At 36.3% G+C, this 144,179-nt stretch overlaps 1 protein-coding gene, 1 non-coding gene and 1 pseudogene across 5 annotated transcripts; 1 reads left to right on the top strand and 2 right to left on the bottom strand.

Moving 5' to 3' along the window:
- Positions 1 to 41,270: 41,270 nt before the first annotated feature.
- Positions 41,271 to 139,366, bottom strand: LEPR (leptin receptor). Of its 4 annotated transcripts, none has more exons than XM_050760069.1 (21): positions 139,248 to 139,366; positions 138,809 to 139,012; positions 110,645 to 110,704; positions 105,359 to 105,682; positions 103,701 to 103,824; positions 83,022 to 83,230; positions 79,280 to 79,425; positions 77,085 to 77,229; positions 73,999 to 74,289; positions 73,723 to 73,840; positions 70,435 to 70,634; positions 66,972 to 67,120; positions 65,781 to 65,940; positions 65,591 to 65,673; positions 59,636 to 59,852; positions 57,711 to 57,893; positions 55,851 to 55,946; positions 54,418 to 54,523; positions 52,928 to 53,003; positions 49,039 to 49,131; positions 42,983 to 45,274 (listed from the first exon to the last, which is right to left on the bottom strand). In XM_050760069.1, the coding sequence occupies exons 3-21, from the start codon at positions 110,682 to 110,684 to the stop codon at positions 45,257 to 45,259; spliced, it is 2,778 nt and encodes a 925-aa protein (XP_050616026.1). In that variant the 5' UTR covers positions 110,685 to 110,704; positions 138,809 to 139,012; positions 139,248 to 139,366; the 3' UTR covers positions 42,983 to 45,256. The 4 variants fall into 4 exon arrangements, with proteins under 4 accessions (XP_050616287.1, XP_050616026.1, XP_050616110.1 ...); XM_050760153.1 differs by lacking the exon at positions 139,248 to 139,366 and adding an exon at positions 138,437 to 138,481 and having other exon boundaries at positions 138,809 to 139,129; XM_050760330.1 differs by lacking the exons at positions 42,983 to 45,274; positions 139,248 to 139,366 and adding an exon at positions 41,271 to 42,224 and having other exon boundaries at positions 138,809 to 139,144.
- Positions 97,827 to 100,082, top strand: LOC126937111 (polypeptide N-acetylgalactosaminyltransferase 11-like; annotated as a pseudogene).
- On the bottom strand, positions 104,531 to 104,634 carry LOC126945627 (small nucleolar RNA U13). The gene has a single exon (XR_007722505.1). It is a non-coding gene; the product is annotated as a small nucleolar RNA U13 (small nucleolar RNA).
- Positions 139,367 to 144,179: the final 4,813 nt, after the last annotated feature.

The raw sequence follows: 144,179 nt of genomic DNA, 5'->3' as shown, positions 1-144,179 counted from the left end.
TATTGTCTCAGCTCAAAATCTCCTTAAGCTGATAAGCAACTTCAACAAAGTCTCAGGATACAAAATCAATGTGCAAAAATCACAAGCATTCCTATACGCCAATAACAGACAAACAGAGAGCCAAATCATGAGTGTGCTCCCATTCACAATTGCTTCAAAGAGAATAAAATACCTAGGAATCCAACTTACAAGGGATGTGAAGGACCTCTTCAAGGAGAACTACAAACCACTGCTCAACAAAATAAAAGAGGACACAAACAAATGGAAGAACATTCCATGCTCATGGATAGGAAGAATCTATATTGTGAAAATGGCCATACTGCCTAAGGTAATTTATAGATTCAATGCCATCCCCATCAAGCTACCAATGACTTTCTTCACAGAATTGGAAAAACTGCTTTAAAGTTCATATGGAACCAGAAAAGACCCGCATTGCCAATTCTGTCCTCAACCAAAAGAACAAAGCTGGAGGCATCACACTACCTGACTTCAAACTATAGTACAAGGCTACAGTAACCAAAACAGCATGGTACTGGTACCAAAACAGAGATATAGACCAATGGAACATAATAGAGCCCCCAGAAATAATACCACACATCTACAACCATCTGATCTTTGACAAACTGACAAAAATGAGAAATGGGGAAAGGATTCCCTATTTAATAAATGGTACTGGGAAAACTGGTTAGCCATATGTAGAAAGCTGAAACTGCATCCCTCCCTTACACCGTATACAAAAATTAATTCAAGATGGATTAAAGACTTAAAACGTTAGACCTAAAACCATAAAAACCCTAGAAGAACACCTAGGCAACACCATTCAGGCCATAGGCATGGGCAAGGAGTATATGACTAAAACACCAAAAGCAATGGCAACAAAAGCCAAAACTGACAACTGGGATCTAATTAAACTAAAGAGCTTCTGCACAGCAAAAGAAACTACCATCAGAGTGAACAGACAACCTACAGAATGGGAGAAAATTTTTGCAATCTACTCATCTGACAAAAGGCTAATATCCAGAATCTACAAAGAACTTAAACAAATTTACAAGAAAAAAATCAAACAATCCCATCAAAAGTGGGCAAAGGAGATGAACAGACATTTCTCAAAAGAAGACATTTATGCAACTAACAGACACATGAAAAAATGCTCATTATCACTGGCCATCAGAGAAATGCAAATAAAAACTACAATGAGATACCATCTCACACCAGTTAGAATGGTGATCATTAAAAAGTCAGGAAACAACAGGTGCTAGAGAGGATGTGGAGAAATAGGAACACTTTTACACTGTTGGTGGGACTGCAAACTAGTTCAACCATTCTGGAAGACAGTGTGGTGATTCCTCAAGGATCTAGAACTAGAAATACCATTTGACCCAGCAATCCCACTACTGGATATATACCCAAAGGATTATAAATCATGCTGCTATAAAGACACATGCACACGTATGTTTATTGTGGCACTATTCACAATAGCAAAGACTTGGAACCAACCCAAATGTCCATCATTGATAGACTGGATAAAGTAAATGTGGCACATATACACTGTGGAATACTATGCAGCCATAAAAAAGGATGAGTTCGTGTCCTTTGTAGGGACATGGATGAAGCTGGAAACCATCATTCTAAGCAAACTATTGCAAGGACAGAAAACCAAACACTGCGTGTTATCACTCATAGGTGGGAACTGAACAATGAGAACACTTGGACACAGGGTGGGGAACATCACACACCAGGGCCTATTGTGAGGTGGGGGAAGGAGGAGGGATAGCATTAGGAGATATACCTAATGTAAATGATGAGTTTACGTTAGGGGTACAGCACACCAACATGGCACATGTACACATATGTAACAAACCTGCACATTGTACACACGTACCCTAGAACTTAAAGTATAATCAAATCAAATCAAATCAAATCAAATAACCAACCAGAAATGCATGTGTCAAGATAGATCAGTCTCAGAATTACAGTGTTAAGCAAAATTTCCACAAGAATATGGACAGAAGTTTTTCAATGTGAGAAACAATATCTTACATTACATAATATATATTCTTTAAGGATAAATATATGCATCCAGGGTAAGAATGTAAAAATATGCATATGAATGATAAACCTCAAAATCAGGGTGGTGGTTACCCCTGGAGATGGAGGAGAAGATAGGCAATTACAGAGAGTTATGTAGAAGGTTACGCCTGCATCTGTAAGTTTTAATTTTTTATGCTTGATATTGAATATATGAGTTTATTATATTTATTCTCTATACTTTTATGTGCTTGCAATATTTCAAGATGCAAATTTTAAAATGCGGCTATAGACATACTATTATGTTATTTGCTTCTCATAGAACCTTGTGAAATAGAAAAGCAGGAAATGTTATTTTCCCAGCTGGGCTTTTTAAACCCATTGTGTGGATTATTTAAGAATCATCACAGCAGCACCATGGGGCAGTTGTGATGACTGTCCCTATTTCACAGATGCAGCCACTAAGGCTCATGGAGGGAGCAGCTTGCCCAACTCATGCAGTTATGGCAATTTGGGGCAACAGGATTTGAATGTATGACCCACAGCCTCTTTGCTCAGGAGGCAAAGAGTGTAGGAGTTTAAAGGATCACCTCTAGCATATTCTTAGGCTAAACTCCCAGCTCTACCTCTTCCTACCTGTACAATATGACCTCAGGCAAGCTCATCTCTGTGCCTAGTTCTTTACCTGTAAAATGGAGCTAAGGTTGTGTCATGTGGATTAAAAACATTCAGAAGAACTTATAACAGTGCCTGGCACATAGTAAATACTACAAAAGTGAAAAAAAAAAAAAAAGAGTGAATAAGACCTACTATTTGATAGCACAAAGGGTGACTACAGGCAACAACAACTTAGTGTACATTTTAAAATAAATAAAGGACTATATGTGAATTGTTGACAACAAAAAGGATAAATGTTTAAGGTAATGGATACCCCATTTACCCTGATGTGATTATTACACATTGTATGCATGTAGCAAAATATCCCAAATACCCCATAAATATATACACCTACTATTAACCAGAAAAATTAAAAAATATAAAAACAAATTTCTCAAGTACAGTGTTTATATACAGTTCTTTCGTCTTGAATCTTACAGCATCCATCCAGTTTAAACCCTGACTTCCCCACCTCCCTCCATATCGGTTATGTGATTCATTCATAGTGCATTCTGAGCCACTTGTCACAGCCGGCTTTCCATATTGTTCCCATATCCTGGCTGAGATTTTTAACTTACATGCAGTAAAATTCACTTTTATGGAGTACAGTTTTATGGGTTTTGACACATGCATAGTGTCACGGTTCTATAGAGAACATTTCCATCACATATCCACCTCCTCCTGAACTCCCCATGCTTCCTTTTTATACAAAATCCCTTCCCCTCACTCCCAACCCCTGCTCCTGCTGATGTGTTTTTCTCCTTATAGGTCTGCCTGTGGAATCAAACAACACATAGTCTTTGGGTTTTCAGATTCATCCATGTAGTTGGGGAATCAATAGCTTGTCCCTTGATATTGCTGAGTTATCTCCTATTATATAGATGTATCACAGTTTGTTTATTCATTCACCAGCTGAAAGATATCTGGGTTGTTTCCATGTCTTGACAATTACAATTACAATTTGACAATGACAATTACAATTATGAAGGGGCTATGAAGAATTGTGGACATATTTTTATGTAACCATAAATTTTTATCTCACTTAAATAGGTACCTACGGGTGAAATTGTTGGACCATTTGGTGGTCCACCATATGTGTTCAACTTTATAAGAAACTGTCAAACTGTTTTCTGAAGTAGCCAAAACCTTCTTCATTGTGACCAGCAATGTTGGAGAGTTCCAGTTGTTCCGCAACCTCTCCAGCACATGAAATTCACAGATTTTTTTTTTAAACTGTAAACAGTCTGATAGATGCATACTGGTATCTTATTTTATTTCCCCTAATTTTTAGTGATTCTGAGCCCCTTTTCATATGCTTATTTTCCATCCAAAATTCCTTCTTTGGTGAAAGTTCAGACGTTCTGTCCATTTTGTAAAATTAGGTTGTTTCTTATTGTTGAGTTTTAAATATTCCTTACATTCTGGATGCAGCCTTTAGTCAGAAATGTGATTAGCAAATATTTTCTCCCAGTCTGTGCCTTCTATTTTTCAAATCTTTAACACTGTCTTTCTCAGAACAAAATGTTACATTTTAATATAAAGTCCAGTTTATTGATTTTTTTTCTTTTACATAAGCTTTTGGTGTCATCTCTACAAATTATTTGCCTAATCCACATCGTGCAAGTTTTCTCTTAGGGAATTTTCTATTATAGAAGTGTTATGATTTTAGATTTTGCATTTAGTCTATGAATCATTGTTGATTCATGTTTTTATGCAGCGTAAGGTGCAGACTAAGATTATTTTTTGTTTTCATGTGTATGCCCAATTGTTCCAGCACCACTTGCTGGGATTACAGTTGTGAGCCACCACACCCAGCCCATTGCTTGATTTAAGATGTTGAACCAGTCATATATTCCTTCAATAAAGCCCACTTGGTTGGGATATATTATCCTTTTTATGTTTTGCTGGATTTGATTTGTTAACGTTTTCTTGAAGATTTTTATCTTCAAGTGTTTATGTCTATAGTTTTCTTTCTTATAATATCTTTGTCTAGTCTTGGTATTGAGACATCCAATACTAATAAAATGAATTGAAAAGTATATTCTCTGCTTTTACTCTGGAAGAGATTATGCAGAGCAATCAGTCAAGTGAAAGAAATAAGGGGCATCCAAATTGGAAAAGATGGAGTCAAAGCATCTCGGTTTGCCAATGATTTGATTTACACCTGGGAAACTCCTCCAAAAGACTCCTAGATTTAATCAATGAATTCAGTAAAGTATCAGATTATAAAATCAATGCACACAAATCAGTAGCACTGCTATACACTAAGAATGTCCAAGCTGAGATTCAAATCGAGAACTCAATTTCTTTTACAATACCTGCCAAAAAATTAAAATATCTAGGAATATACTTAACCAAAGAGGTTAAAAATCTCTGCAAGGAGAACTACAAAATACTGCTGAAAGAAATAATAGACTGGCCGGGCACGGTGGCTGAAGCCTGTAATGCCAGCACTTTGGGAGGCCGAGACGGGCGGATCACGAGGTCAGGAGATCGAGACCATCCTGGCTAACACAGTGAAACCCCATCTCTCTTAAAAAAATACAAAAAAATTAGTCAGGCGAGGTGGCAGGCGCCTGTAGTCCCAGCTACTCTCCCGAGGTGGGAGAATGGTGTGAACCCGGGAGGTGGAGCTTGCAGTGAGCCCAGATCGCGCCACTGCACTCCAGGCTGGGCAACAGACCGAGACTCCATCTCAAAAAAAAAAAAAAAAAAAAAAAAGGAAATAATGGATGACACAAACAAACAGAAAAACATTCTATGTTCATGGATTGGAAGAATCAATATCATGAAAATGACCATACTGCTGAAAGCAATCTACAGATTCAGTGCAATTCCTATCAGAAACACACCTGCATATGTATGTTTATCACAGCGCAATCCCCAATACCCTAGAGATAAAAACAACATAAGTGCTCGTCAACTGATGAGTGGATAAAGAAAATGTGGTATAAATACACCATGGAATACTACTCAACCATTAAAAAAGAATAAAATAATGTCTTTAGCAGCAACTTGGATGGAGCTGGAGGCCATTATTCTACATGAAGTAACTCAGGAATGGAAAACCAAATACTGTATGTTCTTACTTATGAATGAGAGCTAAGCTATGGGTGTACAAAGGCATGCAGAATGGTGTAATGGACTTTGGAGACTCAGAATAGGGGAAGGTGGGAGGAAGATGAGGGATAAAAAAGTACATATTGGGTACAATGTACCAATTTGGGTGATGAGTGCACTAAAATCTCAGACTTCACCCTTACACAATGTATCCATGTCACCAAAAACTAGTTGTACCCCAAAAAGTATTCAAATTTTTAAAAAGAAATAAAAAGAAGCTGTGTATTTCTTCCATGGGTCCTCATATTAGATGCCTGTCTACTAAGTAAACTAAAAATATTTCTTCATATATATGTTAAGCCACACTTATCTACTTAATTTTTAGAGACTCTGTGATCATTTAGCCGTAACCACAGATAGCTATGTTTAAATAATCTGGCAATCTTGTTTTCCCTATCATGTAATCATATATGATATTATATAAGATGAAAGAATGTTTCTTGGTTGAAAGTTGGAGAGTGAGCCCAGTCATGGGCTGGGACATGGGAACCATCTGAGGATTATTAGAGATAGTCACCATCTGTGTTTGTTCAAGGGAAAGGTTGTATAATTGTGCTAAGGCTTAAGGTTTATATTATAGTGCCCATTTCAATAAAAAAAGTGCAAGGTTATTGGTATGGTTTGAATGTGTCTCCCAAAAAGCATGTGTTGGAAACTCAACCCCCCAATAGTACAGTGTTAAGAGGTGAGATCTTTAAGAAGTGTCAGGCCACATTTTCTTAATCCAGTCTGTCACTGATGGACATTTGGGTTGATTCCAAGTCTTTGCTATTGTGAATAGTGCCGCAATAAACATACGTGTGCATGTGTCTTTATAGCAGCATGATTTATAATCCTTTGGGTATATACCCAGTAATGGGATGGCTGGGTCATATGGTACATCTAGTTCTAGATCTTTGAGGAGTCGCCATACTGTTTTCCAGAATGGTTGAACTAGTTTACAATCCCACCAACAGTGCAAAAGTGTTCCTATTTCTCCACATCCTCTGTGGCACATATACACCATGGAATACTATGTAGCCATAAAAAAGGATGAGTTTGTGTCCTTTGTAGGGACATGGATGCAGCTGGAAACCATCATTCTTAGCAAACTATCACAAGAACAGAAAACCAAACACCGCATGTTCTCACTCATAGGTGAGAACTGAACAATGAGATCACTTGGACTCGGGAAGGGGGACATCACACACCGGGGCCTATCATGGGGTGGGGGGAGGGATTGCATTGAGAGTTATACCTGATGTAAATGACGAGTTGATGGGTGCTGACGAGTTGATGGGTGCAGCACACCAACATGGCACAAGTATACATATGTAACAAACCTGCACGTTATGCACATGTACCCTAGAACTTAAAGTATAATAGTAATAAAAAATAAAAAATAAAAAAAAAGAAGTGTCAGGCCACGAGGACTCTGCCCTCATTAAGAGAGTCATACCATTATCCCAGGAGTGAGATCCTTATAAAAGGATGAGTTTGGCCCTCACTTGCTCTCTCTTTTTCTCCTATGTGATGCCCTCCACCATCTTATGATGCAGCAAGAAGGCCCTCACCAGATGCCAGGCCCTTAATCTTGGACTCTCAGCCTCTGGAACCATGAGCCAGTTTGTGATATTATAAATTACCCAGTCTGTGATATTCTGTTATAGCAGCACAAAATGGACTCGGATAGTTATACTTGAATATATAGAGAAATGTCTTCTTGTAAGTTTGTGAACATTTTTATTATTGTTTAATATGCTCAGGTTACCCACCTGCTGACTAATTTATTTGCTTAAGAACATATCCTGTACCTCACTCTGTCCTTCTAGGCTCCATTTCTTCCTTGACTAAATCATTTGTTGGTTCTTTCAACAAGGTTCTATCAGTGGTGGATTCAGGTGCATTGTTAGTTTCCCTCACTATTTTACTGATATTGTTGTATTGCCTTCTAATTTCTATTCTTTCTTTTGAGAAGCCTACTTAGAGTTTATTTTTTCTTCCTTTGTAAGTTGTCTTTTTCTTCTGGTTTTGAAAAATATCTTTTCTTTATGCTTGTAGTTTGGAAGTTTCATCATCTGTCTAGGTGTGGATTTAGTTTTATTCACAAGCTGGGCTTATGATTGCTGGGTCTTTAGGTTAATATTTGTCATCAATTCTGAAACATTGTCTCTCAGAAGACTCTTTGCCTACTATCTTTCCATCATCTTCTTCATTATCTCTCTTTAGAGTTCCTGTTAGACACATAGTATACCTTCTCTCCCCACTTCCATGTCTTTTATACATTCCTTTCCTTTATCCTTTTTTTCTATACACATTCTGAATGTAACCTTTTTTTAAATCTTTGTGGGAAGCATTCTCAGTAAATTCGTGAGCTTTATCTTCCAGTTCACTAATCTCTTATGGGCTATTTAACCTCCCATTATTTTAAAAACCGTAATGATCATTTTTAATTTTTAGAAGTTATATTTTGTCTTTTTAAGATTTGCTATATTTGATCAGTAATAATGATTTTATCACTTCTAATTTTTATTTTATGTCTAATGATTATCAACATGTTAATTTTAAAATCTCTGTGGGTTTGTTTTTTACTGGGTCTAATGACATTCTCAAAGTGCATGGTTTATTATTTTGTTTCATAATTTTGATTCTGATCTTCTCCTTAGCAAAATTTATCTGTGAGAACCAAAGGTAGCTCAGCTGGGGGCATGAGCCTGTAGAGAAGTTTAACAGTTGCTCCTGCTATTCACTTCAGATTTATCAACAGCAGTCACCGCATTCTAATTCCAATGACTATGTATTTTATTTCTAGAAGTTGTACTTGTCTTTTTCAGATATGTCTAATCTTTGCTTGTATCTATCTCTTTTCTCATATATTGCATTCCTTTGTTTCCTAAATAATGTTACTCATGTTCATTTTAGAGTCTATCTAATAATTCCATTTTCTTAAATTCTTGGGGGGTCAAATACAGAGGTTTTCCTTCTCTCTCCTATTCATCAAAGATTATATCACGTTTTATACGTTTGGACTGTGAGGTCATGTTTGTCTGATTTTGTGCAAATCCCACGAGGCCACTCCCTCCAGAGGGATTTTGAATTTTCTTTTGGCAAAAGCAATAAGGATATTATATCACAGGGCCACTTTTAGGTTAATATCTGGGCTTGGTTCTAGAGTTTGCAAATGATAGAAATTTATTTCCCAATCTTGTGTCAAGATAGGACTCTGGTTATGAATTCTCAGGGAAGGTTTTTTTTTCCCCCACTCAGATCTCAAGACAAAATAAATTCGCTTACTCATACTTCTTTGCTAAGAGCTAGATTTTATCAAATATTTTACTCAAGATGGAGCCTTTCAAGTAACCTGATATTAGTTCTAACCCCATGTCTCCTGATGGCCCAAGGTCTCATTTTCTCATAAGATGCTACTAATACACAAGCCCTATGTTACTTAGACCAGCAAACACTGCAGAGAATCAGCAATAAATAAGATTCGGGTGCTTATGGCCCTAGTTTTTAATTCCTTCTTGTTTTAAGCCCATGAGTATATGCTTTAATTTTTGTAGGATCACCTAAGCATTTAAAAGGATATTTAAGTTTAATGAGCATTTCTAGTTTTTTTTAATAGAAAAGGGTTTAACTTATTTAACCCACAATAATGTGGAAAAGGTAGTCTCCTTTTCTATTAGGTAGAATACAACTCCCACGTAAACCCTTTGAGCTATGGCCCTTTGAACACCATATCACCACCAACACAGCATGGCTCTTTCAAATAAAGTCCTTGTTTTCTATTGTATTGTTTTGGCATCAGTATTAAAAAAAAACAAAACTCTATTTTGAAAGTCAAAATTGAATATTGACCTCTTTGTCTGAGCTGTATTTATCTTCTCCATTCCCTAGACCAATAAATTTCAGCCCTTGACTTAGTCCTAGTAGGAAAATGACTGTGGAATAAGGAGGTCAGAAAATGACGGAAAAGAAAGTCCATCAGGCAATATTTCCAAATGTACTGGTTAATGAGGCTTATCTTTCCTAGTATTTTCTTTTGTAAATTTCTCTTTTTTCAATATTTTATTTGTTTAATTGTTTTGAGATGGGGGTCTCACTATGTTGCCCCATGCTGGTCTCAAACTCCTGGACTGGACTCAAGCAATCCTCCCACCTCAGCCTCTCAAGTAGCTGGGATTACAGGCATGAGCCACCACATCAAGCTCAACATTTTATTATAAAAAATGTTCAAATATCCAGAAAGTTAAAATAATGATACAGTGAACACCTACAAATCTACTTTTGTTTAATAATTGTTAGCATTTTTCTATAATTTAAAATAATATATATACATAAGGATAAGTATACATAGGTTGAGCCACTTGTAGGTAAGTTGGAGACATTTCAACACTTCATATCTAAAACTTCAGCATACAGTCATCCCTCCTTATCCATGGTAAGTACATTCATGACCCCCAGGTGGATGCCCAAAACTGCAGATAGTAACAAACTCTATATACATTGGTTTTTTTCATATACATACATATTAAGATAAAGTTTAATTTATAAATTAGGCACAACGAGAGATTAACAACAACAAATAATAATAAAATATAACAATATACTGCTCACAAGTTCAGAGACAGAAGATTCAGTCTCACCCATAGACGACCTTTGCAACCTCAGAATGTGATTTTTTTTCTTTCCTTGAGTCAAACACATTCACCTTTTCACTTAAAGGAAGCACTTTATGACTTCTCTTTGGCATATCTGAATTGCCAGCATCACTATTCTTGTGCTTTGGGGCTATTATGAACTAAAATAAGGCGATTTGAACACAAGCGTGGTGACACACAATGGTCGATCTGATAATCCAGACAGCTACTGACAAATGGGGAGTGTAGACAGGGTGGATATGCTGGACAAAGGGGTGATTCATATCCTGAGCTGGACAGAGCAGGACAGCATGAGATTTCATCACACCACTCAGAACAGTGTGCAATTTAAAACTTAGGAGTTGATTATTTCTGGAATTTTCCACTTAATATTTTTGGACCGTGGTTGACCATTTGTAACAAACTGTGGAAAGCAAAACTGTAGACAAAGAGATAAAGAGGGAGTACTGTACATTTCCTAAGAATGAGCACGTTTTCCTATATAGCCATACTATTATCATGCAGAATGTTGACAGTGCTTCCCAAATATCATCTAATGCCCAGTCTCTTTGCAAATGTTCAAAAGTGTGTTTTATAGTTTTCCCCTTCCCGCCCAACAGAGTTTTAAACAAAGAGAACACTCTATTGTTACTGGATATCTTTATTATGGTAAAACTTTGAAAGAAAGGGATGGCTACTTCATTATTTGAATCATCAAAAAGTCCTTGAAACAAAAAGATATGATAACCTACATAGATATTCTGTAGTACATTTCTCAATGTTCTGGAAATTTGGGAATTGCAGGATTCACTTTATCAACCTTCATTTTTCAGCTCTAATATAAATTTCCCAAAATCAAGAAACTTTCATATGCTCTTGGAATCTTTTCTGCTTACTATTTTAGTTAGTTTCGACTGCATGTAAGTTCCCCAATCTTTGCAGAATTGATGTTATTAAATAAATGAATACTCGAACTTTCCATTTAGGCCTTCAAAAATTAACATTAGGTATACAAAAAATTACATTTGATAGTCACCGTAGGACTGAGAGTCTGGGCTCTAAGTCTGCCTCTCTTCATTTCCCAGCAATGATCCATGAGCACCCACCTATCTAGCCATCTCCTAAGTAAGCCACACTGCGGTACCAGTGAGTTGCTCTAGAATGCTGATGGATGGCCAAGCTACAATAAAACAAACAACAGATGTACCCACTGCCACCATCTTGGCCTGGATTATCTTTCCTTTCCAAATTCAATTCAAGCCACTCAAAGCTAATTTTTAGCTCCAGCTAACATTTCACCAATACAACAAAGCCAATAGTTGTTTGATTTGTAGATTCTCCAGCATGTGCTTCCCAATGATTAAGATGCATCTCCATAACTGGGTAAGATGTTAAAACAGTGATCATAATCTGCTAGCTTTAAAATAGGATTAACATTATGTGTCGATAAGGAATTTTTGTTTTAGAAAACTAATTTCCTCATATGTAGTGTGTTAGACTTTAGGTATGTATATTTACAATGAGGTTAAGTTCTAGCGACTGACCTGCATCTCTTATAGCTCCAGGTACTACTCAGCAGGAATCTTTTCCTTCCAGGTTTGATTTGTTTTCATTGATAATTTTCTCTTTTTTCTACTATGTTTTGCTCCCCACAGCCATAACACCTCTATTGACTCCCTTACTCTCCAGCAACCTTGGCTTACCCATCTGGCTGAGCTGTTGAATCCAACTATGAATCCCAGTTGGAAGCAGTTTTTCTGCCCAGTCTTCTAGACCAGAGTATGCATGGCAGATAGCCTTGTTCCAGATAATGCTAGGCACATATTGCTGCAGTTGCTAGAAGTGGAATTTAGGGAATTCATTGTTACTGAATAACATTCTATTAGATGCAGATACAAATTTTTATCCATTCCCCTGTTCATGATCTTTGGGTTGTTTCTAGTTTTTTACTATTAGAGAAAAAGAACATTGGTGTGCCAATCTTTGTCCATTCCCCTGTTCATGATCTTTGGGTTGTTTCTAGTTTTTTACTGTTAGAGAAAAAGAACATTGGTGTGCCAATCTTTGTACAGACATGTGCTTTCGTATCTCTGGGTGAAACGGCTGGATCATGTGTGAGGTGTTATGTATAACATTTTGAGGATGTTAAATTAACCTTCCATGTTTGGAATAAACTCTGCTTGGTTGTGATATATAATCCTTTTATATGTTGGACTAATTTTCTAAAATGTTGTTAGGAATTTTAGAGTTTATGTTCAGGGGTGATACTTTTCTGCAGTTTTCTTTACTTGTGGTTTTTTGTTTTGTTTTTTGTTTTTTGGTTTTCTGATTTTGGCATCAGAGGAAGGTTGGCCTCATGGAATGATTGGAAAATAGTCCCTCCACTTCAGTTTTAATGGAAGAATTTCTGTGGAATTGGTATTATTATTATTTCCTTCAATGTTTAGTAGAATTCACTATTGAAGCCAACTGTGCTGAAGTTTTCTTTTTGTGCAGATTTTTAACTACAAATTCAATTTTATCAATAGATATTGCAATGTTTAGGTTAGCTATTTCTACTTCACTAATATTTGGTAGCTTAGCTCTTTCAAGGAATTTGCCTGTATCATCTACATGTAAAATTTACTGACATAAGATTGTTTGAAGTATTCCCTTATTTTGCTTTTGATATCTGTTGAAACTATCGGGATTTCACATCTCGTGTTCCTGATTTTAGTAACTGTGCTTTCATTTTTTTTTCCCCTGCTCAGTCTGGCTAGATTTTATCAATTTGATTGATCTTCTCAAAGAAGTAGGTTTAGGTTTCACTTATACTCTCTCTTGTTCTTAGGTTTTCTATGTCATTGTTTCAGGTTAGATATTTATTATTTCTTGTTTGCAGCATACTTCATATTTCATGTGCTCTTCTAGTTTCTTTCAGATTGAAGATGAGATTATTTATTTGACAGTTTCTTTCTTTTCTAATTTAAAAACTTAATGCCATCAATTTCCTGCTAAGTAGTACTTTACATCTCACAAGTTTTAATATGCTATGTTTTCACTTTAATTCAGTTACAATATTTTATATTTTTTCTATTGATTTCATCTTTGTCCATGAGTTATTTGTAACCCTACTATGTTGTTTTTATGTATTTGGGAAATTTCCATTTTTTGGTGATTGGAATATAGTTTAATCCCATTAAATAAAAAGAACTTGCTTTGTATGATTTGAATTCTTTTAAATGTATTGAGATTTGTTTTATGGCTCAGAATACGGCCCATATTGGTGAATGTTTTATGTGCCCTCTTTAAAACGTATATTCTGCTGTTTGGGGTGCAGTCTTTTATAAATGTAATTAGGGAAAGTTGCTTGATGATGTTAAATATTTTATATAACTACTGATTTTCTGTTTATGTGTTTTATCAATTATTAGAAATGATTATTAGTGTTTCATATATAATTGTGGATTTGTCTATTTCTCCATTCAATTCTATCCATTTTTCTTCAAGTACTTTGAAGCTGTTTTTAAGCACATGCACATTCAGAATTGTTATATCCTCTTAAGTAATTTATGTCCTTATTATTATGGCATTTCTCTCTTTATCCCTGGTAATATTCTTTGGCCTCTTAAGTAATTTATGTCCTTATTATTATGGCATTTCTCTCTTTATCCCTGGTAATATTCTTTGGCCTACAATCTTTGTCTCATATTATTATACACAATTCAACTTCCTTTTAATTAGTGTTCACATAATATAACATTTTCCACTGTTTTACTTTTAACTTATTTGTGTCTTTATGTTTATAAGGGGTTTCTGCCATCAAATATAGTTCTTACATGTTTCATCCTGACAAGAGAAACTACACAAGAAAAAATTCCACAGAAAATATTATAATTAATAGAGAATTATTGAAAATTTTCCCCATGATTGGTAATAAGATAAATACGGCTGCCCTTACCATTTTTATTCAACATTAGAAAGGAAGACCTAGTCAGTACAATAAAGCCAGAAAAAGAAATGAATTAAGAATTGTATGATAGCAAAAAATAAAAACTGTCATTTAAAATTATATCATTGTATATATAGTATTTCCAAAAAGTTCTACAGATCTTTTATCAATTAGAATTAATATATTTAGAAAGAAGGTAAGATATACATAAAAACCAATTTTACTTCTAAATATCAGCAATAAACAAAAAAAATTTTAATCATGATACTTATAGCATTTTTAAAACCATCAAATATCTAGGAATAAATAAAAGAAAATTGCATAAGAACCTCTATACTGAAATTTATAAAACATTATTGAACAAAATTTTAAAATATAATTTAAAAATCTATATCATGTTTATAGATTGGAAAATCTGATATTGTTAAAATTTAAATTTTTTGAATATTTATTAATAAAGGCAAAAAAAATTCTCCCCTCCCCAAAATCTTGGTAGGTTGGGAAATTAACCAATTGATTCTAGGATTCATATGGAAATGTAGAGAGCCAAGAATTGTCAATGTAATACTGAGGAAGGGCAAAGCTTAGAGACTTATATTATAAGATATCAAGGTATTTGGTAAAGCTACAGTCATTAAACAATATGGGCATTGGCACAAAGGCAGAAAAGGAGACCAACAGAACAGATTATTGTACAGATACAGACCCACATATATATGGTTATGACAAAGTGACCCTACAGTTCAGTGGGGAAAATGATATTCTCTTCTCTTCAATAAACATGCCTGAGTCAATTGTATACATGGAGGAAAAAAGGGATTATGGTAGGCAAAATACTAAGATGGTCCCCAGTGATTCCTGCCCCTGGAATCCATGCCTTTACAAATTCCTCTCTCCCTGAGTGTTGGAAAACCTGTAACTTGCTTGTAACCAATAGAATATGGCAAAGGCAAGGGATTTTTTTCAATGTAATTAGTTTCTAATCAGTTTATTTTAAGAAAGGCAATAGAATCTCCCTTTAATAAAAAGGCAAATTATCCTGGGCAGGTCTCACTTAATCAAAAGAGTCTCTTACAATATTTTCTAGAGTGAACAACCTTACGCAGTAGAATATTTCTCTTTCCCTTGGTAGCTTTGAAGAAACAAGCTGTCATGAACTCTGCAGCCAAAAGAAAATGAATTCTGCTAACAACTATGTAAGCATGGAAAACAACTCAAGCCTCAGATGAGACCTCCCAGTCTAGTTAACAGCTTGAGTTCAACTTTGTGAGACCCTGAGTGGAGGACACAGCTAAGCCATGGCCAGACTCCTGACCCATGGAAACTCTGAGGTCATAAAATATGTGTTGTTTCAAGCCATTAAATTTATGGTGATTGGTTACACAGCAACATAAAACTAACATAGAGACCCTTAGCTCATACTATACCAAGAAAAGAAAACTAGCTCCATATGGATTGTAAAAGTTAATAAAAGAATATATTTACAACCCTAGGATAGGTTAACATTTCTTAATAGAACAAAGTAAAGCTAACCATAGAAAAATAATAATAAATCATAATATATTGTAATTATGAATTTCTACTCATTGAAATATTTCATTAGGAAAGTTGAAAGGTAAGTCACAGAGTGGTAAAATGTGTTTTTAATTCATATACCTGACAAAAGATTCACATATAAAATGCCTGAAGAATTTTTACAAATAAATTGAAAAGAAAAGCAAGCAATAAAGTAGGAAAAAAAGAGTCAATCAGATAATCATGGCAACCAGATGGCAGACTAAGAAGTACCAGACCTCGTCCTCCTGCCTCACAAACAATGATTAAATAACTATCCAAAGATGAATAGGAGAAAAGAAAATCAGGAGGATGTAAGCAGCCTTAAGCACCCAGGACCACAATTGCTTTTGCCTCCACTGTGGACCTCTGCAGCCTTTGCTGTTGAAGATACCCACAGTCTTCACCAATGCAGAACACAACTGCTGGAGGCAATATACGGTCTATAAGAAACTCATTTTAGATTTAAGGACACACATGGGCTGAAAGTGAAGGGATGGAAAAGATATTCTATGCAAATAGTAACAAAAATAAAGAAGCGGTGACTACACACACACACACGTATATACACACACACGTATATACATATACACACATATATATACGTGTGTATATACACATATATACTCAGCAAGTTATGACTACAATACAAAAAATTGTTAATGAATAAACAACATAAAAAGAAGCAAACTCTGACTTCAAGAACACAAAGTGGGGGTGGAGGGGATAAAAATGTAGAGATTTTGTATACAATTCTTGTGTATATACACGTATTCTTCATATATACATGTATATATGTGTGTATATGTATATACATGTGTATATGTGTGTGTAATATATATGTTTTATATATACATATTACACTTTAAGTCAAAAGGTGTCACTAGAGACAAAGAAATTCATCACATAATGATGAAAGGATCAATTCATCAATTGTAAATACATAATGCACCCAACATCAGACCATCTAACATTGACAGGTATGAAGGGAGAAGTAGATAAACAATACAATAATAGTAGGAGACTTCAAAATAGCACATTTTCAATAATAGATATAGCATCCAGACATAAAAATCAGTAAAGAAACAGGTGACTTCAACAACACTATAGACCAAATGAACCTAATAGTCATATACAAGACTTTCTACCCAATAGCAGAAGAATACATATTATTCTCAAGCACACACAGAGCATTCTTCAAGACAGATCACATATTAGGTCACAAAATCAATCTTAACAAATTTAATGCCCATAAATTTAATGCCTTAACAAATAATCATATCAAGTACCTTTTCTAATCACAACAGAATAAAAGTAAATCAATAAGAATAAGAAAATGGGAAAATTCACAAGTGCATGGAAACAAAACAATACATGCTTGAACAACCATTGGGTCGAAAAGGGAATCAAAAGGGAATTTTTAAAATATCATAAGACAGGCCAGACACAGTGGCACATGCCTGTGATCCCAGCATTGTGGGAGGCTGAGGTAGGAGGATCACTTGAGCCCAGGAGTTTGAGACCAGCCTGGGAAACACAGTGAGACCTCGTTTCTACAAAAATAATTTAAAAATCAGCTGAGCATAGTGGCATGCACCTGTGGTCCCAGCTACTCAAAAGGCTTAAGCAGAAGGATCACTTCAGCCTGGGAGGTCAGGATTGTAGTAAGCCATGATCATACCACTACACTCCAGCCTGAGTGACAAAGTGAGACTCTGTCTCAAAAAAAGAAAAAATTACATATATATACACACACACACATATAAAACAAATGAAACAAAACACAACATACCAAACTTAGGGGATGCAGCAAAAGCAGTACTAAGAAATAAGTTTATGGTAACACATGCTTTAATTTAAAAAGAAGGAAGAATTTAAATAAACAACCTAACTTTATACCTCAAGGAACTAGAAAAAGAAGAACAAACTATGCTCAAAGTTAGCAGAATGAAGGAAAAAATAAAGATTAGACCAGAAATAAATGAAATAGGGAATAGAAAAACAACAGAAATGATCAATGAAACCAAGAGTTGGTTTTTTGAAAAGATAAACAAACTTGACAAATCCCTGGCTAAACTAAGAAAAAAAGAGAGAAGACTCAAATAAATAAAATCAGACATGAAACATTACAATGGATGAGACATTACAATGGATGCCTCAGAAATAAGGATCTTAAGCAACTATTGTGAACAACTATATGCCAACAAATTGGACAACATAGAAATAAATTCCTAGAAACTATAGCTTATTAAGAATGAATCAAGAAGAGATGGAAATCCTGAACAGACCAAAACCAAGTAAGGAGATTGAATCAAAATGTAAAACCTCTCAACAAAGTAAAGCTAAAGACCTGTGAAGCTCAGCCTTCATGAGTGAATTCTAACTAATGTTCAAAGAAAAACTAATACTAATCATTCTTGAACTCTTCCCAAAAGCAGCAAAGAGAATACTTGCAAACTCATATCATGAGGCCAGAATTACCTTGATACCAAAATCAGACAGAGGCACCACAAGAAAACTGTAGACCAATATCCCTAATGAATATAGATGCAAAACTCCTCAATAAAATTCTAGCAAACCAAACTCAATAGCACATCAAAATGATCATACACCATATCAACTGGGATTTATTCCTAGTAACCTAAGCAAGAATGGTTCAATATATGCAAATCGATAAATGATATATGACCCTAAAAGATAAAAACCACATGATTATCTTAATAGATCAGGAAAAGCATTTAACAAAATTTGATATCCATAAAACTCTAAAACATCAGTATAGAAGAAACTTAACACAATACAAGACATAGGGGAAAAACTGAAAGATTTTCCCCAGAGATCCAGTACAAGATAAAGATGCCCTCTCTCACCGTTTCTATTCAAGATAGTACTAGAAGTCCTAGCTAGGGCAATTAGACAAGAAAAGAAATTAAAGGCATCCAAATCAGACAGAAAAAGATAAAAACATCTCTTCTTGCAGATGAAATGATCATATAAGTAGAAAACTCTAAAGACTCAAAAACAATTTGTCATAACTAATAAATTCAGTAAAGTTTCAGGATAACATAATCAATATATGACAATTGGTGTTGCTTGTATACAGTAACAATGAACTATCTGCAAAGGAAATTATGAAGAAATCCCATTTATAATAGCAACAAAATGAATAAAATACATAAGAATACCCTAATCAAAGGGGTAAAAGACTTGTACATTGAAGAATATAAAACATTGATGAAGGAAATTAAAGACCACCCAGATAAATGGAAAGACATCCAATGTTTGTGTACTAAAATGTCTATACTAATCAAAGGATTTATGGATCCAATGCAATTCCTGTGAAAATATCAATGGCATTCTTTATAGAAATATAAAGAATGATAAAATTCATATGGAATCACAAAAGACACTGAAAAGCCAAATTAATTTTGAGAAAGAAGAACAAAGCTGGAGGCATCAGATTTTTTTAATTTCAAAATATATTGCACATCTACAGTAACTGAAGCAGTGTGGTATTGGCATAAAAACAGACATATACATCAATAGAAAAGAATAAAGAGACTAAAACAAATACACACAGTTACAGTCAACTTATCTAGGACAAAAGTGCCAAGAACACAGATTGAAAAAGAATACTCTTTTCAATAAAAGGTATTGGGAAAACTGGATATCCACATGAAAAAAAAAGAAGAAAGAAATTGGACCCTATGTCACACCACTTATAATAAAATCATCTCAAAACAGGTTAAATACTTAAAGGTAAGACCTAAAACTATAAAAATACTAGAAGAAAACATAGAGAAAAGCTTCTTGCCATTGATATGGGCAATGGTTTTTTTGCATGTGATACCAAAATCACAGGCAATAAAAGCAAAAATAGATTAGTGGGATTATCTCAAATTAAAAAGCCTGTGCACCGCAAAGGTAACAATCCACAGAGTGAAAAGGCAGCCTACAGAATGGGAGAAAATGCTTGCAAATCATATATTCAATAAGGAGTTAATATTCAAAATATAGAGGGAACTCATATAATTAAATGGCAAGAAACAAATAAGGCAAAAACAAACCAAAAATGCAATTTAAAAATGAGCAAAAGACCTGAATAGACATTTCTCAAAAGAAAGCATACAAATGGCCAACAGATATATGAAAAGATTCTCAGTGTCACTAATGATAAGGGAAATACAAATCAAAACCACAATATGATATCACCTCACATCTGTTAGTATGGCAATTATCAAAGGGACAAAGATAATTACTGTTGGCAAGGATGTGGAGAAAAGACAACTCTTGTATGTTGTTGGTGGGAATGTAAATTGGTACAGCCATTATGGAAAGCAGTAGGGAGGTTCTTCAAAAAGTTGAATATTTATCCAAAAGAACTGAAATCAGAATCTTGAAGAGATATCTGCAATCCCATATTCATTGCAGCCTTATTTACAATAGTCACGATATGGAAACAACCTAAGTGTTTGTCAATGGACGAATGGATTAAAAAATGTGTTGCATATATACAATAGATTATTATTCAGCCTTAAAAAAGGAAACCCTGTGATATGGTTTGGTTGTGTCACCACCCAAATCTTACCTTGACTGTAGTAATCCCCATGTGTCAAGGGTAGGGCCAGGCAGAGAGAATTGAATCATGGGAGTAGTTTCCCCCATATTGTTCTCATGGTAATGAATAAGTCTCACAAGATCTGGTAGTTCTGTAAAGGAGTTCTCCTGCACAAGCTCCCTTGCCTGCCACCATGTAAGATGTGCCTTTCCTTCTCCTTTGCCTTCTGCCATGATTGTGAGGCCTCCCTAGCCATGTGGAACTGTGAGTCCATTAAACCTCTTTCCTTTATAAATTACCTAGTCTTGGGTATGTCTTTATTAGCAGTGTGAGAACAGACTAATACATTTCGACAACATGGATGAACCTGGGGAACATTTTGTTAAGTGAAATAAGCCAGACACAGAAAGACAAAAATTGCATGATCTCACTTAAATGGGAAATCTCAAATAGTCAAATTCACAAAAGCAGAAAGCAGAATGGGGATTGCTAGGGACTGAAGTTGAAAGGGAAATCGGGTAATGTTAGACAAAGGTACAAAGTTTCAGTTATGCAAGATGAATAAGTTTTAGAAATCTAACGTACAGCTTGGTGATTATGGTTAATAATACTCTATTGTACACTTGAAATTTGCTAAGAGGGTACATGTAAGTGTTCTTACCCCCCCCCAAAAAAAGAGAGGAAAATGGTGTAATGACATGAGGTGAAAGATATGTTAATTAGCTTGTTTGTGGTGGTCATTTCACAATGTATACATATGTCAAAACATCAAGTAATGGACCTTAAATATATAATTTGTATTTGTCAATTACACTTCAATAAAGTTGCTTTAAAAAAAATACACTCCCTATACACCCTACCATTTCCATTCAACAATCCAGAGAAATTAAAATTATGTTCACATAAAAACCTACACACAAATGTTCATGGCAGTTTTATTTGTAGTAGCCAAAAACTTGTCACAACTACAATGTCCTATAGTAAGTGAATGGTTAAAGTAATATGCCATATCACAGAATCATACACAGAAAAAAAAGAAGTAAACCATTTAGAAAGACTTAATCAGTTACTTTTTAAAAATGGATATGTGAATGAACAAATCATATATAAAAAGAGGCTCAATTTCATTCCTCATGAGAGAAATGTCAAACAATGCTATATCATACCATTTCACACTCCCCCAAATGCCTGAAACAGACAACTCCCAGCATCTAGTGAGATATCACAGAAACCTGGACTAGAATGGTGATTAAGGGGATTGAAAATTGTGGATAGGTTTAGAAGATGCTCAGGAGATAAAAGTAATAGAAGTTGGGGATATAAGTAAGTGGAGTCTAATTCCCTGGCCAAGTGTAATACCTTTAATGCAAAGAGTTGAAAGGCCCTGCAGCCGAAAGCTGGGCATCGTGCCTTCTTGAGGATCTAAAAGAAGTCGAGTGCAGTTTTACTAGAAAGTATTTATCCATTACAGAGTCAAAAATTTTCCCTGACAGCCTTCCCATGGAATTACAGAGCTTGGAAACACAGGCTTTGGAGCTGTAGGCAAAATATGTACTAAAGGGAATTTCATAAAGATAGGTTATTGTACATAGATATATGTTTTGCTTTAAATATATATATATTTGTGTCCATCACATCTCAGTGTGTTGTCAATATAAACTATGTGAAATTGCTTGTAATAAATAATTCAACCATCACCCATATCAAGCTATTCACACTTCCTATCAGTTTTATCCACATGAAACTCCTTTCTTGGAAATTTAACTAACTATTGTGGCTGCAGCACATTCATTTCACATGGGTGTTACTTCAAAGCCTGTGAAGTATAGCTGCAGAAGAGACCCTGAAATTAAAATCAGCACATCAAAAAAAAAAAACCCAGAGTGCTAAGTGGAAAAGAAAAGTACATCCAGGAGTGAAAAATGTCACTTAGGTCAGCACTTATTTTGTCCTTACTGTTGAGACTGGTAATCTTGGTTAAGAGGAATGTTGGTAAAGAAACATGATCTTAGAAATTTGGCATTGAAAGACACCTCAAATATTCAGTAAAGCGTACTTCTCAGTTGACAATTTAGGAAATTGGGGCCCACTGAGGGAAAAGATCAAAGAATGGCACAAAATGAGGTAGGTCCAAAAGCAGATTGCAAATCTAGAATTATTCTAGGAATCCTCAACACAGACCACCTTGTCACTATACCAAAATAAAGACTTTAGGAAAGTTTTACTGGGCATTTCAGCATAACAATGTCCAACAGGAGTCAATGCAACTATCCTTTTGTACAGAGTTCTTTTTTTGAGAAGAAATTGGAATATTCTTCCTGTATCAAATATCCTGAAATTTTCTGGAAGAATCTGCATTCAAACAGGCTGTCTAGAACCTCTTCTGTTTTTTGTTTTCATTATGTGTATTTTGTCTCAGAGTCGATAGCTGCTCAATTGTCTTCACTTCACTGCTGGATGCACGTTGTGCTGTCAGAAATTTCTAACTATGTGAATTATTTTCATTTCTAAAAGACGAAAAAACATGAAATATTTTTCAGTTTTACTGGGATCAGGATTTCTGTTTTTTTGTTTTTTTGTTTTCTTTTGAGACAAGGTCTCACTCTGTTGCCAAAGCTGGCATGATCTCAGCTTACTGCAGCCTTGACCTCCTGGGCCCAAGTTATCCTTCCACCTCATCCTCTCAGTAGCTGGGACTAGAAGTGCACACCACCACATCCAGCTAATTTTTGTATTTTTTTGTGGAGACGGGGTTTTTCATGTTGCTCAGGCTGATCTTGAACTCCTAGAGCTCAAGCAATCTGCCTACCTCAGTCTCCCAAAGTGCTACAATTACAGGGGTCAGTCACTGCACCCAGCTGATTTTTGTTAATTTTTAAGACTGTGAGTTTCCCTCAAGAGAATTAGTCATTTCCCCCATCAGCTCCTCCCATTTCCATTTAGTAGGGCTGGTTTTCCAATACCAAAAGCAGAATAACCATCTGTCTTCCTTCTGGGAATCAATCACACTGCGTTGCTATCTTGTGATCACAGTCACCCCACTCTCAATTCAATTTTTTTTTTTTTTTGCTTATTCATTTTTGCTTTTTTAAAAAATTATACTTTAACTTCTGGGATACATGTGCAGAACGTGCAGGTTTGTTACATAGGTATATATGTGCCATGGTGGTTTGCTGCATCTACATTAGGTATTTCTCCTAAAGCTATCCCTCCCTTAGCCCCCTACTCCGTGACAGGCCCTGGTGTGTTATGTTCCCCTCCCTGTGTCCATATGTTCTCATTGTTCAACTCCCACTTATGAGTGAGAACATTCAGTGTTTGGTTTTCTATTCCTGTGTTAGTTTGCTGAGGATGATTGTTTCCAGCTTCATCCATGTCCCCACAAAGGACATGAACTCATCCTTTTTATGACTGTATAGTATTCCATAGTGTATATGTGCCACATTTTCTTTATCCGTCTATCATTGATGGGCATTTGGGTTGGTTCCAAGTCTTTGCTATTGTGAACAGTGCTGCAATAAACATACGGGTGCATGTGTCTTTACAGCAGCATGATTTATAATCCTTTGGGTATATACCCAGTAATGGATTGCTGGGTCAAATGGTATTTCTGGTTCTGGATCCTTGAGGCATCGCCACAATGTCTTCCACAATGGTTGAACTAATTTACACTCCTACCAACCATGTAAAAGTGTTCCTATTTCTCCAACCCTCACCAGTATCTGTTGTTTCATGACTTTTTAATGATCACCATTCTAACTGGTGTGAGATGGTATCTCACTGTAGTTTTCATTTGCATTTCTCTAATGACCAGTGATAATGAGCTTTTTTTCATATGTTTGTTGGCTGCATAAATGTATTCTTTTGAGAAGTGCCTGTTCCTATCCTTTGCCCACTTTCTTGATGGGATTGTTTGATTTTTTCTTGTAAATTTGTTTAAATTCTTTGTAGATTCTGGATATTAGCCCTTCATCAGATGGACAGATTGTAAAATTTTCTCCCATTCTGTAGGTTGCCTGTTCACTCTGACAATAGTTTCTTTTGCTGTGCAGAAGCTCTTTTGTTTAATTATATCCCATTTGTCAATTTTCCCTTTGGTGCCATTGCTTTTGGTATTTTAGTCGTGAAGCCTTTGCCCATGCCTATGTCCTGAATGGTATTGCCTAGGTTCTCTTCTAGGGTTTTTATGGTTTTAGGTCTTATGTTGAAATCTTTCATCCATCTTGAATTAATTTTTGTATAAGATGTAAGAAAGGGGTCCAGTTTCAGTTTTCTGCATATGGCTAGCCAGTTTTCACACCATTTATTAAATAGGGAATACTTTCCCCATTGGTTGTTTTTGTCAGGTTTTGTCAAAGATCAGATGGTTGTAGATGTGTTATTTCTGAGGCCTCCTTTCTGTTCCATTGGTCTATGTGTCTGTTTTGGTACCAGTACCATGCTGTTTTGGTTACTGTAGCCTTGTAGTATAGTTTGAAGTCAGGTAGCGTGATGCCTCCAGCTTTGTTCTTTTTACTTAGGATTGTCTTGGCTATATGGGCTCTTTTTTGGTTCCATATGAAGTTTAAAGTAGTTTTTTCTAATTCTGTGAAGAAAGTCAATGGTAGCTTGATGGGAATATCATTGAATCTATAAATTACTTTGGGTAGTGTGGCCATTTTCACTGTACTGATTCTTCCCATCCATCAGCATGGAATGTTCTTCCATTTGTTTGTGTCCTGTCTTATTTCCTTGAGCAGTGATTTGTAGTTTTCTTGGAAGAGATCCTTCACATCCTTTGTAAGATGTATTCCTGGTATTTTATTTTCTTTGTGGCAATTGTGAATGAGAGTTCACTCATGATTTGGATCTCTGTCTATTATTAGTGTATAGGAATGCTTGTGATTTTTGCACATTGATTTTGTATCCTGAGACTCTGCTGAAGTGGCTTATCAGCTTAAGGAGTTTTTGGGCTGAGACGATGGGGTTTTCTAAATATACAATCATGTCATCTGCAAATAGGGACAATTTGACTTCCTCTTTTCTTAATTGAATACCCTTAGTTTCTTTCTCTTGCCTAATTGCCCTGGCCAGAACTTCCAACACTATGTTGAATAGGAGTGGTGAGCAAGGGCATCCCTGTCTTGTGCCAGTTTTCAAAGGGAATGTTTCTAGTTTTTGCCCATTCAGTATTATATTGGCTGTGGGTTTGTCATAAATAGCTCTTATTATTTTGAGATACATTCCATCAATATCTAGTTTATTGAGCGTTTTTAGCATGAAGCACTGTTGAATTTTATCGAAGGCCTTTTCTGCATCTATTGGGATAATCATGCTGTTTTTATCATTGGTTCTGTTTATGTAATGGCTTACATTTATTGATTTGCATTTGCTGAACCAGCCTTGCATCCCAGGGATGAAACTGACTTGATCATGGTGAATAAGATTTTGATGTGCTGCTGGATTTGGTTTGCCAGTATTGTACTGAGGATTTTCACATCAAAGTTCATCAGAGATATTGGCCTGAAATTTTATTTTTTTGTGTGTATCTCTGCCAGGTTTTGGTATCAGAATGATACTAGCCTCATAAAATGAGTTAGCGAGGATTCCCTCTTTTTCTATTGTTTGGAATAGTTTTAGAAGGAATGGTATGAGCTCCTCTTTGTACCTCTGGTAGAATTCTGCTGTGAATCTGTTTTGTCCTGGGTTTTTTTTTGGTTGGTAGGCTATTAATTACTGCCTCCATTTCAGAACTTGTTATTGGTCTATTCAGGGATTTGACTTCTTCCTGTAGTCTCGGGAGGGCATATGTGTCCAGGAATTTATGCATTTCTTCTAGCTATTCTAGTGTATTTGTGTAGAGGCATTTATGGTATTCTCTGATGGTAGTTTGTATTTCTGTGGGATCAGTGGTGATATCACTTTTTTTTTGATGCAGAGTCTCATTCTATTGCCCAGGCTAGAGTGCAGTGGCATGATCTCAGCTCACTGCAAGCTCTGCCTCCCAGGTTCACGCCATTCTCCTGCCTCAGCCTCCCAAGTAGCTGGGACTACAGGTGCCCACCACCATGCCAGGCTAATTTTTTGGTATTTTTAGTAGAGATGGGATTTCACCATGTCAGCCAGGATGGTCTCAATCTCCTGACCTCGTGATCCACCTGCCTCAGCCTCCCAAAGTGCTGGGATTACAGGCGTGAGCCACCGCCCTGGCTACCTTTTTCATTTTTTATTGTGTCTATTTGATTATTCTCTCTTTTATTCTTTAGTTGTCTGGCTAGTGGTCTATTTTATAAATATTTTCAAAAAACCAACTCCTGGATTCATTGATTTTTTGGAAGGGTTTTTCGTGTCTCTATCTCCTTCAGTTCTGCTCTGATCTTAGTTCTTTCTTGTCTTCTGCTAGCTTTTGAATTTGTTTGCTCTTGCTTCTCTAGTTTTTTCAATTGTGATGTTAGGGTGTTGATTTTAGTTCTTTCCTGCTTTTTCCTGTGAGCATTTAGTGCTATGAATTTTCCTCGAAGCACTGTTTTAGCTGTGCCACAGTGATTCTGGTACATAGTGTCTTTGTTCTCATTGATTTCAAAGAACTTATTTATTTCTGCCTTAATTTTGTTATTTATCCAGTAGTCACTCAGTAGCAGGTTATTTGGTTTCCATGTACTTGTGCGGTTTTAAGTGAGTTTCTTAATCCTCAGTTCTAATTTGATTGCATTGGGGTCTAAGAGACTGTTTGTTATGATTTCCATTCTTTTGCATTTGCTGAGGAGTGTTTTACTTCCAATTATGTGGTCAATTTTAGAATAAGTGCTATGTGGTACTGAGAAGAATGTATATTCTGTTGATTTGGGGTAGAGTGTTCTGTAGATGTCTATTAGGTCTACTGGGTCCAGAGCTAAGTCCAAGTCCTGAATATCCTTGTTAATTTTCTGTCTCATTGATCTGTCTAATATTGCCAGTGGGGTGTTAAAGTCTCCCAATATTATTGTGTGGGAGTCTAAGTCTCTTTGTAGGTCTCTAAGAACTTGCCTTATGAATCTGCCTACTCCTGTATTAAGTGCATATATATTTAGCATAGTTAGCTCTTCTTGTTGCATTGATCCCTTTACCATTGTGTAATGCCCTTCTTTGTCTCTTTTGATCTCTGTTGGTTTAAAGTCTGTTTTATCAAGGACTAGGATTGCTACCCCTGCTTGTTTTTGCTTTCCATTTGCTTTGTAAATATTCCTCCATCCCTTTATTTTTAGACTATGTGTGTCTCTGCATGTGAGATGGGTCTCCTGAATACAGCACACCGATGGCTCTTGACTCTTTATCCAATTTGCCAGTCTGGGTCTGTTAATTGGAGCATTTAGCATATTTACATTTAAGGTTAATATTGTTATGTGTGAATTTGATCCTATCTTTATGATGTTAGCTGATTATTTTGCCCATTAGTTGATGCAGTTTCTTCATAGTGTCAATGGTCTTCACAATTTGGTATGCTTTTGCAGTGGCTGGGACTGGTTTTTCCTTTCCATGTTTAGTGTTTCCTTCAAGAGCTCTTATAAGGCAGGCTTAGTGGTGATAAAATCTCTCAGCATTTGCTTGTCTCTAAAGGATTTTATTTCTTCTTCATCTATGAAGCTTATTTTGGCTGGATATGAAATTCTGGATTGAAAGTCTTTTCTATAAGAATGTTGAATATTGGCCCCTGCTCTCTTCTGGCTTGTAGGGTTTCTGTAGACAGATCCGCAGTTAGTCTGATGGGCTTCCCTTTTGTGGGTAGCCTGACCTTTCTCTCTGGCTGACCTTATCTTTTTTTCCTTCATTTCCATCTTGGTGAATTTGATGATTATGTGTTTTGGGGTTGCTCTTCTTGAGGAGTATCTTTGCGGTGTTCTCTGTATTTCTTGAATTTGAATGTTGGCCTGCCTTGCTAGGTTGGGGAAGTTCTCCTGGATAATATCCTGAAGAGTGTTTTCCAACTTGGCTCCATTCTCCCCATCACTTTCAGGTACATTAATCAAATGTAGATTTGAGTGGTTTTGATTGAGTTTCTTAGTCCTGAGTTCTAGTTTGATTGCACTGTGATCTGAGAGACAGTTTGTTATAATTTCTGTTCTTTTACATTTGCTGAGGAGTGCTTTACTTCCAACTATGTGGTCAATTTTGGAATAAGTGTGATGTGGCGCTGAGAAGAATGTATATTCTGTTGATTTGGGGTGGAGAGTTCTGTAGATGTCTATTAGTTCTGCTTGATGCAGAGTTGAGTTCAATTCCTGGATATCCTTGTTAACTTTATGTCTCGTTGATCTGTCTAATGTTGACAGTGGGGTGTTGAAGTCTCCCATTATTATTGTATGGGAGTCTAAGTCTCTTTGTAAGTCTCTAGGGACTTGCTTTATGAATCTAGGTGCTCCTGTATTGGGTGCATATATATTTAGGATAGTTAGCTCTTCCTGTTGAATTGATCCCTTTACCATTATGTAATGGCCTTCTTTGTCTCTTTTGATCTTTAATGGTTTAAAGTCTGTTTTATCAGAGACTAGGATTGTAACCCCTGCTTTTTTTGTTCTCCATTTGCTTGGTAGATCTTCCTCCATCCCTTTAATTTGAGCCTATGTGTATCTCTGCATGTGAGATGGGTCTCCTGAATACAGCAAGCTGATGGGTCTTGACTCTTTATCCAATTTGCCAGTCTGTGTCTTTTAATTGGAGCATTTAGTCCATTTACATTTAAGGTTAATATTGTTATGTGTGAACTTGATCCTGTCATTGTGATATTAGCTGGTTATTTTGCTCGTTAGTTGATGCAGTTTTTTCCTAGCATCGATGGTCTTTACATTTTGGCATGTTTTTGCAATGGCTGGTACCAGTTTTTCCTTTCCATGTTTAGTGCTTCCTTCAGGGTCTCTTGTAGGGCAGGCCTGGTGGTGACAAAATCTCTAAGCATTTGCTTGTCTGTAAAGGATTTTATTTCTCCTTCACTTATGAAACTTAGCTTGGCTGGACATGAAATTCTGGGTTGAAAAATTCTTTTCTTTAAGAATGTTGAATATTGTTCCCCACTCTCTTCTGGCTTGGAGGGTTTCTGCTGAGAGATCTGCTGTTAGTCTGATGGGCTTCCCTTTGTGGGTAACCCAACCTTTCTCTCTGGTTGCCCTTAACATTTTTTTCTTCATTTCAACTTTGGTGAATCTGACAATTCTGTGTCTTGGAGTTGCTCTTCTCGAGGAGTATCTTTGTGGTGTTCTCTGTATTTCCTGAATTTGAATGTTGGCCTGCCTTACTAGGTTGGGGAAGTTCTCCTGGATGATATCCTGAAGAGTGTTTTCTAACTTGATTCCATTCTCCCCCTCACTTTCAGGTACACCAATCAAATGTAGATTTGGTCTTTTCACATGGTCCCATATTTCTTGGAGTCTTTGTTCATTCATTTTCATTCTTTTTTCTCTAATATTATATTCATGCTATATTGCATTATCTTCAGTCTCTGATATCCTTTCTTCCACTTGATTGATTTGGCTACTGATACTTGTGTATGCTTCACAAAGTTCTCGTGCTGTGTTTTTCAGCTCCATCAGGTCATTTATGTTCTTCTCTTAACTGGTTATTCTAGTTAGCAATTCCTCTAACCTTTTTCCAAGGCTCTTAGCTTCCTTGCGTTGGGTTAGAACATGCTCCTTTAGCTCAGAGGAGTTTGTTTTTACACACCTTCTGAAGCCTACTTCAGAACTAATTCTCCATCCAGTTTTGTTCCCTTGCTGGTGAGGAGTTGTGATCCTTTGGAAGAGAAGAGGGGTTCTGGTTTTTGCATTTTCAGCCTCTTTGTGCTGTTTTTTCCTCATCTTCATGGATTTATCTACCTTTGTTCTTTGATGTTGGTGACCTTTGAATGGGATTTCTGTATGGACATCCTTTTTGTTGATGTTGATAGTATTCCTTTATGTTTGTTAGTTTTCCTTCTAACAGTCAGGCCCTTGGCTTCAGGTCTGCTGGAGTTTACTGCAGGTCTACTCCAGACCCTGTTTGTGTGGCTATCACCAGCGAAGGCTGCAGAACAGCAAAGATTCCTGCCAGTTCCTTCTTCTGGAAGCTTCGTCCCAGAGGGGCACACACCAGATGCCAGCCCGAGCTCTCTTGTATGAGGTATCTGTCAATCCCTGCTGGGCAGGGTCTCCCAGTCAGGAGGCACAGGGGTCAGGGACCCACTTGAGGAGGCAGTCTGTGCCTTAGTAGAGCTCGAGCTGGGAGATCTGCTGCTCTCTTCAGAGTCAGCAGGCAGGAATGTTTAAGTCTGCTGCAGCTGCGCCCACAGCTGCCTCTTCCCCAAGGTGTTGTGTCCCAGGGAGATGGGAGTTTTATCTATAAGCCCCTGACTGAGGCTGCTGCCTTTCTTTCAGAGATGCCCTGCCAAGGGTGGAGGAATCTAGAGAGCCAATCTGGCTATAGCAGCTTTGCTTTGATGAAGTGGGATCTCCCCAGTTTGAACTTCCTGATGGCTTTGTTTACACTGTGAGAGGAAAACTACCTACTCAAGCCTCAGTAATGGCAGACGCCCCTCCCTCTACCAAGCTCGAGTGTCCCAGGTCAACTTCAGACTACTGTGATGGCAGTGAGAATTTCAATCCAGTGGATCTTAACTTGATGGCCTCCCTGGGAATGGGATTTGCTGAGCTAGAACACTTGGCTCCCTGGTTTCAGCCCCCCTTTCCAGGGGAGTGAACAGTACTGTCTCGCTGCTGATCCATGTGCCACTGGGGTATGAAAAAAACCTCCTGCAGCTAGCTCAGTGTCTGCCCAAACAGCTGCCCAGTTTTGTGCTTAAAACCCAGGGCCCTGGTGGTTTAGGCATCTGAGGGAATCTCCTGGTATATGGGTTGTGAAGACCATGGGAAAAGCATAGTATCTGGACTGGAGTGCACCATTCTTCATGGCACCATCCATCATGGCTTCCCTTGGCTAGGGGAGGGAGTTCCCCAACCCCTTGTGCTTCCCAGGTGAGGCAACTCCCCACCCTGCTTCTGCTCACCCTCTGTGGGATGCATCCACTGTCTAACCAGTCCCAGTGAGATGAGCCAGGTACCTCAGTTGGAAACGCAGAAATCACCCGCCTTCTGCGTTGTTCTCAGTGGGAGTTGAAGATCAGAGTTATTCCTATTCAGCCATCTTACCAGCCCTCACCTCAATTCAATTCCTTTTTCTCCCTCTCTGTTGAGATATTGCCAGTTATCAGTATAAAATCCACTAAAACTGGTTTAAACCACAGGAAAAAAGGAGGATCTCCTCTGTTAGGAGTTTCAGAATGGGAAGTTACAGGACTGCTAAAGTTCAGTACTGCCTTCTTGGACCAAACCTTTTCCCCTTTTCTCTTCTGCCTTCCTTAGCAATTTGACCTGGTTTTCCAGTCTCTGTGGTTCTGATACTGTCTTCCATTGTTCCTGCTGACTCTCAGTCAAGGGACCATGTCCCTGTGTAAGTAATGTTGTTAATGACCTTATATTCTTGGAACTTTGAAGTCTCCCAGGGTCTTGGTGGAATGTGGATTTTGCCAGAAGCTATTTGCATTTGCTTCTACGATGTATCTTAGATGCTCAAGCAATACAGGACTCTTAAAACTAAATATTTTGCTTGTTGTTATTCTAGACCACACAGGTAGTATGAATTCTGGCCCAAAATTCATGCTCATGAAAATCTGAGGATAGAAATTCGAGTGTTCGCAAATCTGAGGGTAGGAATTCTCAGGACAGTTCTTTTCCTTCCATTTTTTTCAACTCAGTCCAGAGCAATGACTGAACTAAGCAATAAGCCCTGTGTATTAGTACATTCTTGCACTGCTAAAAACACACACCTGAGACTGGGTAATTTATAAAGAAAAGAGGTTTAATTGTCTCATGGTTTCACAGGCTGTACAGGAAGCATGACAGCTTCTGGGGAGGCCTCAGGAAACTTGCAAATTATGGTGGAAGGGGAAGCAGGCACATCTTACATGGCTAGAGCAGGAGGAAGACTTTGTTAAACTAACTATTGTCTTTCTGGTCACTTCTCTACCCAATTAACTACCCTGGCCCAACCCCCTTTGCCTTATCACGTTTCCAAACTTAAAATTCTTTGTCTAATTTGGTACATAAGTAACTGATTCTATTTCTTTGGGGCTTTATCTTACTCTTGTTAACCTATCTTATGTCAATTTAATTATCAGGCCCAACCGGGACTCTGAAGATGGTGGTGTTTTGCCTCCCCTCCAGAGTGATAGGGGTCATTATATATACATAAATAAAGACTTGGTCAGACACAGTGGGATCGATAACCACCCTATTTATAGCCCCACATTTAAATCATAAAGCTTAGAGCACTGCAATGGACTGAATGTGTGTGTCCCTCCAAAATTCATATGCTGAAATGTTAACCGCCATGTAATGATATCAGGAAGTGGAGTCTTTGGGAAGTAATTAGATCATGAGGATAGAGTCCTCATGAATGGGATTAGTGTCCTTATAAAAGAGACCCCAGAGAACTTCGTAGCTCTCTTTCTGCCATGTGAGGATACAATGATAAAATGGCAGTCTGCAACCTGGAAGAGGGCCTTCACCAGAGCATCCAGAGCCATGAGAAATAAATGTCTATTATTTATAACCCACCCAGTCTGTGGTACTTTGTTACAGCAGCCTGAACTGACTAAGACAAGCACATACCAAATTTCTAATGTTTCATATCAAAGAAAGAATGATTCTGGGAAGAATTCAGTATTACAGATATTATGTGAATTATTTGTCTTATTATTTAAAAAGATAGAAGTAATATTTTCATGACAAATTTGTTTTATAATTGATGTATAATCTTGGGCTACTAAATATTGTAGTGATGATATTTTCAACACTTTAACTCCAATTAAAATGTCAACATAATTTTTTATTATAAAAACTTAATTCAGCTAAAATTACTCTGGAAAGAATATCAATTCAGTAAAATAAGAAGGGTGGAGAATCTGGCTCTCCAGGTATTAAATTTATTGAGTAGCTGTGGTAATTACAAATTTAGTACTAGCAAAAAAAATAGATTAAACAGTCAATGAAAAAGAATAAAAAGTCCAGAAATAAACACAAATGTGCTTGTGAGTTAGTAAGTGATAAATGTGACATTTTATGTGAGTAGAATAAAAGATTGTCTTCCCAGAATCAAATTCTGCTGGAGGGAGTGTAAATTAGTTCAACCATTTTTGAAGACAATGTGGCAATGCTTCAAAGACCTAGAATCAGAAATACCATTAGACTCAGCAGTTCCATTACTGGGTATATACCCACAGGAATATAAATCATTCTATTTTAAAGACAGATGCACATGTATGTTCATTGCAACACTGCTCACAAAAGCAAAGACATGGAATCAACATAAAAGTCCACCAATGATACACTGTATAAAGAAAATGTGGTACATATACATCATGGAATACTATGCAGCCACAAAAAAAAGAATGGGGTCCGGTCCTTTGCAGAGACATGGATAGAGCTGGAGGCCATTATCCTTAGCAAACTAACACAGGGACAGAAAATCAAACACCACATGTTCTCTCTTGTAAGTAGGAGCTAAATGATGAGAACATATGGACACATAGAGTGGAACAACACACACTGGGGCCTACCGGAGGGCAGAGGGTGGGAGGAGAAGGAGGATCAGGAAAAATAACTAATGGATAGTAAGTATATTAGTCCACTCTCACACAGGTATAAAGAAATACCTGAGACTGGGAAATTTATAAAAGAGGTTTAATTGACTCACAGTTCCGCATAGGTTGGCAGGTCTCAGGAAACTTATGATGGAAGGTGAAGAGGAAGCAAGCTTGGACCTTCTTACGTGGTGGCAGGAGAGAAAAGAGTGAGGAGCGAAGGGGAAAGATGCCTTATAAAACTATCAGATCTCAGGAGAACTCATTCACTATCACAGGAACAGCACGAGGGAAATCGCCCCCATGATCCAATCATCTCCCACCAGATCTTTCTCTGGACATGTGGGGATTATGGAGATTACAATCCAAGATGAGATTTGGGACACAAAGCCTAACCATATCACTAGGCCTAATACCTGGCTGGTGAAATAATTTGCATAGCAAACCCCATCACACACATTTACTTATGTAACAAACCTGCACATCCTGCACATGTACCCCTGAACTTAAAATAAAAGTTAAAAGAAAAGGAAAACAATAATCAAAATGAAGTATTGAGACAAAAAAGAGTAAGAAAAAGAGACATGTGGACCTAGGCCAAAATACCTACCATGTATGAAACTGATAGTTCCAGAAGGAGAGGATAAATAAAATGAGACAAAATTGATGAAGAAATAATGGTTGAGAATTTTCCAGATCGAATGAAAATTCTCAATCCACAGATAGAAGAATCTCAATAAATATGAATCACGATAAGTAAAAAGAAAACCACAACTAGGTATATAATAGTCAAACTGCTGAAAAGCAAAGATAAAGAGAAAAGTCTTAAATGCCAACAAAAATACACAACAAAAGACGTATAACCTTAAGGGAAATAATTAAAATAATGGCTAACTTTTCAACAGTAGTTATAGAAGCCAGAAGGCAATAAAATGGCAACTTACAATGAAGAAAAATAACTGTTAACTTTGAATTCTATAGTCAGCAAATACATCTGTAAGAAAATGAAGGTGAAATTATGATCCCAAAATCTGATAGAGTTTGTCACTGTTGATTTACAGTACAAGAAATACTGAAAGAAGTTCTTTAGGATGAAGAAATATTATCCAAGCAGGAAAAACAAAGATGCTAGAAGAAACAAACAGCACTACAAAGGTCAAATTTGAAAGACTGTTGATTATATAATGCTACAATGAAATAATGCTTCTGATGTTTATAAAATATACAGAAATAATATATAAGACAAAAGTAGCCAAAAATAGCAGGAATTAATTAAATGTCACTCAAAATCATTATATATTAGAGAAATGCAAATGAAAAGCACAAGTAAGCATTATGTAACCATCAGAATGGCTAAAATTTTAAAGGTTGACAATATCAACGTTGATCATGATACGATATATGGAGCAACTGGAACTGTCCTACATTGCTGATGGCAGCATAAATTCATTCAACCATTACTTGGATGTATCTGTTAAAGCAAAACAAAATCCTAACCTATGACCCAGCAATATTACTTCTAGGTATATACTCAGGAGGAAATATGTAAACATTCATTAAATTATATACTGAAGTCTTGTGCATTTTATAGTACATATCTCAAGAAAAACTTAAGAACAAAAATGTAAAAAAGAATGGTAAGAAATCAAAAGTTCTGATAAAAAATAGGCAAAAGAAAATAGACATGGAAGATAAAAAGTAGAGGAAAACAGATGCTTATAAACATATGAAAGCACGCTCCATTACACTCATCAAGTTAAAATTAAAATAACCAAAATGATACTGAAGCCAATTTGAGTTGGTTTATCACATTTGCAACCAAGATTCCTGACAAGTAGTTTTACAAAAGCATACAAGACATAATTACGTGTGACAATGATCCCTTCAGTATTGCTCGTCACAGTAAACAAGATTGGAGGGTTTCTAAATATTCACCAATTGTGAACTGTTAAATTATTGTATTTTGACAAAATAGAATACTATGCAACCATTAAAATTAATGAAGTAGATATGTTTGAATTTATATAGAAATATCACTAAGATACAGGAAAAGGGCAATTTCATAATATTAAGCAGAATAATATCCTAACTGTACACATGCTTTTAAAATGGTAAAATAATAACAGGTTATTTTGGGGAATAGGAGCTGAAGATTGGGAGTGGAAAGAGACCATCACTTTTTGTTTTATGTTTCTCAATACTATTTGAAAGTTTTTCTGTGTGCATTTGTTTTAATTACACTTTAAGATTAAAAAGCAAGAAAAAGAGATGTATGTCTGAATACTAGCTCAAGTAGTGACAAAATGCAAATTGCTAGAAAGCCTAAGTAATAAAACATATGTTCATAAATCACTATAAATCAAGATTTCTTAGAGAACTAAAGACTCAAACTATAAGAACTAAAGACTCAAACTAAAGAGCTCTTAAAAATTGAAATGAGTGTCTTTCTTGATGATTAAAATGAGTAATCTTTCATCACAAGTGGCTATAATGCCAGCAAGAATCTGATGTGGGATGATCTATTGAGACATTACCAGAGAGAGTAACAGTAAAGGGAGGTCCTGGGATCTAAAATATTTTCAAACCCCTTACAAATGCAAAGCATATGTCTTTTGGAATTTTGAAGACCCAACGACAGGCTAACAATGGATAAACATTTTGTATTAACTATTTGTGTAAACTACAAGGATTACTTCTTTATATTTTCAAATGTTAGCTGAATAATATCATTATTTTATTTACCATACAACAGATATCATCCTAAAGTAACTTAAACTCATAATTCTTTTTGGACTTTTATTTCTCAAAATTAACACTGCTTATAATTCATAATAATAAAAAGATGAATATACAGTCATCAAGTACACTGCTTTCTCTGTGACTTTGGGAACATAAAAGAGAAGTAGACCAATTAAATTTCATAGAACAATTAGTGATGCATATCTTGGCACTTATGTTTATAACACTTTTTAACATACCAATTGTGACTAAAGAGAAAGTGTTAACCACATGTCAAACACTTAATGACAGGTTTTAAAAGTACAATATCTACAATATAGATATCTCACTACAAAATTAAATATCTTCCAAATTCATTCTGAGCTCCAGGTTTTTTTAGCAAACATGTCAGAAAGCTTCATAAAATTGAATTTAATGCCATACACCTTAAGCATAATTAATTTTGAAAAATAGACATTTTCAGCAGCTTTCCAAAATAAATATTGATAAACTTTATAGAAAAATAATTCATTCACTATAAAACCTCATGAAGGGCCAGGTGCGGCAGCTCACACCTATAATCCCAGAACTTTGGAAGGCCAATGAGGGCAGATCACTTGAGGTCAGGAGTTCAAGACCAGCTTGGCCAACATGGCAAAACCCCATCTCTACTAAAAATACAAAAAAAAAAAAATTGCTGGGCATGGTGGTGTGCCTGTAATCCGAGCTACTGGGGAGGCTGAGGCAGGAGAATTGCTTGAACCTGGGAAGCAGGGATTGCAGTGAGCCGAGATCACATCACTACACTCCAGCTGGGTAACAGAGCAAGACTCCGTCAAAAACCAAACAAACAAACAAACAAACAAGAAACATGGAAATCATCTCCTAATGCTTATACAAATATATGTAACAATATCCCAGTTCTAATTCAGGCTGATCATGTTTTAAGTTGCTCTCCTAACATTGTGATTAGATGCATGTGTGCTTTACTGTTTTAAACTAGTTGTTTAAGAAAGAGTAAAATTACTGACTTACCTAGCTTCCTTTTATAAATACTTCTTCACATTTCTTGGTAACTGTGTTTAAATTTTTTCTGCAATGCTGCTTATTTCAGTTGTAGTAGAGTGGACAATTATAATTTTGTGAGTTAAAATTTAAGAATGAGCTTTCTCAATAATGAATAGTTTAGAAAGGTTTGTTAAGGTAGCTATCAAGATGACCCTTGAAAGATGAAAAGTGGAAGAAATTTCTTTTAAGGTCACAGAAAATAATATAGAAAGAGATCTTTTTTTATCCACATCTAAGTGAGATGGAACTTTGTGGTTGCAGTATGTCTTAGATCTATCAGCATATTGTCCAACTCCACCTGTGAGCCCTGTATGCATAATTCTCAACTCTTACAGCCTAAAGTTGATTTTCTTTCAGCTTTGGAGGAGTTAATATAAATATTTCTGAAGTAATGTGACCATATATATGATATTATGGAAGAGAGAATAAGTTTTATTAGGCAAAAATGAGAAGTAGAAGAGTGTCATGCCTAAGGTTATAAAACCTTATTCTAAATCCAGAATCTCGCACTGGTATTGGAATTTCATCCACGTCCTTTTACCATTTGATGACTAGGCTTAAAAAGGAAAACAACTGCTCCTATTCTTCTTGTCAACTTGTAGCTCATCTCTAAATGGAACACAGGGATTCAACAGAAGGTGCCTATTCATAGTGACGTGTACTTCAACTTTTTCATTGTTCTTTGGGGTTTTAAGTTAGAAAACCTGTAATCCTGCAAACCCTGACATATGATTTCTCTTCAATCTATTTGAACTTGAAGCCATAGCACAGATTAATTTCTGAGTTGCTTTCCATGAAGGTCAGATTTAGAAAGACTGATTAGTAGCTTGTGTTTCAGTTTAAGGCCTTAAAATGAAATATTAAAAATTCCAGATTTATAAGTTTAAAAGACCATAGCCTCTATTTCAGCTTCTTCTTCCTTTAAATTTTTTTACAGAAGCTATGGGAAGAAATGGGAAGTTTCTGACCATCCTGAAGCATAAAACATCCTAAATTTTCTCCAAATTGTGTGAAAATCCAGTATTTCATGGCAGGTAGTTTTCACAAGGTCCCGATAAAACATAATGATACATAGTGAAATAAACTTTCAAAAGTGGAAATCAGAATTCAAGCCCATTGACAATAAATATGATCTAAGTCTACACATACCAATAGGCCAAACTATACTTGTTCAGCACTTTCCATGAAAAAGTGCCTCGGAATTTCAATATTTCTGAAGTGCATTTTTGTTTGTTTGTTCACTTATCTGGGGAACTGAGGCTGAACCAAGATGATATCAATGATCTCAGGTTAATGTGCTGTCACTAAATTTCTTTAACACATACCTACAGCACTACAGTGGTCCTGGGACTGTTGAATTCACTCAAGTAAGATACATACATTCTTGGGCTGATGGAAACATCTATCAGTTTCTCTTTCCTGTTATTCTGGGTCCCAGATCACAGCAGAATACCATGTCTCAGTGGACATGCTTAGAGGTCAATCTTCAATGATAGAGTGGGGCAAAATTTAATTTTCTGCCTCTTCTCTACTGTATCTTCAATTAAATACCTATAATCTATAAGCATGTATTTAAAATGTCAATTTTAACAAAATTCTTATACATGTAATATTTCATCTGTTTCTGTGTCTCTAAAGCCATGTAAAATTATCCATGAAAAAAATCCTTCTCCGTTTATCTTTGCATAGAACTAAGACTTTCGTACCACATCAAGTAACGAGTTGCTATCAGCCCTCTACCTATTTCTTATAAGGGGGTCATCAGTTGAGTATGTGAGATCCTGAGACATCTTAAAAATACTTATGACATAGAATGGCTTTATTGATTCCCGAGGGGAAATTGATGATAAAGTGTGAAAAGTATATATCAAGTGGGGTCTGGAATCTTTGTCATTGTTTAGAACTGCTCACTCATAGCCACAACTGGAATAGAGATGGAATGTAGGGATTTATTTAGAGTAACAGCAAAATCGGGAGACTCTTGTCTTAGTCTAAATATGAAATTCTGATGTTTAAAAGCCCACAGGCATATTTTTGAGCACTAAAGTATTTATTTTTATGATACTGATAGTCTTGAACGTCTTCTTGCCATTTAACATCTATATGTGCAGGTTTCTCAATTTAGTTTGTTGCCCAATATGCTGTCTTTGAATTTTTTATCATACCAAAAGTTGAATAAACAATAAACTTATGTATCAATCTTGTTTTTAAAGGCAAACAAGAGATCTGTGCAATTCTCACTTAATTTCTCACCCAGCATTATATTTCTACTTAATACATTTTATAATCTTCATTTTTTTCTACCACACTCAGCTAATTTTTGTGGGTTTTTTTGTATAGACGAGGCCTCACTATTTTGCCCAGGCTAGTTTTAAGACTTCTGAGCTCAAGCGATCCACCTGCCTCTGCCTCCCAAAGTGCTGGAATTACAGGCGTGCACCACTGTGCCTGGCCTCTACTTAATAAATTTCGATTATAAGTCATTTTTTAAAAATTGATGGCTATGTAGGGTATAGGTTAAAAACATAATCATTAACATTTAAAAATCTGGATTTAAATCTGAATTCTGATTCCATCACCCACTGACTGTAACCTTGGGCAAATTATTTACTGTCCTCACCTTTAAGGAGTACCATAGTAATAGATGTCTCATACAATTATTGCAATAATTAACTGAATTAAGGTATGTAAAGTACTACACAGTGGTTGGTTTATGTAGAGAGAATGCTCAGTGAGGGAAAGAAAATAGCATATGTCCAGGTGGGGATGGGGGAAGACAATTATTCCGGAGAGATATACGGTGACATTTGGCAATCTAACTTCATCAGAAAATGACCACTTCAACATCTTTCAGAGAGAAGAATTAAAACTGGCATTATGTTTTCGAAAGTGCCTGTGCTGTCATCAAAATACGGATTGTGGGCATCACCATTCTTGGAGGTTATTTCATTCTATGGTACGTATCTTAAATTTGGTACATAACAATTGGCTTATTAGTCTTCACAAGTATAACCCCTTAGTCCAGGGCTGAATTCTCTGTTTATCTTAAACATTTAGGGAAGTCATATTTCAAATCCTACAGTCTGATAGCACAAAATATAAGTACGTAACATACTCTCAAAACACACAAGGACAAGTGCTAAGAGTGTGTGCGTGTGTGTGTGTGTGTGTGTTGGTACAAAACAAAAACTTGCAGTAAAACAACACGCCCTCTGAAAAAACAATTACAGTTCACAAAAGATGGTGTCTATTGGGCTTATTTCTAACTGGAAACAAGGGACCTTCCCACTACAGATTGGGAATAAAATAGAAGAGCGTGTCAACATTGGTAGGCTTATGAAGGCTTTCTCAAATTTTTTGTCTATACTACTAAGAGAGGACAAACAGACAACATTCATTTGGAACAATTATTTTCAAATTTGACTCTGGTTTCTTTTCTCTCTCCCACCCACAACTATAAAGTAATCTATTACACTTTATATGACCCATTATAACACAAATCTGAAGGTTTCTTCAGTGAAATTACACAGTTAGGTCACACATCTTGTTTTCCATGATCTTATGAGTCTGAGTAGAGCAAGTTTGGAATTGAGGCATGTAAGATGCAAAAGTCTTCTTACTAGAAGTTCCTAAGTTGAAATTATTTTCTACAAAGTGTGAGCAACTGTCCTGGAGAACTCTGATGTCCGTGAATAAACAGGGGGCTGGGAATGGGCACAATACCCTTGACTTGTCAGTCAAAAGCACACCACTCTCTCTCTTTTTGATTGAGGTGACCCCTAAATAATAGATAGACTTTTCATCATTATTTTCTTCAGGGAAATTTCCCTCCAGTCTCAAAAGTTCATCCAATCCTTCTGAGAATGTGAGGTGTGGTAAAATTATGTTGGGACGCTGATCTGATAATATAAAAAATGCCTGGGCCTCTATCTCCCATGAGCTATTAGAGAAAGAATCCTTCAATGGAGAATTTTTGCTAGAGAAGCACTTGGTAACTGAACTATTTATAAGCCCTTGTTCTTCATCAGTTTCACTTGGTTTAGAGTTGCTGATCAGCGTGGCATATTTAACAAAGGATTGTCTCTGGCTTTCATCCTCACAGGTTACCTCGGTACCCTCAGCCTCAGAGAAGTTAACACTGTTGAACTGGTCACTAATACAAACAGAACCCTTTTCAAGATCTGTTGTTGAAAGTAGAGAGACCACAGTTGTTGGCACCATCTCATCTTTATTTTTCCATGATGTATCAACACTGATATCTTCTGAAATTGTTTCAGGCTCCAAAAGAAGAGGACCACATGTCACTGATGCTGTATGCTTGATAAAAAGATGCTCAAATGTTTCTGGCTAAAAGAAAACACACATTTTAAGGCTCAATTATGTTAAAAAATTTTGCTTCATTATGTCATACTCACAGAAATGGAAGTGTGTTAAGTTAATAATAAAGGATGTAAGTCAACCACAAATTAACTAGTTTTTTACTAAAATACATATATCAAAAAGCATAAGGAAGAGCCCGTTTAAGATAGCATTTGAAAGTGGGACAAGACAGACTTAGACTTGAGTTCTTCCAATTCTACAACCATGAACAAGTACATTAACCTCTCTGCCTTTCAATTTCATCATCTCTAAAAATGTGCTTCATGGTGTTGTGGCTAGAAATAAATTAGTGTCTGCAAGTGCTTAGCTCTCAGGAAAGATTGGCTACTGTTATTGGAAAATGCTATCTTCTGAAGATACTTTCTTCCTAATATTTTGTAGCAAATTACATTCCCACAAAATTTTAGCCCAAAATTGAAAAAAGTGGATTATAATAAAGTGAAATGACCAAAATAACTTGTCTAAAAACAGTTAAAATAACTGTATTGTGAAATAAGATATGGTATGAAAGTAAAGTAATTGTGTTGACTATTAAAAACTTATCTGCTGTACACTGAGCATCTGCTTGAGACTATCTGAAAATAAGAGCTAATAATATCATATGTTGAGAACAATGATGATGAAAGAGATGATCACAAACTGGTAAATTACTATTCTCTATAAATAACTTCATGTAAAAATATTTACTATGGACATGTGAAATGAAGACAAACACACAAGACAAATGTACATCATATTTTTTATAGAAATGATTATATCACAAAGAAAAATCCTGCCAAGCAACTACAAATCAAGAATCTGCGAGCAAAAATCTCAATTCATACAATGTAAACACATTGAAAAAATAAATGCAAAATAAAAAAAGCTGTTGATACATCACATTGAAAAATTAACACAACTGAATTAAGGGCTATAGAAAATGTGTTAAGCTTATATATCATACATGTCATTTAACTTGAATTTTACAATTTTTAAACTAATAGAATTCAGACTCATTGCTTGAAATAATGGTATACCCCGCTGTTCTTCATAATGGCAAGTATATTCCAGATACAATACAATTTATTTAGCGGAGTTTTATACTCTTAAGTAGAATATGTTAGTGATTAAAAACATAAAGGAATAAATATACCAAGCACAAAATATAATAATAAAATAGACTTATGTAGGTATTAAAATACTGCATATTAATTCAGACAAATACTGAATTAATACAATTTTTCCTATTATTCACAATCATAATATATGAAGAGAAAACTGTTCCTATGTCTGTTTTTTTCCTAAAGAAATCTATAGTTTTATAATTTTCTTCAATTATTTGCTTGCCCGTTTTCTTTTTTCTTAAGGCTTCTCCTATATATGGACTGAACTGTCTTAAAATTTAAATGAACCTACATATTAAGATTGTCAAATAAAGGAATTAGATGCTATCAATACAAAACAAGGAATACATACAAAAAAACCCATAACCACAGTCAAGATCACATACGTCCTTCAAGTGATGTGTTTGATATATTTTATGCTCTCTAAAATACCATAATCAGTAACTGTTGAAATCAAATACTGTAAATGCCTTCAAATGCATTCAGATAGAATATTTTACTCATACTTGATAAGAAATCTCATACTCATATACTATTGAAATATGTTTTGTCCGTGAGTTATAAAACTTTATTAAAAGTATATTCATTTAAAAAATTTCATGATATGCATCTTTTTTAAAGATTTTAGAATAATCTGGGCACATATTAAATATGTGTTCAGTGGGCAGTAAAGAATATCCTTTCATAATTTCACATTTAGATTCTACATTTCAATGACATCTATTAGTAGTCAAGAACGGAAGAAAGACACATTCTTCCTGTTTTTGTAGAGTTCTTGTCTACGTTCAAATAAAACTATGAGTAAAATCTAAATATAAGGGATCCATATATACATATATATACTTATATATAATAAATTTGAATACTGAGTTCATTAAACACAGTCTTTGGTTTGGTTTGAATGTGAGCAACACAGCGTAATTCGTGTGCTGAATTCATAAAACCAGCAAGCGGTCTGTTTGAAAGTAGAAAAGTCCTGTCCTCACCATGAACTATTGGTAAAAGCTCCAAAGGGTCTCCCTTTCTTGCATCACTGCCCATTTCCCTGCCTGCCAGAGGTCTTGGATGGTTTAGTGGAAGTAAATTAGATTTAGGTCATAATTAAACAAGAAAGCTGGATTAGAAGTTGATGTTTCCTTCTGATCTGGTCCGTCTGACCTGGATACGTAGGGTCATTCTTATATGAACTGTAACTCCCACTGTCCTGTGACCAGCAGAAACACAACTTCAGGCTTTCTTTTAACTGAAACAGAAGTTAGCACTTAAGCCATTTTCAAGGATATTGAAAACTGAAATTCCCAGGCTGAACAAAGTTAGATATAAAAATGCCAGGAAATATTCAGAAGAACACCCGAATAGGCTGGTTTTTAGGCTGAGGTGTCTATAAAGGAATCTAAAATGGAAAACTTTGGACATAAAAATACAAACTAAATATTTTCACTGATTCTATACTTACAATCATTGTATTTTTAAAGCTATTTGTCAGATGTTGCAGTTTTAGAGTTCACCTAATTACAGCATTGTCTACTACATATTTGATGACATTTAATAGATATGTAATGACAGCAACAGCCATAATTTTCTTAATGTTTTATGACCAGGAATATGACAAATCAAAAGCCAGAAATCATGAATATTACTTTTAAACTTTAGATAATTTGAAAATTAATCATACATCCAAACTGAACTGGACTCAAATCTATATTTTGAACCCAAATTTACACATCTATTTTAAGTTCTAAATCAACATAATCCACCATATGTTAACTCTCAGAAGTTCAACTGAATTTTTTTTAGATTTGCTCCCCTTCTTCAAAATGTAAAAATCTTCTAATACTCTATAGACTGTTGGGAAGTTGGCACATTGGGTTCATCTGTAGTGATCATGATTAGACTTCAAAGAATGTCCGTTCTCTGTTTAGATAAAATAAAACAAAATAAGAAAGCAAAATAAAAAATCACTCACAAAGAAAAAGATAAAAGATTTCAAAAAACATTGTCTGTCAAGCATGGGTTCTGGACTATAAATTTTTGTGTTAGGTACAATAATGCATCCTTTTGGGAAAGGGCAAAATTTTGAACTAAGGTGGCTTCTCCCATTTTCTTAATGAATGTCTTCATATCACACTCTAAGGACAGCTTTAATAACCCCAGGAAGGGAAAAACTTACAGGGAAATAACAGAACAGGTAAAAGGAGAGAAGAACAACGAGCTGGGAAAGTTAAAAGAGGGAGAATCAACAGCAATATTGGATAGTTTGGAACGAGAAAGAATAAAAGAGGAAAGCAGTGAAAAGAAAAATAAAAAAAATAAAGAGAAAGAAGTGCTAAAAATGGTAAAGAATAGAATCACAGAGCCATTCATTACCATAGGTTTTTAAAATCTAGAAATAAGATCTGAGAAATCATATCGTCCAAGTGTCTCCCTTTTTTCTGACAAAGCAATTGAGGCTGCCAAGATCATTTGCTAAAGGTTACATGGATAATTAAAGTATAGGGAGGACCCTGACTTAGTTCTTTTTTTCTAGTCCAACAATCTTTCTATAACACAATGGAAGATGAAAGGTTGTCCCAAACACAAATAAGCAGAAGAACATGTTATTTGTTTTCCTTTACTACTTGCTGTGACAAAATTCAGCAGATTAATTTATACTCTCTCCTGGTTCCTCATAACCTGAGGGCCATAAGGAACAAGAAAATAAACAAAACTGAAGTTGTGTTTTTAGGGGAGTGAAATATACACTTCTAGGCCCAGTAATGTGTATTTCCGGGCATAGGGGAGATGGTTACTTCTAAACAGAACTTTTAACTCGAAAATGCACCAGCTCTTCCACACATTTGGAAGGCCATCTAGCAATGTTAGGGATGCTTCTGATTCAGATCTGTGAGGATGGTGTTCTGGGAGGCCACAGGTTGTTGAGCTGCTTATTTGGAGGCCTAGGGCTGGCTGGGGAATCTAAGATAGTTTTTAGATCCCAAGGAAAAATCTATTTCTTTCTAGCTTTAGACCCACGAAAGGGAGTTGTTAAATGGAGTAAACTCTTGTGAAAACTGGCATAAATGTAGACATAGCAGCATGGCTGGATAAAAACAAACAAAAAACAGAGAATGAGAAAAATATTGTAAAATAATTAAAGAATAAAAAGGAGTGGAATGAATTGAAAATGAATTAAAGAGGCTTAAAATATCGTTAAGGGAAAAACCCAGGTGATTTGGATTTAGAAGAAATTTAACAAATTAGGCAGAAATGCTAAGGTAAAAGGTGCAAAACAAAGTAAGAAAGGTCATAGTTCTTTTACACTCTTAAAATTTGAACTGGAAGAAAAGCAAGGCTATTGAGTTAGCATAATACATTTTCTTACAACAAAAATTCAATCTGTGTTTAAGGTTCTGATTTTTAAGGTATAAACAGAAATGGTATTCTGATTTAAGATGGCAAACTGAACCGATTTCTCTCTTGTCTCTCTAGAGATTCTGTTGGAATGGCAGTATGTAAATGAGTCAAATACAGACCCACCACAAAGAAGGCGATCTGAGAGGGCTAATGAGAAATGAGTGATTTTCATTCACTGCTAAAAGATAGAAAACAATTGGAAGAGTATAGATCAAAGAAGGTGAGCAAAGAAAGCTGAAGACCAGAATATATCCAGCTGCAGCTGAGGAGAAAGAAAATTAGCCCTGCCATATGCAGCAGAGACAGTGCGTGAAGCAATGGCACGTAAAAACACAGGAAGAAAAGAGAACTATGACTGGAAACTGGGGCCTAATGGAAGTTCTATATATGGAATGGGGCTCTTCTACTCCTCTGCTGAACAGGGAAGAGCATTCGTGTAAGACCTACCGTTCAAAACCAGACTGAGGGTTTGTTCTCAAAAGTCGGGAGGAAGACAGCAGCCATGGAATATTGCTGGCTGAGAGCACATCTTTCCTTATCTGGCCAGAAAGCCCTGCCTACTCACCCAGGGCAACAATCCCTGCCTATACACACTGGGCTCCCAGTCAGCCTGTCTACTGTTTCACTCCTAAACATGAAAGGAAAACAAAGGATTACCAGATATTGGGAGGAAAGTCTGAGATAATAAAAGAGAGGCCAAGATAAACAACAGGAACATATGACCTAGAAGGAACACAGATAATTCAGGGTATAGAAGAAAAAAGAATTTTTAAAATAAAAGAACAAAAATCCTCGAATTTGTATTTCTAGCAACATTTAAGAAAATATGCATAAAACCAGAACAGAATACTCTGAGAAAGAATATTTGGAAATTTACAAAAATAATAGTATATAAAAATCCAACAGATACACTGGAAGAAGAGGGTATGACAAGGTCTCAGAATGTAACACACACACACACAAAAAGCAAAGAAACAGAAAATATGAGATAAAAGGTAAGAAATGTGGAAGATCTATGCAGAGGGTCCATCATCCAACATATAGATTCTAGAAAGAGAAACAAAGAAACAAGAGGAGAGGAAATTATCAAAGAAATAATATAATTTCTTAGAATTGACAGGAGACATGGAATTGAAAGTCTCTTCAAAAAATAACCACATTAAATAAAAAAAGAACCACTCCAGATTCATCATTGAAAATTCAAAGCAACAAAAATGAGGAGATTTTTTTTTAATTTTAGGAAAGATTTTGAAAATCATGTTAGATATCTAGAAATTACAGGTTAAGAGTGCTTTCATAAAAATCAATATTCAAAATATCTGAATTTGGAGAACAAATTAAATACTTGATATAAAAATTATTACTTCCTTTAAAAAATACTATATTTGTATTTGAATTATTTTTAAAAACAACAGGCTCCTCTGGTCTGCTTTCTTTGCAATATACTGTGGGTTTTTTGTTTGTTTGCTTATTTATTCATCATTGGGTTTACTTTCACATTCTGGCTATTATGAATAATACTGCTACGAGTATTCATATAAAAGTTCCCATGTGGATTTGCTATTTCATTTCTATGGAGTATATACCTAGGAATGGAATTGCTGGGTCATATCATAATTCTATGTTTAACCTTTTGAAGAACTGTCAGACTATTTACCAAAAGAGTTGCACTATTTTCCATTCCCACTATCAGTATATGATAATTCTAATTTCTCTGCATTCTCACCAACACTTATTATCTGTCTCTTATTATAGCCATCCTACTGGGCATCTCGTGGTTTTTTTTGTGTTTCCCTATTGTCTAATGACACTGAGCATATTTGCATTTGTGCTTCTTGGCTATTTGTATATCTTCTTAGGAGAAATGCCTATTCACATCATTTGCCCATTTTTATGGTGCTAAAATATACATAACAATATTTACCATTTGAACTATTTTTTAGTGTATAATTTAGTGGCATTAAGCATATTAAGAAACATATTTTTAATATGGAACTGATAGCACAGGTATTAATTTGAATCAGACAGATCTGGATTTGAACCACAGGTGTTACATGGACAGGCTGGGTGATCAAGACAAGCTAATAAACCACTGTGGGTCTCAGTTTTATCATCAGAAAATATAAGGTTATTAGCCCTATGAAATAATTAAATAAAATAACATGAATATGAAACATAGGGTGGATGGTAAATTTCCCTTTTCCTCTTTAGTAATATAAAGTGAGTTACATTATATTATTTTTCCTTTAAAAAGCATATTTTAGGCCGGATGTGGTGGCTCACACCTGTAATTCCAGCACTTTGGGAGGCCGAGGTGGGTGGATCACTTGAGCCTGGGAGTTCAAGACCAGCCTGGGCAACATGACAAAACCCCGTATCTACAAAAAGATACAAAAATTAGCCAGGCATGGTGGCATGCGCCTGTAGGTCCCAGCTACCAACGGGGATGAGGTGGGAGGATCAATTGAGCCCAGGGTCCTCGAGGCTGCAGTGAGCTGAGATCGCAACGCTGCACTCCAGCCTGGGTGACAGAGTGAGACCCTGTCTCAAAAAGAAAAAGGTACATTTTAATTATTTAGGAGATTAAAACAACAGGCTAAATAGAAAAAAGTTAATGAATTTTACAAGATTTTTATCATTAATAAAATCTTTGAAGTTATATTATCCTTCACTCTTTAAATGTTCTATTATATTCCAAAACCGGATTTATTCCTAACAGTGTTATTTATGCACCTAGTCAGCCCTAGTAATAAACTAAGCATCTTGTGGGTTAGCTGTGCTTAAAAAATAATTTACAAGATTAGAAAGTCAAATATTTCCAGATATTTTTAAAATATCAGTCCTACAAATAAGAACATTCACACCCATGGTATTTTTAAAATCCTTCACATTTCTTTAATTTACCAGAACTTGAAAACATGTGGCAATATTTCAATCTACTTGTATATAAGGTCTGTCAGATGACCTGTGGCAGCATTGTGCGCACCTCAGGGAGAGCAGGTGTGGCAGCAGGGTAGGACGTAGTCCTCAAGCATTTCCTGATTCAACCAACCTCCACCCAGTAGTTCCTTTGTGCCAGGCATTTTCTGGCAAAGGGAAAAATAATTTGGTGCAGGTTTAAACTGCATTTTGCTGATGTGGGCCTGAACATCTCATGGCCCTCCTGAACACTGAGAAGCCACTTCATGGTGGTCCATAGGTAAGATTTCAGAGCTTAAATGCTGAAGGGAGAGTGTTTCAGCCTCTTTTTAAGTGGCATTAAAAAGTAAGATGATCATTCCCTGAATTAATATATACTTATATAGTGAAGCTTTAGCAATTTTATTTAGATAAGTATTTAGGGTTTTTGACATAAAACCCTCATATTTAAGAAAACGTCTTGTAGTCTTCCTATTTCCATTTTGTGAATATGCTGGGTACTGCCTTCCACATGACTTAGTGTTTGCAGGTGCTTAGCTGGACACCACATCTCTGCCTCAAAACCTACTTAATGATTGTTCATCTACCAGATCTTGGCCCAAATGTAATCTGCTCAACTTTATTCATTCACCCCCACCGATAAGCCAGGTTCCCACATTATAAGTGCTCAGCACAATGGGACCCCTTCTTTCACAACATGTAGTTTACAACTGTAAGGTTGTGATTGGATCATTATGTGTTATATACATGTAACTAAATTTCTCATGTGCCCCATAAATTTGTACAAAAAATAGTAATGTTATTTCCATGATAAATGTATTAATGATTATCTTCCCCACTAAACTGTATACTCAGGAGCATACAGTATTTTTCTTTTCCTTATAATGCCAGGGCATACTATAGTGACTGGTATAGGATAAGTATTCAATCATATTGAATATATGGATGAAATGAATGCTATCACAGGTCATCTGACAGACCTTATATACAAGTAGATTGAAATATTGCCACATTTTTTCAAGTTCTGGTAAATTAAAGAAATGTGAAGAATTTTTAAAATACAGTGGGTGCGAATGTTCTTATTTGTAGGACCGATATTTTAAAAATCTCTGGAAGTATTTGACTTTCCAATCACAACTACACAACATGTCACTGTATGAATTCATAATAAAAGATAAATGAGAGAAAAATATTTACTTGAAAAACTCGGCAACACTGTTTAAATGAAAGGAGACTACGGCTTAGTGAGCAACAGCACAGGTGAGGAGTGTATAGGAGTGTGGCTGGTTAGACCAGGCAAAGTGAAGTTTCTATAAAAAGAATTGTTCATATATAAAACAACACTGCTGCTGCTTCTGAAGACAGGGCATTCTTTCTCCTGCTGAGAAATTACAATTCAATCTTTGTCATTGTTCATTACATCTACAATATTAGTGGTTTACTTATTCATTGATAAGCTGTAGAACAGTGTTTTTCTAACTGCAAATCATAGGCCACTCGAATGTTGTGAAATCAATTTAGTGTCTTGCAACCAGCATTTTTAACAAATAAAATAGAATTTTAAAACATTCTATTTCAAGCAAGTAGTAAAACTCTTTTGTGTATCTTTCATTTAGGTCTTGCATATCTCTATCTATGGTGTACTAGGTTGAAAGGCAAAATGTATTTATACATTAAAAATGCCAAAACTGCAATTACTTTTGCACCAACCTAAGTTTTTTCACTGTGGGTCATGGTGAAGAAGAAAGAAAGAAAAAGAAGCCACTGCTATAGAGAACAGCTGCTATTAGAACAGGCTTCAAAGCCAGACAAACTGGTAAGCTAATCTTGCCTCTAAAACAAGTTACCGAACCACTATGAACTTCAGCTTTCTCTTCTGTAAAATGGAGAGAATAACATTTGTCCCATAGGGTAACTGAAAGAATAATAATAGTAATATAAAATACATAAATATGTAAATAATAACTAATATTTGTTGAGACCTTACTATGTCACAAGTACCATCTTTTTTAGTATCCCAAACAACCTAATAAGGTAAGTAGCCTATTTCACAGAAGAGGAAATTGAAACATTGAGAATGTCAGTAAACATCTTAATAAATGTAAGAATATGTATCTCAGTGCTTTGCATATATACAACAGCAGGAGGAATACCACAAATATTTGTGATGGATAAAATACAGTCTTTGAAATCAGAGCACTATCCACAATAAATAAAACAATACAATGCTCTAGGAACTTAAAGGGGGTAGAAAGTCTTTTGAATTAAACTGGTTAAAGGAAGGCATGAGGAAAGAAGGGCCTAGAGCAAGATCTTCATGTACAAGGAAGGCTCTGTGTAGGTAGATGGGAACAGTGAAGGTATCATCAAGGCCCATGGACAGGAAAAGTCGCATAGGTAGGTTGATAACAGATTGTAGAAAGAGGTCGTTGAGTACTATTAATAGCTTCAGGAGGTTTTAGTTTATATCTTGTATTCAAAAGGAAATCATTGAAGACTTTTAACAAGTAACTAATGACAAAGATGCAATCACCAAACCTGGATAATAACCTCCCAATAAGTATTGTTTAAAAATTTGTGTATTTTGACTTGACTGAATTCTATTTTTCCAGTTATATGAGTAGAAAGCTAACCTTGCTTCAAGGGACATTATGAGAATTAATAAAACATTCAATAAACTTTAGAGCTTTCTGAAAAATCCTACTATAGAAGTAAATACAAATTATTTTATTATAGTTGACTAACTTTCATAAAATACTTGTACTTGAAAGGAACTTCTGCATAAATATAAGTTTTATTATGATTATTGCACTTTTCAGATTGTAATATTTGAGGATCATATAATTTTCTAATTTATTTAAATGATTATGGAGCTAATTATTGCCATTAAAAATATTGATTCCAGCCTTTTGCCTAAAGACAGTTTATACCAAAAAAAGTGTATCCAAATATCTGTTGTCCATCAGATTGACCCTTAACTTTATAATATTTATTTTATTATGTGCTGTGACACAGAAGCAACATATGTATATTGTGAACTCTCATACGATAAACTATGCACTGAAATTTGTTTCTTCCTGATTTCAAATCCCTGCATCCTGCTATTCTTGAAAATATATAATAAACATACATATTAAGATGAACTGAATAAAATATGAGCTTTTAAATCTCAAAAAAGCTTAATGCTCTATAAGTCATATGGCATCTAGAATACAATCTTATATATTCTGGGTTAAAAAAAATTGAAAAAGCAACCTTCTGAAAATTAAGTCCTTGCGCCCAGGAACAATTCTTGGGGTTTGGAACATCTTCCCAAAACAGTTTTTTCATTCTGCAAAGGATAAACAGGGCATCAAAATTAGAGAAAAACATTCATATTGAAAATGTGAACAGTTAGTGAATAGACAAGCTAGAAATTAGTCCACCAGATCAACTATGCCTCTGTAGGGTCAGATGCATTTTCACATGCTAGCCCATGAAGATTTCTACCAAATTTTTATCTAGACCAAAGTCGAAAATCACAGTAATAATAGAAATAGCCAATACTTATTGAAAGCCGTGTGCCAAGCACCATGCTAAACACTGCATAGATTTCTCTCAAAGAAACTGAAATATTAAAAATGGCCACCAAGTGGGTACCAGAAAAAATTCCACTTGATGTGGCCTCATCAACTCACTTAACTAAAAGATAAATTCAGATTCTAAAATCTCCTCTCCCTCTTTTTTGCCTGAAGACAATGGTTTCTACAGAGATTTGGCATGTGTAAAATAACCACACTGGACTTCTCAGCACAGAGATTACCATGGCACCCATGCCACCATCCACGGAACTCAGTCATTTGCCTGACAAGCCAAGCAGACTGGAGCCACACAGTTCTGATTTCTAAAAAGCAGAGTGTCTGCTGATCATAAATGAACTGACAGCTCCAGGTCACCACTAAAAGGCTACTTTTACCACCCACTTCACCACAAAAAATCCTTGACCCAAACTGCAGAACTCTGAAAGTCATTTTTGCCACCTCCAAGAACATACTGCTTAGGATTTCCTATTATAAGCTTGTTGTTTTCTGAATGTACATACATTTAAAAAAAAAAAAAAAAACTAAATTCTTCCTTGAAGTTACGTTGTCCTTGACAGAACAAGAGCATCACCATCATGGACAAGCACCTCATTTTAAAATTCACCTTAATCAAAAACCACCTAAATCCAAAGGGCATCAGCCTAATGGCTAAGGTCAGCACGACCATAAATGACAAATAACATCTCCAACCAGAAACATTCCATCCTCCCTGACCAGAGACATGCCAGCCCCAAGATAACCTCCCCTCCTCCCAGAGACATTCCAACTCCACCATAAACTTCTCCCTCACACATAAACATTCCAAGCTTGTGATAAGCCCCCTCACCCTAAAACCAATATATACTCTTAGTCTGTAAGAGAAAGGGCTTCTGACCAAAATTGTCCAGAAGCCCCTCCCAGGTTTTATCTAAAGAAAACCTGTCTTTAACTGTTAAGCTGCATTTTGTGTTTCTTTCCTCATTATTTAACTCTTACAGTCCTAGCAAAATGGAATGCCATTTCCTGACAACAGGCCTTTCCTTTTTATGCTATCTTAATTGTATACAGACTACATATAAAAGCACTTAGAAGACTTTAGTATTCCTGATTTAGAAGGTTTTAAATCAGGGTTTGAATATGCTTAAGGACTTTTGCCTTAAAGATTCTTAACCTCAAGTACAATACCTTTGGTGCGATATTAATAATGTTCCAAGCAATAAGATGGAAGAGGAAATAATTACTGGCACAATCACATATAAACCTGCATCATTCTGGTGTTTTTCAGTATTATCTGAAAAAGAAATACGATTTACACAACTCAGAAACTTGAGGAAATATTAATTTCTTTCTGTATCAAAAATTATAGTAGACATTTTCTGATTTCATCATAAATCTCTATTACCTTCAAAACTATAAAAATAAAGAACAGGAAGATAAAAATATGTTGTGATCACATTAATAAAATACTATTTTGTTCAGCATCATATCTACTGTAAATTAGCAAAGTATTTTTTCAAATTTATTCATTTGTCATTCCTCTCTATCTGATCATGTTTACGTTATAAGGGGTCAAGGTGTTAAAACTGTTATGATGACTGTCTCAGTATCTACTCCTGGAGGACCCAACCTTCCACATCTGCCAATCTCTATCTTGCTCACTCCACACACACTGATTTCCTTGCTGTTTCTTGAACCACCAAACATCCCCACTCTTTAGGGGCTCTTCACACACTGTCCCTTTGCCTGGAATGCTTTTGCTATTTGTACAGTTACGTCTTCACTGAACATCATTGATAGGCTCTTGGAAACTGCAATGTTAAGTGAAATGGCAATGTAAAACAAACCTTTTTTTTTTCTCATCAACATTATAATGAAACTACCTTGAACAAAATGATGTTATTCAAGGACCTCCTGTACGTCATGTTGCATAAAGTTGCAGTTTCCAAGAATCTATTGACAATATCAAGTAGGGTCTTACTGTACTTGCAAGGTTTTACTTGAATATTATCTACCTCCATAGAAAGACCATTTCTGGCTATCAACTAAAATGCCACATTTAATGTCATCCCTTTATCTTGCTTTTATATTCCTTCATGGTACTTATTTCTATCTGACATTATATAATTATTTATTGCCCATCACTGTCAATTAGAGCACCAGTATTTAAGATCCATAAGGGCAGAAACTTATGTTCATGATTGAATCCCCAGTGCTTAGAACAATATTCAATTAATATCTGTTGAATAATACATGTATGAATTTTTTTAATGATTTTTATTCTAACACTAGATGAAATGTTTATCTCTTGAAATATCATTGCTAGGTTGCTTAGATTTGAAGACAATTTAAAAAGTAATAACAAAATCAAAATGTTGGTATTCCAAGTACAGTAAGATGAATCAGAAATATAAGAGGCCCAGTGACTTTATTTCTATAGCTCCAGTTTTATTTTTAGAGGAAAAAAATATTTCCTTTGGAACCTCACCATGAAAAATCTACAGAAGACTCTGGACTTTTCCATGATTCTATCAGAAAAAGAATAATCAGATGGCAATATTACTACTGACAAATTAGGCACACACATTGGTACAAAAGGAAACTAAAATTATGATTTTTACCTTGAGTGAAACTATTAATTATCTTTGGTTTTCCCACTCCTTCCATAAATATTGGGTAAAGACTGAACTGGTACTTCTCAATGGGGATAAAATGATCTGAGGAGAAAAATACATAAAAGGCTCATTTATACATAATTAACAGTAGAGTTGAACATACATTTTAAAAAAGAATTAAAGTGACTATCCTATATTTCCAAACATAGAAATTACTTATTATTTATGGATTAAATTATCAAGGGAGTTTCAAAACACACTTAAGCACTTCTAATCATCTAGTAATGACAATAGTTTTCCAAATATTTTTCTAAAAAATCTTACCCAGAGACAGAAGATTGCAATTTTTCAAAGCCATGTTCCAGTGATAGCCAATTTGTTCAAGTGCAGGGTGTATGAGCTTTTTCTTTCCTTCATTTCCTTTTCCAGAGCAATATGTTCTACTACCTCTCCCTTACCCCCAAAGTGGGCAATATTCCTTTTTTTTATAGGAATTCAGCTTATTTAGTTTCCCCATTCCATTCAAGGTAGCTGGGAGACTGTCTTGTGAAATCCTATGCAAACAAAATGGTGGTAGAGACCACGAGACCCTTTGCAATATCTGGGATTTTGATCCATGGAAAATGACCAACCCTATAGCAAAGCTCCAGATGGATCGATCCATGATTTTCACAAATGCTAATAATATATGAATATTCTAGAAGAATATATCCAGAAGAAGAGAGATCTCTGTGAAGCCTAAATTTTATATCCTCATGTTTTAAAGAAAAGCACAGAGAGTAACCACCTGGGCAGCAGTGGTGATGAACTAAATTCAGTGCAACAATTTGCAAATAAATGTACCCTGATGCTAAATTCTAGGTCCCTGATATAAAATAATGGTATGAGTCCTTAGTATGATATTGTATAATAAGATCATAGCAATCCTTAGCCTCCCTAGTTAACTTCCCTCAATCCTTACTCAGACTTCGAAATGCTGTCTTGTGCACTTATACTTTGTACTTGACTCACCTCCTGGGATAACTGGTCTACCTTTAGAAGAATACCCTGGTCTAGGTCACCCAGTTCTAGCTCCTCTGACCAGGCTAGCATTCCCACTCATTGCTAGTGGCCTTATAAGGTGGTACACAGTTTGAGGAAACAATTTGGCAGAAGATATCAGAAGCTATTAAAAAATGATTTAAGAAAAGATAAAGCTGGAAGCAACATAATCTCAAACAGTTTAAGTAGACTTTGGAATAAAATGCTATACCACTAAAAACAATGGTAGAAAAAATTGAGGAGAAAATTGACATGATATGATATCCCCTGTATAAAATATTAAGATGAGAAAATGTCAAAGGAAATAGAATTAGTCTGGGTCTGGTGGCTCATGCCTGCAATCCCAACACTTTGGGAGGCCGAGACAGGAGAATCACTTGATCTTAGGAGTTCAAGACCAGCCTGAGCAACATAGTGAGACCTTGTCTCTACCAAAAAAAAAAAAAAAAAAAAAATTTAATTAACTGGGTGTGATGGCATGTGCCTATAGTTCCAACTATTCAGGAAGCTGAGGTGGGAAGATAGCTTGAGCCCAGGAGGTAGAGGCTGCAGTGAGCCATGTTCACTCCACTGCACTCCAGCCTGGGCAACACAGAGAGACCCCGTCAAAAAAAAAAGAAAGAAAGAAAGAAAGAAAGAAAAAAGAAAAGAAAAGAAGAGAAAGAGAATTCAATGTTTTGATAAAGGTTATAGGATTATATGTATTAGGATGGTAGTATCATCTATATTTTTGAAGTTTTCATTAACTGGTTATATTAATTGAATTAATAATCTGTAGTGTCATATAATCCATGACAGCAACTCACCAAAGTATAGTAAACTTACCATGGATATAATACTTCTTAACAGATGAAGAGATTCTAAGCCATTTTATTTCTCCATCTTCATTAAGATTTTTCCACTCAATAATAAAATACATTAGCTTGTAATCACTGGGTGATAGTATCCAGGAAAGAATCACACAACTGCTGTTTAAAGGATAAGCACTGAGTGACTGCACGATATTTACTGAGGGGAAAAGAAGGAAATCAATTTTTAAATTAAAAATTAATAAAAAATCTACTAATACTTTTGAGGAACTTATAACCTACTAAAGAAGGGGATAAGGAAGAGAAGACAGACAATTTACACAAATAAATATAATACATGACAATTATTTTTATATCATGAGAGTCATTTAAACAGAGATATGGGAATATATGATATTGAAGAGAAACATGGTATTACCTAAAACCTTAAAAAAGCAATTTTGTGATGTATTCGAAAAGGCATTCTCATATGGAATACTGCACAAGCCGATTAACCATCCTCTCCCACCGATGGAGTGATACTCTCAAAGCACAAATCTTCTCATTTTAACACCATCTGTATAGCATCCCACTTAAAAGCCTCCAGCAGATTTCTACATTTGAGGGTAAAATTCCTATCATGCTTACGAGGCCCTGAGGGCCAAGTCTCAACCTACCTCTCTGCCTTCCATGATTTTCCACACCAAAGTCACCTTTGTCTTTCTTTATTTTCTATCATGTGCCCTTGACTTTTGATCTGGCTGATCGTGTTATCAGCCAATGCTTTCCCTGCCCTCCCCTACATCTTTTGGGGAAGTTTAATTCCTACTCACATTTCAGATTTCAGTTCAGTACCACTTCCTCAAGGTGGCTTCTCTGAATCTCAATGCCAGGTCAGGTTCCTTTCTTTCCTTTCATAAAATTATATTCCTTTCCTGCAGGCCCTTATCTCAGTTTGCAAATAGACATTCACTTATATGATTATTTCATTAATACCTGTCTTACCTATTTGGCTCTGGATGCTCCAACCATTATAGTTTCTCTCACATTACAATTCCCACTACCTACCCAACTGAGGCATTCTACAGATATTTCTAGAATATATATACTTAGAAAATGTTAAGCGTAAAACATTGAACTGGGTACTATGGAACTCGTAAGATGCTTACACTATACATACAAAGGTAATCATAATGTAAAACAGGACATAAAATACTTTAAGAAAGACAGGAAGGACTCTGAGATTTAAAGAAGAGATAGGGCATATTCAATTAAAGCAATAAGCAAAGATTTCAAGAAGGAGGTAACACTTCGAAAGGCCTCTATAGATTGGTAGAGACACAGAAAATTTGTGTTTGCCGTTAAAAATTTACATTTTGAATATGTAACCTAGAGTAGAAACGCCTATTGAAAGTGGGTCTCCATTCTCTGATTAATCAGATATATCAAAATTAATGCAAGGAGGTTTGTCACTCACATTAAATGAAGTCCATAGTAATTTTAAGTCTCAGCAATTAACCTGCATCCATATGTCATGCTATTACTATTTTACATAGTGTTAAATATATATTTCATATGATATAAACTTATTTTTACATATTTATATGCATGTATGTGTGAATATAAATATATACATGTATATGTATATAGGGAGAGAGAATTATTGACCTGAAGATCTCCATTGGTCCAAAAGATTTAAGTATTAGATTCACTAAAACATTCTCATATATTATAATACCATTACAACAATGTTCTCCCACATGAAAACTCAAGGACTGTATTACATGATCATTGTACAATGTACTTTGTTATTTTTCCAGACAAAGGAGAGATGAAAGGTGAAAGAGAGACTTTCAGATGCAGAGAATTGCAGGTTGCTTGAAAGATAATTTAAAATAGGAGAGTTTGCAAAAGTTAAATATTAAAAGAGGCAATGGACTACTACTCTGTACCTCTTCTTACCTTTGCTCATAGGCCATGAAAAGGTTAAATTAAAATTTGCAACAGAAGCACCAATTGAATTGATGGCCAGAACCGTAACAGTGTGTGCTTGCTCTGTCCACAGGAAAGTGAATTTAGTGTGATTTCCCACATCTTCTGACCATGTTCCATTGCAGGAAGTATGATGGTTTATCACATATCTCTGAACACTGCACAATGAGTCATTTTTCATCAGGGGCTGTAGTAAATACAGAAATTGATTAGTTTAAGGGCTGCAGTGCTTTTTATACTAACTGAGCTCACATAACTCTCATTCTATATTTCTCATTAGGAGGCAGGGGCCAGATCAGGGCAGGTACTATTACAAGGCTGAGAGGCTGGGGAAATGGATGGGATAGAGTCCGCCTCTGCCACAGTCTCCATGAAGGTATCTGGATGGTTATAGAGCATAGCAAACTTATTTTCCCCTTTTTGAGGTTTTTTTCCTAAGGCCCAGAGAATAAATCATTTGAAGATAATAAAGTAGGGATATGATCAAGCCACTTTTCTACCAAGAAGTTTCACTCTAATTTTAGAGAAATGAAAGACTGATAAGGGGTAGAGAGTTTTCTCATCTAAAAAGCAAACAAGGAATAACCCTCAGACAATGAAAAGCAGCAAGAGGAGCTGTGAAGGTGTTCATCATCATATATTAATCATAGGAAGATTTGTCATTCATTTTCCTTTCCTCTGATATGCTTGGAAGATTCTCTAGAATGTAAGAATGTCTGCAAAGGTTAACGAGCAACAGAGGATATCAAAACAGTGTCTATGGCACCCCAGCATTTCTGTCATATAATTAAAACATATCAGGTCATTAAGGATTCCAATGTAAAATAGGTATCTAGTTCATTTCTATTCTTATGTTCCACAGAGGTTAACAATGTACCCCATTTCCCCAATCAACTTCACCTGTGGCAGGTAAGATTAAATGCTGGCAATCCCTTAAAAAGCCAGAGAAGGCTGGACTGTATATCATAGACTAGAAGAGTACATCTCAATTTCTTGCCCATTAGATGCCTCTAAGGCAGAGAAAAATAAACACATGTACATGTATCCCTGCCAAGAATCATCTGGATAGGTTGGAAGTAAAATTTTAGCAGCCACCCCCAGAAAGAAACGTCTCAAAGTTATGTAAATTTTGCATTTTATTTGAAAAATCTATGTCAGTTTTAATGAATACTTTTTTTGGTAACCAACAAGTAAGAGAATGTTAAACTTCCTTACTTTCTGGTACTACAAGATCCTCCAGGCTAATCTCGTGTATTTTCTGCCCCAACCCTAAAATTAGCCATTTCTCTAAATAGCCCTTGTTTCTGTTATTGAACGATGGTATTAGAAATAAGTCTGGGCACATGCCTTACTACTGGATTTTAGGCCCTCTTAGCTTACAAATCATGAAAAGGTACATGCATCCTAAACCAGAATCTATCTATATCTATATTAAGCTAGATATAAGTTCATACTTGTATCCCAAACTCTAATTCATTGCCACATGTATCATCCTGTGCTTGTGTGTAACCTCCCAATCCAACAGTGAGAAATCTGAGTCCCACTGTCCACCATCCATTTACTTGCTTGTCCCCTTCCAGTGTACATGTAGAGCAGTACCATAATTGTTAGCCCATAGCCCTGTGAGAACTACATCAACTAGACTACAGTGCTTATGTACAGTTTCTTTTGCCTTTAGTCCTAAGATCCACACATTTCCAACAACTCCCCTCAAGTTCCAAAGTGGCCTTTTCTCCCACCACCTTTAGTGAAGTTGCTTCATACGCTTATAATACAAGTAGATTCCTTTGTCACAGTCTACAGTCAATCCTGGGATCCTTCAACCTCCTAAATGATTTTTTTTTAATCTACATGCATTAAGATTCACTCTTTGTGCTATGAAGTTCGAGGAGTTTTGGCAGATGCATAGTGCTATACACCCACCATTTCAGAAGTATACAGAATCGTTTCATTTTTGAAGGATATCTTAGTTGCCTCTAATTTGGGGTGATTATAACTAAAGTTGCTTAAACATTCATATGCAAGTTTCTGTGTAGACTTAAGTTTTCAAATCACCTGAGTAAATACCGAGGCTGCAATGTTGCATCATATGGCTGGTAAGGCTACATTTAAATTTGAAAGAAATTACCAAACTGTCTTCCAAAGTGGCTGTCCCATTTTGCATTTCCACCAGCAATGAATAAGAGTTCTTGCTGCCCTGCATGCTCACCAGCAATTTGTATTGTCAGGTTGTTTTTTTTTTTTTTTTTAGCCATTCTAATTGGTGTGGAGTTGTATCTTGTTTTAATTTGCAACTCTTTGGTGATGAATGATGTTGAACATCTTTTAATATTCATATTTGTCGTCTGTATATCTACTTTGGTTAGGTTTTTCTTCAGATACTTGGTTTTTTTTTTTTTCATTTTAATTGAGTTGTTCTCCTACTGTTGAATCTTAAAGATTTCTTTGTGTAATTTGGTTATAAGTCCTTTATCAGATGTGTGTTTTTGCAAATATTTTCACCCAGTCTGTGCCTTACCTTTTCATCCTCTTAACAGTCTTTCCCAGATCAGAAGTTTTTAATTTTTTTTTGAAAATCAATTTATTTATTTATTTTTTTTTTATTATTATTATACTTTAAGTTCTAGGGTACATGTGCATAATGTGCAGGTTTGTTACATATGTATACTTGTGCCATGTTGGTGTGCTGCACCCATCAACTCGTCAGCATCCATCAACTCGTCATTTACATCAAGTATAACTCCCAATGCAATCCCTCCCCCCTGCCCCCTCCCCATGATAGCCCCCGGTATGTGATGTTCCCCTTCCCGAGTCCAGGTGATCTCATTGTTCAGTTCCCACCTATGAGTGAGAACATGCGGTGTTTGGTTTTCTGTTCTTGCGATAGTTTGCTGAGAATGATGGTTTCCAGCTGCATCCATGTCCCTATAAAGGACACAAACTCATCCTTTTTTATGGCTGCATAGTATTCCATGGTGTATATGTGCCACATTTTCTTAATCCAGTCTGTCACTGATGGACATTGGGTTGATTCCAAGTCTTTGCTATTGTGAATAGAAGTTTTTAATTTTAATAAAGTCAAACTTACCAGTACTCAAAACTTAAAATAAAAAACCCCACAATGATGGGGGCATGTCAAAGGAACATGAGTCAATTAAAAGAGCTCCCAATGACTGAAGCAGAAATATTTTGAGCAACAAAATAAAGTAGTATTGGATTATGACCCAAGTCTAAAATAAATGTTCATTGTCCATACTAATATAAATAAATGATTGACTAAATAAATAAATTAATGTGAGAGGACAGACAAATCTCCCATGCAGAAGAACACTAAATAATGTGTGTAGGTCCTCTACTTTCAAGTAGGTGGAACATAGCTCCTACTCCTTAAGCATGGGGACTTCATTTTTAAAACTAAAATGGAGAAAGGAGAAAAAAGAGTAACTTTCCAGTGGGAAACCAGACAACACTACCTCAGCCAGACGAGTAAGGTGAACATCAACCATGATGAGTCACATTGGTAGAATGTATCCTTAATATGATGTGATGGAATGGCATTTTACATCTGCAATCTTCCTCCCCCAAACCCGTAACCCTAATCTAATCATGAGAAAACATTAGACAAAACCCGTTTGATGGAGATTCTACAAAATACCTGACCAGTACTTCTCAATTGTGTGAAGTTCATAAAAACAAAGAAGGTCTAAGAAACTTTTACAACCAGGAGAAGCATAAGGAGGTATGACTACTAAAAGTAATCTGCTATCCTGGATGGAATCCTGAACCAGAAAAAGAACATTTGGTATAAGCTAAGGAAATTTGGATTTGAAATAAATTACAGATGAGTTAATGATGACATATCAATCTTGCTTAATTAATTGTAACAAATGTATCACACTAGTGTAAGATGTTAATACTAGAGAAAACTTGGTGTGGGAATACATAGGAATTCTCTGTACTATCTTTGCCATCTTTTTGTAACTCTAAAACTGCCTTAACATAAAGTTTAATATTTCTGAAATGCCAGAGAAATGATTTTTTTAAGTGCCATACTTATCCTGTGGCCTTGTGGCTTACTCCTTAAGCAAATCTTATCCCAGTTTAAGAAGCATAGACTTGGAGAACCGTAATCATTGAACTATTATCTCAGTTTAGGAAACCACAACAAAACAGCACAAAACAAAATTAATGAAAGGCAATTTGATTAATATAAGGCACTCAAGTTTCTGCAAAGATGGTAGATTAGCAAGGGTACTGTCTCCCTCCCACACATCATCCTTAAAGAAACCACGAGCTTTGATGTCCAAAAAGACAGCCACTGGCCACTTGCACCCATTTAAATTTAAATTAATTAAAATTAAATAAACTTTAAAATTCAGTTCCTGAGTCACACTAGGCACATTTCAAGTGCTTAATAACCATGTGTGGCTAGTGGCTACTATATTGGACAATGCAGATATAAACCATTTTCATCATTACAGAAACTTCTATTGGCAGCACTGCTGAGGAAATGTGGAATTCATGATACGAGGAAAATATAAGAACTGTCTGGAGAAAGACAACTGTTTTGTCCTAGAGTATGTTGCGATGGGAGAGGGTAGCTATAGCCTAGGCCAAAGGGCTGTTGACTACAGCTCTGAAAGGATAAATCAAAGATAAAGAAAAGCTACTTAAATTCTGCTCAAAGCTGGCCCTACCACAAACATAGGAACATCACTGCCTGTCCCTCACTGTAGAAACTTGCAGATATCTGGAGCACTCCCATGGAGATAAAACCAAAAATATGAGAAAAATAATCTGTCGGGCAAGGCTGTTGTTTCTTATTCAGCAGTGCCCCCTTCCGCGGTGGGTTCAACCGCCCACTCAGTCTCTCAGAGTACAGGCCCTGAATTCCCCAAGAGGTGGAGATATGTATGAAATGTTCAGAATACAATAACTGTCTCATAAATGTCTGTCAGTTCTTAACGCTAACTTTAAGTCTGAAATATTAAAATGTGTTGAAGGAATTGTTTGCTAGAAAAAGAAAAGAGAGCAATAAAAAAAGAAACTAAATTTTTTAAAGACAGCAATAATAAAAGAAATGAAATAAGATAAAATCATAAAAAATTATTTTAAGAAGTATTGAAATGGAAAAGTTTAGAAATTGCATTGATTATTAACCAAATGAAATTATAGAGTAACTGGATTTAGAAACCAAATGAACATAAATTCTTATATACCACAACTTTTACATAGGCTTTGGTCTTTCATCAGGAAACCATTTTCAAACGTGTGCTCATTCAACCTTGGGTATTAAACTTACAATTCACATTTGGAGTGACAGAAATACTATTTGACTTCATGTGTTGTATTCCCAAATCAATCTTAAATTTGGCATTTACGGACCAAATAAACTATTCACTTGAAATAGAAACCAATTCATTTGGGAGACGATACTTTGAAAATTACTAGACTACCCAGCTATCATATATGGGAATATCCACTGTTTATATGCCATCACATAAATGGAATACTCTGTCATGCGTTAGATGCTCTTGGGGTTTGTGGGGAAGGTGACATTTACACTGTTCAGAATTAAATATGAATACAATTTTTAGACTACAAGAAACATTACGTATCATCTAGTTCAATCTTACATTTACACAGATGAGAAAACTGAGGCCCAAGGAGTCTAAGTAACTTTGCCAAAATAGTACTGACATAACTACAGTACGTGAAGCTGAGAAGAAAATGAAAGTCTCCTAACACTATGCCAGTGCTTCAGCCACTGTACATCTTAGCTCTCTGCAAATACATCTCATAAATGAAATGAAAATACAGGATTGCTGAGCTTTCCAAAGATTAATAACAGGATTATGGACCATGAAGTAAATTTTTTAAGAGTATAAAAATACAATTTAAGAATAACGTTAAAATTGGGAATACCTTCCAAAGTAAAGTCACATTTTTCTCCTTTTTCATAGTATCTCCATTAATTATTCTCCAAAACTCAGGTCCTCTCATAGGAACTGCAAAACGACAAATTGTGTGTATGTTTTTGAAGGAAACTTTTTCAGCCATATTTGAAGCATACACTTATGTACTTTCAAAACACATTTACAAAATCTCTGCAGACCTTTTATATCCATGACAACTGTGTAGGCTGGATTGCTCCAATTACTCCAAAGTCCCAATCCATCTGACCTCTTACAGCGCACCTGAACAGCATAAACTGCACAGAAGTCTGGAACTGGGAGACTGACAGATTTTGATTTTGCATCATAAACGTCATACATCTATAAAATAAGTCAAAGCATTAGATTGCTCATTACCAACACATATGTATCTAAAGGGCCCTGAAGTACATTTATTTTAAATTTTAACACTATTCCAAAATTAAGAGAACTGATTCTGTGTTTTCTGACTTCAGAAATAGTCACAATTAGGCGAGGATTGTAAACTCCTTCAAGTCAAGGATTTTCTTATTTATCTTGTCACACCCTTGCTAATGACAAGATTTTGAACTGGTTTACTCGCAACCTTGTTTCCCAAATACTCTCTTATCCTACTACTAATCCCTGTCCACTAATCCTCTACCCACAAAGACGTTCTAAGAATTTAAACCTATTGGTTAGATAGGACCGACTGTAGCAAATCGCTGATATTCAGTATCCTTCAATAGCAGCTAAACTGTCACATTTGTTTTAGTTGATATCATTGTGATCTAATGATATAATAAGGGTTTCTGATATTTCTAGGTCTTTGCAGGCTGCCATCACAAAGCTGATGTGAAATGCCATGATAGGCACCCTTGCCACTATGGGAATGATTCTGTTTGTTTGAAAAGCAGCTTCTCCCAAAATGCATTCCATCAAACATGTATGTACTAAAAGACATTAACAGATGTTAGAGAAACAACAGTTCCTTGGAAAAAACTAGTTTGGGGAACATGAAATGAAATAAGGTCACAAATTTTTCTTTAATGAAGGACCTCTCCAAACCTTGAATATGTAATATGTATACTGTGACTACACAAGGAAGATACAGTGATACAGGGTTTCCTAAACTGATTTAACCATTTAATCTTTTTCTAAGGAACATAATATAAGACCTGTGTTCTATAAAACACACTTCAGGGAATGATGGATTTCAGGAAACTTTGTTCTTTAAAAAGGTTAGACTTAGGCAAATCTATTTAATGAAAATAGCTACAGAATACAAGAGAATGTACTTTTATGCCAATAAAATTAATCTAATGCAATTGAACTCTTAAATATTATAAAAATAGCATTTAATGAGGAAAGCTGAAGTTCTAAGTAAAAGGTACCTTCCATTGTATTTCTTTTCCACTCAAACCATAGCGAATCTGGAATTGAAGGTTATTCTCTGGAAAGACTGGCTTTTCCCAAGATATTTTCAATAATCCAATGTTTTTAATAATTTCTGCTTTCACACTGGATGGAGGCAGTGGCTTCACTAGAAATTTTTAAAACAGTTTTACGTGATGGTAATTTAAATAGTAATAATGCCTAAAAACATTGTGTTATATTTTCATACCTCTATATTCATCAAGCAATATCTTCTTCATAACTTTCTCACTCATTATCTCAATTGTTTCCCTATTACTTTATGTGATATATTAAAAGAGGGATTTATCACTATTTTGCAAATAAAGACTTGACTGAAAAAAGTCAATACATTATCCATGTTACTCAGCAAGCTAACAGTAGTACCTGATTAGAAATTGAACCATTGGCTCTGCATGCAAAACACACCACGCTGAACCCATGCTAAATATCGGTTCTCCATTGAACTTTAATTAAAGGCAAAAAAAAAAAAAAAAAAAAAAACCATGGACTGCATCAACTTCCACGTGTGAGTGTGAAACTCTTATGGCTGATGTGTATCATTAAATATTTCTAGATCAAGGTCAGAGATAGTATCTCAGAGCAAAGCCTTGGTTTTCTATAATCTGAGGGAAACAGGCTTTTAACGGGCAGTAATAGAGGCAAAGATGATCTGAATAGCAAGTGATTTTTAAAATAGATTCATATATATATATGAATCTATTATATATATAGGAATCTATTTTAAATATATATATATACACACACACACACATATATATATAAGCAAGTCATGTAGGCATAATGTAAAAATCACAGAAATGCAAAGAAAAAGGTTATCTTCCCTGTTTTCCTATCACCTTTTTATGATGCTGCTTTCAGAGCTAAAGTAAAAACTTTAGCTTAGGCTTAGATTCACTACATAAGTTTTCCCCAAGTTCTTAATTTTTAACTTTGAGGGCCACTCTTTCTGATGACAATATGGAAATGTGGCATATTTTAAACTAAAAGCCTGAAAGCCCAAGCATAACAGTGCGTCTCTGAAGCCCTAACTCTGTTATGACTCCAAGCATCAATTTTATGATGCATACTACATTTACATTGTCATGTCTTGATTATCTGTACTAAGAGTGGAGGATTCCATTTAGAGGACATATATTCAGTTGGTATGCCAAAACAGTTGTTAAAAATGTTAAGTACATCCATACCAACTGGTAAAGAGCTGCTCTCCTGAGGAACATCTCCTCCAGAACTGCTCAGACTGGATGCCCTCCACACCTGCCCATGACCCAGAACCTAAAAGGTCGATGCCCGGTACAGCAGAGGCCTCCGGGATTGTAGTTGGAATGGCCCTCCTCTTGGTCATTATTTTGATAGTCACCCCTTCCAATGGACAATCCAAAGTGAGAGATGGCCGTTGGCTGGAGTATGCAGAAAACAACTGCAGTAGCAAAAAGGGAAGCCAAAGGGCTAATGTATGAAACCATCCAACCAAACAACCACCACCAACAAAAAGAAACCTAAATAACCCAAACCATAACTAAGGCCAAATGTAGACACTCTGTGTAAGAAAAATTAAGAGAGTTCCAGGGTTTACCTTCTTGATTTATTTCCCCATGTCTTATAAACCATACTACTATTATGATTCACAGGGAAATCGTAACACCTGGATTGGCACAATATGGGTGTTTATTATTCTCTTGCTCCAAGTCTCACTTGCTAAAAACCAACACTGTGTAAAGGTATAGACTCCCTTTCATACGGTATTTTAAAATCATTTTTAAGCAATCAACAATAGTAGTTTTTACTGTTGAAAACAAAAATACCTAAACTTTTTCCTTCGTGTAAAGTTTGTCATGATGATTCAATTCTTCATAGACCAAAAAGGCATTCTCCACCAACCCAGCAAGATGATATATACTGTATTTCACCTCTTGATCATTTCTTGTCAGGAAAGGAAGTATCAATACTCAAGAGACTGTACGAGGTTAAATCTGTGTTTGCAATTAACTGAATCATATGAAGCGTATCATTTCTGCAGACTGGCAATGAATATCCAGTCTGCAGAAAGGATATGCTTGAAGTTACATGATTCCCTCAATACCCACGCTGGGAAGGTATGGGCAGCTGTCTACATTTTATGGATGGCAAAACAGACACAGAGTGCCTATGTGGCTAGTGCAGATTTAAAGGCTAGTAATAGGTGGAGTTGGCATTTGGATCCCAACACTGAGTTTCCACATTACCTTCTAGTACTAAGTAGGCAATATAAGCCCAACCTAAACTCGTTATTTTAGTTTTGAAAAGAATAACACCAAAGGTTATTCAGGTAACATATGTTACTGAATCCATGCTGCATTTGTCATGTCTTCTAAGTGAGTGTGTTATTATCTGTGCATGTTTGGGGGAGTGTAGGAGGGTTCCTTGCTATCCTAGGATATTAAGTATCACTGCAGTAAAAAATCACTTAAATGGAATTAAACAGTGGGGAGAGAATTCATTGGGACTTTATATAGAAAAAGAAATCTAATAATTAAAACAATCTTATTCTGTATTTTTTGGATATAGGTTTTAATTCAAATGTGTATTAATTAATTGAAAAACAATGACTCAAATATTGATTTTTGGCATAATCCCCCAACTAAATAGCATATATTAATATTTTTATGGAACATTATTCTAATGTGTTTCCTACTGAGGAATATTTTATTTGAGGGGAAAATTCACTGAAAATCCCAGTTTTGTTTTTGTTTTCAGATATCTTATATTGAAAACAAACATCCTCCTTAGTTATACATACATAACAGCACCAAAAGGTATTTTTTCATTCCTGTTGCACAATCATTTCTCAGATATTTCACAATGAACTTGAAAGAATATATCACATTTTCCAAGGACTCTCTTAATATCTTTGAAATCAAAAGGTTTTTTTGAAAAGAATGTTTAAAATATAATGTATGTCATCGTTGTCTATTTCCTCTACTTCAATTTAGCTATTTTAAATGCTTCTGTGCCCTACATATCCTCACAAATTAAAGGCTTGAGTTATGAGTACTCAGATTACTGAGACCCTCAGAATATTCAAATCAAACCTTTGGAGTAAAAATACTGCATGTTTTCATAACTACACTGGAACAAAAACGTAAAATAATGCCTTATTTAGAAAAACATTACTAAAATTCATTCATAAAGACCCATGTATTTCATCTAATAGTGTGCAGAAAATATTCCTATTGCTTAAAAAAGTCTACTATAAATAATTTGAAATGAATTCAAAAGTGTAAAACTTCCTAAGGCTGATTTTCTCAATACCACTGTAAACAGGAACAATTTTCTTTTCAAAATCTAATGTGATTAGAAAATGGCAAAATATAACATTAAACCTGCATCAATCTGCATACAAATCTGCTAACACAAATGAAGACACAACACAGCTTGACATACCCACAGAATCAGGAAGGACACATGTCGGTGGAGAGTCAAGTGAACCTAGAGGGTGATTGATCCTAATCCACATTGTATAGCCAGATAATAGAAAGATTGGCTGGAAAACGCATTCATAAAAACCATCGCTCTGCAAATAGCAATCTTTAGGCTTAGATATGGGATGAATAGATGGAATATCAAAACAGTAAAGGCTGCTCCTTTAAAAGATACAAAAATAGTCAATTAGCATACATTAATAAAAGTAACAAGAAGATACCTGAGAATTCTGATTTGTTGTTTAAAACAGCAGTCGCCAACCTTTTTGGCACCAGGGACCGGTTTCACGGGAAACAACTTTTCCACAAATGGGGGATGGGAAATGGTTCAGGATTTCGGGACGAAACTGTTCCACTTCCGATCACCAGGTATTAGAGTCTCATAAGGAGCGCATGCCCAGTTCACAATAGGGTTCTGCTCCTCTAAGAATCTAATGCCACTGCTGATCTGACAGGAGGCGGAGCACAGGTGGTAATGCTGCTCTCTCACCTCCTGCTGTGTGGCCGGGTTCCTAAGAGGCCACAGACAGGTACCGCTCCGTGGCCCGGGGACTGGGGATCCCAGGTTTAAAAAGCAGGCAGGAGGCCCGGTGCGGTGGCTCATGCCTGTAATTCCAGCACTTTGGAAGGCTGAGGCAGGCCGATCACTTGAGCCCAGAAGTTCTAGACCAGCCTGGGCAACATGGTGAAACCCCGTCTCTATAAATGCGCGTCTGTAGTCCTGGCTACTTGGGAAGCTGAGACAGTAGAATCACTTGAACCCGGGAGGCGGAGGTTGCAGTGAACTGGGATGGTACCACTGCACTGCAGCCTGGGCGACACAGGGAGACTGTCTCAAAAATAAAATAAAATTAAATTAAATTAAAATAATTAAATAAAATACAGACAGTTGCACTCCATCTAAAACAATAGATGTTCTTATTAGAAAGGCATTTTTTAAATTTTTCCCAGCTATATTCCAGTTCTATATCTTTCCACAGAAACTGACAGTAACTCTTATTAAATATTTCATTAGACACTAAGTAGGGATGCAAATGAAATAAATGCTCTAAAAAGGAGAAAATGATCCAGTTAGAGACAGAACTTAAAAACAATTTGCAAATTAAACTAACACTATATATTAGTGTGAGAATATTTAAAATATAGATGAAAGTAGTCATGGAACATTCCTGAGGTGGCAAGGAAGGCAAATTCCTCACACTTTAAAGAAAGAATTAAATTTCATCACAAATCCGTGATGAATATAATTTTCTAATTCAAATTAATACAAATTAATATAATACCAACTTCAGATATGTATGTGAATTATATAACCACGTATATTCCTCATCTTCTCAGAGACAAAAATTTTTAAAAAATTGTATAACTGAGTCCTAGACAACACTCCACCTCAGAACCCATAAAGCAAGGGTGTCCAATTTTTCGGCTTCCCTAGGCAGCACTGGAAGAAGAACTGTCTTGGGCCACACATAAAATACACTAACGATAGCTGATGAACCAAAAAAAAAAAAAGTCGCAAGAAAAATCTCACAATGTTTTCAGAAAGTTTATAAATTTGTGTTGGGCCGCATTCAAAGCCATCCTGGTCCACATGGGGCCCCGGGCCATGGGCTGGAAAAACTTGCCATAAACTCTTTTTCCTCTGGTTTGAAATAACTTCTTGGGCCAATGTTTGCTCTGAATACTATATTTAAATGGCTAAAGTAGCAATTAGTCTTTCCAAAGAGATGAGAGGAAGTTAGAAAAAGCTAAAAAAATCGATTTTCTTCTGTCATTTTCTATTTTCTATACCACTTCTTTTTCTTGTCTTCTCAAAATTACAATCATGAATGTGTGTTGTGTGTGTGTGTGTGTGTGTGTGTGTGAATATAAATGATGGTGCATGGACAAAAATGAAAATGAGGAGTGAGGGGTCATCTGGGGGTAGAAAATAAGAACAAAGTAGAAAAGCACAGTACCAGCACACTTAGAATCGAAAAGTTGGCATCATTACCATCGTGACAGCAAAAACAATATATTGAATATTTACAAGGAGAAATTATATCACGTGATTATAATTAGGTGAAATATGTTGTTAACTCTCACAGAAACATTGTAAGTCCTATTAGTCTCTCTGTTTTTACAGACAAAGAAATTGAGACTTAGGGAAGTTAAGAAACTCACGCAAGTAAAGGTAGTTTCCTGGTTATTCTGTAAATGTTAAGAGAAACGAGGCATGGGGCTTAATATAATAGGTTTTCACAAATACCTTTCTAATGTGAAGATGCCATGAAAACAAGGTAAAGACAGATTATAAAAGTAAAATTTCATATCACAAACATTCTACTGATTTTAAAATATACATATTAGGTAGAATGAAGGCAGCTATTTGAGAAATGTATGAATTGTCACATTTTTTTCCTAATACTACATAAGAAGAGACTGGCAGCATTAGGAATAGACTTCAGATCACAGTATTGGAGAGAAGGGATTTATTTTTCTAGTTGAAAATTTATATTTTAAGAATAAATGAGCATGTTATACAAATTGAAAGTCTCCACTACAAATAAAAATACAAATTGGGACACAGTGTTTAACAGCAGTATATTTACTTGAATACTACTATGGGATATTTTAAAAATCTATCATCTGATTAAGGGTGGTATCATTTTAGATAAAATGATTTTAGAGAGAAAGGGACCACTATAAGATGATACCTTGAATTCTTTTTAAAACATAGAAGAGTAAAAATAAACAAGTACAAATTACTTCTTATTAGAACACATTACCCTTTACTAACCATAAGTATTTATTTCCTAAATAACCTCAGTTAGTTCTAAAAACCATTCATATTATCTCCTATAATCTGCTTCTACCTCTTTTTTTCCAAAACAATCTTTAACCAAATGATATGAAACTTTTATAATCTTTCACATTCTCCTCTAGTCAACTCTCTAAGTCAAGTTAAAACATACACAAACTACATTTTCTTGTTTCATTCAAGAGTTAAAATATAAATTATACAGAATTGGTTGATTTTCAGAAAAGATAATTTGAAGTAAAAACAAATTACAATTTTTTAACCTCAGGTGTGAATATTTTTCAAGAATCACCAATGTATATAATCCCTCAAAAATTTCCTGATTAATTATATTATACTTTCCTCTTTCAGGAAGCAAATAATCTGTAAGACTACTGTTGTAATATTTCTACAGAAAAATTTTATCTCACCATACCCACAGAAAAATGAAACACCAAAAATAATACATACCTACGATACCTCAATTGCAAAGTGCTTCCCGCAAGTGACTGGATTGTATTGGTTGACCATCTGCAAGTCATTTTAGTTAAGTGCCCATCAGTTTCACATGAGATATTGATATTGACATCTATTTGAAACACATTAAAATGTTAATATAAAGCAAAAACACCAAAAAATTTAATGAAAAATTTTTTTCTTACATCTTTACAGGACTCTAATATAAGGAGGTTCCATAATGAAACTTTAAGTTGTGGAACAAAATGAACAAAACCTTCATTTTCTTACCAATCACATATAATTCAGCATAGCGATGATGGCATTCATGTTCATTGCAGCAGTACACTGCATCATAGGTAAACTTTCCTCGAGGTTTGGTTTCATTCAGATTGAAAAAAGTAACTTTGCTAACATGATCACTCACAACATCATACTGGCTTTGAGGGATTTTCTCAGCTAAATTCATCCACCAAACAATCTTTTTTGAGGAAACAATCTTGTTTTCATTCTTATAGATGCAGTGAAAAGAAACATTAGATCCAACACTTGTCAGAATTTTAGGTGGAAAGTATATGACATCTGTAATGAGGGAAGAAAGGATATCAGATGAAGACAAAACACTCTGTAATTTATACCACATCGAAAAAGATTCACAACACATTGCAGAGTTATACTGCCAAAACTGAGTGTACTAAAAAACTGGATAATGCTGAAATTGCCTGTTTGTGTACAGTTATCTAGTGTCCCAAGTGCTCTCATTCGAAAGTGAATTGAGCTTCCGTGAATGTCTTCACTATCTTCTAAACACAGAGGCTTATTCATCATAAAATATGTTTTAGGGCTGGGCGCGGTGGCTCACGCCTGTAATCCCAGCACTTTGGGAGGCTGAGGCAGGCGGATTACGAGATATATATATATTATATATATATAAATAAAATATATATATATATCTGTGTGTGTGTATATATATATCTGTGTGTGTATATATATATCTGTATATATATATGTGTGTGTATATATATGTTTTAGTCAGTAATTGTCACTTGCTAACTGATAGGCTGGAAAGTAACTAAAACAAAACATAGTTTAATTCCACAATGACATATTTTCCACCAGACCCTGCTTTGGGAATCAGTGAAACCTAGGACAAGTTCTTAAAAAAAATCACTATGAAGCAAAATCCTGAAGTAAAAATGATTGCTGCTATTGTCTTGTTTGGATACATAAAAATTTCAAGTAAGTAGGTAAATATATGAGATATAAATTAAAAAATAGGAATGTCATATGAATCATAATACAGCAATATACAAAGCAGAGAAAATTATAAATGCTGGTTTGTACTATCATTTTGAGTTATTTAATGCCAATATCCTATGGATGAGGGCAAAGAGAAGAAATATTTTCCTAAAACATGATTTTTTTAATGCCTACACATGATTCTATACTATTTTTAAAGTCCTCTATTGTTGTAAACTTCATTTGCCTATCATTTTCAAAGACACACAAGATAAAAGTAAATGATGGTTTGCATAGGAGGAAATTACTTCCACCACAGTGTACTGCAAAAACATCAGTACATTTCACAGCTGTAAAGTTAAGGTAAACCATTTTCTACTGATAGACTATGAAAATTTGTTTTCACACATATCTTGGGATTACCCTTAAAAACAGAAACAAAAATAATTGGTTTTTATTAAGTTTTCTTTATTCTGTAATAGCACGCTAAACATCAATGTCTATATATTTACAATCCATACAAAACATCTATGTTTTGTATGTCCATAATCAAATAGAAACAGGAAAAAACTTAGTAGCATAAAATTACTGGACAGAAGCCAAACCATTAGATTTATGAGCGTGACTGAGTATAATCCTAGCTGAGGTGGCACTCAAGCTTCACTTATACGTTACTTACTGTGGACAAGTACCTAACACATTAATCTATTTTAACCTACCTTCAGTATGCGCCACAACCTCCTTACTAAACTGCCTCAAAAGTCTCAGAATAATTCTTATTTAAAAAGAAAAAGTATAATTGAACTTTCATGAATTAAGCTGAAGTTTTTCATTTTAAAGATGATAAGAGAATTCAAAGCATTTCACTTTGAAATCAAATATATATAGTAAGGCTTAATTGAGAAATAAGATGAAAATCATAGTATTTTTACATGACTAGATGCTAAAATATTAGCTTAAAAATAAGAAAACCAAGTTAATAAAAACCTGACAATTTGTGAAATATACACTGGATAAATTTATTGAAATTGATATGAGATAAATATTGAATATTTAATTTGCAAAATATTAATATAGATAGATATGCATTTTATCTGCATATGACACACTATGCAATTTTTAATTTACAGAATAATAAAACAATAATGATTTTCTTCACATGACCCATGTGAATTATTTCATTCATTATTTTATTTTATATGGATATTTCATATCCATATAAAACATCCCTATTTTACAGATGAGGAAATTAAGGCATAGAAAGATTAAGAAATTCTCCAAATCAGTGGTGAGGCCAGAATTTCTATAAACTTCTGTTGGACTCCAAAGTCAATGTCTTAAACTACTATTGCTACTTGCCTTTTGATGAATCAGTGCTTTTAAAATAGTAAGCAATCAATAAGTAAACTTGTTAAATGGACTGAATATTTGCATGGTACATATTATCTCCATACAGGCCCTAATCAATCTCAGTAAGTCTGAGCAAGAAAAATTTTGCCCTTTTGACAGATTGGACAACCGGTCAAAGGACTATTTTCTTTCTATAGTCACAGCTTTGCACGTAGCAGGTCTAGGACTATTCCAAGCCTCTGGAGCCTCTATGCAAAACTTTGCACATCAGCTGCATGAAGAAGCTGTGAATAAACTGTAGATGTTCCAATGCTAAAAATAACCTTTACAATATGAACAATCGGCACTGAAAACTCTCAAAAGCAAGCATCTAGAATAAAAATTCATTTATTATATAATATGAAGTAAAACATTAATATTTGAATTTTATGTCAAATAAATATGCTTGGTTTTAAAATGTAAATTAAGGAATTATCAATACAAGGGGCTTTCTGAGTTTAATTTGGAACTGTTATATTAATTTTTTCTAATTTGGAACTGTTATATTAATTTTTTCTTTTTAATAAGAAAAGTGATCCTACAATGTACTGCAATAGAAACACACAAGCCCAGAGACTCTGACAGAATTTTAATTCACGAATTGGCCCATTCAAAGTTTAAACAAGGAAGTTGATATTGTGTTCCTTCTTTCATTTTAAGGCTACAAAATTTAAGATGCTTATAATATACAAAGGCAAGTTCAGGAAATATATTTCCCTCCCAGTAGAAGTGGCTATTACATAACCTACCTTGTGTGGTAAAGACATGAGGAGTACTCCAGTCACTCCAGATTCCTGGGCCATCCAGTCTCTTGCCCCTCACCTGAACCTCATATGAAGACCCAGGAAGTATACCGTCTACCAGCAGGGATGTAGCTGAGACAATCTTGTCAGCCTTTTAAAATATTATATTAAAACATCAGAACATCAAGTTGATGGGGAACCTTTACAAAAAGTGATCATAAGCTAATCTCATCAAATTTCAAAGAATTAAAATCTTACACAGTAGTTATCTGGCCACAGCGGAATTAAAACAAATATCAATAATCAAAAAGAAATGTTTGCACATTAGTCAATAAAATTTTAAATAGTCCATGGGTCCAATAGAAAAATCATAATGATAATTAGCAAATACTGTTAACTGAATCATGATGAATATATGACCTTTAGAATTTTAAGAAATGCAGCTAAAATCTGTGGGAAGCTTCAAGCCGCTACTGACACCTGTAAGACACACCTGGTAGAAAATGCTGTGCAGGGGTACACAAAGAACTACAAGTATCCTGTGCAGAAGGGCATGAAAAGTCTTAAGAACCTGAGCCTGGTCAGGCATGGTGGCTCATGCCTATAATCCCAACACTTTGGGAGACCGAAGTGAGTAGACCACTTGAGCCCAGGAGTTCAAGACCAGCCTGGGCAACATAGTGATACCACATCTCTTTAAAAAAAAAAGAGGCAGGAGAATCACTTGAGCCTGGGAGATCAAAATTCAGTTCCCAAAAATGTACTCCAAAGTTAATAAACTCTCTGGCCTCTAATGACTGCTCTTGAGGCAGGGGGAGCATATCACAGACTAAAAATTATGAAAAGCATCAGGAATGCATACAACAACATCAGATATTAATAACTCCTATCTAAAATCCTCAAGTTTACAGATTATCTCCAGTTTACAGATGAGAAAGCTGAAACCCACAGAAGCCTTAACTCTGTCTTCTCCATACGTGACACTGAGGATTTCCATCGTTCTCTTTGTGAAAATAAAATGTTTTACATTTTTTGCCAGTTCTAAAAGACTGTTTTTCACTTCTAAATTATATGAAACTTAGCTTCACAAAGTAAAGTGCCAAAGTATTCACATGGCCCAAGAGGCTATTCATTGAGCTCCACCTTCTCCTCCCCCCACTGGCCTCTGACTTCAACCACTACTGCTGTCACCTTCACTGCCCTCAGCCACACCATCCTTTGCATTGCTGTTCTCTCTGTTTAGAACTCAACTCCCCAGATATCCACATCACCATTTCCTTCACATCTTTGCTCAAATGTCACTCTCCCCAACCTCCATTTATTATTGCAACCTTCCATTCCCTGCCAGCACCCCCAGATTCCTCTTATCCTGTCCTGCTATCTCAGCGTATCCTGATGCAAGTAGAACAGTTCCAGGCACGTAGCAGGTGTTCAATAAATACTTACGAATGAACTGTTAAAGAAAAAGAGAAAGGAAGTAAGGAAGACTTTATTTGGAATCATCACAATAGGTATATGGAGCACTGCATATACCTTGTGATGGGTGGGGGTGGGTGGGCTAAGTCCAAATACAGCATGGGCAACAGGGAATTTATAGCCAAGAAGCAGGGAGTAGATAGAAAATTACTAAGCAAAAACATCATGATAAGAGGGATTCTGGCTAAACTGACCTAACAGAATTCTTGTTGAAGACAGGCCATGGTGATCAAACATTATTTGGGGAATGGTGGAGGATGAGAAACCTGATCAAATATTCCTCAGATATCCAGGGTCGGGGGGTTCCTTCTAAAATGACCTCGCAGAGTTCTTTGCTAAAACTGAGTTTTACAGGAATATGCACAGATGGGGCTAGCAGAAGATTCAGAAGCTCGACTAATGATTAGCCAAGCAAAAATCTTTCTGTTGCCACATTCAGAAAAAGATTCGAATAGATTGAGCAATTAAAAAAAAAGATGAAATCAGTGGTCTGTCGGTGGAAAATAATTGTAATTATGAATTCAAGTTTCTGTAACTAGATTTCCTATAGCCGTATATATATGTATGTATATCTATATATGACATATATAATATGAAATATTGAACTATAATTCATTCTGCTTTAGAAGAAATGTATATATTTAGTATGCAGAGGTTAATTGCTATGGGACTTAAGAGGGTCTTTACTTCTCAACTTTTCATTTTACTTATTAAAATATACTTACTTCTCTGATAACTGTTGTAGAATTCTCTGAATATTTCACTTCATATTGAAGTGGAAATGGTACCAATGGTGGGCTGGACCAAGAAATCTTTAAATTACCGTCATCTGTGATTTCCATACGCAAACCTAATGGTGGATCAGGCTTCACTTAAGAAAAAAAAGAGAATACTTTTAAGTCAAGTAATTTTCATGACAATTATAGTTGAATAAAATAAAGTCAAAATAAATTTTCATCATATCTTGCCTTTCAAGTACTTAAAAGGTGACTTTATCCAAGGACTAATTACAGAACCGAAACAAGCTAGAATACTGGGTCTAGTTCTTGTACCTTATCATAGCAATCCATGTATATCCATTTCCCTACCCTTAAGTGGTAAAGACTATGAATCAGTAAATGAGATTATTTTGCTAAATGTTATTTCCCCTTATAAGAATCCCACTTAACTTTATTAAACCCAGCATCCTCAAACTTATTTGAAGTCTCCCCTGAACCTCACCCACTCCACTTATTTTAGTGGGTAAAAAGGAAAAAAGCATTGTGCAGAACACTATTTGGAAATACATAAAACTATCCAAAATTCAACTTGTCTATTAATTATGGATCATAATTGTCTATAATCTAGACAAACCTACTCAAATAACTGACAGCATGAATATTCCCATGCAATAAATGCAGCTGCAGCAGTCCCTGGCTTGTCATCAGAAGTAGGGATGAAGTTTCTCAGAATATTAAAAATGTTTAATGTTTAAATTTTGAAAGTTTAACACACATTTATACTTGGATTCCTGATATATTTAAATAGAAAGATTGCCAAAGTGATAGAAAATTGGTGCGTTTTCTTGTTTGTTCATCTCTATATTAGCAAGGTTTTTACAATTAACAGGAATTATTCATGTATATAGAAATTATCATTAAATTGAAACAATTACTGATTTGAATTTTATTTTCAACAAATAAAGAGCATAAGATAATTTTCACATTCTATATTTTCAGGAATTTGGTCACAATTTTCCTCTTTTAGTCAAAATCAATGATGGTTTACTTTATGTGACATATTATAAATTTCAGTTACTTTAAAGCAAAGACAGCTAAACACAAAAGTCTGGAAATTACAGGTGAAATTTACTGTGTTCCCATGACCAAAGAGAAAACAAACATATACCAAAGAAAAGTAAAATCACAATATTACAAGCTATTGTACATTTCCTATCTGCATATTGTAAAAGTTATCAGTATCAAACTGGAGTTACTAATGTGGAACCCTAACACAATGGAGTTGGGAGGCCATGAAGGAGTCCCCTTATGCATGTATGCCTACGTTGGAACGACGTAAATAATTCCTCAAAACCACAGTATTCCATAAAAGCTGCCTGCACAGAGACACTTGCCTAACAATGGCTGTCTCCACCAATAAGCTAATGCCAACCCCTGCAGCAAGCTCTTGTAACCAAAAATCTTTGTTCAAAAGAGCTTACATGGAGGTCTCCTATATGTCTTTTCAAGCTTCCCCTTTACTCCAACCCCCGTGGATGTGTCATAGTCATTCCATAGCAAGCATATCTAGAACTGCAATCCCCTACTACTCCCAAATAAACTTTTTGCTTTGTAGAGTTGGTATCTGTCATACATTTTAGGTTGACAATACTAATATGCATTAATATTAGAAATACAAAAACAAACCCAATGTCAATTTCCCATTCATCTTACTCTGCCTCTCAGCAGCACTCCACAGATGCTTATACCCTCCTTCTTGAAATATTTTTTTCACTTGGCTTCTAGAACAACATACTCTTTTACTCCTGCATTCTTACTGATAACCCCTCAGTCTTTCTCTTCCTGAACTCTAAATAGGTGATCTCATACAATACTCTAAACCTTGATATGTTAACAACTCCCAAATGTATATATCTCCCCTAAACTTTAGACTCGTATGTCCAACTTCTTATTCAACGTCTCGTAGGTTTCCAACAGACATCTCAAATACAATGTGTCCAAAATAGAGCTCTTGATTTCTGTACACACAACTAATCTTCCCTGAGTTTCCGTATCTCAGTATCTGGTGTCACTGTTCATCTAGATGCCCAGGTCTAAATTTAAGAGTTATCCTTGATTCCCCTCTGTCCTTCACACTCTACAACTCCAACCACTAGACAGTCCAGTCAGCACCATCTCCCAAACAGATCCAAACCAAAACAGTTCTTTAATTCTCCACCCTGGCCTACTATATGCTCTGGACCAGGTAACTCTGACCTCATCCCTTAATACTCTCATACCTCATTCACTCCTAGCACAAAGGTCTTCTGTTTTGTTCCTCAAATTACCAAGTTCATTTTATCTTAGGGATTTTGTGAATATTGTTCTTCCTGCTTGGAGCACCTTTTGCTCTGGATTTTTGCAAGGATATCTCTTCTTTATTCAGCTCAAATGCTACGTCCTAAAGGAGATCTTCTTTGATCTACATAGTAGAAACAATAGTCCCTGACACTCCATCACACCAGTTTTATTGTTTTCAAGGAACATATAATTTGGGGATATTATCATATGTGTTCAAATACAAGGAAAGATTTTTTCCCCAAAATTATCTCTGCATAAAGACAAAATTAAGAAAGTTTTCAAGTTCTTAAAAATTCCATAGCACTTTCCCTTAACTACTTCATTTTGAAAAACAATGCAACTCAAAGTTGACTCTAAATGCTACTAAAAAATCATCAGGTAGAATTAGTTTTGAAAAGAAAAAATGATATTGAACAAAGATTTTGTAATTTTTTTCTCCATGGTATAACTTCACGATTGAATTGCTTGTATGCCATTGTAACTATGTTGTGGAGAGCACAACGATATCCCTAGAGGACAAATTATTTGAAAGTCTTAATGTTAAAATATGATGTCATACACAGTTTCAAAAAGTGCTGTATCTCGAGTAACTTACAAAGAAGTAAAGCCTGAGTTGTATGTAAAATTGTGTCAGATACTTGGAAAAGTGGCTCTAGTGATGTCAAAACCAATGATGCAAAATCAGACATAAAGAGTTTGCATACAATTGTTTCAGGAAATATAAGTGGAGAAAAATTGCTAAATTATACATAATTAAATGAAATTAATAAATTAAATACATAGCACTAACATTTGCCTGTATTATTCACATTTGTAATTGCATATTTAAATTGATAAAAAGAGATTTGGGGGATCTTTGCACAAAGAAAACAGAGAGTGTTGTCTATTATTTGAAGCTTTCTGTAATCATGTTTGTACAGTAAATTACTTATTTACTCTTTTATCATTGTCTCTGCCTACTATTGTTTGTCCCTGCTCTCTGAGGTAGGAACTATGTCTAATTTCCCACTCTTTTTCTAGCTCCTAGAACAGTCTCTGACAAACATAAGCCTCTAAGAAATGTTTATTGAAGGAATAAATTCAGGTAAGAAACATGCTTCTAATTATTTTTAAAAATAGTTATCTGAGTTGTGAAAAAGTGATATCCAATCAATACACACCCATTACATAGATCCAGGATTTAAAGAAAACAGTTTTCAAAACAGAATTTAAGTGACAATGGCCAAGATATACATACTATTGTTAAATCATTCCAGAAGCCACTCTTCATACCCCCAGTACTACATCTATCATCATTACAGTGTTAAGCAAAGTGAGATAAGCTAGCAAATATTTTTGTAAGCAATTTTTAACCTTTATATATGACTGATGTTTTGACCTATTATCATCATTTTAGTGCATAACTTACCCATATTTATGGGCTGAACTGACATTAGAGGTGACTGGAAAATTACTCCACCAGATGTGATTTTCAAACACATAAGGAGAGTGTCGTTGAGTTTGGCTGTTGGCACAGGCACAAGACATTCACAACGTTCATGAACACTGCAATTGCAATGAACCATCTGAAAACTGCCTTTTTGGGGAACCAGAGGTGAATCTTCTAACACTTCCGGCCTATATTGAAAAAAAAGAGCTAAATATTAACACAGATATGAAAATACTGGATAGGCTCTTAAAGCAGGATACTAAATACAAATTGAAGTAAACTATTTGAGACACCCAGCTTAAAGGGTATCTGGGAAAAAAAGATACCCTACATTAGAATAACAAAGATAAAGATTACAGCAGGTTAATCATCAGGAAGAACATAAGCAAAAAGATAGTGAAGCAAAAGTGAAGTACTAAAATAAAAGAAAAACTGCAATCCTAAAATCCTACGCCCAGCAAAAACAGCTTTCAAAATAATGATGAAATAAAGACTTTTTTTTTTCAGATATACCAAAGCAAAAAGAATTCATCACCATCAGACTTGCACTATAAAAAATGCTAAAGGAAATCCATCAGGCAAAAACAAAAAAAAAATGACAGCAGACAGAAATATGGTTTCACACAAAGAAATGAAATTTAACTAAAATGACAAATATTTATTGATTGTTTAAAGCAAAAATAATAGCTTCGTTGGTGTGGGGTTTACAACATATGTAAAAGTAAAATGTATGGCATTAGTACCAAGCTTGGTAGGGGAGAAATTTGTGATGTTCTTACATGAAGTGGTATGATATCACTTAGAGATATACTATCACTTGGACTATAATAAATTGGACACAAATATTATAAATGCTAAAGCAACCACTAAAATAATAAACCAGAAAATATGATTAATAAGCAACACAGGATATTAAGTAGAATCGTTTAAAAAATCAAAAAGAAGGCATAAAAAGAGGAAAAAGGGAACAAATAATAAAATAAGAAAAGAAATAAAAAGATTTAATCCTAAACATATCAATTATCACACTTGATAATGCAATTATCACACTTGATAAATGCAAACAGCCTAAACATCCCATTTAGAAGGCAAACATTATCAGACTGGATTTAAAAGACCCAATTATAAACAACCTACAAGAAATCAATTTTAACTATAAACACAAATAAAATGAAATGAATGGGAAAAGATATACCATTATAAGATTAGTCAAAAGAAAATTGTAACGGTTATATTAATGTCAGAGAAAGTATATTTTAAAGCAGTGAATATTCCATGGGATAAAGATGATCATTTCATAATGAAAAAGGGATCAATCCACCAAGAGGACATAACAATCCAAAACATTTATGTACCCAATAACAGAGTTTCAAAATACATGAAGCAAAAGATTGAGAGAACCTTAAGGAGAAACAGCCTAATCCACAATTATTGATTAATTTCAACTCATCATTGATGCAACATTCTCCATTGATATAACAAGTAGACAGATATTAGTAAAGATAAAAACGTGAACAACACATCAACTGACTTGACCTAATAGACATTTCGAGAACACTCCACGCAAAAATAGCAGAATGCACATTCTTTTCAAAAGCATTTACCAAGGAAGACCATATTCTGGGCCATAAACATCACACACCGGGGCCTATTATGGGGAGGGGGGAGGGGGGAGGGATTGCATTGGGAGTTATACCTGATGTAAAAGATGAGTTGATGGGTGCTGATGAGTTGATGGGTGCAGCACACCAACATGGCACAAGTATACATATGTAACAAACCTGTACATTATGCACATGTACCCTAGAACTTAAAGTATAATAATAAAAAAAAAAAGTCTCAATAAATTTTAAAGGATCCCAGTCACACGAAAATAGGATTAATAACAGAAATCAATAACAGATACATATTTAGAAAGGCCCTAAATAGTTGGAAACTGAACACACTTCTAAATAATTCCTGGGTCGCTCAAAAACCATATCAAAAAAAATTAGGACTTTTTAAGTGCATGAAAATTAAAATACAACATATTCTTTAAGGTAAGATATTGTTTACAGCAATAATTCCAGGGAAATGTGTTTAACACTAAATATAGGCACTGCCTATATGAGAAAAAAAGAAAGGTCTCAAATCAATGACTTCAGCTTCCATCTTAACAAACTAGGAGAAAAAAAAGAGCAAATTAAACCAAAGTTTAAAATAGATGAGAAATCATAAATATCAAATCAGAATATAATGAAATAAAATAAAATAGAAAAATAATACACAAAGATCAAGAAAGCCAAAAGCTGGTTAAAAGATTTTAAAACACGAAAGAAGCTTTAGCCAGACTGTATTAGTCCATTCTTATGCTGCTATGAAGAAATACCCAAGACTGGGTAATTTATAAAACGGAAGAGGTTTAATTGATTCACAGTTCCGCAGGGCTGAGGAGGCCTCAGGAAACTTACAATCATGGTGGAAGGACATGCAAACACGGTGGCAGCAAGGAGAAGTACAGAGTGAAGGGGGGTAAAAGCCCCTTATAAAACCACCAGCTCTCGTGAGAACTCACTCACTATCGTGGAGGTAACTGCCATAATAGTGCAGAACAGTGTGGAGGTAACCACTTCCATGATTACCTCCTACTGGGATCCTCCCATGACACATGGGGATTATGGGAACTACAATTCAAGATGAGATTTGGGTGGGAACACAGCCAAACCATATCACAGACTGACCAGGAAAAACCATAGAAGTCACAAATTAACAATATAAAAAATGAAAGCATGATATTGCTATACAGTCTACAGATATTAAAAGGATAATAATATGAATAATTTTATGACATTGAATTTATATTGGATAACTGACGAAACAGAAATTATTTTAAAATATTTACAATAACATCAGAAATAATAACACTTTGGAATGTATTTGACAAAAGATGTTTAGGATTTGTACATTGAAAACTATGAAATGCTGTTGACAGAAATTATTAAGACCTAATTAAAATGAGAGATGTACTGTGTTTATGGGTCAGGAGACTCAATATTGCTAATATGCCAACTCTCCTTAAATTTATCTATAGATTTAATGCAATGCTACTCACAATCTCAACAGGCTATTTTACACAAATTGACAAGATGAATCTAAAAATTCATATGGAAATGCAGAGAAGCTAAAATAGCCAAAATAACTTTGAAACTGAAGAACATAATTTGAAGAATAACAATACCTAACTTCAACATGTATTATAAAGTTGCAATAATCATGCCAATGAAGTATTCATGTAAAAACAAAAAAAGTAAATGAATGGACCAGAATAGAGTCTAGAATAGACTAACACTTACATGGACAACTGATTTTCTACAAAGGCACAAAAGCAATTCTGTGGAAAAAGGATAATCTTCCTGACAAATTGTGCTGGAACAATGGAATATCTATATGCAATAAAATAAAAGAACTTTAATCTATACCTCGCATCAGATAAATTAATTCCAAATGGATCATAAATCTAAATGTAAAACCTAAAGCTATGAAACTTCTAGAAGAAAACATGAGTAAAAAATTTTGTGACCTTCGCTTAATTAAAAATTTCTTACATATGACACAAAAAGCACAATCCATAAAAGAACAAATTGATAAATTGGACTTTATCAAAATTGAAAACTTGTTTTTTGAGAAGCACTATGAAAGATAACAAAAAGACAAAGCATACACAGAGAACATATTTGCCAATCATCTATCTGATAAAAGATTTGTATCCATAAGGTATATGCAACACTCAAAACTAAATAATAATAATACAAACAACCCAGTTAAAAAGATAGGCAAAATGTTACACAGTCACTTCACCATATAAATCATAGTTATGGCAGATAAGCACATGACAAGATGCTCATCATCATTAGTCATTCAAGAAACACAAACTAAAACCACAATGAGATATCACTATCCACATACTAGAATTGTTAAAATATTAAAAAGAAAAGACTAACTATACCAAGTATTGGTGAAGATGTGAAGGAACTGGAACTCTTACACTGCTGGTGGGAATGAAAAATGATACAATTTTGGAAAATAGTTTGGCACTTTCTTAAGTTGTTAAACATACACCTACCATATGATGTGCCCATTCCATGCCCAGTCATTTATCCAAGAGACATGAAAATATATTTCAATTCTAACACTTGTGGTAACTTCATTTGTAATAGTCAAAAACTATAGACAATTCAAATGCCTATCAACAGGTGAATGGATGAACAAATTGCAATATAACCATTTAGTGGAATGCTATTCAGCAATAAAAATGAATGAAATACTGATATAAACAACATTAATGAATCTTAAAATAATCATGTATATGAAAGCACAACAAAGTACTGTATGATTGCATTTATATAAAGTTCTAAAAAATGCTAGAGTAATAGTAGGTTATAGTGCTAGAAATCAGATCAGTCATTCCCTGGGGACAGAGGTGGGGTGGGAGAAGGAAGTACCACAGGTAGGAGCATGAGGGTGGGATTACAAAGGAGCAGGAAGAAATTTTCTAATTGATGATATATTCATTTTCCTTATTATACTGATGGTTTTATGAGTGATTTCTCATATCAATATTTGCCAAATGTATAATTTAAATATGTACAGCTTATTATATATCAATTATACCTCAATAAAACTATTTACAAAAAGAAAGAAAATCTAGGAAAATTTTTGTAAGCAATACTTTGCCTATCATTTTAAACCTTCAAATAAGCAAGTTAATCTTAAAAACATAATTATAATTAGCTGGGTAGGGTTACCAAACATAGGGCATAAAAAAATAATAGTATGCAACCAAGAACAGAAAGTTGTTATTTCTTACTTAATAGATTTTTTATAAATCTGCCTCATCCTTTAGGGAGTCTAAGTCTTGGTGTAAATGAAATGACTATAGAATAAGAGCAGTGGGGAGAAGAGTGAGGAGTAACAGTGCCTCTGACTACCCATCTCACCTATGCTGCCCCATTCTATCCATTAATATCTGCTACCTCCTACCGAAACCACACTCTGTTTTTCAAACAACCTGGGGATAGGGAGATAGTGCATGATCACTGCCTTCAGAAATCTTGCAGTCCTTGTAGAGGGAAAACACTGATATAATAACTTAAAAATCAGTATGGAAAAGTGTTGATTTAGAAGCTACAATAAACTAGCATATACATGAGCATCCAGATATAAAAAACATGAAAAATAGACGCTAATCTTTCTACGCATACCCCACTAATATTAAATGTTTTGAATTATGATATATTTTCAAGTTTCCTGAGATATAATTTATTATTACTTTAGTACTAAAAAAAAAAAATCAACCATGAAACAACATTTGCAGGACTTTAATGTGCCAAGAAATCTACTGGGAATTGTATAAGGGATATTAGTGTCAAAAGCACAATAAATTAACATTGAGATCTAAAATCAAGTACTTCTGTTTGCTTATTGGCCATGAGATCATGGACAAGTAAGTTTATATTTGTGAGTCTCAGTTTCCTTAATCAATAAAACCAAGATAATCCCTGAACCATCTGTGTTTACAAGGATGTGAATATCAAAGACAAGAATTACATAAGAGTATGTTCGAAAAATGTAAAATGCTATCCACCCTAAAATATTGTTTTGAATTAGAGATAGCCTGATGTAGCACTTTCAATTCTATCTAAATCTTTAAGCAAAGCAAATAAAATGTAATTTTTAAAAATATCAAGCCAGACCTTTTATGCATTTTTCACATATTAAAATAAAAGCTTTTACAAAAAGGGTGTGAACAAATTGAATAAATTGTGGTGTTTTATGTCAGAAACATGCTTGCAAGGCATTATGCTTTGGCTGAAAAACTTCGGAATTTTAAAGTAAGAATATTTGCCTAAGTTGAGCACAAAACAACACATATATTCTCCACTAACATTTTAAATGATAGAAAATTTTAGTCATGTTTTAAGACAAAAAGAAAAGTTGGAATCACATCATCTTACTTTAGATGGTCTTGCCAATGCCAAATCCTTTTCTAAATACACTGAATATTTGTAAAAAAGGGCTAATTTAAAATCAGATTAACTCTATGGTTTTCTTATCACTTCACTGATGTATTTTCTATTTATTCAATCTCTTTTTCATTTTGTTAATAATTGTAATATACATGCAAAACATCATATAGATTATATATCCTTAATAATGACTATATAGTATCTACATTATAAAATCTGTATTATAGTAATTCATTGTTTGTTTTCTGGTTTTTAAAAAAGCTTTCTGTAACCACGTCAACAGCTAATGCCATCATGACACTATCAGAATCAATCTAAAACTAATTTCAAAATGTTCTAAGCTTGGGATCAGCAAACTCGGGTCCACAGGCCAAATCCAGCCATCTGCCTCTTTTTGTACAGCCTGGGAGCTAAGAATGGTTACTTATATTTTCAATTAAAAACAAAAAGACTGTTTCATGATACATGAAAATTATATGAAACTCAAATTTCAGTGCCCAAAAGTGTAGTAACATTAATTCAATTTACATACTAACTATGATTGCATTTGTACAAGCACAGAATTGAATAGCTGTGACTGAGACAGTATGGTCCACAAACCCCAAAATGTTTACTACTTGGCCCTTTAAGAAAAAGAAAATTCTGCCTCCCCAGGTATAAGCCAAAAGTATTTTGTACTCTCTACTGGTGGGTATTTGATGGGCAAAGGACACAAAAATAGAGAAAGCACATTAAATATATCACCAAATTTCATTATTACAATTTACTTGAAACACCTTTAGGAATATTATCTAATCCAATTTTTCAAAGCACCCTTTGAGGGAACTAACATCATCTACTTTACAGGTAAAACAAACTGAGATTTGGAGAGAATGTAGACCTGGAACTCAACTGCAGTCTTGTGCATCAAGTTCAATGTTCATTTCGTTACACCCAACATGCCTTATTATCACAAGATAAATTTTGCTGTTACCATCGCCATTTTATTTAGAGATTAATAAAGACCATAGTAACCATGACTAAAAAATAATTATAACCTGAGTCATGTTAATATTTTTATAAATGGAAATATTAGAGAATTATATAATTACTTCAAATGATTCTTTAAGGAAAAACATTAGATATTTCCTGGATTTGTGAGAAGAGTTTCCCAAGTTTGTGTGAGACCCGGAATCCACCAACCTGGTTACATGCCAAAGTCAGTATAAGAATTTAAGAACTCTGTTTTTATTACTATCAAAAGAAACTAACAAATTTGATAATTTTAAAGTATGGGGATAAAAGGATCATCAAATTTTAAAAGTAACGAGATATACTTGGCTTAAAACAAGCAAACATGAAGAATTTCTGGAATTCTTGAAAATTTTTATATGCAACAAAACATTTTATGCCTTACCAGCATACATATGCATATACAAACTCAGTGCCACTATTTATTTAATACCTCTACATGTAAATAAACTTTACTTGAAAGTGAAAATAATATGAAAACAGTTGTCAAATGAATTTAAAATTTTGTCTCTTTACCATTTTTGACTTTTTGGTAACATTTTTACTCAAAAGGTAAAGATATAACTCTTTAGTATTGAAATTTCATTTTTGGTAGCCATACGTGGTTTAGAAAGAAAGCACATTCTGTCCTCTGACTTTTGGTACAATTTTTCTTCCAGAAAGTGCAAAAATATTAAAACTTCTCCAAGCAAATTCTATGCTAAATTATTACAGGAATAACACCAAATTGGTACCACCTAATTTCCTGATTGTAACGTGAACTGACAGCAAAACAGTGAACAAACCAATGAAGTGAAAGTAGAAAGTTTACTATTAGCTTTGTAAATCATTTAATCAAGTCACTTATTTTAAATTTCAGATTGGTAATCTATAAAAACATTACCTCAAAATTTTCCCTTGCCAATCCCAAATAATTTGAGACTAAGTTACTGTCCCAGACTAGACTCATCATAAAAATCACCTGGAGAACTTGTGAAAAAATAGATTCCTAGACCCCATGAGGAATTCAGAAGGTCCAGAGCTAAGCAATCTATGTTCTGAATAAATGCAAGCAATCTAGTTCCACCACAGACCTATTGAACGCCAAGTAAGAAGTGCTGACCTAGATAAATCTTATCAAGGAGGAAAGTTTAAGAAGCATTTTGTAAAATGTAAAGTACTCTTCAGATGTAAGATATCACCAAATAAACAGAAAATCAACAAAGATAAGAAAAAGTGGAGAAAAAAAGAAGAATGCAAACTGAAACAAACAGGACCTTAATGTCTATCAAGTTAATAATATAACTGCCTGAAGGGAGAGGGAAGACCTATCTTATTTAACTTTGGAACATAATATTTGACCAGGTACCCATTAGCCTTAGTAAAGGCAAAATGAGTGTAAAAAATATTGCACTCCAGTTAGTACACTTGTTTTTGTTTTTCACAGCAGCATGGGTTAGCAATTCTAAAACTGCTTTGTGTATATTCTAGCACTGAGCAAATAAGTAATACATTGTGGGAAAGGGAAGCCAGGTTTCTCACTGCTGGAGAAGAAAGTTACAAAACAGAAAGAAAAAAAAGAAGTTTAGAATGAACCCTTCGGTTTTGACCTAGAATGGGACATATTAGTATGAACGCACACCCTTAAATATATGTACATACAGAGAGATACAGGTATATAGATTTGTGTATATTATGTACACACATTGTGTATATATTGTGTGCACTAACTAGCTCTGCACACAGAGAGGGCTATAAACAGTAACAATGAACAACTATCCTCCAGACACTGGTTTTTAATACCATTCTTCAACAAAAGGAACCATGGCTCCTTGGAGAAATGGCTGATTCCAGTGTAATATCAGGAAAAGTATAAGATCAACCTGGTACATCTTATACTGCTAGAAAGAAAGTCCTCAAAAAACAAAATGATGGGGGATATATCAAAAGTACACAGGAGCCAGCTTGAATGGGCTCTCATTGGCCAAATAGGGGACAATTTCAGTAATAAAATGAATGACATAACATTATAGCCTACAAACTAAAATAAGAATCCATGAGTCCATCCTGACAGAAAGGAAAGAAGGGAAGGAGAATGAAAAGTGCATCACTTACAGAGCCTAGTACTATGGGCTGCACACACTAAATACTTTTTTATTGAATAACATTATTCTAAATGCCCAAATTAATATTTAGCATTTTTGTTTACCAAAAAAAATTGCATTTTGCATCTTAAAAATGTCACTGGGTTCTTTTTTACATCTTCAATTTCTTTTCTCATTATATTCATATTTTCCTTTACATTCTTGAGCATGTAGAGCATATTAATGATAGCTGTCTTTGTCTACCAATTCTATCATCTCTGTCATTTCTGGGTCTGTTTCTATTGACTATTTTTTCTTTTTCTCTTGGTTACGGGTCATATTTTCTTATCTTTTCATATATCTAGAATTTGTTTACTGGCTGCCAGACATTGTGAATATTTCATTTTTGAATATTATATTGTTTTGTTTTGCCTTGAAGAGTGCTGGATTTTGTTCTGAAAGTCAGTTATGTTATTTGAGCACTAATTTGAATCTTTTAGGGCACCCTTTAAGCATTTTGGGGAAGAGTATAGTGTAGCCTTGACTCTAAGGCTAATTTGGCCCCACCTTTAAAGTATAGTTCTTGTGGGGTTCCTACGAAATGTCACTGATACTCTTCAAGGTCTCTCCAATCTCGTTTATGGGAACTTGAACAATTCCCAGACCTGTATGACTTCTGTGAATTGTGGAGCTTATAGCTCCCTGATAACTGTTCTCTTACTAGAAGTTTTTCATACCCAACATTATGGCCAGATTGATATTCAGCCAAAGAGTTAAAGTGGCCCCACTGTAAGTTTTTGTGTATGCCCCTGCTTTCAAAGTACTCTGCCCCATGAACTTGAGCCCCTTACACTCTCTGAACTCTCATCTCTGCAAGTTTGTAGGGCTCAGCTTGAGTTCCTCAGCCCTCTGCCATGTTCTGGGAATTTTCTCAGAAAGCCTAAGTACTAGTAGGACTCATTTTGTTTTCTTCTCTTAGGAATCACAGTTCTGTCTGCCTTTGTCCAATATCTGAAAATAATTATTTCCTATGGGTTTTTTTTTTCAGTTTTCTAGTTGTTTATGACAGGAGGGTAATCCCAGACCCTTTTATTCCCTCATGGCTAGAGTCACTTGTTGATTTTTTTATTAACTTTGGAAGACATAATGTATTCATACAGTTCAAAACTTTGTTTTCTTTAAAAGAAGTAGTGAAATGGGGTGGTTACTTGACAGAAATGTGTAATAGAGAAAATTTATTTTTTAAATGGGAGTTATTGTATTGTGTCTATTAGCTGAGAGAGTAACATGATGGTGCAGAAAATAGAGGATAATGGCAAGGAAGTCCTTGAGTTGACAATAAGAGATAGGACTCAGAACACATGACAAAGCATTCACCTTAGATCAGAACTCAAAGAATTTATTCACAATAAAAGGAGAGAGGAAAATTGCATGGGCAGTGATATAGGCAGCCTGGTAGATTTGGGTGAGAAAAGCAATCATTAGAGAAACTCCACCTGCTTATGTTTTCTCAGTGAAAATAAAAAGTAAGATCATCAGTGAGTCTCTCTGGCTCACTTTCAGGAAAGCCAGCTGCAATGGTGCAGGCTGTCCTATGGGGAGATCCACATAACAAGAAACTGAAGGAGGTCTCCAGCTGACAGCCAGGGAGGAACTGAGGCCCTCAGTCCAACCTCCCATGAAGAACTTGGAAGCCCAAGAACTGATCTCCAAAGCAGCTCCTCCTGAAGGTGAACCTTGAAATGACTGCAGTCCTGGTGGCTGACACCTTCAGTGCAGTATTTCTAAGAGATCCTGAAGCAGGTACTCCCTTCCCGTTCCACCCGACACTAAGCTGCAACTGAATTCCTTAACCACAGAAACTGTGAGATAATAAATGATTATTGTTTTAAGCCACCAAGTTTTGGGTTAATTTATTATATGACATTAGATCACGAATGCAGATATTGGAACTTGAAAGTGGGGTGATGCCATAATGAAAACCTAAAAATGTATGAATGGTTTTGCAACCAGGGCACAGAGGCTAGGATTTGGAGAAGCATGGTGAAGAAAACCTAAATTGCCTCAAACAGACTGTTAGTAGAAATCTGGTGGACTTCAAAGACTCTGCCAGTAAGGTCACAAAAGGAAGTGAGAGATAATTTATTGGAAAATGGAGAAAAGTGATCTTTCTTGGGTAGTAGCAGAGAGCTTATTAACATTACCATCTGTAGTCATGTGGAAAGTACAGAATGTGCCTATTGAACTGAATTATATACTTAAGGAGATTTCCAGCAAGTGTTGAGGATGTCTCTCGGTTTCTTCCTGCTGTAAGAGCAGAGAGATACATTGAAGAAAGGACCATTAAACAAAAGAAAAGAGGACTTCATAGTCTTGAAGTGTCCAGCCCCTCCAGACAGCAAATACTGTTAAAATCAAGAAATTTTGAACAAAGATCAAAGAGAAGACAGAGAAAAGATCTCTAGGAGGTTTGCAAGCTTTTATAATATCTAATGGAGTGAACACCAGAGAGGTCCACTGGAGGTCCAGGTAGTTTTGTGAGAGAAGTGTATTAGCAGAAATACTGCTAATATAGAGACAGAAAGAGACAGAGACAGAACAAAATGAAAAAAAAAAAAAAAAGACTTTGGACCATTCAAAATTGTGCTGATAGGAAAGCAGGCTGTGAAAACAACTTAGATGCGCATATGGGCTGTTTTTCATGAAGAAGAGAGGGTTTCTCAGGCCAGAACCTGGTACCCAGAAAGGGGAGCCAAGAACCATGGAGAATTATTCCTGAAGTTGGGTAGTAGAGGGAATAAACTAACATGAAGGGTACAAGGGGAGATGGTCGAAGAGCAGGATTCTTGACATGGAGATTATAGAAAAAAGCATGCTTATTGGTGATGACAAAGTCTAAAGCATGTCCATGACAAGAGGTGAACAAGGTGGTGTGAAAAAAACAAGAATATTGAAAATAAGCATTCAAGAAACAGAAGATTAATCACATGGATGCTGAAATCATCCAGAATGCTGGCAGGAGTAATTGTGAAGACAAAGTAAAGTAGGTGTTAGTAGTTACAGAAGCCCAAACTCCAAGCATGACCTGGAGGGCCCTTCATAATCTGACCCTTGCGTATCCCTCCATCCTGATTTCTCTTCATTCCCCAGCTTCCCAGCCCCACCACACTCAACTTTTCAAGTCCTCCCGTGTGGTATGTGTGCCTCTGGGCCTTTGCAAATGCTCTTCACTCTCTGGCTCATTCTCCTCTGCCCCCTCTTCACCTGGGCTGGATATCCCTAGTAAGTGTTTCCACGAGGCACTGTATTTATTACATCACAGCATTTCCAAACTTTGCTGTTATGTCTTCTGTTTTTACCACAGAATGTTAACTCCGGGAGGGCAAGGGTTGAGTCTGTGTTGTGGAACCTTGTTCCCCATGCTCAGCTCAGTGCTTGGAATACACAGGAGGCACCTAATAAAGAAAGAGAATTTCCTTCCTAGATCTAAGAGGAAATCTCTAGAGCAGTTTCAAAATATTACATTTCTAGAGTATCTGTCCTTCAGACTCTCTGACAAACATTAATATCTGAGCCCAAACAAAGCTTTCCCTTAAGGGACATATTTATATGGCTTTAAATCCCTTACAAACATTAGATTTTATCCCTTTTAAAATACACGGTTTTACACATGGAAGCATTTGAAAATTTCTCTTGTGAATTCTCCAATGTCCAAAATAGGTGAGTCTGATTCAAAGTTTTTCTACAGTAACCACCATTATGGATTTTCTCTTCCATGGAGTTCTCACTGGTTATATTGACCAGCTCTTCCTATATTGACCAGCCCTTCCTATTGAATTAGAGTCCTACTTAATTATTTGGAGATATATTGCCTTAAAAGCCAAACAAAAATAGAATTAAAGGCTGAAACAGCATGTGATAGTTGGTATAATGAATATATTAACCAAATCATAGAGGTATAATGTGGCAGGAAAAAAATGGGAGACTGTTTCTCAAATTCCTTGGAATTACGACAAGTTTTACTGTGCTAATATTTTTAGAAACCTAGGTTCCAAGTGAAAGAAGACCAAATTAAAATCATCTTGTAAGAAAGTTTGAAAATCTACCTAATTTACCTAATTTTCTCATTCTTCTGGGTCCTATTGTTTAGAAGAATAGACCAATGACTGTTCAGTTGACTAAACTGAAGCTAAAATTCTCAGCTACAGCTAAGTAACTACTCAAATTTATAATGCTCTGAAATTATATGTATCTATATATTACATATATACTTATCTTTTTCAGAAAAATACCTCAAGCCATAATTATAATATATGCATAATAGAATTTAAGCCCTTACAAATATTCACAGGGCTTTAAAACTGAGCACTTTACCCTAACCTGCTGATAAGATCAGAAATTGTCTAGAACAGGAACCCAAGTGAGAATTTTTAATCACATCCAAAGCATTTAGGTCATCACAAGAAAGTAGTACTATGCAAAGGAATACTTTTCTCTGAGTTAAAACCTATTTTGCTCAATAAAGCAGGAAACTGCCCTGAACTTCAAATATATCTTCGTCTACCATAGGGCTTCCTTTCTTCTCTCAATACTCAGAAGTTGAGGTAAGCCTTCTTTAAGACCAACCCTGTGCTCTTTTCATGGAATTTGCCTATTCCATTATTCACTCTCTACAAAATATCTTCAATGGGTCCCCTTCTATTACCAACTTTTCTCTCCCTGCTGGGTCACTTTCTATAGACTAGAAACAAACTCATGATTTCCCATCCTTTAATTATCCACCCTGGGACATTCATTATCCATTAGTCTTCCACCTCCACTTTCCAACCCCAACCAGGCTTCTCAAGCTCTAGAGATTTATAACTCAGTCACTTTTGTTATGGACATTTGTCTACTTTCTGGCTGGCCAACATCTGACTGAAGAATCTACCATCATACAAGGCTGCAACACTGGCAGTTAGAGCACCTTCTTACCAACTAGATACCCACATCTGAAACACTGGCCCTCATGATGATTGCACAAAGACTCAGGGGCTTGTAGGTTCATCAGAGTCATGGCATCAGGTGACCTGCATGTGGAAATGATGACCACAGGGACACTCAATGTCCAGATACGATAGCAGTGGCACTATATCTGGGTTCCTCCTCTGGCTGACTTAAAGAATTAGTCCAGTGGTCTAACACTAGTAATAAATATTAACTACAGCCTGGTAATCAATACAGAAAGGAGACCAGTGACAGCTATGCATATTACCTCCCTTACAGTATGTTTGCATATGTGTGTGTGTGTGTGTGTTTCTATATATTAACGAAATTCTTCTCAACCTTCTCCTTCCCCCTATTATTTTATATAAGGATTCCTGCTATTATTAAATTTATAATTTCATATTTAGCTTCCACAATATTCATTCAGGTAGAATCATGATTGAATGTGAGGAGCAATGAATACTGCCCAGAGAGCAATACTGTACATGTTGCACAGAAAACATAATGACAATTGTGGCATAGCATCATCCACTTTGGGAGAGAGGATAAGACTGTCTCCTTTTGTTCAAAGTGTAGCCCACCACTCCCCACTCCCTGAGCAGCTCCTGTGGCTCAGACAGGGGCTGTGGCAGGAGGAAAGATGCCACAGCCTGAGTCCTGGAAGCCACTGCCAGTGTTGTAGAAAATTAAAATGGCCCATTAGTTATGCTAGGTTTATAATGGGAAGTGTCACAGTTCAATATTTCTGTTACGGGTGCATTTTTACATATGTGACCTACGCAGTTTTGGTTTTTGTTCATTTCAACTTCAGTGAAGTGACTCAACCACTTAAGAATGTGCTCATCCACTATTCACAATAGCAAAGACTTGGAACTAACCCAAATCCCCCTCAGTGATAGACTGGATAAAGAAAATGTGGCGCATATACACCATGGAATACTATGCAGCCATAAAAAAGGATGAGTTCATGTCCTTTGCAGGGACATGGATGAAGCTGAGAACCATCATTCTCAGCAGACTAATACAGGAACCAAAAAACAAACACCACCTGTTCTCACTCATAAGTGGGAGTTGAACAGTGAGAACACAGAGACACAGGGAGGGGAGCATCACACACTGGGGCCTGTCAGGGGGTGGGAGGCTAGAGGAGGGATAGCATTAGGAGAAATACCTAATGTAGATGACAGGTTGATGGGTGCAGCAAACCACTATGGCACACGTATACCTATGTAACAAACCTACACGTTCCGCACATGTATCCCAGAACTTAAACTATATATATTAAAAAAAAAAGAATGTGCTCAAGGGATCTGGACCCCATGGACCATTTCCAAAACAATTCTATTCTTGTTTCACTCAAGGTCCAAGTCTATTACTAGAGCCACAGTTCAAAGAAAACAAAATTGATGATGTGATAGTCATATTGAAGATCCAGAAAAAGGCCACTTGAAATTGTCTTCTGAACTAGGCATGATTTTTAATGAACGTGCTCAGGAGTTGAGAGACTTGGGCTATCAGAAACGTGGTTTTAATATGCTTATCAGTAACTTCAGGCTACCACAGAGATGTGCTAGGGACAAGGAATGCAGCATGTATAATCCTACCGCCTGACCTGCCAGTTGCTAATATTGTTATCTGTTTCCACAATGAAGCTTTTTCTGCCTGTCTCCAGATGCTGCACATTGTCATAAATTGCATGCCAGCAAACCTGCTTCCTGAAATCATCCTCATGGATGTTGTTAGTGACCTTGATGATTTGAAAGGAGAACCAAATGAGTATGTCCAAGATTACCTCCTTGGAAAAATTAAGGTATAAGAAATATAAAGTGTGAGGGATTGATTCAAGGAAGAATGAGTGTAGCAATCCAAGCAACAGAAGTCCTTGTGTTCCTAGACAGCCACGTGAAGTGAATGTGATGTGACTGCAGTCCTTGCTGGCTGTCATCTGTGTGGAGTGGCACACCATGATGTTCTCAGTGATTAACATCATTGGTGCCAATACGCTAGCCTACAGCTCATCCTCTGTTGTCCGTGGAGGATTCAACTGAGGGCTGCACTTCCAATAGGAGCTTGTTCCCCTTTCTGAGCTAGGATGAGCAGAAAAAGCCACAGCCCCAACAAAGTCACTGATAATGACTGGAGGATTGTCTGCCAGGAACAGACAGTATTTCCATGAATTTGGACAGTATGATACTGGCATGGGTATCCGGAAAGGAGAAAATTTGGAAATATCATTTCAGATCTGGATGTGTGGAGGTAAGTTCTTCATCATGCCTTGCTCTACAGTAGGACATTTTCCAAAAAAGGTGACCATATGGATCTCCTGAAGGCTGGGACACCATGAACACAACTCTTTGAGGCTGGCACATGTCTGGCTGGATGAATAAAGGGGCAGTATTTTTCCTTAAGACTTAATCTGAAGAGGAAAAGCTATGGAACTATCAGTGAGCATGTTGACTTGAGAAAGAAGTTGGGATGCAAATCATTTAAATGGTATTTGGATAATATTTACCCAGAGGTGCAGATATCTGGGCCCCATGCCAAATTCCAGCAACCCACTTTTATCAGTAGAGGGCCAAAATGCCACCAAGTCCTTCAACTTGGAAGGCTCTATCACTTCCAGACCAACAAACGTCTGGTGGCTCAGGGCTGCCCAAGTCGGAAAGAAGGCATACTAGTGCTTAAGGCCTGTGAGTATGAGAACCCAAATCAGATCTGGATTTATAATGAAGAGCATGAATTGGTTTTACACCATCTTCTTTGTCTAGGTACGACAGAAACTAGCTCATCAGACCCACCATGACTCATGGAGTCCATGGGTCAGGTAGACATGGAACTTTGGGGAAAATAATCGGCTGCACCAGATGTCAGTTGGACAGTGACTGAGAGTGGTGGCTCCACAGGGTCAGGAAGACTCTGTTGCTATGGCAATCTTTGATGGCTCCTCCTCACAACAGTGGCAGTTGGAAGGTTAAGGTGGACACCATAGCAGAAATGGTGTTTCATCAGGCTTTGCCTCCTCTGTGAAGTGTAGGGCTTTAGAAAGAATGCTGTTGGTGCCAGGAAAGCCTTGGTTTGGTAGAGCCATCTTGGATAGGATGACATTTCCCATCTTCCTGGAGATGCCTGGGAATGTTAACAGAGGTAACACAGCGGATCTGATAGAGATGGGAGCACTGAGTGTCCGCAAGTGAAGAAGTATGTTTCACCAAGGCACTGAGGTCATTTCTGAGCTTCTATTAAGGAATCTCTTGCTTATAGAGGAAAATCAGAATACAATTTTAACTCTAGAGTTTTGTTTGTACACAATGACAAAACTCAGCAAATGGATGTTTCTATTCAAATTTATTTATGCCTCTTTTTAATCCCCTTTAAAGATGGAATGGTTTTTATCTGATCAGGAGTTTGTCATGATTTCCCTTCTTAGAAGACTTCACAGGAGACAGTTTTTTTTTATTTTACTTATCATTTGTTTTTGTTTTTTTTTTTTTAATTTATTTATTATTATTATACTTTAAGTTGTAGGGTACATGTGCATAACGTTTAGTATGTTCTAAACAGACAATTTTTAAAAAAAAAGAATCTACATTATGTTTAATTTCAGAAGGCATCATTTATAAGACAATATTTGAGAGGCAGTTAACTATTATAAATTATTTTGATGAATTATGATACTACATACATATGAAATAAAGGATCCTTTTGGTTTTTTTTAAAGTATAGTTGCACCTAATTAGGTGAAAGCATGAAGTTATAGGGAAGTTGTAGGGAAAGGTAGGTATGCGTAGAAAAGTGTGTGTGAATGTTCCAAGTAGCCAATGAGCCAATGAAATGAATTTTGCTGGTGGTTAAGCTATTGTCTGCCATCTTCAATGCACCCTAAGCTCTGTTTTGCCATGCTGGGGCTGGAGCTCAGAAAACCATAGTTCTCCTCTGCTACCTAAATTCTTGTTAAATTCTACCTGTGGGGGAGCTAGAAAGAGACTAGAATAATGGAGTGACAAGGGAGTTGATCCTTCCTGTTTTGCCTTCCATTCTTGAAATATCACTTCAGCCAGAGGTTCCTCACCTGGGCAGCAGCAGCTGGTCCCAGTAACCAGGTTTTTTTTCCCATATTCTCAGCGCCAGCCATAGTATTCCTTGGATATATGAATTCCAGCTCTGCAGGGTCCCCCCATCAATTGACTGAGGAACTAGCATAAAGATAAGCTCTTTAAGGGTCCTTTCTCCAAGTTTTCCTTTGTTCTGGCAACCTCTCCTTCCACTCCCCTGAATGAGCTTTGCCTAAAGACCCATTATTTTCACACTGCCAAATCCATACATATTATTCAGACCTTATTATATCTTCCTGCTCTATCTGACCATTGACCACTCACTTCTCCCACCTTCAGACAATATTATTTCTTTACTAATAATTTTTTGGCTCATTAAGACATTTCTGGAGGGTAAATCGGAAAATCTTTTAGAAAACATTTTGGCAATATGTATTCATTCAACAAATAATTTTTAAGCATTGTGTAAATATTTCCATTGCATTAATTTCTAGAGGTAGAACAACTGTTAAAGATAGTAAGTGCTTTGTGTGTGCATTTAGTAAGTGGTACAACCAGGTAGTCTGACTCTAAAATCTGTCATATTAACCTCTACACCAGGAATTTTCAAACTTGAGTTCCATCAGAATCACCTAAAGGACTTGGTAAAATATAGATTAATGAGCCCCACCCCCCTAATTTTTTATTTACAAGGGTGAGCTAGCAAATTTAAATTTCTAACAAGGTTCCAGGTGATATTGATCTCCTTCCCAATACTACACTACCCACATATTTTCTTATTAACTCTTATTCATCTCTAATGACTCAACTCAGCTATCTCCTTCCTTCGGAAACCTTGGCTCCTCTCTTCCCTCACCAGCTGAACTAGATAACCCCCATCTACGACCTCACAACAATCATGAGCTCCCATGACATTATGTGCCTACCAAATACATATCGTAACCACTGAAACTGAAACTCTGTACGCATAGGTCCCAACTGCTAGCCTTTGAGCACCTCAAGGACAGCGATCGCAACCATTCATCCTTTTTTACATGTCTTTAAGTTTCTTTTTAAATTTGTACTGTGATAAAATGTATATAAAATTTAACATTTCAACCATTTTAAGTGTACAGTGCAATGACATGAAACACATTCACATGATTATACAACCATCACCACCCCCCAACTCCAGAACCCTTTTCATTTTCCCAAATTGAAACTTTATATCCATTAAACAGTAACTCCCCAGTTTCCCCTCCTCTCAGCCCCATTCTACTTTCTGTCTCTATTCATTTGTACAGGGACAGTTTCTAGCACATTGTTCCTCAATGGTATTATCTCAATAACTGCAGAACTGAAGGAGGCGAGACTTTAAGCATCAAATAGAAGAATTAATGAGAAAGAATTTTAAAGAGTTAAAATTGACATAGAAATGGTGTATATCATCACTGGAGTAATTAGAAAACTTGAAGGACATATTAGCTGCTTGAGTTATAAGTATATGGCTCTTTGAAAACAGTATCTTTGTTCTCTTTCTAGCACAAATAAATATTAGCCACTCATGTTTTTAAGTTTATAAAGAGATCAAATATGAAAAATCATCTGAAAAAGAAATATAAAACACATCTTTTTTCCTTTTCCACTCAAATACCTAGGACTTCTGAATTGAGTTCACTCTTCTTTCAGACTCTATGCCCACCTATATCTGCAATATCTTTGTAAGGTGCATGGATGTGCTTTGGTCAAGAATTAGGCCAAGGCAGATGTCCAGGCCTGCATGACTCAGCGAGTACAGTGCAGGCGTATAACTCTACCTGTTATCACAGCCATGTAGCCATAACATAGGAAGGCCATCCCTTGGCCGTATGCCACTATTGTCTGTAAAAGTTATAATTGCCCTGCTGACACTGTACAGATGCTCTTGTACAGCCGTTCTTGCACCCAGAGAGAGAGAAAGTACCAGAGCTGTCAGTCTTGCTCTGACAAGGGGAGCCAGGGCATGGCTTGACATGGCACAGCACGGCTCACTTTCATGCCCAGAGAGAGAAAGAGTTAAGCTGCTGACCCTGAAGGCAAGGGAGAGCCGATCATGCAGTTGTGCATAGGAGCAGCTGGCCCAAGCAGTCGAAACAGAGCAGAAAGTGAGAGAAAGCTGCTGGTAAGAGAGCTGCTAATGAGAGACCTAGTCTGAGTAAGCTGCTGATAGGGAGCTGCTGAATAACACTACATTTCACCTGCTTACGGCCCCCCAGTGTTCTTTCAGCTATTGCCCATTCACCCACTGCCTTCGGACCTCAGCATGAGCTGGAACCTGAACTTGAACCTAACAGTTGGTAGACTCGTGGAGCTGACAATCGTGACCCTAAACCTGACTGTCTTGCTACCTCAATTAACAGGAGAAAAGAGGAAACCTAATAGAGCAGAATGCTATATTAAAAAATAAAACATATAAAAGGAAATGTAGGGATGCAAGAGGTTTATAATCTACTTCTGCATATGAAACCTCTTTTTAAAAACATTGTGTGGTAGAAATGCCCAAATTAATTATTTGGTACTTACAGAACATATAAAAGATGGACCTTATGTTTGTAATTCTTGAATGGATTCTTAAATAATGACTCCACATAACAGATGAATAATTTCAAGTCTCCTTTTAGCCAGCACTGTATGTTCCAGTTTGCACCTGAATTTAAAAAAAACAAAAACAAACAAACAAACAAAAAACTGCATGAAATCTCAAAAACCATCTGAACAACTCAGTGAAAGAGAAGAACTAAATCAAATTGACCAGTGTTCTGATACAACTTCCATTTCCTATTCTGAGAGAAAAAGAACAAACTTTAACTAGGGGCATGCGTTTGCCCATCACTTACTCCCTTTGGCCCTCAGTTTCCTTTTTTCTAAAGTAACAGAATTAAATTTAATTATTGCTTCTCAAACTCTCTTTAATTTCAAACCACTTAAATAGGACAAAAGAGCTCAAAACTTATCTAGCTCATCTAGCTCAGTTCTCACTTTTCTCACTTTTCTTTCCTTTTTTTTTTTTAGAGATGGGGTCTCACTCTGTCACCCTGGCTGGAGTGCAATGGCATGATCATGTGATCATGGCTTACTGCAGCCTCGATCTCTCAAGCAATCTTCCCACCTCAGTCTCCTAAGTAGATGGGACTAGAGGCACGCACCACCATGCCCAGCTAATTTTTTTTTTTTTTTTTTTTTTTTTTTTTTTTTTTTTTTTTTTTTTTTGTATTTTTAGTAGAGATGGAGTTTCATTATGTTGCCCAGGCTGGTCTCTAACTCCTGAGCTCAAGTGATCTGCCCGCCTAGGTCTCCTAAATGCTAGGATTACAGGTATTGAAGCCACTGTGCCCAGCCTTTTTTTTTTTTAATATTAAACAGTTAATATGCCAACATCATAACAAGGTCTGAGGGAGGCACATCTCACACATACATGTGAAAATCCAGTCATCACGCTTTTGAGGGAGGAAAAGATATGCCTGTATTTTCATACTGGAGGTCTCTTTACATGAATGAGTCAATTGACTCCATTCTTCCTAGCTTTTCCAAAAGACTTGGGATAATTTTGTTGTTTATATTTCCAGATGCAGAATTTTTAACTACACTAGCTACAATGAGTATGCATTATACTTAAACCAAAAAAAGGAATTTTTTTCTTTGCTTTTTTGTTTTTCCAACTTTTATTTTTAGTTCAGGGGCACATGTGAAGGACGTGTTAGTTAGTTAAACAGGTAAACGTGTACCATAGCAGTTTGCTGCACAGATCATCACATCACCTAGGTGTTAAGCCCAGCATTCATTAGCTATTCTTTCTGAAAAACCCATGTTTAAAATGTAGATTATTTCAGAGATATTCCTTGCCTGAAGAAATATTATTATTCATGAATATTTTAAAATTTAACCAATTCAACAATATTTTCAGTCATTTGATATTTTATATATTTAACAGAAATAAGGTGTGTTTTCTATTTCAAAGCAAATTTAAAAGACTACAAGGAATGTACTTAAAAGTAAAATATTTCCCTCATTATATTTTTATGGGATACAAGATAATTGGGGAATTATTTATTAGTTTGTTTACATAATGAATCCTAATTTTATTATCAATATAAAAATGATTATGTATGTTACAAATCAGAGCCATAAGACAAGACTTAAAACACATTGTTCAATACATTAAAAAAATAACTAATGCTTACCCATTTGTTGAAAAACTGAAGAATTTACTGTTGAAACAAATGTCTTTCCTTCAATGTTGTCTGCACACAAAGAGCAGTTTCTATCTTGCTCACTCCGAAAGCAACAGTGGAAAGTTGTTTTGGATAAGTTAGAAAAGTGAGTATCACTTGAATTAAACTCAACAGCTGTCTCATAATGTCCATTCAAATTTGAAGTATTCTTTGAGAGTCCAGCAGGCAAAAGGAAGTAGTCATAGGTTGAATTTGGTGGCATGCAAGACAACTTAAATCTCCAAGGAGTAATTGGATATGACAAGTTAAATGCAGTTATCACACAAATAAACTCTGTTAGGATATTAAAAAGACACACAGAAAAAAGTGATCATTTTGACTAAGACATGAATAGAAAGTATTTAAGATTAAACCGTGTAGTGCTCAATAATTATTTAACTTTCTAAGTCCTCAGTGAGTGCCTAATGAATAACTTCGCGCTTTCATTGTACAATGTGTTATATTCAAGAGGATACATTCATTTGTAGAAATAACTCCACTTTCTGACATCTCTTTTCTTTTTGAAAATTGACACTTCATGTTTTCTCTTTAATCTGACATGTTATATTTATGTTTTAATAAAAGGAAACAAACACAAATATTTTATTTTTCCTTTCTAAAGCATATTATTTTAGCTTCCATTATAAATGATAAATATAATATCCAGTATAAATGATAAATAAATATCTGGATGTGCAATTATATAAACAAACATCAAAGCGCTATTTTAATATGTATTTAAGAGAGTACACCAACATATTAACACTGCTTTCGCTGAGCACTTTTAGAAAAAATGTGTCTTCAACATGATGATAGCTTGACGATCTCCTGAATTTTCCCATGATCCTCCAAATACAAAACATCATAAACGACACGCCCTTAGCACCTTACACAAAAAATGATGCAAAAGAATAGACTTCTTATGGGAAATGCCCACTGCTGATTAAATTGTCACTTTTTAAACATAAAAATTAAGAACAATTATATAATCCAGTACCAAAAAATCTGCAAAAGTTAAACTTTTTCTTTTTTTTTTTTTAAGATGTAGTCTCGCTCTTGTCACCCAGGTTAGAGTGCAGTGGCATGATCTCAGCTCACTGCAACCTCTGCCTCCCGGGTTCAAGTGATTCTCCTGCCTCAGCCTCCTGAGTAGCTGGGATCACAGGCACCCACCACCACACCCGGTTAATTTTTGTACTTTTAGTAGAGACGGAGTTTTGCCATGTTGGCCAGGCTGGTCTCGAACTTCTGACCTCAGGTGATCCACCCACCTTGGCCTCCCAAAGTGCTGGGATTATAGGCATGAGCCACTGCACCAGCCAAACTTATTTTTAAATATTTGTTTGAAAATAAATTAATTCTTCATAATTGCTTTTTCAATAAGTTACCCAAATGATGCAACAATTGTGTTGGCTTATATAGACACTGATGCAGAATAGGAATTCTGAGAATCTTGTATGGATTTGTATGAAATGAGAATTTTGAAGAGTTATGGCAAATGTAATAATGTAAGGAAATAGAAGTAACCATAATGTTCATCAGTAGCGGAATGGGTAAATTCCGATACATCCACACAAGTAAATATTATTCAGGGCTAAAAAGAAATGAGATATCAAGTCACAAAAAGGCATGGAGTTTCCAGCACTCTTCCAGAACTATGGATCCCACAAAGGACTAATATCCAGAATTTAGAAGGAACAACTCCACAAGAATAAAACAAATAATCCCATTAAAAAGAAGGCAAAGGAAATGAACAGACATTTCTCAAAAGAAGACATACAAGCAGCCAATGAACATGAAAAAATGCCCAATGTCACTAATCATCAGAAAAATGCAAATTAAAACTACAGTAAGATACCATCTTATACCAGTAAGAATGGCCATTATTAAAAAGTCAAAAAATAATAGATGTTGGTGAGGATGCAGAGAAAAGGAAATGCTTATTCACTGTTGGTGGGAATGTAAATTAGTACAACCTCTAAGGAAAACAATGTGTAGATTTCACAAAGAACTAAAAGTAGAACTATCATTCAATCTAGCAATTCCACTACTAACCATCTACTCAAGGGAAAAGAAATAATTATAACAAAAAGACACCTGCGCTCATATGTTTGTAACAGCACTATTCACAATAGCAAAGTCATGGAATCAACCTAAGTGTCCCTCAACGAATGACTGGATTAAAAAAATGTGGCATATTCACACACATGTGCAGACACACACACACACACACACACACACACACACACCATGGAATACTATGCAGCCATAAAAAAGAATAAAATCGTGTGTTTTGCAACAACATGGATGGAGCTAAAGGCCATTATCCTAAGTGAAATAACTCAGAAACAGAAAATCAAATACCACATGTTCTCACTTATAAGTAGGAGATAAGCAATGGGTACACATGGACATACAAAAGAGAATAATAGATACTGGGGACTCCACAATGGGGAGAGGATGGAAGAGGGGTGAGCAGTGAAAATTACCTATTGTGCACAATGTTCACTAGTCAGGTGATGCACACACTACGCAATATATCCATGTAACAAAATCATACTTGTACCCTCTGAATCTTCAAAAATAAAAATTTAAAGAGGAAAAAAAAAGACATGGAGGAAACATAAATGCATATTACTAAGTGAAAGAAACCAATATGAAAAAGACTACGTACTATGTTATTCCAACTATATGACATTCTATAAAAGGCACAACTATGGAAACAATCAAAAGATTGGTGGTTCCCAGGAGTTAGGTAAGAAGGTAGGAGGAATAGGCAGGCCACAAAGGATGGATAGGGCAGTGAAATTCTTCTGTATGATTCTACAGTGGCAGATAAAGGTCACCATACATACATCTGCCAACATTCATACAATATACAACACCAAGAGTGAACCATAATGTAAACTATGGACTTTGAGTGACAATGATATGTCAATGTGGGTTTATCAATTGTGACAAGTGTACCACTCTGAGGGGAATAGCTGATCATGGGGAGTTATACATGTGTGGGGCAGGAAGTCTATGGAAAAATTTCTGTACCTTCCGCTCAATTTTGCTGTGAACATAAAACTGCTCTAAAAACTAAAGGCTATTTAAAAATGTAAGAAAATAAAATTTTTAATCAACTCACAAATATATTTTTTCATTACAAAAGCAATTATCAATGAAAAACATTCAAACGATACATAGGTAATGACTGTTAATAGTTTGGTTTCTAATGATTTCTATAGATATAAATTAATATAAATATGTATAGATGCAAAAATTGAAGCCAAAGTGATTAATGTGACAAATGTGACTATGGCCATACTGATGACAATTAGGTATCACAACGTTACAAAAAGTAAATCCATATTACAATTATGTTCCTTTGGACTTCATTCACTCCTTCTAACATGTGTTTCTAAAATCAGAACACCTCAAAGAAAACAGAATAGTTTTTTGAGGGAGGGGGTTTACAAAACCAAGAATATGTAATATTACTAATTTACAGCACTATATATTCTAGGTCTACATAGAGGATTCAGTTGCTTGAAACAAATTAGCCTAAAATCCTCACAGAAGTATTTAAATGTAAAATGTAATGATGAACTCAAAAACATAGCAACTATTGATGCAGTTAAATTAAAAGATGAGTCTATTTTATCCACATGCAACTTTGCAAATGATATTTCTTTCCCTCAAAATGAATCCTAAACTCTAAAGGCGGTCTAGAATTTCATCTGAAGGCATATCTTATTAGGTAACAATATCCCAGGATTTATTTTGATTCACAAACTTGATCAAACCACAAACCTTCCAGAAAGTCCATGTAAAACACTAGAGTCTAACAAAAATTAATAGAGAATTATAAAAGAGAATGAATAGTTCCCTTAAGTATATCTAATAAAATTAGAGAATATAAAAAGAGAACGAGCTATTTCTCTCTGATAATCCCTTGTGGCACAATGTTTTGGAAATCTGTAACTGTGGAGCTATCCAGGTTATTTTCTGGAGGTATACAGATGGCTGCAATGAGAAAGAAGTATGTACAACAAGAAAGACCTGTAGGGCAGCTTAGAAAAGCCCCTTTAGATTGTGGTAGCCAAGGAGATGCTCAGAACCTGTTGACACACAGGTAACAGTTGCCAGATAAAGTTGCCACAACATAAGTTTTGTTAAAGAAAGCTAGATAAACAATTGCTAAATCACATAAGTTTTGTTAAAGATACTCTAACTTTAATTTCAAAATCTTGGAACATAATCTAACTTAGATGATTTTTGGTTTAAGACAATCAGAATGTCACCAGAATGTGGTAAGAAACACGTGAGAACGGTATGCTCAAAAGTTATTGGCAATGTGGCACAGTGGCTCAGGCCTGTAATCCCAGCACTTTGGGAGGCCGAGGCGGGCAGATCATGAGGTCAAGAGATTGAGACCATCTGGCCAACATGGTGAAACCCTGTCTCTACTAAAAATACAAAAATTATCTGGGCATAGTGGCGCGTGCCTGTAGTCCTAGGTACTGAGGAGGCTGAGGTAGGAGAATCGCTTGAACCCAGGAGGCGGAGGTTGCAGTGAGCCAAGATCATGCCACTGCACTTCAGTCTGGCGGCAGAGCAAGACCGCGTCTCAAAAAAAAAAAAAAAAAAAAAAAATCTACCGAAATATTTTTCCAAATATACAAAGATATATGAATTTTCAATGCAGTATTATTTGTTACAGAAAAAGAAATGTCTATCAATCAGGAACTGGTCAAATGGACTGTATATGTTATATATAAATATAAATGTATAATAACTTTATATATATTCATACAGTGCATTGTCATGTAACCATTAAACTAATAAGTACCCTAGCAAATACTGATAAAGATAAAAAGCCATCATGATAAATTGGAAACCTGTTAAATGGAAAAATAAACATCCAGAACAACATGTATAGACCAGTGCTATTTTTGCAGCTATAGATATGAGTGTGTCTGTGTATGTGTGTGTGTGTCTGTGTGTGTGTGTGTCTCTGTGTGTGTGTGAGTCTGTGTGTGTCTGACAATTCTGGAAGGATACACCATCAGGTTGTCTTTAGGAGGTTGGGAAGGGTTTTCATTTTCACATTTATACACTTATACTATGGTTTGCATTTTTAATCATAAGCATGCATGAGAATTCCTAACTAGAAAAAGGAAATTCTGTTAATAAATAAAACAGCATCTCTAAGGCAAAATATCTACCATGTTTAAGGGCATTAAAATAGCAAATGAGCAAATAACTTACCCCAATGTAACAAAACCACACAGAATTTTTGACAAATCATCTTACTTCAGAGAGGTACACCTGGAAAAGAGTAAATCTAAAATTAAAAGACACACACAAACAAAAACACACATATATAAGTTGTCTGTGGAAAACATAAAAAGAAAGGGATTATAGATAAGTCTCTAAATTTTAATCACCTGTGATACTCTAGATCAATATCTGAGAAATATCTCACATTAAATTATGTTATAGATTTATTTCTTTACGCATCCTATATCACTAAAAATACAAGTCAAAAAAATGTAAATTGAGTATTCCTTTATGCCATAACAAACCAGGACAGGTATCACAGGATAAGATTGAAATTTTTAACTAAACACAAGTGACCACGATATTGATTAAATATGTAACAACTAATCTAACATCATTAATATCACCATCTTCAATTTTTTTCATGCTTAGGTCTTAAAATTTCCCTGTTTTCTAAAGTCTTTATCTTTACTATGATATTATAAGGCCAAATAATTATTGCATAGGTAACAACTGCCTATTTATTTCCAATAAAGAGAAGAAATTTTACCAGTAGACTTTTGGAAACCTATTGTTAATTTGCAGATGAGGTAATATTGGAGAGTTAGAATAATTAAAAGTCTGATGGCTTAATATACCCAGATGAAGTCTGACTTCAGAGACAAGATTTCCCATGAGTTCTACTCAATTTGAAATATCACAAATATGATTATTTGTACTACTATGTCACAAATCCAAATAGTAGTATAATTTTAATATATTGGGCTTGGACTTTGGGTGAAAACCTACCTGAATTAGATGTCAGGAGTGTTGGGTGCCAGTCTAAGCTCTTCTGGGACTTGGGTTTTCAACGCTATAGATCTCAGGTTCCTCATCTACAAATCAGACTGTCACATGGTCTCTACAACCCCTTTCAGAGCTGCCTATGACTCTGAGAGATGTAATTTAAAATGGAAACCACACTTTACCACAAAGAATAGTATAAAACATTAAGTGAGAAACATGTCTCATGACTCATATCTGAGAATTGGCACCACATGATAAGTAAATGGAAAAACATGTTTATTTATTTTACAACTTACTATCAGGAAGAAAATAAATGAGTATAAACAGTGGGTAGTCCAGTAAATTTGTTTTTCAGACTACAAGTTTGTCATCAGAATTTTTGTTCTTTATACACTGATATCACAATGGTTTTTAGGATTTCTAGAAATCAGTTCAATGTTTGGAACCCTCATGATTTAATTATATTAAATGAGTACAAATTCCTCCCTGTTTTTATGCTACCTGTTCTTGATATAAAATGTTCTCATAAAATAAACTCAAAGGCAAGTTTTATAATCAAGCTGTGTCACAGATACAACACATCACTGGATTGCTTTGATGAAACTTACTAGTGACTAGTAATTCAGTTCAACAATTGATTTGGCTCACTTTTAATTCACCTGGTCTCCTCAGTTAAGTGATCAAATAGATCAGCAGTTTTCCTTACATAAAACAACCACTTCTTTAGTTAATGTTCCATGCAAAACAAACTATTCTGATGGTTTGGATTCTTGCAGTCAGGTTTCATTCTTAAATAACAGAGAAACAATCACAAGTGCAAAAAAGGACATAGACTCAACCTTGAAGAGACAGTGAAAGGTGGTTTCTGACATAGATTTGATGAGAGAAACATATGCACCCTAAACTGTACAAAAAGGAACATAAAGAACATTTTTAAAACATAAATAATATAGAAAAGGAGGTGGGGTGCAGTGGCTCACACCTGCAATCCCAGAACTTTGGGAGACCAACGCAGATGGATCACTTGAGGTCAGGAGTTCAGACCAGCCTGGCCAACATAGTGAAACACCGCCTCTACTAAAAATATCAAAAGTAGCTGGGTGTTGTGGCATGTGCCTGTAATCCCAGCTACTTGGGAGGCTAAGGCAAGAGAATCGCTTGAACCCGGGAGGTGAAGGTTGCAGTGAGCTGAGATCGCACCACTGCACTCCAGCCTGGGTGATAAAGTGAGACTCTGTCTAAAAAAAATACAGAAAAAGTGACAGAAATTTTTTAAACTGTGAAAAAATTTGAAGCAAAGGGAAAATTAAAGATAGGATGACAAAATAAGTCTAACACATCAAACACCATTAATATGAAGACACTTCCTAAGGATGAACCATTAATTTGTTCTAACTTATCTTATGGTCGTATTGTTCAAGTATAAATTCTGAGTAGTTAAAATGAAATGAACAGTTTAGGAGAAGAGTACAAATAATCCTAACACTAAGAACAGTAAGAAATTTTTATTGATTAATTTTATAAGATAACAGCTAACATCCTCATGATAATCCTAATAATACCAGAGTTTCAAAGCAATTTCAAAATTTAATAATTTGTCACCTTCTCCACTACCAATACCCTGTTCTAAGCCACAATTATCTCTTCCTGAAACTATCAGAAGAGCCTCCCAACTGGTCTCCCTACTTCTGTCCTTGCTCCCCAGTTCAGTCAGTTATCAACATAGCAGTTAAAGTGATCTTCTTAACACGGATCAGATCATGTCTCTCTAGCACAGTAGTCACAGTGATCTTATTAACACATTGACCAGATCATGTCTCTCTTTCTCAAAGCACTACAGCCCTACCCTGGCACTTGGAGTAAAAGTCCAAGTCCTGAGCAGGACTACAAGGTCCCGGATCCCACTCATCATCCACTGCTCTCCCCACCACTCAACTCACCTTCTAAAGGAGCCTTCCCTGGCCATCCCATCTGAAATTTTAGCACCTCCCCCATGCCAACATGCACAAAAGCAATCTTCAAAGAGGCATTCTCCTATCATGCAGATACAGCTCTTTAAGAATCTGGCATAATAGCAAGAAGGACTTCAAAATGGTGATTCTTAACCATTTTTTGGAACATGGACCTCACTGAGAATTGGGTGAAAGGAGTGTATCAACGCCATGAGGAAGCACATACAACCAATTAGGGCTATAATTTCAAGAGGTTAACAATCCCTTGAAACTTATCCAAGGATTAAGAATTCCTGATATAGATAAATAAATGTAATGCACATTCCACAAGCGGAGTTCCATGAACTGAGCCGGTAACAGACACCACACTATGAAGAGTTGAGATAATACTGCCTAACATTCCCCTGGAATGCAGTTTTCTTCATTCATTTGGGCTGCTACAACAAAATACACCAACTCAGTGGCTTATAAACAACGGAAATTTATTGCTCACAATTCTGGAGCCTGGAAAGTCCAAGATCAACATGCCAGCAGATTCAATCTCTGATGAAGGACTATTTCTCATAGATGGTGCCTTGTTGCCGTGTCTTCACACGGCAGAAGGGGTGAACAAGCTCCCCTGCAGCCTCTTTTATAAGGATACTAATCCCATTCATGAGGGCTCCACCCTCATGACCTAATAAACTCCTAAAGGCCCCACCTCTTAATGCTATTGCATTGGTGATTAGGTTTCAACATATGAATTCTGTAGTGGCACAAACATTCAGACCACAGTAGTCATTCTCTGTTGACAGTTAAAAGGAGTAATGTGCCTTAGCAGTCATTCAAAAAGACGGTATGGTTGACATCCTCACGTGACATGGAAACATGCCAAACAGAGTACCCTCTACCCCAATCACCACTGACAATACTTAGAACTGGGATAGGGTAAAGAAAGAGCTTAATCAATTCTCATTAGAAAATAATTGTGGCTCTGCTCACACAAAGAAAAGGAATGTTGCAAAAGTTCTCTAACTATCATGGCAGAAACAAGTATAGCTTGAAAACATTTTTCAAAGAAAAATAAGCAAATTCCCATCATAGCCATAATAAATTATCATAAGGCAAATATAATTATAGATTTGAGCAGTGTAGGGTCCAAAGAAAACTAATTGAAAAATGTACACTTATCTGACTGGTCTTACAGACCAGATACAAGTATAAGATGTCTATTAAAAAATAACAGTTTAATAATATATGCTTCATAACCCCACTTTTCAGAAATATTAACCGGAAGTCTACTGTGGCCATTCCTAGAATTCAATTATTCACCACAGCTCTTTCAAGTCACCGCACCCCATGACTCTTTCCTCTGAATCAGATCCTGCAGGAGAACCATTCATCCAGGTGATATGTGGGTCTCAAACTGATTCCTGAAGTTGGCAAACTATTTCTATACAAATAGCACATTTTTAAAATGCTGTGCATTCTGTTAGTCAGCTTCCTATGTGAGAACATGCTATTGCTGTGCTCAATAAAATAAATTTAGCGAGAAGAACACCAAAAAAGAAGAGGCGGGGGTGGCTGGCAAGATGGCCGAATAGAAACAGCTCTGGTCTGCAGCCCCCAGGGAGATCAACGCAGAAGGCAGGTGATTTCTGCATTTCCAACCGAGGTGCCCAGCTCATCTCATTCCTACTGGTTAGACAGTGGGTGCAGCCCACAGAGGGTGAGCTGAAGCAGGGTGGGGCGTCGGCTCACCCAGGAAGTGCAAGGGATCAGGAAACTTCCTCCCCTAGCCAAGGGAAGCCACGAGGGACTGTGCCGTGAGGGACAGTGCACTCTGGCCCAGACACTACGCTTTTGTCATGGCCTTCTCAACCCACAGACCAGGAGATTCCCTCGGGTGCCTACACCACCAGGGCCCTGGGTTTCAAGCACAAAAGTGGGCGGTCATTTGGGCAGACACCAAGCTAGTTGCAGGAGTCTTTTTTTCATACTCCAGCGGTGCCTGGAATGCCAAGGAAACAGAACTGTTCACTCCCCTGGAAATGGGGCTGAAGCCAAGGAGCCAAGTGGTCTTGCTCAGCAGATCCCACACCCACGGAGCCCAGCAAATTAAGATCCACTGGCTTGAAATTCTCGCTGCCAGCACGCAGAAGTCGACCTGGGACACTCCAGCTTGGTGAGGGGAGGAGTGTCCGTCATTACTGAGGCTTGAGTAGGCAGTTTTCCCCTCACAGTGTAAACAAGGCCTCCGGGAAGTTTGAACTGGGTGGAGCCCACTGCAGCACTGCAGAGCTTCTGTAGCCAGACTGCCTCTCTAGATTCCTCCTCTCTGGGCAGGGCATCTCTGAAAGAAAGGCAGCAGCCCCATTCAGGGGCTTATAGATAAAACTCCCATCTCCCTGGGACGCAGCATCCTCCCTGGGGGAAGAAGGCGGCTGTGGGCGCAGCTTCAGCAGACTTAAACATTCCTGCCTGCTGTCTCTAAAGAGAGCAGTGGACCCCCAGCACAGCGCTCCGGCTTTACTAAAGGACAGACTGCCTCCTCAAATGGGTCACTAACCCCTGTGCCTCTTGACTGAGAGCCACCTTCCAGCAGGGGTCAATGGACACCTCATACAGGAGAGCTCCAGTGGGAATCTGGCAGGTGCCCCTCTGGGACGAAGCTTCCAGAGAAAGGAACAGGCAGGAATCTTTGCTGTTCTGCAGCCTCCACTGGTGATACCCAGGCAAATAGGGTCTGGAGTGGACCTCAAGCAAACTCCATCAGACCTGCAGCAGAAGGGCCTGACTGATAGAAGGAAAACTAACAAACAGAAAGGAATAGCATCAACATCAACAAAAAGGACTCCACAGAAAAACTCCATTCAAAGGTCAGCAACATCAAATACCAAAGGTAGATAAATCCAAGAAGATGAGGAAAAACCAGCACAAAGAGGCTGAAAATTCCAAAAACCAGAATGCCTCCTCTCCTGCAAAGCATCACGACTCCTTGCCAGCAAGGGAACGAAACTGGACAGAGAATGAGTTTGATGAATTGACAGAAGTAGGCTTCAGAAGGTGGGTAATAACAAACTCCTCTGAGCTAAAGGAGCATGTTCTAACCCAATACAAGGAAGCTAAGAACCTTGAAAAAATGTTAGAGGAATTGCAAACTAGAATAACCAGTTTATAGAAGAACATAAATGACCTGATGGAGCTGAAAAACACAGCATGAGAACTTTGTAAACCATATACAAGTATCAATAGCCAAATCGATCAAGTGGAAGAAAGGATATCAGAGATTGAAGATCAACTCAGTGAAATAAAGCATGAAGACAAGGTTAGAGAAAAAAGAATGCAAAGAATGAACAAAGCCTCCAAGAAATATGGGACTATGTGAAAAGATCAAATCTACATTTGATTGGTGTACCTGAAAATGACGGGGAGAACAGAACCAAGTTGGAAAACACTCTTCAGGATATTATCCAGGAGAACTTCCCCAACCTAGCAAGACAGGTCAACATTCAAATTCAAGAAATACAGAGAACACCATAAAGATATTCCCAAGACACATACTCATCAAATTCACCGAGGTTGAAATAAAGGAAAAAATGTTAAGGAAGCCAGAGAGAAAGGTCGAGTAACCCACAAAGGGAAGCCCATCAGACTAACAGTGGATCTGTCTGCAGAAACCCTACAAGCCAGAAGAGAGTGGGGGCCAATATTAAATGTTCTTAAAGATAAGAATTTTCAACCCAGGATTTCATATCCAGCCAAACTAAGCTTCATAAGCAAAAGAGAAATAAAATCCTTTACAGACAAGCAAATGCTGAGAGATTTTGTCACCACCAAGTCTGCCTTACAAGAGCTCCTGAAGGAAGCACTAAACATGGAAAGGAAAAAACAGTACCAGCCACTGCAAAAACATACCAAATTGTAAAGACCATCAACACTATGAAGAAACTGCATCAACTAATGGGCAAAATAACCAGCTAGCATCATAATGACAGGATCAAATTCACACATAACAATATTAACCTTAAATGTAAATGGTCTAAATGCCCCAATTAAAAGACACAGATTGGCAAATTGGATAAAGAGTCAAGACCCATCAGTGTGCTGTATTCAGGAGACTCATCTCACATGCAAAGACATATAGGCTCAAAATAAAGGGATGGAAGAATATTTACCAAGTAAATGGAAAGAAAAAAAAAAGCAGGGGTTGCAATCCTTGTCCTTGATAAAACAGACTTTAAACCAACAAAGACCAAAAAAGACCAAGAAGGGCATTACATAATGGTAAAGAGATCAATGCAACAAGAAGAGCTATCTATCCTAAATATATATGCACCCAATACAGGAGCACCCAGACTCATAAAGCAAGCTCTTAAAGACCTACAAAGAGACTTAGACTCCCACACAATAATAGTGGGAGACTTTAGCACCCCACTGTCAATATTAGACAGATCAACAAGAAAGAAAATTAACAAGGATATTCAGGACTTGAATGCAGCTCTGGACCAAGCAGATCTAATAGGCATCTACAGAACTCTCCACCCCAAATCAACAGAATATACACTCTTCTCAGCACCACATCACAGTTTTTCTAAAATTGACCACATAATTGGAAGTAAAACACTCCTCAGCAAATGCATAACAAACAGTCTCTCAGACAACAGTGCAATCAAATTAGAACTCAGGATTAAGAAACTCACTAAAAACTGCACAACTACATGGAAACTGAACAACCTACTCTGGAATGACTATCAGGTAAGTAACGAAATTAAGGCAGAAATAAAGATGTTCTTTGAAACCAATGAGAACAAAGACACAACATACCAGAATCTCTGGGACACATATAAAGCAGTGTTTAGAGGGAAATTTATAGCACTAAATGCCCACAAGAGAAAGCAGGAAAGATCTAAACTTGACATCCTATCATCACAATTAAAAGAACTAGAGAAGCAAGAGCATACAAATTCAAAAGCTAGCAGAAGACAAGAAATAACTAAGATCAGGGCAGAACTGAAGGAGATAGACACAAAAAACTCTTCAAAAACTCAATGAATCCAGGAGCTGCATTTTTGAAAAGATCAACAAAATAGACCACTAGTCAGACTAATAAAGAAGAAAAGAGAGAAGAATCAAATAGACACAATAAAAAATGATAAAGGGGATATCACCACTGATCCCACAGAAATACAAACTACCACCAGAAAATACTATAAACACTTCTATGCAAATAAACTAGAAAATCTAGAAGAAATGGATAAATTCCAGACCCATACACCCTTCCAACACTAAACCAGAAGAAGTCAAATCCCTGAATAGACCAAAAACAGTGTCTGAAATTGAGCCAGTAATTAATAGCCTACCAACCAAAAAAGGCCCAGGACCAGACAGATTCACAGCCGAATTCTACCAGAGGTACAAAGAGGAGCTGGTACCATTCCTTCTGAAATTATTCTAAACAATAGAAAAAGAGGGATTTCTCCGTAACTCATTTATGAGGCCCACATCATCCTGATACCAAAACCTGGCATAGACACAACAAAAAAATAAAATTTCAGGCCAATATCCCTGATGAACATTGATGCAAAGATCCTCAATAAAAAATACTGGCAAACTGAATCCAGCAGCACATCAGAAAGCTCATCCACCACGATGAAGTCAGCTTTATCTCTAGGATGCAAGCTGCTTCAACATACGCAAATCATCACATAAACAGAACCAATGACAAAAACCACATGATTATCTCAGATGCAGAAAAGGCCTTTGATAATATTCAACCCTGCTTCATGCTAAAAACTCTCAATAAACGAGGTAATGGTGGAACATATCTAAAAATAGTAAGAGCTATTTATGACCCATAGCCAATATCAAACTGAATGGGCAAAAGCTGGAAGCACTCCCTTTAAAAACCGGCACAAGACAAGAATGCCCTCTCTCACCACTCCTATTCAACATAGTGTTAGAAGTTCTGGCCAGGGCAATCAGGAAAGAGAAAGAAATTAAGGGCATTCAAATAGGAAGAGAGGAAATCAAATTGTCTCTGTTGGCAGATGACATGATTGTATATTTAGAAAATCTCATCGTCTCAGCCCAAAATCTCCTTAAGCTGATAAGCAACTTCAGCAAAGTCTCAGGATACAAAATCAATGTGCAAAAATCACAAGCATTCCTATACACCAATAACATACAAACAGAGAGGGAAATCATGAGTGAACTCCCATTCACAACTGCCACAAAGAGAATAAAATACCTAAGGACCTCTTCAAGGAGAACTACAAACCACTGCTCAAGGAAATAAGACAGGACACAAACAAATGGAAAAACATTCCATGCTCATGGATAGGAAGAAAACAGCCATACTGCAAAAAGTAATTTATAGATTCAATGCTATCCCCATCAAGCCACCATTGACTTTCTTTAAAGAATTAGAAAAAAATACTTTAAAGTTCATATGGAACCAAAAAAGAGCCTGCATAGCCAAGACAATCCTAAGAAAAAAGAACAAAGCTATAGGCATCACACTACCTGACTTTAAACTATACTACAAGGCAAAAATAACCAAGACAGCATGGTACTGGTACCAAAACAGATATATAGGCCAATGGAACCAAACAGAGGCCTCAGAAATAACGCCACACATCTAAAACCATATGATCTTTAGCAATCCTGACAAAAACAAGCAATGGGGAAAGGATTCCCTATTTAATAAACAGTGTTGGGAAAGCTGGGTAGCCATATGCAGAAAATTGAGACTGGGCCCCTTCTTTACACCTTATACAAAAATTAACTTAAGATAGATTAACAAAAATTAACTTAAGATAGATTAAAGACTTAAACGTAAGACCTAAACCCATAAAAACCCTAGAAGAAAACCTAGACAATACCATTCAGGACATAGGCATGGGCAAAGACTTCATGACTAAAACATCAAAAGCAATGGCAACAAAAGCCAAAATTGACAAATGGGATATAATTAAACTAAACAGCTCAGTTTCTACAGAGCAAAAGAAACTACCATCAGAGTGAATAGGCAACATATGGAACGGGAGAAAATTTTTGCAATCTAACCATCTGACAAAGGGCTAATATTCAGAATCTACAAAGAACTTAAACAAATTTATAAGAAAAAAAAATAACCCCATCAAAAAGTGGGCAAAGGATATGAACAGACACTACTCAAAAGAAGACATTTATGTGGCCAACAAACATATGGAAAAAAAAGCTCATCATCACTGGTCATTAGAGAAATGCAAATCAAAATGACAAGAAGATACCATCTGATGTCAGAACAGCAATCATTAAAAATTCAGGAAACAACAGATGCTGGAGAGGATATGGAGAAATAGGAACGCTTTTACATTGTTGGTGGGAGTGTAAATTAGTTCAACCATTGTGGAAGACAGTGTGGCAATTCCTCAAGGATCTAGAACCAGAAATACCATTTGAGCCAGCAATCCCATTACTGGGTATATTCTCAAAGGATTATAAATCGTTCTACTATAAAGATACATGTTCACGTATGTTTACTGCAGCCCTGTTCACAACAGCAAAGACTTGGAACCAACCCAAATGTCCATCAATGATAGACTGGATAAAGAAAATGTGGCACATATATACCATGGAATACTATGCAGCCATAAAAAAGGATGAGTTCATGTCCTTTGCAGGGACATGAATGAAGCTAGAAACCATCATTCTCAGCAAACTAACACAGGAACCAAAAAACAAACACCGCATGTTCTCACTTATAAGTGGGAGTTGAACAATAAGAACACATGGACACAGGGAGGGGAACATCACATACCAGGGCCTGTCAGGGGGTGGCTGGCGAGGGGAGGATAGCGTTAGGAGAAACACCTAATGTAGGTAACAGGTTGATGGGTGCAGCAAACTACCACGACATGTGTATACCTATGTAACTAACCTGCACATTCTGCACATGTATCACAGAACTTCAAGTATAATTCAAAAAAAAAAAAAGAACAGGCACAATATTTCTCATCCATATTAGACTTTTGAAAAACAAGTATTTTAATACATTCTCTGGAACACAGTAAGTAATCATAAATAGTTGTTTAATCAATTAAAGTATATAATACATAATTAATGTAGATACTTATCCTCATGTTTAAAAAGAAAAACAGTCCTTAGGAATTTAGAAAGAAATGAAAAAAAAAAAAAAAAAGCCTGTGTTGAAATATACAAATATTTGAAGAAATCTGTATAAAGTATACAAAGACAAATCCACAGTCTGATCTAAATGATACATCCATGATGTATGCATGTGCAAGCAGTAACTCAATTTGCATAATATGCCCAGCACAGTAAGCATATTAATCATGCTTACTCTTCAGTTATTACTATGAAGAAAAAATCCAAATCTATATTCTACTAAATATTCATAATTTGGATTTTCAAAGGAAGATCAGACTGTTTAATTTCTACTGTAAAAGATTATTTGTGTTATTTTTACCTATCAAATTCTACTTAAATATAAAACAGAACGGTCTCAATCAGTGTTTTAGCAGAAATAAAATTATTTACAACTTGTTCCATTGATCTCAAAAAATCTCTGAGTGTGTAGGAAATTATGAGTAAGAAAAGCAATTCTGACAAAAATGTTGCTTTGATGAGTTAACTCAATGAGCTCCAAATGCCACTAAGTTTTGCTTTTACTTTTTGTTAAAGAAGCATCTATCTCTCACTTAAATAAGCATTTAAGCATTTAATTTAAATGCAACTGAAAAACACTATTTCTTCAAGTATCAAAAATTTAACAAAATAAATATAGCCTGATCTATTTCTAGTAGCCTTGTCATTTTAAGTATGCTAACTTTTATTTATTCACTTGGAATATAAATTGGTCTTGTTATTCCCATCAAGTAGTTGTTAAAGACTTGAATTATTTTTTAATTAAAAAAAATCTTCCAACATCCTAGCATAAGCATTTGTCACTTTGAAAACATAATTTCAAGTACTTTAATTCCTGATATTACTCTGATCTTGTCACATATTAATTCCTAAAAAATGCATAGGGATAAGCTACGATTCATAGATGTAGGTACCATAAAGTCACCAAAGTTGAGTCAGAGTAGGCGTCTTATCTAAGGTGTAAATTAAAATCTATACATAAATTTACTCATTTAAATATTAATTGGATATTCAATAAATGCAAGCTACCACATGCGATGCTAGAAATGTAGAAATTAATTAAAATTTATTTACTTTAAGAAATAACATGCTATTGATTTTTTTACATGTCAAAGCACTATAATACCACTGGGACTTCAAGTTCAACATGGTAAACTGGGGCCAGGCACGGTGGCTCATGCCTGTAATCCCAGCACTCTGGAACGCCAAGGCAGGCGGATCACTTGAGGCCAGAAGTTTGAGACCAGCCTGGAAAAACTCCAGCTCTACTAAAAATATAAAAATTAGCCAGGCATAACACGGTGAAACCCCGTCTCTATTAAAAATATAAAAAATTAACTGGGCATTCTGGCGGGAGCCTATAGTCCCAGCTACTCCGGAGGCTGAGGCAGGAGAATGGCATGAACCCAGCAGGCAGAGCTTGCAGTGAACCGAGATCATGCCACTGCACTTCAGCCTGGGCAACAGAGCAAGACTCCGTTAAAAAAAAAAAAGAAATAGCCAGACATGGTGGCATATGCTCGTAGTCCCAGCTACTTAAGAGACTAAGGCATGAGAATCACTTGGGCCTGAAGGGCAGAGGTTGCAGTGAGCCAAAATTGCACCACTGTACTCTAGCCTGGGTGACGGAGTAAATGGCTGTCTCAAAAAAAAAAAAAAGATGATAAACTGAACAAATGGATATTTCCCTCCTGAGATACCTTGAAAATTATACTAAAGTAAATAATATCAATCCACTAAGAGAGAGAATGAGAGAGAGACCAGCAGCAAAAGAGAAATTTATACAAATTTCCAAAACATTAGTGTGTTAGTCCATTCTTGCATTGTTAAAAAGGAATACCTGAGAGTGGGTAATTTATAAAGAAAAGTGGTTTATTTTGGTTCATGGTCCTGTAGGCTATAAAGGAAGCATGAGGCCAGCATCCGCTTCTGGTGAGAGCCTCAAGAAGCTTACAGTCATGGTAGAAAATGAACGGAGAGCAGGTGCATCACATGGCAAGGGGGAGCAAGAGAGGGTGGGAGGAGATACCAGGCTCCTTTAACAACCAGATCTTGCATGAACTCAGAGCAAGAACTCACTCATTACCACGGGGAGGGCACCAAGCCATTCGTGATGGACATGCCCCATGACCCAAATATCTCCCACCAGGCCCCACCGCCAACACTGGGGATTACATTTCAACACAAGATTTGGAGGGGACAAATATCCAAACCACATCAACTAGCAAAGACTAATGAAGTATAACAAAGGAAGTGACTACATAGGATATTTGGAGAATAGGCTGTCAACATGAGGAAACAAACCTGCAGATATTATAAATGACAAGGGCAAGAGGGTGAGGTGGGGCTAAAGGGAGAGGCCATTTTGGTCTGCATGTGTAATATCTGCATATGTAGTTCACCTCCTCACAAACAATGCACAGCAACTAAACTAGCTCTATGTAACTGTCAGGAGAGTGACTAACAAACAACTGAAATGAACTTTGACTAGTCTAAGCAGGAAAGAAATTTATTAAAGTTTACTGGGTAGCTCTCAGAACCTCAGTGAGTGCCTGACAACCAGGCTAGAAAAGCACACAGCCAAGACCACACCCAAACTCCCATGTAGAATTGCTCTAGAGAAGCCAGCCCTGCACTATACCAGGATACTGCATGTTATGACTGAAACCTCAGTGCCTACTACCTCTGAGTTCCTGGGAGCTCATTTGCTCTTTCATGTCTCACACTTCTGATCTAAAATCGGCACAAATGCCTCTAATTGATGGAGCCTACTTCACACTCTACATGCAGACTGCCAGGAAGCTTGGGAAAACAGGGGTTATTAAGTGGGAATTCCTCAAACACGAGCAAAGTATTCAAAGGTGTCAAATGGCCAAAGACAATTTAAAAACTATACTATATACTCTTATACGTTAAAGGAGGAAAAAGTACAAGTTATTTGAGAACAACTTGAGCTTTTCATGTAAGCTTGGCACCGGTATGGTAAAGCCCTGACATTTAGGCGACAGGCCTTTAGTATAAATGGCAGCTCTTTGATTGAGTGCCTAACATAAAGCCTATGAGTTGATAAACACTGCCCATATGCACAGAAGTCACATTCTTCCTGTTTCTTCATTTAACAGCCATGCTGAATGGAGACATAAAGACATGAAGAAAGTCTTTAGCATTGTGTTAAATTTTTCTTTTATAAAAAGAAAGTAAAAAGGAAACTAACCACAAGGGACACAGGGATAAATTAAAGAAAAAATAATAATAAAAAGCTTTAACAAATCTTTAATGAGTGTCGGCAGAGACATTTCAGAAAGTTTTGGATCCATAAAATAACAAAGGAATAATGTGAGCAAGAAAGAGCTTTTGAAAATTACATGCATAGTGCAAAAAAAAAAAATTTCAGTGGTTTTAAAAAAAATGCATAATTAACAATTCCCCCCAAAGGCAAAAAAAAAAAAAAAAAAAAAAAAAAAAACAGGAAATAAATGTTTAAGAAAAAGAAGTCATTTAAAAATAAATCCAAGAGACCCAAATCCAACTGACAGTACTTCCAGAAAAAAAGAATAGAAAGGAGAAAATAATCACAAAAAAAAGAAAATTTCCCAGAGATAAAAGGCACAAGTGTTCCCAGAGACAAAAGGCACGAGAGATAAAAGGCATATTTCCCAGAGATAAAAGGCACAAGTGTTCAAAGTGTAAAATATGGCTACCAGGTTCCAAGAAGAAAGAATGGAAACAGATTCTATTCCCAAACATGTAATTAAGAAATTACCAAACAACAAAGAAAAAAAAAGAATGTAAGAAAAGATTCCAGAGAAGAAAAAAAAATCACCAAAGGAGTAAGAAACAGAATGGAAACAAATGTTTCATCCCGAATACTAGAAACACCGAATACTAGAAAATAATCCAGCAACTGACTTATAGAAAATTCTTTTCAATTTAGAACTTTATGTCCAGTCAAAGAAGTATCAGAGAGAAACAAATATATTTTTAGTAATGTAATGGCTTACAAAATTTATATAGTATGAATTTCTTTGCCAGAAGTACCTTATAAAGTATTCTAGCAAAATGAGGAGAAAACCAAAAAGGACAAAAGCACATTCAGGAAATCGTGGTTACAAACAAGTTTGCTGGCTCTGCAAACTTTCAAATGACTAGTCCAGATAGCAGCTGTAGTATTTATGGCCCCCAAAAGGAGATGGCAAGGTGGAAGGTGGAGATGGTAGGCAACCTGACACATAATATAATCCTGAAGCCAGAAAAAAACTTGAAAATAAAATAAAAACACAGAATAAACACCAAGGAAAAAGGAAGTCATAATTCAAAATTGAAGCCACTAGAATATGAGTCAGTGGACTTCAAAAAAACAAAAAGAGAAGAAAATGCGTTCAAAAAAGTAAAGTAAAAAGTTGAAAATTATTAAGGATGAAACCAGGAAGGCCTACATATGCTTTCCCAATAAGAAAAAATAAAGGTAATTTGAAAAAGCTTTACAAAAATTCACAATGTAAAAAAATATGAATGAAAAGAAAATATGGCAAATTTTTAACAAATGCTAGAATTAAATAATCCATTTGAAAGAAAGAATCCTCTTAACCTTGATTCTAGAAACATTCTTCTTTGGGTGGCTCAGAAGCCATACTGAATGAAATGTAACTGTAGAATACTTCTTGATTCTGCAGTAAACAACATTTACAGGGTCATAATAACTTTAATGCTATTTATTAATTCAACTTTTAGGGTCAACGAATAGACAAAAATATAAAATTTAATTATAAATACTAAACCTAAAATATTATCAATATTCTCACCATACAGTTGTCAGATTTAAGTGGTATAATATACAAGGAGAGATGGTGAGAGGACAAAGGGTGAAATATCCCAATCTCATGAAGGAGGGGGTCAAGAGAAACTATCTGTAGTTAACGGAACAAATATCGTGGTGGAAATGACAAATGTAATAAAGGAACTCATAAAATTAATATAATTATACGTGGAAGAGCAAAGAAAGGAAGAAGGTGAAATGAGTAGGCTAAATTATCTTCTATGGTATCTGCTTGAATGATAAATGGAAAAAAAAAAAAAAAAAGTAGGCAGTATAAACATACAATTTAGCCATAGGGGAAGAAGGACTAAAACCAGAAATGGTTCAAACTAGTTGTTCCCAGGGTCAGGTTGTACCCCTTAGTGGAGGTAGCAGGACAGAGGGCTACTGCTTTATATTCAAATAAGTTTTTTTAACCATGTACATGGATTATTTTCACCCCAAATTATTATTTAGTTCCTTTCATTAAATAAAGTACTATGGGATTTCAGAGAAAATAGCTACTAACAAAGTCCTAGGGGCCAACGAAAGGTGAGATTTTTAGTTGAATTACAAGAAATACAAAGGAAGAGAGTAGTATTATACGTCTTCTGTTTTAAGATTCACAATATTTTAACACCTCTGGCATCAGGACCATTGTTAAAATTTACAGCATCTTACAATTCCCGATGGCCTGATAGCAGCTGTGATCTAGTTGTTATTGATTGCATACATCCAAACTGGGGCACTTTCTTAATGACCAACCGGACTATTTTAACCCATCAATATTTTGGTCAACAAACTATTTAAAGACCATTTGAGGAAAGAATATAAACTCCAAAAAACCCTATATTGACATCTTACAAGATCAGTTAAAAGCCAGCATCGAAATTAGCAAAATGAACCAGTTTGGAAGAAAATCCCAGAAACAATAGTGAGGCATTCTTTTATGAATTGCTGTATCACAAATACTCTTGATAGCCCAGAGTATGATACTGTTTGGGAAAATATTTACATCAACGGTTCTGAGATCAAAAGCAACTTGGAAAAAAAAAAAAAGAACAGATTTTGAATATGAATAAGAATCCCTTAACCAAAATCTTTGATTTATACTTACCTTATGACAATGATATGACTTAGATAAAAATGTTTATGTATATAATTCTAAGTGAGCTACCTAAGTATAAATTTTTAAATGATAAAAAGTACTGTAAAACAGTTAAATAGGCAGAGCTTTTTCTTTTTACTGATACAAAAATGATGGTTATCTGTGTTCATTCATGTTGCAATAAAGGAAAACCTGAGGCTGGGTAATTTATGAAGAAAAAAGATTTCTTGGTTCATGGTTCCACAGGCGATACAAGAAGCATGGCATTGGCACCTGTATTGCATCTGGTGAGGGCCTCACGTTGCTTCCACTCATCATGCAGGCAAAGGAGAGGGGAAAGGATGCCAGCATGCAGAGATCACATGGTGACAGCATGGAAGCAAGAGAGAGGAGGGAGGAGCCAAGCTCTTTTTAAAAATCAGTGCTCACAGGAACTAGTAGAGTAAGAACATGCTCATTAATGTGATGATGTCACCAAGCCACTCTTTGGGGATCTGCTCCATGACCTAAACACCTCCCTCTTCAGGGTTCACCTCTAACACTGGGAATCAAATTTCAACATGAGATTTGGAGGGGACAATTATCCAAACTATATCAGTGGTGTAGCTTAAAAATCCATGTTGTCTTAGACTTGAAGAATTACAACTACCTAGTAAGAAGGGTAATTAGGAGAAATCAGAGTAATTACTTATGATTGGGAAATTATAAAAGATTCCATAGAGTGGACATTTAATTGCCCCTCAAAAATGCAGAGGAATATGAAGCACATTATAGGTATTAGTAAATGAGATTCCCACCAAACCTATGGTCAGTAGAAACAAACATCAGCTATCGGTAAATGCCAATAAGAACTCTTATTGATACAATAAGAATTGATTTACAAGTTTAGAATCCAGTTAGTCAAAAGACCAAGAAGCCACTTGCCTAAATTACTATTTTTTAGATTGTTTCTTTGCATCCTGTTTGTTCTGTCAACAAAACTTTTCTCCCGGCCTGGCACGATGGTTCACACCTGTAATCCCTATGCTTTGGGAGGCCAAAGCGGGAGGATCACTTGAGTTCAGGAGTTTGAGACCACCCTGGATAACATAGCAAGACTTCGTCTCTACTAAAAATTAGACAAAATTAGCCAGGTGTGGTAGCATGCAATGGGGACACGGAGGCGGGAGGGCAGCTTGAACCCAGAGACTGAGGCTGCAGTGAGCTTTGATCATGCCACTGCACTTCAGAATGGGTGACAGAGCGAGACACTGTCTTAAAAAAATATTTTCTCCCCCAAATCAGTCCCATGACTAGCAGTGTTGTTGCAAAACACCAGGTCACTAGAGAAATACCCAGCTACCTCCTGGATAGGTCTAATATGATAAGTATGCCATAATTCTAAGAGATAACATCTTACTAATATAACAGCAACTACAATTAATGGGTGCTTATGTGTGTGCCAGTATGTTTTCTCTCTGTGTTTATACACACACACGCACACACATAGATACAATATGTGTGTTTATCTATGTGTGTGTATGATTTATCATCTCTTTCATCTCCTAAACACAAACCACTTTGGTTTAGAAATTCTGTTGGTGTGCACAGAAATCTAATTATTTGATTATCTCACTTTACAGTTTCTTAATTCGTATATGTTTAGACGCCCAAATAAGAGCTGCTAAAGTTACAACGAGAAAATATAATTAATTCTGAAAAAAACTAAGTTGTCCTCCACCCTCACAAAACAGATAGTTGGTAACAGCTGTTCTTAAACATGAGTTTTTCACGTTTTTAAAGCCTACGATGATACCATTATAGAAGCACCTGAGACTCTCTATTTGGCTCAAACCCTTTAGCTGTTATTCTAGTGAAAACAGATAAAACAATTATATGTCCCCACGAACTTTATAGACAGTATTGTTCCAAAGGTAGGGCACACTCACTCACTTTCACTTGTACTTATGTGCACTCACTCTCATTCATTCTCTTTCTCCCTCTCCCAGCACTCCTAATCTCTTTTGCCTTGCTCTATTTTTTTTTTCCATATACTTATTACCTTCTAGTATATGGTATAATTTACTCTATTAACTTTATTGTTTGCACTCTGTTATGTCTTACAAGCACAGGGATGCTCATCTATTTTGTTCACTATCTAGAATAATGCTTAGCCCCGAGTAAGCTCTCAGTAAATATTTGAATAAACAAATGGAATTCAAGATGCTCGTAATATACAGCAAGAGAGCATTAAATGAAGTTAAAGTAAGCTAAGGCCTCTGTGTTTTCCTGTATTCATTACTGCTCAAAGTGTATTCATTTTCAACTTTGATAACTTAAGGATTCATATGGTAACAGTAGTTACTGAACAATAGAAATAGAGTGTATAACTTTTAAAGTAGTGAAAGAAAATTTGAAGTGATAAAAAATAATCAACCTAAAATATGGAAATAAAAAAGAAAATAACCAGAATTATGATCAAATACAGAAAGCAGAACAGTAAATACAAGTCTAAATATATTAGTAATTGTATTAAATGTAAACTGACAAAATTCTCCAGTGGAAAGACATTGAATTTAAAATACCTTAAGAAATAAATGCTGTTTACTACAGACACAGCTAAAACATAAGAATATAGAAAGGTTGAATGCAGAATGACAGAAAAATGATATAGGACACAGAGACACATTTAAAATAAGTATGTAGAAATCTGAAACCAAAGGATAGAAAAAAGATTTAACATGCACTTACTGAACAAAAGAAAGCTGGTGGAGTTATATCAATATCATACATCATACTTTTTGCTTTAATGCAAAAAGAAACATTAGAAATCAAGAAGCTTACTCCAAATTGACTAAAGTTTCAATTAACCAGAAAAATACTTTTAAGTTAATAACTGGGCAAAAAGAAATATAAAAATCAGAACATATTTTAAACTGATCTTAGTCAAAACAGTATCTCAAAACTTATTTCACACAGATAAAGAAGTATGTAGAAGGCAGCTCAAAGCCATAAATAATACTTTTCAAAAAGAAGAAAGTCTGAAAATTAATGTGCTATCATTCCTTTATAATCAGTTAGAATAAAACATTTAATAGAACATTCACTTAAGCAGTTAGAACAGAAAAAATTAAAGAAAATGAAGGGAAAAAGAAATAATAAAGAAACATTGTCTTAATTACTACAGATTTAAAATGAGTCTTGCTATCTGATAGCACAAATTCTCCCATTTTGCATCTTTTTCAAGAGTGCTTTAGCATTCTTTGGGTTTTGACTTTCCATATATATTTTAGAATCAGCTTGTCAAGTTCCAAAAAAATTGTTAGGAATTTAACATAGATCCTATTGAGACTGTTTTTAGTCTATAACGATGAAAAGGAAATGGATATCCTCTAATTATTCAGTCCTAAAATGTATGACTATCTGTCTCTATATACTGAGTTCTATTCTAACATGAGATGTAAACCTTGTCTGATTTTTTCCATAAAAGTCCCTGAACATCTTGTTAGATGTTTTTCACAGGAACTTCATGCTTTTGAAATTATTTTAAATGATGCATTTTTTTTAAATTTCATTTTCTGTTTCTTGATGGCATATAGAAATATGCTTAATTTTTAAAGTATTTTTTAAAATAACAGTTTTATAGGTCTATTATTCATATATATAAAGTTCACTCTTTTATAGCATACAATTCACTAGGTTTAGTAAATTAACAGAGTGACTGTATGCTAACAGAGTGATGCAATCATCACCACTGTCTAATTTCAAAATATTATCATCACCCTAAAATGCACCTCTTCCTCATTAGCAGTCGCTCCCCTTTCACCAGCTTCCTCCATCCCTGGCAACCACTGATCTACTTTCTGTGTTTATGGACTTGCCTATTCTGAACAGTTCACATAAATAAAATCTTGGGGGTCTTTAGTAACTGGCTTCCTTCTCTTAGCATAACGTTTTCAAGGATCATCCATGTTGTAGCATTTATCAGCACTTCATTCCTTTTCATTGCCTAGTAATATTCCATTGTATGGATATACCTCAGTTTGTTTATCCATTCATCAGTGTAGGAGCATTTGGGTAGTTTCTAGTTTTTGGTTATTATGAAGAATGTTGCTACTAAAACTTCTGTGCAATTTTTTGTGTGGATGTATATTTTCATCTGTCTTAGGTATATACCTAGGAATCAAATTACGGAGTCATATTATGATGTGACTATATTAAACACTTATGTTTAGCATTTGAAAATAATTCATGTCACTTTCAGATGGAAGCATTTAAAGATGGCTCACGAGTGTCCATGCTCTCCTTTCCCCTACCACACCAAATGGGAAAGTTCCATGTTCCAAATTGTTACAGTTACAAAATAATGAAGTTTCCCTGAACTTAGACCTCCAAGTTATTACATGGAGAAATTGTCCCAGAGAGTTGTCTTAGTCCATAGGACACTTTGCATCAATGAAGAATTGCATTAAGCCCATGGGATTTGAAGATTATTTGTTACTGCAGCGTAACCTAACCTATTCTCACAGACACCAGGCTCACTTTCTCCAATAATTAAAGTAGTAAATATTAATGAGATAATACCCATCAGATGGCAAAAAATTAAATGTTCTGGCAATACGAAGTTTGTCCATCTGGTGTAGAGCAATAAAAACAGGAATGAAAATTGGTGAATCCACACTAAAAATGTGTGGCATTATCTAATAAAGTTGAAGTCTACAAGTCCTGCTAGCCCATAATTTGTCTACTGGTTTTATGCTCTAAAGAAACTCCTGTATACCAGCACACTTGTAGATGGATCATAGCTGCTTTATTTATAGTGGCAAAAGGAAGGAAGGGAGGAAGGCAGGAAGGAAGAAGTAATGGGTGAGGGAAGAAGAAAGGAAGGAAACTAAATATGCATAATCATAATTCATTTTTTAAATTAATGTGTTACATTTATACAATTGAATATATCCAGCAATAAAAATGAACAAACAATAGCATTCAATTACCAAAAAAAGTATTGAGCACCTCTTACCTGTTAGGCCCTATTTCACACACTAGGGACATAATAGTGAGCAAAACAGGACAAAATTCTGCCCTTGTGGAGTTTACATTCTAGTGGAAATGGGACAGAAAAAAAAAAGATAATTAAGAAGTCATACAGTATTTTATAAGATAAAAATATGCTATCGGGAGACACAGAGGAGAGGAGAGGAGAGAAAAAGAAATGAAAGGAAAGGAAAAATAATATATTACAAGGTAAGAAGATATGCAATTTTAAATACTGTAATCAGAGTAGGCCTCATTGAAAAGGAGACATCTGAACAAAAACTTAAAAGAAGTGACAGTAACAAGGCAAACCATGTGGAAATTGGGAGGACAAGCATTCAAAGCAGGGAAAGCTAAAATGAAAAGTTGCTTTCTAACACAGTCAAGAAATAGCAAGGAGCCCAGTGTGGCTGGACTGAGTAAAGTGAAAGGAAGAACAGTAGGAAATGAGACTAGATAGGTAAAGTGGCAGGCAGAATGATCAGGTAGGGCCTTGGAAGTTATCCTAAGGACTTTGGTTTTTACTCTGTGTGAACCAGAAATCTATGGAGAGTTTGGAGCAGAAAAGTGACATGATCTGACACACATTATAAGAGGAGAGCTCTGATTGCTATTTTGAGAATGTATTGAAGAGGGCAAAAGGTAAAAGCAGGGAGAACAGTTTGGAGGTCCTTGCAATAACCCACATGAGAGTTGATGGAATCTTGTACTAGGGCGGGAGCTGTCACTGGCATTTGAACCAGAGCAATTCCATCTTGAGTAGGGGCTGGGTAAAATGAGGCTGAGACCTACTGGGCTGCATTCCCAGTTAAGGCATTCTAGGTCACAGGATGAGATAGGAGGTCAGGACAAGATACAGGTCATAAAGACCTTACTGATAAAACAGGTTGCAGTAAAGAAGATGGCCAAAACCCACCAAAATCAAGATGACAATGAGAGTGACTTCTAGTCATCCCCACTACTACACTCCCACCAGCGCCATGACAGTTTACAGATGCCATGGCAATGTCAGGAAATTACCCAATATGGTCTGAAAAGAGGAGGCATGAATAATCCACCCCTTGTTCAGTATATCATCAAGAAATAGTCATAAAAATGGGCAACCAGCAGACCTTGGGGCTGCTCTGTCTGTGGAGTAGCCATTCTTTTTTTTTTTTTTTTTTTTTGAGACGGAGTCTCGCTCAGTAGCCCAGGCTGGAGTGCAGTGGCTGGATCTCAGCTCACTGCAAGCTCCGCCTCCTGGGTTCACGCCATTCTCCGGCCTCAGCCTCCGGAGTAGCTGGGACTACAGGCGCCCGCCACCTCGCCCGGCTAGTTTTTTTGTATTTCTTAGTAGAGATGGGGTTTCACCGTGTTAGCCAGGATGGTCTCGATCTCCTGACCTCGTGATCCGCCCATCTCGGCCTCCCAAAGTGCTGGGATTACAGGCTCTTTTATTCCTTTACTTTCCAAATAAACTTATTTTCATTTTACTCTACTTAATCTCCCTGAATTCTTTCTTGCACGAGATCCAAGAACCCTCTCCTGGGGTCTGGATCGGGACCCCTTTACTGTAACAGAGCCATGGAAGTAATGAGAAGTCATTGTATTCTGGATTTGTTTTGAAGATAGAGCACAGAGAATTCCCCAACACATTACAAATGAGGTATGAAAGAATAGGAGGAATCAAAGATGACCCCAAGGTTTGGGGCCTCACTAACTTGAAAGATGGAGATGAGGGAGACTGCAAATAGTGCAGGTTTGGGAAAGATAAAGATTCCATTTGGAAAATTTGAACTGGAGATGCCTACTAGACATCCAAATGGAAATGCTCAGTAGACAGCTGGATATAAAGATCTGAAGTCCAGAGGGAGGAGTCAAGTCTTGAGCTATCACTTTCGGAATCATCAACACACACACAGAGACAGATTGCATGAAATCATCAAAAAGCATGGAGAGGAACGAGCTACACCTTAAGGTACTCCAAGGTTAAAACCTCTAAGAGAAGAGGAGAGGCTAGCACAGGAGACAGAAAGGAGCAGCCAGTGAAGAAGGAAGAAAATCAGCAATGCATGTTGTCCTGGAAGTCAGTAAGGGACTGTTTCAAGGAGCAGAGTAATAACCGTGACAATGCTACCAGTAGTGAAGTAAAATGAGCACTGACAACTGACTATTGGATGAGCAAAGGTAATATCATTGGTGAACTTGACAGTAGTAGACCTTGATGTAGTTTTAGCACAATATTGAAAACAAAAGATTAATAGGAATGAGTTTTTTAACAGTGTGAAGAGAATAATTGGAGACAGGGAATAGAGATAACTTTTTTTTTTTTTTTTTTTTTTTTTGAGACAGAGTCTCACTTGTCTCCCAGGCTGGAGTGCAGTGGTGCGATCTTGGCTCACTGCAACCTCCATCTCCCAGGTTCAATCAATTCTCTGCCTCAGCCTCCTGAGTAGCTGGTATTACAGGTGCCTGCCACCAGGCCCGTAAAATTTTTTTGTATTTTTAGTAGAGACGGGATTTCACCATCTTGGCTAGGCTGGTCTTGAACTCCTGACCTTGTGATCCACCCGACTCAGCCTCTGAAAGTGCTAGGATTACAGGCATGAGCCACCATGCCAGACCGAGACAACTCTTTCAAAAAATGTTGTTTTAAAGGAAAGAGAAGAAATCCCTTAATCTCACAAACATGTTAAGCAAAATAATCTATGAATGAATGCCTACTATAATCATATAAAACTTTTTTTGGGCCAGGCATGGTGGCTTACACCTGTAATCCCAGCACTTTGAGAGGCCAAGGCAGGCGGACCATGAGGTCAGGAGATTGAGACCATCCTGGCTAACACGGAGAAACCCCATCTCTACTAAAAATACAAAAAAAAAACCATAGCCGGGTGTGGTGGCACACACCTGTAATACCAGCTACTTGGGAGGCTGAGGCAGGAGATCACTTGAACCCAGGAGGCAGAGGTTGCAGTGAGCTGGGATCGTACCACTGCACTCCAACCTGGGCGAACAGAGCGAGACTCCATCTCTAAATAAATAAATAAATAACTTTTAAAAAGGGTAAATTAGATTTGTGATGAAGAAGGAACAAACAAGAAGTTTTGGGATGTTTGCAATGTTCTTTTTTGGGGGGTGGTGAGTAGTGAGAAATTTGCCTTATAATTACCTGTTATATGGCCGGGCTCAGTGGCTCACGCCTGTAATCCCAGCACTTTGGGAGGCCGAGGCAGGTGAATCACCTGAGGTTGGGAGTTTGAGACCAGCCTGACCAACATGGAGAAACCGAGTCTCTATTAAAAATATAAAATTAGCCGGGGCGTGGTAGCGCATGCCTGTAATCTCAGCTACTCAGAAGACTGAGGCAGGAGGCAGACTGAACCCAGGAGGCAGAGGTTGTGGTGAGCTGAGATGGCGCCATGGCACTCCAGCCTGGGCAACAAGAGTGAAACTCCATCTCAAAAAATAAAAAATAAAAATAAAAAAATAATTACCTGTTATAATGATTTATCATATTATCTGTCAACCATTAAATTTGTTTTATATGTTTCTCCCTATATTCGTTACAGTTCACATTTTTTAAATATTTTATTTATAGTTATGTAAGATTTGTAGTTTAAAATGTTTTAAATATTAATAAGATTATGTGTGAAGATAACAGGTAATATCACTATTAAGTCACAGAAAGTATTAAATCAGCCTGGGCAACAGAGCAAGACCCCATCTCTACCAAAAAACAAAAAACATGTTTGAGAAGGAATATTCCAAACTATAAGCAGATCGTATGTGAATAGCAACTCCAAAAGGTTGTATGTACTGAGTCTGGTCAGTAGGTGAACATTTGCAACTTTCTAATTTAATTAAAACTGGAATTTGTAAATCACATAAAGTATTAAGAATTAGAGCAGACTATAAGCCTTTTTATTCATTTTTAACTCCACAGGACATACTCTTTAAGTGGGTGTGTTTGGCTTTCAGTATGAAAAATGCAGTACAATATCTGCCGACAGAGTTTTTTTTGTTTGTTTTTTGTTTGTTTGTTTTTTTCCTGGATACTTTTAGTATTTATTTCCAAGATCTCCCGGAAATATTGCACTTCACAAATACACACCATTTGGTCCTATAGTAGTGATCTAAGTGTGAAGAGATTACTTTTTTCTCAGTAAATTGGTGAGAGAGTAAGTCCCCACATTACAAAGGAGGAACAGAGCCTCTGCCAACCCTGATGACACTCCCAAGCCATGAATGAGTTGGCTGTGGGCCGTGAGCTGTTGGATCCATCCAGTTTCAGTTGTTTTCCAAATGACTAGCAACTAGGGTATATTTGAGTTCTACGATTCCCTGTTCATTCGACAAGCAATTTACTTAAATCTCTGAGCATCTGTTTCAACGGAGATGACTATCCCTACTTCGCCAGAGAATATGAGGGAAGATAAATGCCTGAATAACTTATGACATTTCCAGCCCAAAGGCAAAAAGGCACTGAAAATAAGTCAAAATATGCTCATAAAAGAGTACTTCAAATCCATTTCACTCTCCCAAATTGCACACAAAGCACATGTGGGTGAGAAAAGATTGTTTTGTTATTTTGAATCCAAGCCACCGAAAAGAGGCAGAAATATTCTTAAACCTGTCCTTACTAGTGATAACTAAGTTTCAAATAATCTTGAAAACATTGCTGATAAAACATTAGAAGTAGCAACAAAAGCTACTCTAACATTCTCTGTCTGCTAAAACAACCCGACATTTTCTTTTAATCAAAAAGAAAAGTACAAAGTACACCAACCCTTCACAGTACATACTCACTGTACAACTTGTGTGTGTGTGTCCATTCCTAATTTCTGGTTTATCTGTTTAGTTAATCTCTGCTATTTTCTGGGATTCATTCCAAGGCAACTAACTGCATTACTAAAATTGGCATCTCTGCTATTGTGCTTAATTGCAGAGCGGCTCAGAAGTGACCTGAAACCAATTTTTTAACGTTCTGCCCACAACTTTATGCTAAAAAGTAGCGAGCACTGTTCAAGAACAATAATTGATAGGAAAGGGGCAATGTTTGTTTTCCTCCAAATACATTTTTATTTCCTCCAGATGGACAATACTTAAAGAGAAAACGTGCTATGCTAAAGCCATGTACTTTTGTTGCAGTGTTGCAAATACTGGCTTAAAGATTACTTAAGGTAATATGAGAGGTGTAAATATTCATATAAATCTATATGTTTCTGAGCTCTTTATAAATGTTTTTCTCTGCACCTTTTGGTTGGAAAATCCTAAAAGCCTAAGTTATAAATGCATATAAACTAATGCCAAGATTAACACAGATTGTTTTTATTTCATGAAATTATGAAACTAGCAATGTTTGTAACAAATTAAAGAGTTAAGGAATTTTACTTTTTTATTCTAGGGCATACCTTAGATATTCTCAAAAGGCCCTCAGAAATTATCTTAATCCAACCCTCTAACTTGAAAAAATGAGGAAACTGAGGCCCACTGAGGTTAAACTAACCACAGTGTCATAAATAATAAACAGGAAATCATACCAAAACTCAGATTTTCGGATTCCAAGTCCAGAGCCGTGAAAGGGTATTTGTTTCAATATACTTTAATACTTACAGAAATAAATGTTAACAGAGGACACCCGAGGCAACCCTTCAGTACAAAGAACTCCATTAGGCTGACAAGAGCCCAGAATTCTAATCTGTCTGCAAACACAAGTCCTAGAAATAACACCAGAAATAGCCAGTTTTTAAATGGCACCGCACCTGGGGTTTCCAAATGATTCCTTAGTTGGGTCTCTTTCTCACCACTACAAATCCCTTTCAGTAAGTGGTTTGGTTGGGATTGGATTTGGGGTTTTGCTGCTGCTGCTGCTGCTGCTGCTGTTGTTTAATTTGCTTGCAGGGAATGGGGGGAGGTGGGAAACAAAAGCTTAGGTCTAAACCATCCCTACAGCACAATTATTTTTTCTCTTGTCATTCGAACCAGTAAATCCTCTTCAGGGCCCCAGGGCTTACTGTTTTAGGTGGCAGTCCCTTCAGTTTCCAAAGTAGGCAGGAACCCTGAAAAAGAAGTTGGCGGGGTGGCATGCTCTCTCGGTGGTCCTGGGCAGGTTCGCGCCAGGCGCGGCCGGCTGCTCTCAGCCTTGCGCCCAGATCTTCCTCGCCCCGCGGGAGCCGAGAGTCGCCCCGCGCCGCACCCACCCCACCCCCGCCGCCCGCCGGACGCTGACCCCTCTGGTGGTCCCGCTAAGCTGCCCCGGACTCCTGGTCCCTAAGCGGCCCGCGGAGCTCCGCGTCTGCCACGCGCGTCCCAAAGCCCCATTCTCGAGCTACCCGGAGCGGGAAGAGGTGGCAATAGAAGGTGCCGGAGAGGGAAGCGGGTCCCACCTCGATCCGGATCCGGGGGTCCAACTCGACCGAAGGCAGAGATGGCGGCGGCGCCGGGGCTCAGGCACCTGCGTCGCGCGCGCTCGGCCGGCCGTGGGCTCTGCGATGTGGCCGCTCCGAACTCCTCGCCCAAGGTGCGGGACAAGTCTCAGGAGAGAGGAGGGCAGCCGAGTGCGTGGGGAGGTGGGGCTGAGCAGGAGCGGGCTGGGGTGGGGAGAAGGGAGGGAAGAGTCGGGTGGCCGCCCGCGCGAGCCCCGCGCCCTCCACAGCCGCCCCTGAGCGGGAGGAGCCGACTCGAGCTGTCAGGGAGGCCGCGCAGGTGGCCGGGGGCAACGGCGGGGAATGCCGCTGCGGGTGGCCGCGGGCCCGCGGGAGGAGAGACCCGGCGCTGGGGAGGGAGGACCCCCTGCCCGCAGAGAGGCCGAGAGCCCAGGCGAACCTAGCAAGCACGCGGCGCCGCGAGTTCCCTGGCAGTCACCCCTGCGTCGGTGGCTGCAGGCTTGAGATAGGCAGTGGGTTTCCCCTGATCCTCCCAACCCCAGACTTCCAGAACTCTGCAGCAGCAGGTGTGTAAAATGCTACAATTAAGGTTGCAATAAGTGGGAGGAGTGGGAAAAGAAAGCTCAATGGAAAAGATCAAAACAAGTGAGGTCATGAGTTTCCTGATACCAGGGATGCTTCCACCAGCATCTTCGTCATGCTTGTGAGGAAGGCTGAAGAGGGCATTTGCGCATCTGGTGGGTGGGGGTGTTTGGAGGGGATTGAGCTGTATGTCCACCACTCTTTCAATCCTGAAATTAAATGTTTGACGTAGCAATTTATTTTTGAAAGTATCCTTGGACAGTCTGATTCCAACTCCAAAGTAAATAAACATTTTCCGGCCCTCCACTCAAAATGTTCATTCATTATTTGTCTATGTATTAAATACATCTTTATTGAGGAGGTACTATGTGCCAGACAATATGCTAGGTGCAGTTATAGTGTTCCTTGAACTTAGAGTTAGGGGTGGAAGGACAGACACATAAGCACGTATTCATACAGTTATTATCAGGACTGGGTGATATGAAGGAAACCAACAGGGTAAGGGAGAAAGAATGAAACGTAGCGGACATTCTCTAGATTGGATGGATGGCTAATTTTTAAAGGCCTCTACTTAATTTGACTAATGGCCTCATAGGAGGAAGCATTCAAGGCACACAGGGAAAGTGAGTTACGGGAAGTAGCCCACAGATGGGTAGGCCAGAAGCAAGGTCTCCCGGCTCCCTGGCCCAGCTGCTGTGCGTTATGGAAGGAACCTTGCTGTAACTTCGCAAATGGAACTTCTCCTTCATAGGAATTGCATCTCAGGACCAATGTCACTTTTTTGAATAGCACTTGGAGCTCCAGACCAGTTGTTGAAGTCACTTTATTCAGAAATGTCATATTTGTGTACTAAATGGGCTTTCACCACTATCTGTGGTAGGCAAAAACTAACGCAGAAACACTAACCCTTGGATTTCCCCCAAACCTCAACAAACAGACAGGTGTCTCTATTGGATGGAGACAAGAATTGAGGTAGGTTTCTCCAGATTATTTAGGAAACAAAACAATACAAAAAGAGTCTTTAATTAAATAATCAGTACTAACACACACATTAGTTTCCTAGGTCTGCTGTAACAAATTACCACAAACTTGACACTCAGACAGAGATGTATTCTCTCATTGCTTTGGAGACTAAAATTCCAAAATCAAGGTTTCAGCAGGTCTGTACTGGCTCCCAAGGCTCTAGGGGAAAATCCTTCCTTGCCTCTGGTGGCTTCAGGAATTCCTTGGCTTGTGACCACATAACTCCAGTCTCTGCCTTCATCTTCACATGCCTTCTCCTCTTTGTCTGTGCCTTCTTCTCTTCTTTCTCTTGTAAAGGACATTTGTCATTGGGTTTAGGGACCAACCAGATAATTCAGGATGGTCTCATCTCAAGATTCTTAACTTAGTTACATCTGCAAAGACCCTTTTTCCAAATAAGGTCATGTTCACAGGTTACGGGAATTAGGATGTGGACATTTTTGGTGGGAAGTCACCATTTAACCCACTATAACTAGTAAACTAATAGAGATCAAAATCATTGTCTACTGTGGTATTGGGTGTCATTCCAGCATCATTATTTAAAATTGTATTGGCACTAAATATAATTAATTATTTCATTGTGAACTACTAAAAATAAGTATCGCTAGGCATGGTGGCTCAGGCCTGTAATCCTAGCACTTTGGGAGACTGAAGCGGGCAGACCACTTGAGCCCAGGAGTTCACGACCACCCAGACCAACACGGTGAAACCCCATCTCCATTAAAAATACAAAAATTAGCTGGGTGTGGTGGTGCACACCTGTAATCTCAACTACTTGGAGGGTTGAGGCAGGAGAATCAGTTGAACCCGGGAGGCAGAGGTTGCAGTGAACCGAGATCGCACCACTGCACTCCAGCCTTGGTGACAGTGAGACTCCGTCTCAAAAAAGTAAATAAATAATAAAAAATAAAAATAAATATCATTAAACCTGGGCATTTTGAAGAATAACTGTCCTGTAGGAAGCAAGTACAAAGGCTCAAACCCTCAACTTGTGTTTGAGTTGCAGGCAATCCTTGAAGGGCAAGCATGGCACCTCATAAGTGACCGTTGTTACAGAAATGCATCCTAAATGCATCTCTATAGATTTTTGATAATGTGCCAATACTGTGCTCCGAGTGAGAGGGTCCTTATAGAATTTACATTCTAGTCTAGGAGACACCTTTGAATCTCATTTCATCTGGCACAATATTGGGTACATACCTGAAGCCTGATAAAGAACTGTGAATGAATACATGAGTAAATACCAAGCAGCTAAGCAAATTATTACTACAGTGAAAAACATCTCTACAATAAGAAGATAGAATTTGCTAGAGCAAAGCAGATTAACAACCTGACTCATTCAGTATTCTCTTGAGAGAAGGGGAAAAAAAAAAAAAAAAAAAACCCTAAAAGGAAAGCTTTGATGTGAAAAAGAAATTAATGAGATCACCTATCCTCTCTTTTGAAAAAAAATCAATACTATGCTCATTTACACAGATACAGATCCTGCTGGGAACAATGAATCATGACTGAAATTATAGTTACTTAAATCAGGAGAAATATTTTATCCAAGTATTTTAGTTGTTAGTTTCAAAAACATAAACATTGCTCAACTATTAAGTTGAGAATGTTGATATGCCACTTCTTGAAACTCTTTACAAATAATGATTTGAATGACTCCCTTTTCTTCCCAGCTTAACTCTTTTCTCTTTGACTTTCCTTCCTATTCTTCCACCCTTACAATGTTAAGCAATCAACCTATACCTTAATAACTACCAAACCGGGTCTCATTCATTGACTTACGTGGGTTACAGGTCCATTCCTGCACCAGTCGTGTGGGCAGTGAGTTGGAATATGATGACTGCCCAAGTATGTCACCTGACCTGGAAAATGGGGGATACGAGGAGGGTGAGTTTCAACCTAACCAAATTACTGAATGCAGGGAGAAAGTGGAACCCCAAAATAAAATTAGGGTGATTTTACTGATGGGGAAGTTGACAAACAAAAGCACATATGTCCACTACAGTAGACACTCAGAAAAGCTTGTGGTTGAACTGACTGTAGTTTTAAATAAAACAGTGACTCAACTTGGCCATGATACCCTAAATGTCTTTTGGAAAGTTTTTCAGAATAAAATAATAATTATAACTATGATTATATGTCTAATTACCACACAAATCTTAAAAATTTGCATTCAAAACTGCATATAAAAGCCTCCCGAGTAGCTGGAATTACAGGCACCCACCACCACACCCACGTAATTTTTGTATTTTTAGTAGAGACGGGGTTTCACAATGTTGACCAGGCTGGTCTCAAACTCCTGATGTCAATTGATCTGCCCGCCTCAGCCTCCCAAAGTGCTGGGATTACAGGTGTGAGCCACCGTGCCCAGCCAGCAATAGACTATTTAAATAGTACCAATGCCATTTCCAGCCAAAAGAAATTTATATTTAATGTACATGAAACTTTTAACTCCTCATGGAAAAACAATTTACAACTTGTAAGTTGCAACCGCTAATTCAAGAACTATTGTGTTCAATGAGCCAATGATATAGAACTATTTCTATTTTGGTTCCTAACATATCTCTGAGAATAAATCCCTTTAAAACCTAAATGACCAAGTAAAAATAAATTATTGTGTTATGTGAGGTGGCAGCTTTGGTTAATGGAATAAGTGATAGAAGACACTGTGACAGTCTTTTTGATGTATCAATACGGCTAGGCTGCAGTCCCCAATTACATAATCAAACACTAATCCAGGAGTTGCTAGATGTCATTAAAGTCCATCATCAGTTGACTATACATAAAACAGATTATCCTAGATAATCATGGTGGGCCTGGTTCTGTCAAGCCTTTCAGTCAGATGGCTGTTTGAAGGGTTTACAATCAGACAAAAGGCCTTAACCCTTTTTCCATTTAGGACAAAAAAGTGCAGCTCACTGCCAGCACTCATTTAATTTTACATTAGACACATTCTTTGAGGCTGAAGCAAGTCTGACTGATTTTCAATGTGAAAATAAAATATAAAAACTGTTCTTGGAGTTATTTCTAAACAGAGCTAACACCAGAGTCATCTGAATCATCAGAATCATCTATTATGGAAAAATCAGGTTAATCAAATGAATCTTCAGCCAACAACTATTGGGAACAGGCCCCCAAATCTGGCCATAAATTGGCCCCAAAACTGGCCATAAGCAAAATCTCTGCAGCACTGTGACATGTTTGTGATGGCCATGACGCCCACGCTGAAGGTTGTGGGTTACCGGAATGAGGGCAAGGAACACTGGGCCCACCCAGGACCGAAAACCGCTTAAAGGTGGTTCTTAAACCACAAACAATAGCATGAGTGATCTGTACCTTAAGGACATATTCATGCTGCAGATAACTAGCCCAACCCATCCCTTTACTTCAGCCCATCCCTTTATTTCCCATAAGAAATACTTTTAGTTAATTTGTAATCTATAGAAACAATGCTTATCACTGGCTTACGGTCAATAAATATGTGGGTAAATCTCTGTTCGAGGCTCTCAGCTCTGAAGGCTGTGAGACCCCCACTTTCCCACTCCACATGCGATATTTCTGTGTGTGTGTCTTTAATTCCTCTAGCGCCGCTGGATTAGGGTCTCCCCGACCAAGCTGGTGGTCTTGGCAAACAACTCTTCAATAATAATGTTAACATCATCCATAGGACTGCTACATTTTCTAGGATTTGACATTTTCAGGGATTGAGAATGACTGTATTTTGTAAATGGAAATACCACTACTAAAAACAGAATGTGATAAATAG

This window comes from Macaca thibetana, chromosome 1 (assembly GCF_024542745.1).
Source record: "Macaca thibetana thibetana isolate TM-01 chromosome 1, ASM2454274v1, whole genome shotgun sequence".
In the NCBI taxonomy this organism is placed as follows: Eukaryota; Metazoa; Chordata; class Mammalia; order Primates; family Cercopithecidae; genus Macaca; species Macaca thibetana.
Note: the sequence above shows the minus strand (reverse complement) of the source record. Positions and strands in the feature narration are given on the sequence as shown.

What these genes read in the sequence shown, in the direction of transcription:
- LEPR (XM_050760330.1), bottom strand. Translation starts at nt 110,684, where the DNA reads ATGATTTGTCAAAAATTCTGTGTGGTTTTGTTACATTGGG. An exon ending in CTACAACAGTTATCAGAGAA is followed by an intron (nt 77,230 to 79,279) that starts GTAAGTATATTT and finishes ATATTTTAAAAG; the next exon opens with GCTGACAAGATTGTCTCAGC. An exon ending in AATTAATAGTTTCACTCAAG is followed by an intron (nt 54,524 to 55,850) that starts GTAAAAATCATA and finishes TTTCTTTTTCAG; the next exon opens with ATAATACTGAAAAACACCAG.